At 51.8% G+C, this 140,680-nt stretch overlaps 4 protein-coding genes and 1 non-coding gene across 10 annotated transcripts in view; 1 reads left to right on the top strand and 4 right to left on the bottom strand.

The window, feature by feature from the left end:
• BPIFB6 (BPI fold containing family B member 6) overlaps window positions 1-5,796 on the bottom strand; it is a 12,261-nt gene extending 6,465 nt beyond the window's left edge. Inside the window, exons 1-8 of the mRNA XM_014735234.3 lie at window positions 5,650-5,796; window positions 4,243-4,342; window positions 3,045-3,149; window positions 2,441-2,590; window positions 2,221-2,284; window positions 1,698-1,758; window positions 1,122-1,213; window positions 114-290 (exon numbers count right to left, since the gene is read on the bottom strand). Coding sequence (XP_014590720.3) covers window positions 114-290; window positions 1,122-1,213; window positions 1,698-1,758; window positions 2,221-2,284; window positions 2,441-2,590; window positions 3,045-3,149; window positions 4,243-4,342; window positions 5,650-5,749 — 849 coding nt within the window. The 5' untranslated portion in view covers window positions 5,750-5,796. The remainder of the gene's footprint in view (window positions 1-113; window positions 291-1,121; window positions 1,214-1,697; window positions 1,759-2,220; window positions 2,285-2,440; window positions 2,591-3,044; window positions 3,150-4,242; window positions 4,343-5,649) is intronic.
• Window positions 5,797-12,272: 6,476 nt separating this feature from the next.
• On the bottom strand, window positions 12,273-32,432 carry BPIFB2 (BPI fold containing family B member 2). Of its 2 annotated transcripts, XM_001498581.5 has the most exons (17): window positions 32,140-32,432; window positions 30,193-30,282; window positions 29,278-29,421; window positions 26,983-27,076; window positions 25,538-25,642; window positions 24,539-24,685; window positions 23,061-23,121; window positions 21,661-21,721; window positions 17,776-17,867; window positions 17,322-17,507; window positions 17,050-17,103; window positions 16,370-16,540; window positions 15,662-15,729; window positions 15,466-15,511; window positions 14,616-14,679; window positions 14,180-14,256; window positions 12,273-12,599 (listed from the first exon to the last, which is right to left on the bottom strand). In XM_001498581.5, exons 3-17 carry the CDS (start codon window positions 29,384-29,386, stop codon window positions 12,558-12,560), a joined length of 1,377 nt encoding a protein of 458 aa, XP_001498631.2. In that variant the 5' UTR covers window positions 29,387-29,421; window positions 30,193-30,282; window positions 32,140-32,432; the 3' UTR covers window positions 12,273-12,557. The 2 variants fall into 2 exon arrangements, 1 of the variants encoding a protein (XP_001498631.2); XR_011430588.1 differs by lacking the exon at window positions 15,662-15,729 and having other exon boundaries at window positions 32,140-32,336.
• An 824-nt stretch (window positions 32,433-33,256) lies between these two features.
• SUN5 (Sad1 and UNC84 domain containing 5) lies at window positions 33,257-49,799 on the top strand. Of its 2 annotated transcripts, none has more exons than XM_001498564.7 (13): window positions 33,257-33,459; window positions 34,788-34,846; window positions 35,058-35,132; window positions 36,184-36,250; window positions 37,147-37,208; window positions 40,187-40,236; window positions 41,473-41,507; window positions 42,094-42,202; window positions 46,111-46,189; window positions 47,117-47,232; window positions 47,802-47,969; window positions 48,470-48,556; window positions 49,630-49,799. In XM_001498564.7, the coding sequence occupies exons 1-13, from the start codon at window positions 33,374-33,376 to the stop codon at window positions 49,759-49,761; spliced, it is 1,125 nt and encodes a 374-aa protein (XP_001498614.4). In that variant the 5' UTR covers window positions 33,257-33,373; the 3' UTR covers window positions 49,762-49,799. The 2 variants fall into 2 exon arrangements, with proteins under 2 accessions (XP_001498614.4, XP_014590757.1); XM_014735271.3 differs by having other exon boundaries at window positions 33,266-33,459; window positions 35,058-35,126.
• Window positions 49,800-69,822: 20,023 nt separating this feature from the next.
• On the bottom strand, window positions 69,823-136,475 carry EFCAB8 (EF-hand calcium binding domain 8). Of its 4 annotated transcripts, none has more exons than XM_014735101.3 (27): window positions 136,269-136,475; window positions 132,878-132,917; window positions 130,409-130,577; window positions 126,885-127,003; window positions 125,327-125,427; window positions 122,385-122,520; window positions 119,487-119,592; window positions 119,183-119,267; window positions 118,494-118,618; window positions 115,930-116,003; window positions 111,353-111,483; window positions 107,137-107,204; window positions 106,663-106,814; window positions 105,027-105,164; window positions 103,503-103,616; window positions 102,082-102,309; window positions 101,262-101,332; window positions 100,272-100,476; window positions 99,250-99,459; window positions 97,945-98,079; window positions 90,797-91,018; window positions 90,113-90,250; window positions 82,906-83,074; window positions 72,950-73,079; window positions 71,548-71,752; window positions 71,366-71,464; window positions 69,823-70,496 (listed from the first exon to the last, which is right to left on the bottom strand). In XM_014735101.3, the coding sequence occupies exons 1-27, from the start codon at window positions 136,355-136,357 to the stop codon at window positions 70,026-70,028; spliced, it is 3,930 nt and encodes a 1,309-aa protein (XP_014590587.3). In that variant the 5' UTR covers window positions 136,358-136,475; the 3' UTR covers window positions 69,823-70,025. The 4 variants fall into 4 exon arrangements, with proteins under 4 accessions (XP_014590587.3, XP_070104147.1, XP_070104146.1 ...); XM_070248046.1 differs by having other exon boundaries at window positions 130,409-130,592; window positions 136,269-136,395; XM_070248045.1 differs by lacking the exon at window positions 97,945-98,079.
• Window positions 118,099-118,243, bottom strand: MIR8968 (microRNA mir-8968). The gene has a single exon (NR_127972.1). It is a non-coding gene; the product is annotated as a microRNA mir-8968 (primary transcript).
• Window positions 136,476-140,680: the final 4,205 nt, after the last annotated feature.

The following is a 140,680-nucleotide window of genomic DNA, read 5'->3' as shown; positions in this document are numbered from 1 at the left end:
GTCCTACTGTTGCCCACAACCCCAGGATAATTCTCAGAATGGACACACGGGACAAGGACTGTCATTACAGGGGGAAGATGCAGATGGGGGGAAGGGGACCCTGGGCAGCTCACCATCCTATCCCGGACAGTCACATCAAAGGACTTCTGCAGAAGGGCAAGCTCTGCTGTGAGGAAGGCGGCCGAGAGCAGCAGCTGCGAGGAGCCTGTAGCGTAGTCCTTGGGGAACTCAAGCACCTCCCTGGCGTCAGCAAGCTGGATGGCGTTACCCTCCTGTTGCTGCACCACAGGCTGTGGGACAGCCGGGAGACGGACACTCAGCCTTGGCCATGAAGGCCTGTAGCTGGGGTGAGCCTCAGTCCTCCAAACGAATGGTGCTGAAAGCAGCCCCGAGCCGGCAAGTCCTTAGACGTTAGAGCTGGAGCCCTCAGGCTACCGTGGCTCAACCCTCCCCGGGTGCAGATGGGCAGACAGAGGCCAGAGGGAGTCAGCCACTAAACCACTGGTGGTTCCTCCCAGGATTGCTTAAGTAACCTCAGTTGATTTGCCTCTGGCTGGTTGAGCTCTCATTTAGGCAGAGAGTGTTTTCTGTTTTATTCTCAGGAGAAAGAGGTAAGTGGAAAATAAGGGGGCCTGCGAGAACCACGTCAGAGAAAGACTTTCCAGGGAGATGACTTCCTGGGATTTTTCTTCCCATTCCTGGAAGATGCATCTCTCTTAGTCACACGGGGTTCTGGAGACCTAGGTGAGGACCCAACTCTGTCACCAACTGATGGGACCCCACCCAGCCCTGCCTCCCCGCTGGGCCTCACTGTTCCCCTGTGCAATGGTGCGGTACGACGGAGCCCCTCACTGGGAGAAGCAGACAGCCTTGGGAGAAGGTGTGAGAGTGGAATTGGCAGTCCTGGAAACCAGCTCAGGACTCAGGGTTCACGTTGACAGCAGAAGAGCGAGGGTACCCGAGTGTCAGGGCATATTCCAATGGTGGGCCTGGTCTCCTGGCACCTGAGGGCCCCCCCCTCCATTGCCGCAGTCCTGCCACCTGCCTTGGCCAGAGAAGCCCCCACCACTCAGGTTGGTGAGCCTGAGACCCCAGCCCCCTGGTGGCCCCCTGGTGCTTACGCTGAAGTCCACTTGGATGTAGTTGGCTGTGGCGGTTGGGATGGACGTCAGGACATATTTGACAGTGCCCATCTGGCCCACAGGCATGGCAGCTGTGCAAAGAGAAGTTTCCACTCAGAGAGGCGCCAACTCAGGGGTATCCTGGAGAAGTCAGCATCAACCAGATGCCACCAGAGTCCGGCCTGGGTGCCAGGAAACCTGGCCCTCTGTGTGACCCAAGGCGAGTTACTTAGCAGTGATCCCCCAGCAAAGGAAGGAGCCAGGTATCACCACCTTCAGGAATACTACTCAAGGGGCAAGGTTTGTGGATGAGCCCAGAATGGCTGCTGTCCTTTGAGTCTGGGAGCGACGGACAGAACATTGGAAGGAGGGCTGGGAGGCAAGGACTCCAGAGTCCCTCAGGGCCTCAGGCTTCCCATCTGGACAGTAAGGAGATGGCCAGACACCACGACGTCAGACACCCTCTATTCGCAAGGCTGGGCTGGGCGCAGGCACTTGAATGGGGAATGGGGCATCAAAGTCCGGCCGCCCTGATGTCCCCGTGTGGGAGCGAGGCACGGCCAGGGCTACACTCACCATTCAGGTTGGCCCACTTCCTGTTCACATACACCAGGACTGCGTCGATGGCTGGACACATCTAGAAGCAGAGAAGGCGCTGGACGGAGGGGGCCCCTGCACGGAGGACCTCACTCCTCGCAGCTGAACATACTCCACGGGGAGTCCCCAGAGCCCTGGCGGGACAGGGACTGGACGGGAAACTGAGGCCACAAGTCACATGGGAAGTCACTGGTGGAGCCTGGACCAGAACCCAACTCTCCTGACCACAGCCAACAAAACCAGTGAGCACTCGTTCCCCAAGGACTGGTGGTCTTGGCAGGGTTGGCACTCTGGGATACACAGCCTGCCATTTCCTCCTCCATGCACACAGCAGACATCACTAGCTGATCACGGCACTTTCTCCCACTGAGCCAGCCACAGCCTCAGAATCCCCCTCAGCCTCTGTCGGTGCATCAGGGTCAGGACCCGAGATAAAATGCACCTACCGGCCCTGGTCTAAGCGCTGCCACAGACAGGGTGGAAGCTTGCCCCGGGCACTCACCAGGTCAGGGAGAACCTTGTGTAGGGTGCTGTCCAGGAACTTGTTGACCACCTTAGGCAGCATGCTAGACACAGAGGACGGGGACAGGGGCACAGATGGCAGGAAGTCAGGCACAGGACGTGCGGGACACGGTTAAGGAAGTGCAGTAGCTCAGGAAGTGGAATGCTGGGTGGGTGGCAACGTGGATCCAGCCCTCCTCCCCAGCCACAGAGCCCCTTACTTGCTGGGCAGGTTGGTCTTCACACTGACCAGGATGACCTCACAGCCCTCGCTCTTGAAGGTGGGGAGGCCTGTCTCCTCATCCTGCAGAAGTCGGTTGGTGGCTGTGATATTCAGGACCACGATGATCTCCATGTTCCCACCCATGAAGCTGGAGGAGGGGGCGGGCAGGTGTCATGGGCATCTCTGTCTCCTCCTTGCCCACAATCTCAGCAGCTCTGAGAGAGGGAAAGGATGGGGGACCACCCCACAGGACAGAACGGGGGGTGGGATCTGTCCAAGGTCACACAACCAGCATTTCCTCTCCCCTCTTGCTTCAGTGGACTCCTATACATCCTTCAAAACCCTACTCAGCTGTCATCTCCCAAAAGTCTTTTCTGAACCCCCACCACCACCCTGCCAATGCTTCTTTTGTCCTTGGCCAATCCCTCAGTCTGTGATCCTCTGCACTCAGGTCTGATTCCCATCAAAGGTGGGACCCAAGTTTGCATCAGCTCAGACCACAGCACCCAGGTGGTATACAGTAGGTACTCAATACATGTGCATGTAAGGGTGAGACAAGGAGGCCATTCTCCTTCCCTTGTCCCCTCCCCTGCCATACTCACCTCTTGCCAGTGATGGTCATGCCTGTGGACACACACTGGAAGATGCCCACCCCAGGTATGAAGCTCAGTGCGATGACAGGCAGCTTCACGTCCTTCACCTTCAGGCTGGGACAGGACAGGCATGCGCAGCAATGAGAACCAGACAGCAAGACCCAGGCCCTCAGCCTGCTCCTCCACCACCTTGCTGGCGGCCCTGGGTAAGCTTCTCATCCCATGTCATGGGGATAAGTCTGCCTTGTGGGATCATCATGAGACACAAACAGAAGGCTGGACATAATCCAGTTTGTACACAGAAAGCACTCATCATGTGTGAATTGGGACATCTGGCTTAATGTGTGACGTTGGGCAGCTCCTTTCCCTTCCATGGGCCTCAGTTTCCCCATTGGCAGAATGGGGAGGTTTGCTTAGATTAAAGTTTCTCACCAGTGGCACTGTTGAGATTTTGGGCAAGATCATTGTTCGTTGTGGGGGGTTGTCCTGTGCACTGTAGGATGTTTAGTAGCATCCCTGGCCTCTACCCCCTAGTGGCACTAGATGCATCTCCCCTTCCCTCCCCTCCCTGGCAAGTCGTGACAACCAGAAATGTCTCCAGACATTGCCAAATGTCCCTTGGAGACAAAATCACCCCTGGTTGAGAACCACCAGTTGAGAGCCAGGATAACAAAGATGTGGCACATCCACCTCCACCTGCTTATCCTGAGCTCTTGGCAGACATTGCTAATGGATCACAGTCCTATTTTCTGCTCCGTTCAGCGAGTGCCCCAGAACGCTACTAATCCAGGCAGCCCCTACCAATCAATCCCAGAGGACTCTTGCCACGGAACCAATTTGCCCCTCTCATTAGCTGATTACTGATACCTTGCCAGCTCTGCCATTTGAGGATTTCTCATTCAACTTCATATGCATTCAGTGAGCTCCTGCTGTATGTAGGGGGTTGGAGTCTGACTTTTCAACCTCACAGCCTCCTCCCAATGACCCTGGTCACAACAGGACAGGAATTGTCCCCAGTGGGTGACCAAGGAGACAGAGGCCCAGGCAGGAGCAGTGACCTGCCCAAGGTGACACAGTGAGCCAGCAGTAAGGCACGACAGAGGCCCCACGTCCTGCACAAGCTCCCCCTCCTGCCTTCTCAGGTCCCAGCACAGCATCGCCGCCACCCTCTGCCCTCACTGCCACCCCCAACCCCTCCCCTGCTCACTTAGTGAGGCCCTTGATGGGTTTCACCCCTGGCCGTTTCTTGCCCGCCTCAGCTGCCATCTTCTCCAGGATATGACTCTCATCCATGGCACTCTGGACCTCTGGAAAGGGGGAGGGGTCCGGAGAGACCCTCAGCTGGGCTCCCCACTCCCTCTCTGCCCTGGGCCACTGTCTCGGGCATCCCAGGCCCACACCACTTATAAGTGGCACCACTATCTGCCCCACAGTCACTGTGCCCCACCCTGGGCTGGGTGATCTGGGGACTCAGAGATGAGTCATGCCCAGCTCTGCCCTCCTCCAGCCTCATGGGGGAGACAGAATCACCAGCAATGACAGTAACAAATGACAAGAGCCATAATAAGCGCAGGCAGCTAGAGGAACCACATGAGGGACTTGGGCCAGGAAAGGAAGAGCTGGGAAGGCTTCCAGGAGGAGGTGACATATCAGTTGGTCCTTGAGGGAAGAGTAAGAATTTTCACCAGGAAGCAAATGGATAAAGGGGGCCACTCAGGGCAGAGAGCACAGCAGGTGCAAAGGTGGGGAAGGGGGAAGAAGGCGGCATGGTGAGGGAAGAGAGGGAAACACAGCATGACCAGAGGGCGGGGACGGGCACAACCGAGAAACTGGAGCATTAGGGGGCGTATCATGGAGGCCTTGACCCCAAGCTAAAGCGTAGACTTTATCCTGTGACCCAGCCACTGTCAAACCCGGGTGACGAGAGAACTCATCTGGGGGCTTGTTAAAATGCAGATTCTGTGCCTGAAGCCAAGACGTTCTGATTCCCCGGGCCTGGAGGCCCAACCCCAGTGACAGGTGCCAGACACACCTCCATCACAGTCACAGGCTAATTCCCAGAGAGGAGACAAACACCGAGCTGACAGAGCTATCATTAGCCCCTTGCTCTGGATGTGACTTCATTTCTCTTAAAGTTGTGGAGCTCAGAAGTGGAAAATAAACGTTCCTGCAGCCCCCTCGGGGGACCTGAATCTCACGTTACATCGGATCTTGTCACGGAAGGGCTGGTCACCCTATTTTACCTTTCTTTACATTTAGCGTTTACAGGTGAGTAAACAGCAACACAGAGAAGGTAAGTGACTCGCCTGAGATCACACAGCAAATTGTTGGCCGAGCCAGGATTTGGCTCATGTCTGTCACCCCCCCACAGCCCACCTGTGTCCACCAACCCCTGCCATCAGGGTCAACAAAAGGCTCCAAGGAAACAGGATTTCCAGCTCTGCCGCCAACCTGTGGGAGGACCTTGAGCAAGTCACCCCATTTTCTCAAGAATGATAATAACGTATTGCTTATAGTTTATTTCAAGAATCATAGGATGCTCAAGGCCATGCAAACATGAGCAGTCACTGCCCACCACCCACCCCTGGCCCCCCCACCCAGCCCACCAGCTCACCGTGGTTCATGACATCCATGCCCAGCCGCAGCAGTGCCCCGGGGTCAGCTTGTGTGCGGGGCAGCAGGCTGCAGAAGCCCAGACACAGGATCCACAGCATGGCTCCACCTGTGCCGCGGGGCCTGAGTTGGGTGCAGGCCACCAGGCCCTGCTTCCCCTGGGGTCCTCCCACGCTCCCAGCAGACTGGGCTCCCTGCGTGATCTCAGGGGTCCAGGGCCCTTTGGACTCCAGCCAGTTCAGCAAACCTCGTTACTGCCTTCTCAAGAGGGTCTCCAAGAGGGTCCAGATTCAACACAGGACTCTGGAGCCACTATCTCTCAAAGTGACTCTGACTGACCTCTCTAAGGCAGGTCCCTTCCCCTGCTAAGCCTCGGTTTCCTCGTCTGGGGGCGTGACACCTTCTGGATGGCCTGAGTTCCGGATTTGGGGAGAAGTTCAGCTGCAGTTTTTCATGAGTTCAAGTGCCGCTCAGTGCTGGGCAATGCTGGGACCGCGGAGGGGATTCCAACCAGGTCCTGAGCCCAGAAACGCCCAGGGCAGTGTGGGAATGGGGGGGGCCTCTGCTCCCCCTACCCTGATGCTCCAGGCAACGGCATCCCCCACCTCCTCCAGTGCAGTCTCACTTCCAGAAATCTCAACCCACAGCCTCTTAAGGCCGTTTAGACATCGCCTCACCAATAGGGAAACTGAGGCGCCCACCCAGGTTCTCCCAGCCACTGAGTAGAGAACCGAATGAAGACCTTCCACCCCAGACCCTTCAAGTTCCCAGGAAAGCCCCACCCCAGCCCTGGGCCCCCAGAAATCCCTCCCTCCTACTTACCAAGACCTGAAATTCTCCAACCAGAGGCCGAGCCTTTGCGTCCGGTTTCAGCTGTGGCTGCAAGAATCAAGGAGGGACCCGAGGGGCCGGCAGACCCCCCGGAGTGGGGAGCTCCAGCTGGACTCCTGCTGCCAGCAGCCTCGAGCACAGAGGGCTCCACTGATCCACAGAGATGGACGCCTACTGGGGGCCTGCCTCCCCAGTCTGAGCCCATGCCTGTGTGCATTCACTCATTCATTCATTCATTCATTCAGCTTGCATTTACTGAGTGCCTGCCCCGTGCCAGGCAGACCGGGCTACACACGGCAGAGACAGTCCTGCTCGTCCTGAATCTTAACGCAATCGAAGGGGCTATAGCGCGTGTGCGAGAAGGGGGAGGGACGTCAGGAAAGGAGAGATGTAGGCTGAGACCTAAAGGGTGGGAGGGAGCCGGCATATAAAAAGCCAGGGGGGACCACTCAAGCCTACGGTCAATATTTGCTAAATGAAAGCGTGATCCACTTCTGTCTCATCCCATTCCATTTTTACATATCTGTCTCGGCTTGAAAGTCATCCATCTTGGTGTTTCCTCGACCCCTATGAACACACACGTGTGTGCCATGGGCATATGCCGGACGCAGGCACGCCGGGTGCCAAATCTCTCTGAAAACCATCCCCGGGGGGAGCATGGAGGTCAGTGGCAGGGCCACAGAGCCGGAAGGTGCTTGGCGAAGGTCTCCTCCGGCCCCAGCCCATCTGCCAGTTGGGGAGCCTGAGCTCCGAGACCACCCAGTCTCCCCATTCCTGGGCTGGAACTGACGCCAGGTGTTAAGGCCACATGGGCAGGATTTCCTGCCCTCTTAGAATAGTGAGCGGCTAGGGGTGACATGGTCGTGCAGGTGTTTCTGGGACAAACAGTTATCGCCAGGGTTTTGTTCTGACCGTGCTTGTGCTTTCGCCTGACCTGTGCCTCCCTCCACCCGCCCAGAACCTGCTTATCCCTCAAGTCCTAATTTCAGCCCTTGCCTCCTCTACCAGGGAGCCCCCAACGCCCCCGGCCTCAGAAATCACGGTTTGAGCCTGACAGTGGACCTAATCCATCCCACCCAGGTCGAGGGTTTCCTGCTGCCCCCACCCCATCCTTCACTCACATGTTTTCCCACCCCTAGAAATTCCTTCCGCCTTCCTCCCTCTCTCTGCCTGGCAAATGCCCCTAGATGCCCCACCTCCGCCAACTCCTGCTGCCCCAGCTCAGCTCTGAGCTCCTGCAAAACACACCTCCCTGGTCTTCCCTCGGCCTCAGGTGGAGCCCCGGGAGGCCCCTCAGATCTGCTGTCTCCCTGATCTTGCCTGAGTCCTAGAGCAGCTGAAGATTGCCATGTCCTGTGGCTTCCTGTCAAGCAGGGAGCACGAGGTGGCGGTCAGGACATAGATCCAAGCCCTGGCCCTGCCACTCGGTAGCTGTGTGACCTCAGGCAAGTCCCTTCCCCTCTCTGGGCCTCAATATTCTCGTCTGTTAAATGCCAGGGCTGGATAAGACACTCTGGGGAGAGCTCCACAGGTGGGGCCTGTCCTTACCTTGCCGCGCGCGGGGACGTCCCACAGATGTCCGACCCCAGCCTCCCGACCCTGGGACGAGGAAGCCCTTATATTCAGGAGCCTGATTAGCCGCTTGGATAATTAAGGGTTTAATAAGGCCCGATAATTATCTAGAGGCCCAAAGAACAGGAGCCCCGATGCTCACGTGATGCTTCAGTCTGTTCCAACGTAAATAGCACAGAGGACGGAGGAGAAGGGTGGCTGCACACGGGCGGGCGCTGGGGAGGGGACGTGGTGGCCAGAGCAGGCATCAGGGCTCTCATGGCCCTCTCCTCTTGACCCAGTGCCTCCCACAAGGCTGGGCACATAGTTGGCACTCATCCATTCCTCCCACAAACATCTATTGAGCACCTACTGTGTGCCAGGCCTGTGCAGGACGCTGGGGATGCTGCAGCGAACAAGGCGCTTCCTGTCCTGAGAGGGCTCCTGGAGCCCACAGGGGCAGATGGGCACTCTGCAAGCCAGCAACCACAAAGCCAGGTCATTCCTGGCAATAAGACTGGTGGCAGCCACCGAGCCAGAGGGACGGGATGGGGAGGGAAGAATGAGGTTAGCTGAAGACCCCTGGAGCAGGGGATGTTGGAGCAGACGCCGGAGAGGTGAGCAGAGCCAGCTCTGCAAGGCAGGGAAACGTGTTCCAGAAGGGCGGCCGGCAGGTGCAAAGGCCTGGGAGACGCTGCCTGGACCATCTGGACTTGGGCCCCTCTGAGACTCACATGGGGCAGGAGGAGCTAATGGCCCAGGGGGGTCCTCAGAGGGACAGACCTGCCTGGAGGAGATGTTGCGAGGCGGTAAGTGCCACTTGCAGGGTGGCTTTCTCTCAAGGTCCAAACTCTGAGGGCAATGAAGGCAGGGTGACCCCAGGGTCACACGGCGAGCCAGCCACAGAACTGGGGCTGGAAGCCAGGACTCAGGTACCCAGCCTCTGCCCTGCTCTCCAGGAGGCCCATGGGGAGGCTGGGCTGGGTCACCTCCAGGGCCTTTGTGCTTGACAAACAGTCCCAGGGGCGCTGCTGGAGGACTGGGGTTTTCCTCATCCACCCCACAGGGATCCCAGGGGTCTGGAAGATCCAGGGAGCTACTGTGCCCATCGTGCACATGCGGCCACTGAGGCCAGAGTGGGGCAAGCACCTGCCTGAGATCAGCAGGGCTGAAGCCAGGTCGGGACAGGGCGAGAGCAGGACCCAGGTCAGCCCAGCCAGTCTGTGTCCTGGTGTGGAGGAGCCAGTCTACAGATAGCATCATTTTATCCCTAAGGACCCGCCCCCGACAGACTGCGGGGCAGGCAGGCCTCACCTCCCTTCCGCAGGCAAATCCTCCCCCCACCCCCTACTCCATGTGCTTCCGGTCACTGGCCCTCCCTCCCTCCCTCCCCCCAGGGCCATCCTGGGTATTTGGGGGCAGGGGAGCAGGAGGGTCATGTGGTGGGGGAAGGCTGGAGAAACTCCCTTGTGTGGGTTCAGGGTTCTGGGCCCCAGTCCCAGCCACGGCCCTCACAAGCTGTGTGGCCTTGGGTGGCTCCCTCAACTTCCCTGGGTCACTGTTTTATCCTCTTTTGATGAGGGGGCAGAATAATAGTAGTAATTCTGGGAGGGAAAAGGACAGTCATGCCATCCCATGTTCCCTAAGTTCAAAGTAAAGTGGCCACAACCAAGTTCCAATGGCCACATAGGTGGCAAGCTCCCTAAAAATAAAATTATTTTAAAGAAACAGTCTTCCTCGGGGCATGGAACGTGGTCCCTCTGCAACCTGGCAGCCTCGGCCTGGCCTCAGCCTGGCCTCAGCCTTTCCTGCAGCCCTCTGCTAACAGAAACCAGAGCCCTTACCACACGCCCGCCCCTCTAGCCGTGCACTCAGAAGGTCTCTTGGCCATGCCAGTGGCCAGACTCCCTCTGCAAGTCCCCTGCATGGCCACACGCCGAGCAGCTGCTGCATCTGCACGCCACAGCCCCCACCTCTCCCCAGCAACAGCCCCTCCCATGCTGCTTGAAGGCCTCGGCTGCCTCTGGTTTGCCCAGCAACTCAAGGCCAGCTCCGACCTGGCCAGACCAACAAACTTCCCTGCTGTCCAGCAGGCTGAACAGCACCCTCTCAAGTGAAGTCCGAGCTCTTTCAAGTTTTGCCTTCCTTGGTCTTCTCCTTCGGCCCTAGAATACCATAGTTTCCTTCTGGCTTGTAGTTATTCTTTCACCAAAGTTAATAATTATTCATATTAAACTTTCCCCGTTTAAGCTACTGTGTGGGTCCTGTCCTCTGATTGGACCCAGACTGCTACACTCGTCTGTGCCTCTCAGCAGCCAGCAGGCTCCTAACCGAATGGCTGAATGGTGTCCCTCAGGGACTGGGATTTGGGCAGAACAGGGCTTCCTTCTGGGCAAGGAGGTTCACTCAGGCGTTTTGTCCCCCTCCTCTTAAAAGAACATATGTCATAGAACCAGGCACATCATGGGTACAAACAAAGACCTAGCTAGTTAGAAAAAGTGATTGGATAAATGGGTGGATGTGTGGATGGATGGATGGATGTGTGGATGGATGGATGGATGGACGGACGGACGGACGGGTGGACGGGTGGACGGTTGGACGGATGGACGGCTGGACGGGTAGACGGGTGGATGGGTGGGTGGGTGGGTGGATGGGTGGACGGGTGGACGGATGGACGGATGGACGGATGGATGGATGGATGGGTGGGTGGATGGATGGGTGGATGGGTGGATGGATGGATGGATGGATGGATGGGTGGGTGGGTGGGTGGATGGACAAATGGATGGGTGGTGTATGGATTGACAGGTGGGTACATGAACAGATGGATGGATAAACGGAAGGATGGATGGGTGGGTGGGAGGAAGGAAGGAAGGGTGGTTCGATTGCTGGACTGACTGCTTAATGGATGGACACTATACATTGAGCTCATGGTCTTTTTCTAGGTTATTAACTTCCTTTATGGGCTGAGTCTATGTCTCAAAATTTCTGTCTCCCATATTCCAAACCACCTAGCCTCGGGTTGAGCCTATATTAAGTCCCAATAAAAGTAGGATTAATGAGGGGCCAGCCCTGTGGCGCAGTGGTTAAGTTCATGCACTCCACTTCAGCAGCCCAAGGTTCACAGGTTCGGATCCCAGGTGCGGACCTACACACCACTCATCAAGCCATGCTGTGACAGCATCCCACATACAAAATAGAGGAAGATTGGCAGAGGTTAGCTCAGAGCCAATCTTCCTCATCAAAAAAAAAAGTAGGATTGATGAATTAATCAAAAGTCATGCTATCCTGAGCAAAATCCTGAGGTTGGATTTTATAGTCTTCCCTTTTCTCTCTCTCAGCACCACCCTCACCTCCTCCCCACCACCAAGGCTCTGGGCTTACTCCAGTTCCCTGTGTCACACCGAGACTTCAGGGATGAGCCCATAACCCTTATGGAGGAGAGGATAATGTCACACTGTTCCAAAGGCTCTGCTTACTGATGGTGGAAAGTCGGACACTTTTTTACTCCCCGAGAAAATGTAAACAGAACATGAGCCTGTGTATCTGGCAGGAAGGAACACCACGTCTGCTAAGAGATTAGTTTATCGGGAGAGAAACCGCATGGCTTTGGCTTGCAGTGTTTGCATCACGCGGTCTGCCCGGGCCATCTTGCTGGTGACCCCCTGGGTTTGAGGAGCTTTCAGAGGAAAAAGGAATTAGACATGTTCAGTGAGGCCGCGGGCCCGGGAGGCAGATTCTGCCTCCTTCAAACAGGGAACTTGCTCCTGACTTGAGTGAACCAAAGGTGGAGAAGCCGCTCGGGACAGTAGTGAACGCCCTGTCACCTGAGGCTCGTGACCCGAGGACAAACTGAGGTCAGGGAGCTGGCGCGTGGAAGAGGGAGCTGGACACCTTCTGCCTGGATGCTAGTAATGTCACAGTCCTCGGGATCCGCCATCATCCAGCTCTGAGGCTCTGGGCGCATCCCTCTCCTCACTGGGCCTCAGTCCCCACGTCTGAGAAACAGAACTCCACACCCCGCCTGCCTGTCCCTATTGCCCTCCAGGGTCCTCCTTCAAAATATGAGCTCCCCTCATATTTTGAAGAGGTGATGGAGTCAACAGATGTGGTCTACAGAGATGTGGTCATATCTTCTTCTTCTCCCAGGAGGCTTTGGTGGCTCCAAGGACAGACAGGACACAGGGACTGCACGTAGGCCACTGGCCTCAAGTATGCAAAGAGTTCGCCAGGCCTGGCTGGAAGTTGCAGCTCAAGTGAAGATGTTTAATGCAAAAGGGAACAGGTCTGTACAACCTGGAGGAGCGATCTGCTCCCTACAAGGAGGGGAGGGAGGGAATAAGGGGATAGGTGGGGGGCGGTGAGAAAAGGGAACCCAGTTACTCGGTTAAGATTAAACAGCCTGGCTGGGCATCCGGGCTGCTGGTGATGACTAAGTGTGGCTTTGCCTCAGTTTCCCAAGTGACTTGAGGCAGGAAGTTCCCAGCATCAGTGAGCTGGCCCACTCTTAGCCCCCCCAGTGGTCTGGCCTCAGCGCTGGTACAAGAGTCCACCGGATATCACAACGTAGCCCTGGAAGGCAAAGAGAACCAGGGGCCAGGTCAGAGACCACACGAGGACCAGAAGGACCCCCAGCCACCCCATCAGCCTAGCTCAGAGTTCATGCTCTGCCACTCTTGCTGTGTGCCCTGAGGACTGTCTTTGCCTCTCTGGGCCTCAGTTTCCTGCCCTGTCATTGGGGTTGGTAACAGCATCCATCTCACAGGGCGGCTACGGGGATGCAGAGAGAACACGCCGGCAGAGCACTCGCCATGGGGCTGGCGTTTGATGAGTGCTCCGTCCACGGCTGATGCCATCACTGTTTTTTACTGGGAGTCCAGAACCATCGAGTATTTTCCCCAAGTCCAAGTCTCCCCAGCAGAGTCAGGCAGCCCCCTCCCGTCTACACTGCACTGTAGAAACATCCTGGGGGCCTGCTGATCTTCATTCATTCATTCACTCATTCATTCATTCAACAAATCTTCATTGAGCCTCTACTGTGAGCCAACCCCTGTAGAGAACAACCCAGACCGAGCCCCTGCCCGTGTGTAGCTCACACATGGTCCATTATGGTAGCCATTAGCCACAGATGGCTAATTACATTTAAATTAATTACAATTAAATAAAAGTTAAAAGTCAGCTCTCAGTGGCAGTGGACACATTTCAAGTGCCCAACAGCCACACGAGCCCCGTGGCTGACAGTGGCTACTGTGTTGCACAATGAAGATTTCCATCCTTGGAGAAAGTTCTCTGGGGCAGGGCTGGTCTAGGGACCTTTGACTTTGGACCCAGTTGGCGGGATTTTTGAGTGCCGAGCCGGGTCAGCCCCTGACCGCGCCTGTTTGTGAAGGTCTTGGGGAAATTTCCACTAACAGCCCTGGCTCCAATGTGTGCCGGGTGCTCCTTCTTAGCGGGGTGGGTCCCCCAATTGCCTTGGGACCACAGTTCTTAAGCAAGGACGGCACCCTCCCTGGAAAGGCATCAGCACGTCCTGCTCAGGGGGCATAAGGAAGATGCAGATGCGGGGCTCGAGGGATCTTGGTTAAGCTTCCGTCCTGCGCACATCGGGTTGAGCGAGTTAGGAAGAATGTTATCCTTTTCTATCCCAAAGGAGACAGAGAGAAGTGGTTGGATCTCCCCTGGGGCATAGTGACTGCATTCCACCCTGGGCCCACAGCTTCTGCCCCAGGAAAAGAGACTTTAGAAGAGCCAGGAGCCCCCTTCTTTCATCCAGCCTGCAGAGGTCTGTGCACAAGGCTGGAAGGAGCCCCTTGGCCATCCTCCTCCAGATACCAACGGGCCATGCCTGTCGCAGGGCACAGACCAGGGGACAGCAGAAGGCCTGAATCCTCTGAATGTGGCCCCCGGTGATGTTCGATGAGAACTAAAGGGCGGGTGAACCCCTCGCACCAATGTCTCTTGACACCCTGAGTTTTCCATCTCATTGCAGCTAAGGATTCACGGCGTGGTCTTGGCAGGAGCAGGGGGCACCCCCAGGCCTGGCTGACCTGAGACCCCACCGCTGGCACTAGCAGGGAGGGAGGGCGGGCGGGACCCCTGCCTCACTGAGCCCAGCCTCCCTCCGGGGGCTGAGAGGACCCCTTTAATCTCACCTCATAGACAGAGACCTCAGGAGTGACGTACTGAAGGTTGACCACACTGGGGAGGCCAATCCCTATGCCCAAGAGAGCTGCAGGTGGAAAGGGGAAATCAAGCTCAGCCGGGAGGCGGTCACGGAGCGCCACCTGGAGCCAGCCCTGGCTGAAGGCCTCGTGGGCATCGTGATACCGAGCTCCACCCAGGAGGTGGGAGCCATTATTATTATACCACTTTACAGAAGGGAAACTGAGGCTCAGTGAGGGAAAGGAACTTAACTGAGATCACACAGCTGCTAGACAGCTAAGATGTGCACACAGGCAGCTGGACTCCGAGGCCGCCCTCTTAACCTCTGAGCCTGGGAGGTGGGAAAGGGGCTGGGATGGAGCCTGGAATGGGTGTGGGGCAGGAGGGGGCCAGAGGGGCCACACTGGGGTGGAGGGAAGGGCTCACCGTTGAGGTGGTCCAGGAGGGGCTTCTCGAACACGGTGCCCACAAGTGCGTGCACTTGATCCGTCTGCAGCCACGAAGCCAGGGAGATGGGGGACCATAGGCCCACCCCAAGCAGGGGCCGGGAGAGAGGGACAGGCGGGCCACACATGAGCACACAGACACAGACGGCAGAGGCACAGGGATGGGGAGAGGGCAGGTCACCCCTGTCCTGGATTCAAGCAAAGCCCAGCTCCCCCGGGTCTGGATGAGCCTTCTGAGCATCAGGCACCCAGGAACCACTCTCCCTTGAGGGGAGGCGGGGAGACCAGCACCTGACTGACCCACACTCACTCCCTGTGCGACAAACAGGTGACTGGGGCCCACCTGACACCAGGTGACTGGCAGCCCTGCTGGCGCTGACCAGCGGACAGAGGGACTGACTGCGGATAGATCGATGGGACATATTGACTGACAGGCCAACCGACACAGGGATGCATGGTGGCTGGTGGCCCAGCCACATCACATGACCAAAGGAACAGCCGACACTGTCTGACGCTGGCATGTCCGATCGACCAGTGGACTCAGTGGTTCTTGGTCTAACAAGTCATGGACCACCAGGCAGAGTGACAGGCAGGCTGACTGAGTGACCCCCTGAAAAACCAAGGCTCAGACAGCCTGAGAAAGACTGACTGTCCAATGGATAGGCCCACTGACTGACCACTGTCCCCAAGTGCCCCGGGAGGAAGTTGGTTCTTGTGGTACATACAGGCGCAGGTGTGCACAAGCACGCATGCACACGCACCCCTTCCCCAGGCTCAAGGCCTGCCCCACCCAGTGAGGGGGTCTCCGGAGACCCCAGCCCCACACTCACATCAATGAAGCCCACGTTGGAGGAGGCCACCGTGAGCTGGACATCCCTGAAAAAGAAGCAGGAGGGTTCGGGAAGGCCTCCCACCCCTGTACCAGCCAGCTCCGTCCCAGGCTCCTCTGGCTGAGGCTGTGATGGGTGGTTGTGCCCGTTGCACAGGGGAACGCCCCGAGCCTGCTGGTCCAGGGGCCTCGCTCACCCCAGCACAGACGTGGTCGCCTGAAGCTTCACCTTGGACACGGAGAGCTGGAGGCTCAGGGTCACTACCTGGCATGTAGGGAGAGCAGGGTCAAAGGGCACAGAGCTACGTGGGAGTCTTCAGCTGGCCACCAGCTACCCCAGCCTCCTACCCACGCGCCCACACATTCAGGTATTTGTGGAGCACCCCTGTGTGCCAGGCCTGCACGGAGCACTGGGAACACAGTGTGAACAAGACAGACTGGGTCCCTGCTCTTGGGAATCCCACACAGCCCAGTAAAGGAGGTGAACAATAACCAAAGTAACCAGACAGGACCCTTTCAGAGAGTGGCAGGTGCCATGAAGGCAGAGCGGTGGGTGGAGAGGGCCAAAGGGGACCATGTTTCTCAGGGTGGTCCCAGAAGGCTGCCCTGAGGAAGGCTGCAACGTTTAAACTGAGGCCTGAAAGATGAGGAGAAGCCAGCCATGCCAGCCATGCCGAGAGCCACAGGAAGAAGTGTCCGAGGCACAGGGTACAGCATGTACAAAGGTCCTGAGGCAAGAATGTCCTGGCATATTGAAGGAACAGAAAGGAGACCAGTATGGCTAGAGCAGAGCAAATGAGGAGAGTGTAGGAGGAAGCAAGGCCTTGAGAGCCACCCACACTCCCAGCCAGCCCCAGCCAACCCCAGCCAACCCCAGCCAGCCCCAGCCAGCCCACCGCACTCACCACATCAAGGGAGAAGAGGGACTGGAAAGCCGAGTTGGAGGCTGGAACTAGGACCTCCACGAAGGGCTGCAGCCGCAGCGTGGCGTTGTTGGTACGGAGCATGGCCACAGGTGTGGCACCCAACCGTGCCTTCAGCACCACGGGCATGGGCTCCGGGAACTGGCGGGCCACCTGGGGAAGCGGAAGGGGAGAGGCAGGAGGGCACCTGGGGGCAGAGGCTGGGCGGGCTCTCCACTCACCATTCCTCAGACGCTGATCAAGCCACTGTGCATGACTGGGCCACCAGGGCGGGTCCCCCCAGGCCCCTGCCCTCGGGGATGCCCAGTCTGAAGAGGTGGTGGGCCCAGAGACAGGGACAGCCTGTGCTGTCTGTGCGGGGAGGGAGGGAAGCTCAGGGGCTGTGGGGGTTCAAGGAGGCCCCTGGACCAGACTAGAGCTTGGTCCTGAAGATGGATAGGGGAAAGGAGAGGCCCTGCGTGGGCAAAGGCCTGGAGAGGAGATGGCAGCATGATGTCTGGGCAGAAGGAGGGGCCATCTCCGAGATGGAGGAGGCACAGACGTAAGGGCAGGGGTCAAACCCCACTTGGGACAGACATGAGCCAGTAGAGATCCCACACCCCAGACAGCCTCCCACCCCACTCCCTGTCTCAGCCCCTGGAATGACCAGAAATGTCACCAACCTCGGGGATGAGTTGGCCCAGCATGGAGGTGTTCAGCGGGTTGTCATCCGACTTCTGAAACCAGCCCCCCACGCCATGACAGGTTTTAGGGCAGCCACTCCCCAAGCTACACAACCTCTCGCCTCCCCACAACTCCCATTTAACCCTTCCAACAGCCCCTCTGTGGCTCCAAAGCTCCCACTGCCCCATCCCCCCATGATTTGGCTTCTGTGGGGTCTCCCCAGGCTGAGGCACCTGTCCCCTGCGCCCTGGGCAGCAGGTCCACCCCTCACCAGCTGCCCGGTGATGTCCAGGTTGAGGGCGCCAGCCTTCTGCAGCAGCAGAAGTGCAGAGTCAAACAGGTCCTGGGAGAGGCCCACGGTTGCCATGGCGCCGATGGTGCCCACATGCTCTGGCAGCACGAAGGGGGTGACATCCAAGGGCAGGACGATGGGCTTGCCCAGCAGGAAGAGAACAGCCTGGGGGTGCGGGGGGAGAAGGGGAAAAGCAGCAGGGCCTCAGTAGGGAGGTGGCTCCATCAGAGAACCTGGGCCCCGACACGCCACCCACCCCAAGATGCCACATGTCGTCCAGCCTCACTCCTCAGCCTGTGTGCCATGCTTCCACCGGGAATGCCATTCCAGCTCCTCTCCCCTCAACTCCCCTGCTCCCTCAGGAATCTTCCAGGACACTGAGGACTCCGGAGGCAACAAACCCCCAGCTCTGGGCTGACAGGGAGGCACTTACATTGAGATCCAAGGAAATGTAGTCATTAGTGATGTTGGGCACGTTGACCACGGAGTAACGAATCTGCGACTCAGGACCCACAGGGGTGAGGCCTAAATAAAACCAGAATGAGGAAGAAAAGATGGCGTACTTAGCTTACCCACCAATGCCTCGAATATCCTGAAAACTCAATTATCTGATTATCTTGCATAACTAGACCTGGGCTAAGAAACGAAAGAGGGAAGACAGGCCTTTGAGTAAGCAAATTTGAGTCACAGCACGCATACACCCAAGATTCAGCCGCTCGCAACCTACTGGCTCTTAGTTTAGACACAATTCTAACAGTTTTGGTTTCTGCTTTCCCAATCAGTGGGAGACTAGAGACCCCAAATTAGAAGGAAGGAGAGAGTCACTGTAGACACAAACACCCCCCGACAGAGGCAAGAAGGAACCACAGAAGGAGCAGAGGGCTCGCGTTTCTCAAGGTCCGGACACACGACTTATACCGTCCCATTCAATCCTCACCACAGTCCTGTGAGGTTTGGAGCCCGTTTCACACACACGCACACGCACACACGCACGCACACATGCACACAAGCAGTTTATGAGGTTTGGTCATCCCCACAGTTGCAGACCTGGTCCCTCAGACTCCAAAGCTATACTCTTGCCTCCGAATCACGCTGCGTCCTACAGGAACTCAAAAGGCCCACGCCCCTGGGCCCTCAGGGCAGGAGACAGCAGAGCCGCTCCCCCACAGACGCCCCGGGGCCTTTCAGGGAGGCCCGGCTGAGAACCCGCTTCCTACACGGCGGGTCCCCCCAGGCTCTGAAGATTCTGATTGGGAAGGTAGCAAAGGGTGAGTCACTGGTTGGAACCACATCCCTGGACACGGCTAGATGGCGTGGAAGCGAGGGCTCAAGCCCACCATGTGGAAGGCCCAGCTCTTCGTAACGGCTCCTCCCGCAAAGGCTGAGTGTGCGCGCGCGCACATGCGTGCGCGTGCACGAGTGCGCATATCCATTCAGGTTTCTGTCTGATTTTCTGTCACTTCTGCATTTAATTCTATTTTCCCTAGTATTTTGGAAATTTCTTATGATTCTAGAAGCAGTAGAGTGTGATTCCATTTCTACAGATCACTGGCTGTCATAGACAGAGGTGGGAGGCGGGGGCGGCCACCAGGAATGCCAGGGGCTGGCGGTGTTCTGTATCTGAGTGTGTCAGTGATTACACAACCACATGCATTTGTCAAAACTCACAGAACTGCATACTAAAAAGGGTGAATGACTGCATGTTTTAAAAATGAATAAAAACATTAAAATCTAAAAATAATAATACATAGTCATTGGAGACATATAGAAACTTTTTTTAAAGCTAGAAAAGATATAACCCAGAATCTCAGACCTCTCTCTTTTTCAGTATTTTCTCATGCAGAGATAAACTCCCTCCCTCTCTTTGTACAAATGGAGTGAAGCTGTATGCGGCTTTGTGTCCTCCTCCTTTTCTTTACAGGGTGGCCTCGTAGCTGGGTTAAGAGCACAGGCACTCAGGGCAGACTGCCTCAGTTTCTTCATCTGTAAAATGGGGCTAATAACACGACAGTAAATGTCAGCTTTTATTATATCACATTTCGCCGGGCATGCTGCCATGTAATTAAATGCCCCTTTAAACTCGCTTTTTAACAGCTCCTGTCGCTCCACGCTCTAGATGTATGTGACTCCTGTAAGCAGTCCCCTGGGGCTGGCCACTTAGCTTTCCTTTACTGGACTTCTTTAATTCCTCAAAGACAAGGGCAAGAGCTAGTCTTTGCTATGAACCCACATTCAAGGCATCTTGATAGAGATAACCCCGTGAGGAAGAAGGGAGGGACGTATGTTTATTGAGCCCAACGTACGCTGGGCACTTCACCTGTGCTGTCTTGTAGCAACACATAGGAGAAGTAGGAATTTCGATCCCTATTTTTTGGATGGAACAGTTAGGTTCAGAGAGATGGAGTGAATTCCCTAAGGTCACACAGCAAGTGAGCAAGAGGACCAGAATTCAAACTTAGGATCTTGGATTCGAAGCCCAGTTTGCTCAGCATCTTAGTGCCTCCTATTAAGGTAATATGGGGTTGGGGCAGTGAAGAGAGTCAGGGGGAATCAAGGAATGTTCCCCAGACGAGGTGACTCAGAGCTGGACCGTGAAATGAAGGCAGAGTACTGGGTGGATGTGTGGAGAGGAGAAAACCAGGATGTACTGGTTCATGGGCAGCTCCGAGCACCGTGCTGGAGATTCTAGACCTGGAGCCTCTGATTTCCCTTCTATAAATTGGGGATAATGATGCCACCTCACAGGACTCTTGTTAAAAGATTGCACAAGAAACCAAAGCTACCTTGATATGATAATATTCACTAAAGAACCCACCACGGATAAACGTGGACCCTGCCAGCCATCCCTCCTGGCTTAGCACCAGCAGGCCAGCCCGGTGTCCTTTCCCCACCCCCCACCCCCCCGCACCGCCGTCCCGTGTAAGAGGAGCATGTAAGCCCCGGACTCGAGGGCAAAGCCAGCGGATCGCAAGTGCAGCTGCCAACAGTCCACAGTTCTGGCTTTGAGTCAGTGAGGGCGACGCGCGAGAAACCCTAGAACCCCAGGCAGAACGGTCGGATAGGAGGAGGTGCGCTTCGAACAGGAGCAGCTTCACAACAGGCTTGTGAAACGACAGAGGGGGTCCCAGCTCACGCTCAGGGCTCACCGAGAGAATAGTACCCCCCAAGTCCACAGAGGATGCATTCTTTGATCAGTCTGGGGCTGGGTGGGTAACTTCCCGTGTAGTTCTTACATATCGAGAAATACTGCTAAAAAGAAGATGAAGTCAGCCACTTTCACAGCTTTCAGTTTCGTGTTGTGAGATAGTCCTGATGGAGCCCTGTTTAGGAGGCCACTGTGGCCACAGTTCTCAGTGGACTATGCCGAGCGGCTGAGCACCTGGCATCCGTCTGTGTGGTGGAGGAAGGTGTGTGGGGCGCTAGGGAGGGGACCAATGACTGAGGGGAGTTGGCGGATATAGACCCCAGCTCCTGCCCCCTGGGTAGGATGCTAGGCGTGCCCTACTCAGTCTCCAAGAGCTCCCAACAGGAGGGAGCCTCAGTTCCCACTCAGTGTCTGCTCCTTAACACGTCTCCCTTCCCTGCCTCGCTGGTCTGCTCCCCAACCACTGCCCCCAGGTCCACCCCGCTGGATCCACTTACTAAAACCCTCCTCTCAGGGTCTGCTTCTGGGGGGATTAAGCTAAGACAGTGGCCTTCTCCTGGTTTACTCCTGGTACCCCCTGGTTAATAAGGACCCCTGGAAAAACCAGAGGTGGAACAAGGCTGACAGAAGATGGAGGGGAGAGGGCCCTTGACCCCAGGCCCCTGCTGGGTGGTGGCTGGCCCCTGGAAGGGAAACCGGAGCAGGGGCGCCTGGGAGCTGGAGGGCTTGAGTTCTGTCGAGGCCACGCTGAGTGGGAGGCGCCTGTGGGACCTCCAGGAGGAGATGTCCAGGAGAAAATGGAATATAAGGGCCTGAGCCCTGAAAGTGTGGGGAGGGGCCAGGGGGGAGTCTGGCAAAGAATGTGAGAGATGCTGGAGCAAAACCAGGGGAAAATGGGGTCTCTGACTCTCTGGGTGGGGAGGAGCAATTGCAAAATGAATGTCCTCGCTCTCCCCCTCCACACACACACACACGCACACACATACAAAACATTTGAAGACTTGATTCTGGAATTTGGAGATTCCCAGATTCTATCAATAATTATTCAGTCGTCCTACAATTGACCTCCCAGAGGTTGATCCTGATCCAGAGATGGGGGTCTTTGAAGGGTCTTGGGGGCCCCAGAGGGTCTCAGAGCTCCCGGACACATCCCCATGGGTTCCCAGGCCTTACCAATTACTGTGCCCATGTGGACATTGAGGTCCTGCACCAGGCTGGCAATGCTCAGGCACAGCTGCGGCAAGACAGAAGAGGCTGGGTTAGGACCACACTCGAGGTGGAAGGGTCCAGGGTCCCGGTCTGGAAGCCTCTCCCAACCCGCGCACCAAGGCCTGGAGTCCCTTCCTTCCTCCACTGCCCACTGGGCATCTCCTAGCACCTCCTCCGGGCACGGGGGATTCAGAGGGGAAGCTGGGGCCCATGGGCATAGAGGAAAGAACAGGGGCAGTGGGACACAGCAGAGGGAGCCACAGCGGGGCCTGGGCGGTTAAGGCAGGGATCCTGCTGCCTTGGGGCCCAGATGGCCAGCTAGTGGAAGGGCACTCCCCGCAGTGGAGGCAGGCAGTGATCAGCAAGCCAGGCCTGGGAGACTGGAGTTCTGCTGGGCACAGGGGGCAGCCAGAGAAGCATACTGGGCTTGGCTCAATGTGACAGAAGGAGGGGCAGAGAAAGACTGCAAGGCCAGGAGTGGTCACAGCCTTGTCCAGGCAAGAGCTGATGAGGCTAGGTCAGGTGAGACCAGGAGGCAGAGGAGAGGGCCTGGTGAGGCTGTTCTGCCTTCAGCCCTCGAGACTCAGGTTTCTCATCTGCAAGATGGGGACACTGAGGCCCACCTCCGGGAGGTGTGAGATGGCACGCAGTGGGTTGATTTGTCTCTGCTACTGCCCCTTAAAGGAGGTGGGGTCGGAGGGAGGGGGCAGAGATGGAGAACCGGGCGCCCTCGGTGGTGGGACCCTGGGCCCTCCGGCACCATCTCTCACCAAGTCAACCACAGGTGGCTAATGACAGGAGCGAAAATAGTAAGGGTAATAGCGACACTCAGTCTGCCACCACTGCTCTAAACCCTCCATGGACGTTAACGCCCTCAGCCCCGGAATCAGCCCAGGGGGACATTTACTCTCTCTGCCCTACAGACGCAGAACTGGAGGCAGAGGGAGGTGTGGTGCCTGGTCCAAGAGTCACAGCCGGGAAGGAGGAGAACCAGGATTCGACCCCAGGCCACCTCTGACTCCAGTGCCCGTGCCCTTGTCCCCTCTAGTTCTGTCTCCTTTTCATAAGTCACGTGGCCCCTGAAAGCACTGCCCACACCCCACCCTCCAGCACGGAGTTGGGGCTGGCCCAAGAGGACGAGCCTCCCTCCCCTGCAGCCCCCAAACCCGCCCTTGTCTGGGCCTGGCCATCACAGCCCTGGACCATCGCCCAGCCTCTTGCCTGCCCTCGTGGGAAAGTTGGAGGAGCCCCAAGAAGGGCCTTCTGCTAAAAGACAAGCAACAAGAATCCCAAGCTCCCCATGCCCGCAGCGCCCCATCCGCTCACCCGCCCTCCTCCCTGAGGGGTCCACAAGACGTTCTCACCTTGTCACGCAGGACGGCGTTGATGTGCTGCTGCAGCGGCACCAGCAGCGCAGGGGCCATGCTGAGGGAGAGACGCACACAGGGCTCTGAGGCCGGTCAACGCGTCTGGGCCTGCCTCTCTTGGCAAAGCCACAGATCCAGGAAAGACTCTCCCTCGGCCAGGGGCCCGTGATTCCCATTAGGCATCTGCCATGTGCCAGACACAGTGCCAGCACAAGAGTGCCCCCAGACGAGGAAACCGAGCCTCCGTGAAGAGGTCATTGGTCTCCAGGTTTGAAAATGGCAAAGACATGGTAACCAGGCCAGGCCCGGGGGAGACAGAGCGTTGCAAAAATCGCACTCAGCCCTGGCCTTGGCTGGCTGGCTTCATGGCCACTCTGAGCCCAGTGAGGCAGGGGCGCTTCCCACATGGGCACCAATTCTTGGTGACACACCTAGTAAAGCCCATTCCTCGCTCTGGGCCTCAGTTTCCCCTCTGAACGATAAGAGATGGGTCTAAGCAGGTGTTTCTCAACAGGGATGCTAGGAAACTATGGGTCGTTGGTTTGATCCATAAAACATTGATCCAGGCCACAGCCCAAACTCACTGAATGGCCTCCCGTGGTGGGGTGGCGGGGTGGATGACATCCATGTTTTTAATGCCATCAACCTTTGGGCTTCTGTTTCGTAAGCAGCTCCTGCCCATGAGGACCGTGAGGGCTAATGAGTTACACACCATGGTCATGGGACAGACGCATGAACAGATTTACACCCAACCCTTCTCTGGGGAAAACGTCTGGTCTGAAATGCTCAAGCCCCTCACAGGGAACCCCGCCAACATGTGGGAGGGTGTGGACATCATGCGGAGGAGTCACAAGCAGTGGGGTTAGTCAGGCTGTGGGTGTTGGAACCTGGCTCCACCGTTTGTCAGCTGTGTGACCTTAGGCAAGTCACTTAACTGCTCTGCGCCTTCTTTTGTTCTCCTGTAAAATGGGGGAAATGCTCACACCTTCCTGGTAGGACCACTGTGAAACGATGCTCTGAAAGGCCTAGAACACACCCAGCACAGAGCAGGAGGGGGAGCTGCTCTTAGCTTTAGATGCAGACAAGCAGCCCCCTGAGTCACGGTGAAAGCTTGGCAGGTCCCCGCCCGCCTGGAGCTCAGACTCCCCATCTCCGCAGGGGGGCCAGCCCTCTGAGGTCCTTAGTAGCCACACCAGCCCAGAATGGTATGTTAATGGCTAATGTGCATTGTCACATGATGCAGGGAGGGGTGGTGGAGGGGACATAGATTCTGGCTGCATACTCACTGTGTGACCTCGGGCAAGTCTCCCCCCTCTCTGAGCCTCAGTGTCCTCAGCTACAAAACAGTCGTGATACTGGGGGTCTTTTAGGCCCATTGTGAGAACTGGGTGAAGGCTTGAGTAGGAAGCTCAAGAAATGGCCCCACAGCCTCAGTGTCTGGGATTCCTGCAGCCCAGGCCTCACCAGGCACCCACCTGTTACTGCCGTCAAGCACGATGGCATTGTCGAAGAGTGAGAAGCAGGTGGAGATGCTGACCACGGGGGTCCCGATAGAGCCCTGGGCCACGTGGACGTCGGCCTGGAGTACCACAGGCAGCAGCAGCTCCAGGTGCTCTGGGCCTCTGCAGGGACGCCAGCGCTCAGCCCCATGACACCGCCAGCAGAGCCCACCTTGACAGATGGGAGACCCTGCAAACCCCCAGCCTGCCCTCCCCTCCACTTGACACAGACAGGGCCCCCACTCAGCACAAGGTGGCCCCACCCGGGGCAGGCCCAGAGCCGCCCATACTCCACGGAGGGTCACAGACATTGCAGCCGACAGGTGTGAATCTGGCTCTCTGTGACCTCTCACTGCGAGACCCTGGGCCGGTCACTCCCCAAGCTGAGCCTCAGTTTCCTCTTCCGTGAAACGGACATAACGATTGGTGGTCCCTATCTCGCAGGGCTGCACCGAGTGTTCTGTGAGGTGGTCGTGTGCAAACACCCTGCCTGGAGCCTGGCCCACAGTCAGCACTCCTAAACTGCTGATGCCAGGACAGAGGAGTTAAAATAAGACCCTTCTGAATGCCCAGCTCATAGTTTGAAAATTAAAAGCATGTAAAGTGACTGATGCACAGAAATAATGCCAACGGCTACCTTTATTGAGCACCTACTGTATGCCTTGTGCTGTGAAAAGGGGGAGATAATTCTAATTACAGCAATGATTCCATTCGCTGCAGCTCTCGGCCATGCTACCAAGGGTCATCCCGTTTTACCAAGGCGGAAGCTGAGGGTTGGAGAAATGAAATGGCGCTGCCTGGTTGCACAGTATTGGGCGGGGTCTGGGTTCTCAGAAACTCTCTTACTGTCTTGCTCCCCCGCTGGAGGGCAGGAAAGAGGACACTGAACAGGGAGTCTGGAGGCCTGAGCACGGGTCCTGGGAATTGTTGATCCCCTCCCCTCACTCTGCGCCCCCAAGAAGGAGAGTCACTCACCGAAAGACCTTGAAAGTAAAATTGGCTGCTGCCGACAAGCGTACGCCAAAACCAGCAATGAATTTCAGGTGGATGTGGGGCACGTGGACATTCAGAATCTGGATCCTGCAGGGTGGGAATGGAGGGCCCCTGTTAAACCATGGAATCAACTCTGGAGTGAACGCTCTGAGCCATATCCACACTGCTGATGTTATAAAGAAGGACTGGCAATTGGAACCATGGAAGGAGGAATAGGTAGTGAGTTCTCCATCACAGGGGGCATGCGAACCACGGTTGGACAACCAGCTAGCAGGGAAAAGATGCAGAGAGGACCCCAGCATTGGGTGGGAATTGGGTAAGATGACTGCTCAGGTCTTGGAGGGATTTTGGTTTCTGACAGACGTCCGGAAAGATGGGAACGTGAGAAAAGACAGACTTCAAGATCCACCACAGGCAGAAATCCCCTCCGTAGCGTGCTAGCCCACAGCTTCAGCTGGCTGCCCTCCAGCAACAGGAAACTACTCCCTTCAAAGCTGCCTGTGCTGACGGCTGAGCTCTCTCCAACGAACCTATGATTTCTTTTTTTTCCTAAATGAAAGTCATTGTTTTTCCTGCACAGTCGTTGAGGGGGGTGGGAATTCAGACACAACGAAATGGTGTAAATTTTAAGGGTCACATCAACAGTCTGCTCTCAAACGCTCTGGCTGTCAGCACTGGCGTGACGTATTTCCGCAACTCTCCTTAGGATGCACGCAGGCTGACCTGGACCTGCTTCTTTGTACTCAGCAACTATCTTGGAGCTGCTCCCACATCTACAAACAACCATCCTCGCCACTGTTCTCAAACAGCCACGTGATGTCCGTGGTGCGGCCAGACTACAGGTCATTGAGGGATCCTCGGGGCTGGGCATTTACTGTCATTCCCAGTTCTCCACCATTCCAGCCCCAGTGGTGGCCTCCAAGCCAGCTGCTTCTTTACCCACCCAGTGTTTTAAGGTTTTAAATGTTTTTTCATTAGTTGCCATCATTCAAAACTTGATAGCTTTTAAACACATATATATGACTTATCTTAGGAACCCAGAGATCTGACAAGAGTGAGTTTGTGTCCGCACGTGGATGGGGACAATCGGCCCAGCCCCGGAGGTGTCTGAGTTGAGATGCCCCCACCCACCTCTGCCTTTGAGTCTCTGTGCGTTATGGGGCGTATGCGGGTAGATTAGGCTCAGACTCGTGTCTAAACTCAGCGTCTAGTTTTCGGAGGAAGCCAAGAGTCCTGCCAGCCCTGAAGCCCCAGGATCCCCAGTCTTGGCCCCTGGGGGCAGAAATCTACTAAGTCAGAGGCAGGTCCTCTTGTGACCACTCGCCTAGTGGGTGGGAGTGTCTCGTCTGGGGAGGGAAGCCCTCCCCTACAGAGGAGGGCTCATCTGGAGGGCTGGAGCGCTTTTCCTAGTGGGTGGGAGCACTCACCTGGTGGGCCGAAGCCTCTCTCCACTCCGGTCCAGGAAATCCGGGACAGTGACCTGTAGGGCTCGCTGGAGAGGGGCTTTCCCAATTTCAGACACTGTGGGGCCAGAGCAGGGAGAGGTCAGTCAGGCTGCCCTGGGAGCCACCGAAGGAGACCACACCACCCACCATCAGCCCCACATCTTGGGCTGAGAGGACTCAGAAACTAGAAGGGGCTGGCTTGTCCACAGGCACACGGGCGGTCAGTTGGCTCCCCATGAGTCCACCTGGGTGCACTACCCACCCCAGGCCCTGCAAGGCATGCCTTTCCTCTCTCACTTCTGCCTCCCCAACGCCTACTTGTCCACCCCCCTCCTCAGAAACAATAACATCCTTTGCCCTTTGGCAACACTCTGATTGGTCCCACCTCCTCTGGAGCCGTCCCCGAGGCCCCAGGCAGAAGGAGCATATCCCAGTAGAGTGGTGATGGGGGGGCCAGGGAAAGAGGCTGGAGTCCCTCAAATTCTGGGTGCAAATCCCAGTTGTGCTACTCACTATCTATGTGGCTGCTCTGTGCCTGTTTCCCCACCTATAAATTTGCAGTGATTATAAGGGTCCCCGTCACATAGGGTCCTTGTGAAGACTCCGTGCACAATGACGTTAGCTCTTGCTGCTGCTGTTCATTCTGTGATCATAACGGCTATCACTTCTCTAACGCTCCCTCTGTGCCAGGCGCTGTTCTGAGAGCCTAGCTTTTCCTCACAATTCTGTGACGGAGGTACTGTCTCATGCCCAGTTTACCCAGAGTTGAGGCCACCTGGCAAGGGGAAATCAGATCTGGGCCAAGGCAGCTGGCTCCTAGGCCCCTGGACTTCCTCCCACACCTGTGCTGCTGGGCCAAGGGAGGTGCTCATTAAGCAATTAAACGTGAGCGGAATTAAAATAAGGTAATGTTGCTGGAAGGGAGCATCAAATGAGGGGTCAAGAGGCCTGAACTCTGCTCAGACTCACTGTGGGACCCAGGAAAGTCCCTGGGCCTCAGTTTCCCCAGACCCGGAGCATGGAGGCAGTGGTCTCTATGCTCCGGATGCCCCTCTCCAGCCTGACCATCTGTGGCTGAGCTGAGACGCACGCTCAGGCCTCTAGACACCATCTACAGTGCTCGCCTGACACAAGGCTCTGTGTCACACTGAAGGACGCTGTTAAGAAGCCACCCAGCCCAGCCTTGGAAAGAGGTGCGTGGGGCATGGACCTCCCGCCAGATTTCCGCCAAGAACAAACACGGGCAGGTGACCCCAGGAGGGCTCTCCAGGGACAAAGGAGGCTCACTCAGGACCCGCAGAGGGAGGGGGCCAGCGGAAGGCCTGGGCCTCACAGCCCTGCCGGCCGTCTCCCGTGCATGGCTCTGTGTGACAGTCACGCTCTAACACGGATCACTGACGCCTTTCACCCCCTGCCCAACTGCCCGGATACAAAGTCCCGGAAGACCGGTGAGCCCCAGGGGGCCCTGCTGCTTCCCTGAGCCACTGCCTCACTGCTTTGTGACCTATGCCACTGGAAGTCCTTTCTACTGTCTGACCTGAGTCCCTCACCCTGTAATCTGAGTTTAGTCTGGCCCAGGGGGAAACAGCTTCTGGTTTCTCACCCCGACTCAGCTTCAGTGGGACCCCCAAAATCTCGTTGGGGGCAGCTTTTATCCCTCCCTGGGCCTGGGTTTCCTCGTTGTGCCTCCCCCAGAGGACGGGGCAGGAAGGATGGAGCAGAGTCACAGGACAGAGGCCTCAACCAAGAGGGGCCTGGGGAGGGGCTGGATCTTCTCCCTGTGCACCCAGCAGGGACCTGAGCCAGGACAAGCCTCTCCCCAGTGCCCATGTGCACACCGTACACCAAGGGTGCGCAGTCGACCTGCCTACCCACATCCAGGCGTGTGCCACGGCATTTGCACACATGCCTCCAACACTCAAGCACAGACGTGGGCACATTTCCATGAATTTTCAAACTCATACACAGACACACCAGCAAAAGCAGACACTCAAACCTACCTATCCACACAATCACACGTGCACGCGTGCATCGTGCAGGTGACACAGACTCCCACTCCTGCATTCATTTAACACATATTTGTTGAGCGGCACTGTGTTGGGCACCGTCAGGGGCCAGAGACACAGCAGCAGATGAGAGAAAATCTGGGTCCTCATGGGCCTTTGAGTTTACAGACACACACACATGCTTAGGGTTGTACACACACGTACAGACGTGGATCCATGAGCACATGCTCATGCAAAGACACACGGGACAGCCCGGCGGCTCGTCTCTTACCGTAGCTCAGTGCTGCCTCGTTGAGTCTGACCACGGTGCCCGGCATGGAGGCACCGACCACGGGCAGCAGCAGCGCCAAGAGCAGGCCCAGCCTGCACTCCTGAGCCATGGTGGTCCTGGCCGCTGCCCCCCAAGATCTGTGGGCTGCGATGGGGACAAGCATCAGGGGGTTTGTCCAGAATGGACCCCCCAGGGGCTGCTCAAACTCTACCCCAGTCCTGAGGTCACAAGCCCTGAGTGGTGACCCCAGCCCTGCCTGAGGCCCCACCAGCAGTTTCCGTGTCTTCCAGGCCTGCTTCATACGGAGCCACGGGGGATCTGGTCTGGAAAGGGCCACAAGGCCCAGAGAAGGCATGGCCTTGCCTAAGGCTACATGGCAAACTAGGGCTGGGTGCAAGACTCAAGCCATGCCAGAGGAGGATGCCGAGACTCCCGGATGGGGAGACCAAGGGCAGCTCCCTATCCCACAGAGAGAGCCCGGACCCACCACCCCGAGGCCCAGGGCTGTGTCACCTAACGCCAGGAGTCCAGCCCAGTGTGACAGCCCAGCTGGTATCCAGCTGTCCAAACCCAGCCAGGGGAAGACCCGGGGTGGCTCCTGGCCTCATCTCATCCTGCGCGAGGTAAGAAATGTCCTGAAAACAGGCATCCCCCTTAGCCCTCCAGCCCCTCCCGACCCAGCCCAGCCAAACGGGCGGACCTGTGTCCGACTCGGGGAGAGAGAGGTAGGCAGGAACGGGGGCCACTGCTCAGACGGGGGAGCTGACGCCCAGCAGTGACACTTGCCCAAAGTCCCACAGCAAGACCAGGGATGGGCCCTTCTTCAGAGGGCGGATGGAAGCAGTATCCCCATTGAACAGACAGAGAAGTCAAGGCTCCTCCTTGGAGGAGTGCCAGCCCCATGCCCATTCCTACCTCGGGTGGTGGACTCTCAGCGCCAAGCCCTCCTCTGCCCCAGGCGGGCGTGGAAGCTGCTTTATGAGGCTCCCTGGTGTGCAGGACCCACTGGAAGATGCGGGGAGCGGCAGGTTTGCTTGTGGTTGCAAGTGTTTTCCCTGCAAACACGGCCTGTGCCAAAGTGTCTCATCCCACTTGTGCGCTGGGGCTGCCACGTAGCCAGGACTGCCTGCCAACTACCCCGAGACCCTGGGGTTGGGTGGCTTTGGGGCCTCAAAGGCCAGGAGGTCTCTGGAAGGAGGGCTGCTCCCCCGAGGGTCCCCTCGTCACCCCAGCCAGGCCCTGCCAGGCCAGGAGGAAAGGGATGCCCAATGTCACGGGGACGGCTACAATAACCTGTCAGGCATGCTGCCTCAAGCTGTCCCAGAAACATGACCCTTTCGGGAGGGGCAGGAGGCTACCTGAGCCCCAACCCCAGTCATTGACTGAGCCCTGACCCTTGTCACAGGCTGAGCCCTGATCCTCATCAGACATTGAGTCCTAACTCAAAGGGCAACAGTCAAGGATGTGGATGATCCAGTCCCCACTACCTAACACCCAGCCTGTCTCCAAATGCACATCCCACTCCCAACAGACTTAGCCCATCCTCCCTTTCTGCATTAGTCTGTACGGTCTGTGCTCCACCTTGACTACATGAGACCCAAGGAACTGTGTGTGCACAGGAAGGAGTTTGTGTGCACATGTGTGTATGAGGGTTGTGTACACGTTTGTGTGTGTGGTTGTGTATTGCATAGTCATGGCTACACATGTGTATTAAGTCCTAATTACTGGCATCAGAGGAAAATGTGATTGTGTGTGAGTGTGCACATGAAATTGGCACATGGACATCTTGCTTTATGTTGTTCCACACCTGTTTACCCAAACCCACATGAGCGCAGGTATGGGGAGTCTTATGTACAGTCTATGTATGTGGGCTTATATACTGAGTGTCTGTGGCTGTGTGTGTATGGTGTTAGTTGCGTGTGTGTGTGTTTCTGGTAATGGGAGGTGTATATATGTTTGTGTGTGTGCATACACACATGCGCTGGAGGTGACGGCATGACTCCGGGGAAGGCCCCTCCGTTTCTCTGTATGGCTCACCTGGGCTACAGGCACAAGGGACCTCGGGGCCTTCCCCCACTCCAGAGCCCTCCATGACTCCCACTGACTCCACACCAGCCCACATACTAGGCTCAGAGCCCCGTGGGTCCCCACGAATGCCCACAGAGTTGACAGAGTCACAGACACCACCGATCTCTCCCCGGAGAGGCCAGACCTCACGTGGACCCGCCCTGCCTCCCAGCCAGTGCCCCCCTGCCCTATTCTCTCAGCAAAAAGGAATGAGAAGGGCCAGCCGCAGGCTCCCTGACATCCTCCTGCTGACCTCAGCCGGCCCACTGATGCCTAAGGCCAGCCCTCCTGGCCCTCACTGCAGCCGAAGCAAACAGCAGCCTCCGTGGAGAGGGGTGCAAATATTGACCAAAGCCACTCTCACTGTTTGCTCTTGTCATGAACGCTTCCTCTTCCTTGACATTTCCAACACAGGGGACATTGGGGGACAGACAGACACAAAGGATGGAGCTCTTGCCAGCCCCTCCTCCCTACAGCCATAGCAAGCGCGTGCGGTGGCACCTGCTTTGTGCAAGCTGTTCTGCCAGCCACCTGACCCTCCCCCCAGAGACGGGAGCTGGTTCCTCTCACCCCTGTAAGCCAGTGCCTGGAACTTACCAGAAGCTTAATAAATATTTGTTGAATGAATAAATGAATGGATGTACGATTGGAAGACCCTGGTAACAATGATAGGGGCAGCATTTCAGGGGCCCCCCCCTTCAGCAAATATTCTTGAGGGTCCATGTTCATTTCCTGTTGCTGCCGTGGCAAATTACCACGGACTTAGTGACTGAAATCACAAATTTATTATCTTACGGTTCTGGAGGTCCTAAGTCCAAAATGGGTCTCCCTGGGCTAAAATCAAGGTATGGGCAGGGCTTTCTTCCTTTCTGGAGCTGCTGAAGAGGACCCACTTCTTTGCCTTCGTTCCTTGTCTCACGGCCCCCTCCTCCATCTTCGAAGCCAGCAGCCTGGGCTGCGTGCTCCCCACACTGTCATCTCTCTCCTCTCCTGCCTCCCTCTTCCACAAAGGACCCTTATCATTGCATCGGGCCCCCCTGAACAACCTAGGATATTCTCGAGGTCAGCTGACTAGCAACCTTAATCCCACCTGCAAGCTTTAATTCCCCTTTGTTGTGTAACCTGACATATTCGCATGGTCAGGTTTCAGTGCGGGGAGGCCTCTTTGGGGGGCAGTTAATTCTGCTAACCCCAGGGTCCTTGGCCTGCAATTTAAGCAACTGCCACCAGGGGGCAAAAGTGAGTTCATTTTAGCTTCCCGATCTAAAAGAGGTTCTCCACCCAACCGGGCTGACAAAAAACAGAGCCAGAACTTTCCACTCTGTTAGGCTTTTTGTTTTCCCTGGTAAAAATTAAACTTTTATTAAAACAACAACACAAATATTTTTTGTGTTATGCAAAATGTCCACTGAGAAGCTCAGCATTACAAAGTGTGTCCACGTGCGACATAGGAAGGTGGCAAATCCAGGAAGCTTGGAGCAGGAAGGGATCTGGGAGCCAAGAATGCATAGCCTGGGTATTGGAGCCTCAGCCCTCCTCCTTGCCCAGGCCCTGAGACCATGGCATGACCCTTCCTGTTTTGAGACATCAATTTCCCCATCTTTTCTTTTTTTTCCCCCTGAGGAAGATTCACCCTGAGCTAACATCTGTGCTAATCTTCCTCTGCTTTATATGTGGGTCGCTGCCACAGCACAGCTGACAAGTGGTGTAGGTCCACGCCCAGGACCCAAAGCAGAATTCAACCACTATGCTATGGACCCAGCCCCTCAATGTCCCCATCTTAAAAGTGGAAAGTTGGTCAGAATGGGTTCCTCTAAGGGGAAGTTCCAGGGCCAAGCTGGAGTCTGGGCAGAACCTCCCCACGCTCCCACCACCTGCTCTGTGAGGTCACAGTGCCCACAGCCTCGCTTGACCCGGGCAGATTCCATGCACCTTCCAGAGAACGCTAGGAGGTGGCAGCAGCCACGTCCCCCTCACCAACTCCCAGCGAGTCCCCCCCACGATTCCCCCGTCCTCGAGAAGGAAATTGATGCCACGGCACTCAAGGAGCCCCAGGGACCTGGGTGACCCACCCGAAGATGTGGCCCACACCTGCAGAGATGCCAGGCCCAGGAGGTGAGGACAGCAGCCCCTCCCTCTGCCTGGCCCTTTGTGGCTGACGAAACGCTGCCCCCCGCCCTCTCCTTGGAGGTGAGCGGGCACCTTCCAGAGGCAGCAACTGAGGTCAGAGAGATTTGACAGGGGCCTTCCTAAAGTCTCCCGGCCCGGAAGTCATCCTTTCAGCACGTGTTTATTGAGCAACAACTGTGCACTAGGCACTGAGCAGAGTTTGGGGAGCACAGTTGTTGCACCAGACAGACAGAGGTGCTCCTGCCCCCCTGGGGCTCACATCTAGTGAGGGAGACAGGCATCTCCGCCATCGATCTGTAGGAGGCCTCTGGTCACAGGCAATGGAAGTTCCAGCTCGAAATGATGCCTCGCTCTGGGCCCCTAGGCAGGATGGACATCCAAAGAGGGCATATAAAACAATCCACTGGGGTGAGGGGAGAGATTATTAAAACTTCAGTATATATTTTTCAGTCGATCCTCTTTTAATTTATATTCCTCAGGAATGTATAGATAAGTTTGTACCTTTGAATGGGTAAACAGTGTATCAGCACACTTGGATATATATATGGTATTATATATAATTTCTTAATAAATAAACATAGCATAAATACATTGAGAGGTATAATAAAAAATGTTTGGAGACCATTGCCTTAAGAAATATAGAAAATTTGTTGTCCCTTATACCAAGAGGTCCCAAGATGTGGGTGGCTCCAGAGCACGTTAATTCCACGGTTCTGCAATGTCACTTAAGACCCAGGTTCCTGCCATCTTCTTGCTCTTCCTTTGGCCTCATCTCACAATCACAAGATGGCCGCCACAGTTCCAGGCACCATGCAGAAGCATGGCTGTATAGGGTGGAAGGAGAGTGGGCCTGGCTTCCTGTGGGTCTCATTTTAACAACGAGAAAACCTTTCCCCCAGTCCTAGACCCCTGTACCCTCCCCCACCCCCTGCCCCTCACCCCTGCAGACTTCCCCATCCTTGAGCCAACCACAGCCAGGGGACTGGAGCATCACAACAGGCTTAGACCAATCAGGATTGTCTAAAATCATGGAAGGTAGGCACAGACAAGGGACCAAAATCAGCCTTCTGCCAGCAAGGGGAGGGAGTGGCTTTTGGGTGACAGCCACCTGTGACTGCCACAGCAAACTGAATCCTTTCCTCAAAATAGACTTGGATTTGGGGTCAGCCAGACCTGGGCCTATCCCCAGTTCACAGGTCTTGGGCTGCTGGTCTTGGGCAAATTTATCTACAGCTCAGTTTCTCAGCCTGGAGCTTGGGGACACCACGTTCCCCGTCAATTGTAAAATGCGATTGTGAATCTTGCCATCCCAGGGTCCTCCAACGAGGCAGGAACACCTGCAGGACGCCAGAGGAGCCCTCGCCAAACAGAAGTGAGCAGGGAGGGGAGAGGCGAGCCCTGGGATCTTCACGGGCAGCAAGGGGCTGAGGCTCAGAGACGTCAGATGGGTAACCCAGGGCCACCAGGCAAGGGGCTGGGCAGGAACCAGGGATGCCTGGCACGAAGCTCTGGGTGCTCCCAGGTGTTTGCTGGCACCATGTCCCAGAGGCTGGCAGTGAGTGACAGCCCTGTGCTCTCTGCAGATGACTCCTTCCTGCTGCCCATCCGCATCAACGCCACAGCCCCGGGCCTGACTCAGTGCATGCTGGGATGTATGTGTATGTATATATTGAAGAGCTGTCTTGGCCATCAACAGGGGCCTGGGGAGAGGGCCCAGCCTCAGGCCGGGCTGGGTCTGTGGGGAAAGGCCTGTGCTGGGCTGCAGGGAAGGGAGGGAGCTGCAGGTGGAGCTCTGGAGATCTTCCCATCAGAGATGTCAGGGCCTCCTTCCAGCCAGGATCTCTTTAACAGGTGGAGAGAGGCAGTAGGAGGAAGATGCTGTTTGGAGGGGAGCTGGGTACCACCCTCCCCTGCTCTGCCACCAGCCTGGCCACTGGGGTCAGAGAGGTCACGGGAATGGTTTGGGGCAACTCTCCCTCACTTCAGGGACATGGATCTGACCACGGCCTAAACATCAGTCTTTTACTTCTATGTTGCTCCACCCCCCCGCCCCCGCACTTATTCATCCTCTCTGTCATTTATCCAACCATCTGTCCACGTATCCATCTGTTGTAATATCCGTGCATCCCGTTAGTTCGTCCATCCATCCGTTCACTGAGTCAGCCATCAATTCACCCATAGCTTTATTTGTTAATGTTCACATCCATCCCATCATCAACCCATCCATCCCTCTATCCATCCTCTCATTCTCCCACCCTCTCATCCATCTTCCTAGTCATCCAGCTTCCAAGCCATTCATTCTCTTACCCATTCTTCCATGCACCCATGAATCCTCCCACTCAGCCATCCCGAACCCCTACTTTTGACCTAGCTCCATGCTGGGCAACACTGGGCACCAGGGATAAGCCAGACGAGGACCTTGCCCTTGAGAAGTTCCCAGTGTCTGGGAATGGGCATTAGCACATCCCAGACTTTTCATGCTCCTGAGTCACTATTAAGTATCAATTAACTGCCAGTTGCAAGTAGTGCTCACCTGTAGGACCCATGCTCACTCCAAACGGCTCTTACCCATAAGCAGAGCAAGGGGCTGTCCTGGGCTCCACTAGCAAATTGATAGGGTCTCCCAGCAACAGAGTCTCACTCCCTGCAAGTGCTTGTAGGATAAGAATGAGGGTACAACTACCCACTGCTCTCCTGTCTCCTCCACAGCCTGGATCACCTGCCTGGCCTGCTTCCTGAGGACTCAGGCCCACCAAGTCCTGTTCAACACCTGCAGGTGAGCAGGGACAGGTGAGGGGAGGGTGATGGGGGCTGGGACCATGCAGCTGGTGACCATGGTAGCCCCCTCACTGGTTTAGACCTCCCTTTGATCACCAGATGAGTTACCCCAAACCTTGCTTTTACTAGATCCCCTCACCCCAGAACCCACTGTGGCTCCCCATTGCTCCAGCACCTGAGCTTGCAGCCCTCTGGAATCCTGCCCCACCCTTCCTTTCCAAGCTGCCCTCATTCTGCTTCCTGCTGTGGGCCCATTGGCTCAGCAAGGCTAGGGTTCTCCCTCCCTGGATCCCCCATTCCTATTCCCACCTCCACCCCTTTGTACACGCTGTTCTTCTGCCTGAATGCCTGTCCACCCTTTCTCTTTACCCTTCCCGACCAAGCAAATGCCTGTGAATTCCTGCAGAGCTTTCCAACTCATTCATTCACTTAAAGTTTACATTCTAAACATTTCCTGAATGCCTGCTCTGGGCTCAGCCTTGGCCCCCACCACCCACGAGCTCCCAGTGGCAAAGGCAGACACCAAAAAGTGCCAAGCTGGGAGTGTTGACTCTGAAGGTCGTAGGAGGAGGGGACATTTGAGCTAAACCCTAAAGGATGCATTCACCAGGAGAGAAGAGGGGAGGGGACAAACAGTGTGTAGATGGAGAAAGGGAGTGAGGAGGACCAGTGACCACTCTGAGCTGATCCCTGATGGCCCCAAGTGCTGGGGTAAGAGCTTTCTCTCCTCTGGGACACTGTGGAGCCACAGAACATGGTCAGCATCTTGGCGAGGTGTCACTGCCCAGAGAGGGACATGTCCTTCAGGGTGGGAGAGAGGAGAGGGCCAGGCCAGGATTTGCCAGCCTGTACAAAGCCCTGCCTTGCCTGGACCACTGCTTCTCTGTCTTCCAGATGCAAGCTGCTCTTCCAGAAGCTCATGGAAAAGACAGGTGTCCTGGTCCTCTGTGTTTTTGGTGCGTCTCCAGGGCCCTGCCCCATCCCAGGTGGAGGTACCCCTGGGCTCTCGCCCATCCTGGCACTGATCCTGCGACCCTGGGCAAGACACTGCCCCTCTATGAGCCTCAGTTCCCCCATCTGTCTAATGAGTGTTGCTGTGAGGATTAAATGAAATGACGGCCAGGAAAAATTTTTGAAAGCTAAGAAAAGCTTTGAAAACTGCAAAGCTCTCCCCAAACCATGTTGTGATAATTATTACTACCTCTTTCTGGGCTTCTGTGGCTTCCTTCCAGCCACCAGCGCCGCCTCCCACATCACAGCTTTACTTTCTCAAAGGACTCTCCTCCCTCCACTCAAGTGTACTCACCGGGGGTGATGCTAGGAAATTAGGGATTCCTAGGAAACTTAGCCCAGCAAATAAGCCTTTTTAAAATCACGGCTTTATTGAGATATAATTCACATACCATAAAGATCACCATTTTAAAGTGTATAATTCAGCAGTTTTTAGTATATTCACAAAGTTGTCCATCCGTCACCACCATCAAATTCCAGAATCTTCATTACCCCAAAAAGAAACTCCCCAGTCCCTGGCAGTCATTCCCCATTCCCCCCCGCCCAGATCTAGGCAACCACTAATCTATTTTCTGTCTCTATGGATTTGCCTGTTCTGGACATTTCATATAAATGGAATCATGTAATACGTGGTCTTTGTGGCTTCTTTCACTTAACGTAATATTTTCAAATTCATCGATGTTGCAGTATACATCAGCATTTCTTTCCTTTTTATGGCTGAAATTATCCCATTGTATGGTTATGCCACATTTTGTTTATCCATTCATCAGTTGATACATATTAGGGTTGTTTCTGCTTTTTGGCTATTATTAATAATGCCGCTATGAACATTTCTATTAAATTTTTGTGTGGACGCGTGTTTTCAATTCTCTTGGGTATATATCTAGGCATAGAGTTGCCAAGTCCTATGATAACTCTATGTTTAACTATCTGAGGAATTGTCAAACTTTTTTCCAAAGCAGCTGCACCATTTTACATTCCTACCAGTAATGTGCAAGGGTCCCAGTTTCTCCACATCCTCACCAACACTTGTTGTAATCAGTCTTATTTTAGCCATCCCAGTGGGGGTGAAGTGGTATCTCATTGTGGCTTTTATCTCATTTCCCTGGTGAATAATGATGTTGAGCATATTTTCACGTGCTTATTGGCCATTTGTGTATCTTCTTTGGAGAAAAGGCTGTTCAGATCTTTTCCCATTTTTAAATTGAGTGGTCTTTTTATTAATGTTATAAAAGTTCCTTATATAGTCTGGATACAAATCTCCTATCAGATATATGATTTGCAAATATTTTCTCTCATTCTTTCGGTTGTCTTTTCTCTTTCCTGATGGTGTCCTTTGCAGCACAAAATTTTTAAATTTTGATGAAGTCTAAGTTATCTAATTTATGTTTTCTTTCATCATTTTTGCTTTTGGTGTCACATCTAAGAAACCATTGCCTAACCCAAGGCCATGAAGATCTACTCCAAACTCCCATGTTTTCTTCTAAGATTTTTATAGTTTTAACCCTTACATTTAGGTCCATGATGCATTTTTTAGTTAATTTTTGCATATGGTGTGAGGTAAGGATCCAACTTCATTTTTTTAAATATAAACAACCAGCTGTTCCAGTACCATTTATTGAAAAGACTAGTCTTTCCCTGATTTAATTCTCTGGCACCCTTATTGAAAATCAGTTGACCATAAGTGTGAGGGCTGCTTTTTGGACTCTCAATTCTGTTCCATTGATATATGTGTTGATGTGTTTGCCAGTACCACCCTGGACTGATTGCTGTAGCTTTGTAGTAAGTTTTGAAATCTAGAAGTGTGCGTCCTCCAGCTTTGTTCTTTTTAAGATTGTTTTGACTATTATGGGTCCCTTATGGTTCAATATGAATTTTAGGGTCAACTTTTCCATTTCTGCAAAAAAAGGCCATTGGGATTTTGATAGGGATTGCATTGATATGTAGATGAATTTGGGGATTAGTGTCACCTTAACAATATTAATGGATCTTCCAATCCATGAACGTGGGCTGTCTTTCCATTATTGATAGGTATCTCTATGTCTTCGTTCTTTCAATGATGTTGTGGAGTGCAAGTTTTGCACTTCTTTTGTTAAATTTATTCCTAAGTATTTTATTCTTTGAGATGCTATTGTAAATGGAATTGTTTTCTTAATTTCATTTTCAGATGATTCATTGCTGGTGTTAAGAATTGTAATTGATTTCTGTATACTGATCTTGTATCCTGCAAACTTGAAGAACTTATTTATTATTTCTGACATTGCGCGAGACATCCAGTCTAGATACTTTAGGATTCTATATGCAAGATCGTGTCATCTGCCTCTTTTTTCTTGACTAATTAGCCTGGCTAGAACCTCCAGGACAACGTTTAATAGAAATGGCAAGAGCAGACACCCTTGTCTTGTTCTCAATCTTAGGAAGAACGTATGCAGCCTTTCACCCCTAAGTATGATGTTAGCTGTGGATTTTTCATAAACGGCCTCTATCAAATTGAGGAAGCTCTGTTCTATTCCTGATTTGTTGAGTGTTTTGTCAGGAGTAACAGGTTTTAAAGGCTTTTAATGATGGCTTCAAAGGTGGGATTTCAGGCAGCACGGAGATCATAAAATACAGCGGAGACCACCCCCTTTTCTTCTCTTTGCCAATTATCCCCAGCAGGATTGGGACAGGGAGGGAGAGGAAACATGGATTATTCAGTTTATGCGAGACACTTTGCATACATGAGATCTTTCCATTGTGAAGTGGATACTACCGTTACGCCCATTTTACAGAGGAGGAAACTGAGGCCTAGCGGGATTAAGTAACCTCTGCTAACGTTGCACTGTGCTGGTAGGTGGCAATGCCGGCACATGACTTAACTCCAGAGCCTAAGCCCTGAACCTTTCATCTTAAACGGCTCCTTCTCACTCTCTCGGCCCTGCAGGATTCTGGGTGTTTTCAGTGCACTTACCATCCCAAGTGCAAGTCTGGCAGGTGAGTGTGCTCTCTTCAGGCCCCACCACTGACTGGCCTCACCCCAACCAGTCAATGTTGTCTCCATAAACTCCTCTCATTGTCACCACATCTGGATCCTAATCGGTTCCGGACTCACCCCAGCTCCTAATCGCTGTCTTTGCCATGCCACTAGCCTGGACTCATCTGTCCTGCCAAAATGTGGCTCTCAAAGACCAAATGCAATAGTGCCTCCTCCAGGCACAGTGAGGACAGAGAACACGTTTCTCTCTCTACTCAAGGTAGTTTGCTCTTCTGCTCAAATGAGCTGAGACTATTTGCTTTGTGGTTCCTGGGGAGGAAGGAGGAGCAAATCAGTGGCCAGAGCTCCCTGTCTGAGGACAGCAAAGAGTCTCCAAAGCCTAGGGAGAAAGGGGATCTGATGGGTCTGTCCCTCCCTCTCCTCTTCTCCCCTTATGAACTCCTTCATCTCCTTCAAGATCCAGCTAAAATCTCACCAGCTCCAGAAACACTCAGGGATGGGTGGGCACATTCCCCTCTCTCTTCCCACAATTGTCTGCAATCATGAATGCAATCTTCTGCAGTTATGACTACTTCCCAAGCTGTACTGGGACCCCTTGAAGGCAAACCTCATTCTAGCAATATCCACCTCAGGGCCAGGCACAGGATTGCCACTATCAATGCTGGATGACTGGAAGGCCAGATGGGAGTGTGAATGGAGGGAGAATGGACGGAAGGGTGGAAGTGATGGATGTAGGAATGGGGGGAAATGGATGAGGGATAGATGGATGGACAAATGACAGAGTGTATGGATGAGAGAATGGATGGATGGGAGGGCAGATGGGATATATGAGTGGGTAAATGGATGGACAAGTGGATGGTTGAATGGGAGGGTAGATAGATGGGAGGGTGGATGGATTGATGAGAGGGTTGATGGGTAAGGTAAAGTAGGTGGGTGGGAGGGTAGATGGATGAGGAAGGTTGGATAAATAGAGGAATAAATGGATGGGAAAGGGTGGAAGGATGGGATAGTGGAGGGGTAGGAGGATAGATGAATGGGGAGGTAGATGGCTGGATAAAAAAGAGGGTAAATTGGATTTTGGATAGATGGTAGATGGGTGCGTGGATAGAACTGCAAATAGGAGGGGAGATGAATGGATGGATTTATGACTGTGGGAGACTAGATGGATGAAACTCTATTGGGCCAAGATTAGGCCATCTGAAGGCGATCCCTTGCTTTCCTCAACACCCTACCAGGATGACAGCATATCTACTCCACTGCAGAGCTTGAGGTAAGACAAATCTGCCAAATAGTCCTATTATCACCTAAAAACCAGAGCTATAGCCAGGACCTGGTATGTACTGACTAAGAATGTGGGCTCGGCAGTCAGACCAACCTGCATTTTAATCCAGCTCCCATACATCCTACCTGGTTAACTTTATGCAAATTCACTTCACCACTCTTGGCCTTTGACTCCTCATTTATGAGATAAGGCATAACACCTACCTCCCCTGGATAATTATGAGTATTAAAGAAGATGTAAACTGTCTTAAATAGTTCCTGGCCCATAGTTAGCACTCAGCAAATAGTAGCTGAGAAGACATTTTAACCAATAAGATACCACCTGGTGGCAACATCCTTATTGCAGACAAAATACTCAGGAATGTTCAGAAGGAATGAGCTGGGTTTAAGGATATTCCAAACAGGAGGAAGAGCACAAGCAATGCTTTAGAGATAAGAACCTGCTGAGTAGGCCCAGGAGTGTGGGAAAATTTGGAGCCAGTTCTCTGTGGGCTGACTGGCAAAGGCAGAAGCTGGGGGTAACAATAGCAGCATCACAAATCAGTCAGTCCATGTTCTCACTCCTTCCTCATTAGGATGTACCAGGAGAAGGTGCGACATCACACTGGGGAAATCCAGGACCTCCGAGGTAGCATGAACCAGCTCATTGCCAAGCTCCAGGAGATGGAAGCCATGTCAGATGAGGTGAGATGCTGGCCATGTGGCCCCCAAACACCTAACTTCTCTCTATGTTTGATGCCCTGTGTTCTATACCCAAAATTTGGGTAGAGCACATCCCCAATAACTTCCTGGAAAAGAGTGACATAAGAGGTATCTTTATTTTTTAGAACTTGCACGTTTGAAAATGTCTTTGTTCTACCCTGGCACTTGATGATAGTTTGGCTGGGTATAGAATGCTAGATAGGAAATAGTTTCCTCTGAGGATTTTGAAGAAAGTCCACTATTCTGTTCTAGTTTAAATTGTTGCTGTTGAGAAGTCTAACGGCGCCCTTATTATTGGTCCTTTGAGTGTGGTCTGTTTTTTATTCCTGGGAGTCTGTAGTATACTCTTTTTGTCCCCACTGTTCTGCACTTAACCTTCTTGAGGGGTTGCTGAGCTTACTGAATCTATGGGTTGATGTTTTTCAATAATTTTGGAAAATTCTAAGCTATTATCTCTTATAAGATTCCTTTTTCCCCATTATCTGTCTCCTCTCCTGGAACAGCAGTTACATCTATGTGAGATCTTTAGAGTGTGTTCCACGTAATTCCTATGCTGTTACCTGGTTTGTTTTTCATTCTTTTTCTCTATGTGCCTGTTTAGATATTTTCTATTCACACTTCTTCAGGTTCACTAATACTCCTGTATTCTCTTCTGTCCAATCTACTGTTAAATCTTTCCATTAACTTCTTAATCTCATATACTACATTGTTTAGTTCTAGAATATACATTTGATTCTTTTTCATAGATTTTAAGTCTATTGTGGAACTCTACAACATTTTATCTGTCTTGTCCATCTTTTCCTTTATTTTATTTAACGTATTGGTCGTGATTATATTAAAAATCCTTATCTACTAAATCTACTATCTGGATCCTCTACGGTCTCTTTCTATTTCTGTCTTTTCTTTGGAATCATATCATATGGTCTTACCTCTTCATGTCTAGTAATTTTTTAGTGTTATCTGAACATTGTAGAGAAAAGAACTGTAGACACTCCAGATAATTATAACTTCTACCAGAGAGAGCTCCCCCTTCCTTTGTAAGGAAGATGAAGTACACTGATCACTTCTATGTAGATGTGCTTTGAGCTGGTTCTGACCTGGATGGCAATTTTTATCAGAGGTTTTCAGGTTAACCCTTTAGCCTCTTGCCTGTGCATCTTCAAAAATTTGGTAAATGTCTTGATGGAAAAGATTGACCACATGTTTGCAGCCTCTCAAGTCCCAGTTACGTCTCCCAGCCCTGCATGAGCGCAAAATCTCTGACCCCAGGGGCAGCCTTCTTGGCCGGGGGCAAGCTTGCATTCTCAGCCTCTAATTGGCCCATCCTTGGTTTGGTGCCCCCAGGGGAAGTGCAGCTGTAGCTACTCAGCACTGATCCAGCACTTCTTCTCGGACAGCTGTTCTCCAAGTGTGATCACCATACGGGCAGTATCAACATTACCTGGGAAAATGTTAGAAATTTAACTTAATGGACCCCACCCAGAACTACTGAATCATACACTTTGAAGATGGGAACCAACCATATGTGTTTCAGCAAGCCCTCCAGGTGATTCTGACACATACTAAGGAGAACCACTGTTCTAAGGCTTGACTCTCATGCTTGTTTTGTTTGGGGCCCGCTCCCTCAGAGGGACTTGGTTTCCTAAGCATTGTGAGGCTGGGAAGTTTTACTTTGCCTTTCAGGAGCTTTCAAAGCAGCTCTTTATCTTCTTACGTAGTCTTAAGTTTCAGTTAACATCTTATGGAGGAAACTGACCATATTTGAGGTCCCTCAAGTCCCCAGTTTCTTCCCTTTAGCCCTTGTGGCTGTTAAAAACGTTGCTGTTTTCTCTTTCACCAGTAGCAGCCCCTTCTCTGGCCTGTGCCCAGAGCCTCAGCCCACACCCAGAATCATCAAATGCTCCCAAGGGTTAAAAAAATTGTCAGCACATTTCAGAATCATTCTCCCCTCTCTAGACTTTTCGTCCATCTGGTCCTTGTTGCTTCCATAGCTCAGTGATGACTTTAGAATAGGATTTAGTAAACTCTCTGGCTTTTTGCAGTTGTTTTCAGTGGGGTCATTGGTCCTCTGCAGCTCACTGCATCTTACATGGAAGCCCTATGTCTTGACCTTGCATCTGAAATGTCATGATAATATGCCGATGGGCTGGCCGCCCCTGGGGCCCTTTCAATCTGGAAACTCATGTCCTTTAGTCCCAGGACTTAATGTTCTTCAATCACGTGATTAGATGGGTTTCTTTCCCCCAGCTCTGGCTGCTCTGCTCTCATTTTTGAAACTCCTATTATTTGAATGTCAAACTCCTGAACTAATCCTCTGGGTTTTTTTCCTTTTCTCCCCATTTTCCTCTCTTCGTCCTTTTGTTCCACAGTTGGGAAAACATTCTCAGCTTTATCTTCCAAAACTTCTACTGAGTTTTTTCATTTCCACTAACATAGTCTGAATTCCTAAGAATTTTCTTTTTTTTGTGTGCTCTGGGTGTTCCTTTCCACAGAATTCTATTCTTGTTCATGGATGCAATATCTTTCCTTACCTTTTGGAGCTCAGCCAGGTCATCAACCTCTTTGAGCCTCAGTTTCCACATCAACAAATTAGAGTCATAATCACTGCCCTGGAACACCCTGGCTATTGTTCTAGTTCCTACTGCTGCATCACCAGCCATCCCAAAACTTAGTGATGCAAAACAACCATTGATTACACTCAGAGATTCTGTGGACCAGGAATTCACACAGGCCACAGTAGGGATGGTCTGTCACTGCTCCATGATGTCTGGGGCCTCAGCTGGGAAGACTTGAAGGCTGGGGGTGACTCGACAGCTGGGATTGGAATCATCTGGAGGTGTCCTCACTGACGTGTCTGGAGGTTAATGCTGGCTGTCAGCTGGGAGCTCAGAGCTGTGGACAAAGGCACCCACATGTGGCCTCTCCACGTAGTAGGGGCTTCCTCACAACATGGCGGCTGGCTTCCAAGAATGAGAGTCCCCAGAGAACCAGGCAGTGCCGTATCACCTTTGAGGACTTTGCCCAGAAGTCACACAGCATCCCTTGTGCCATAGTCACAGGCCCGCTCAGACTGATGGGGAGAGAAGAGCGTCAAAGTCACATTGAAAGTAGAGCATGGAGTAGGAGACCTTGTCATAGCCATTTTTGGAAAATATGACCTGCCACAGCTGTGAGGAGTCCAATAAAAATAACAGCCGGCATTTACCGAGCACCGCCTGTGCTCGGTGCTGGGCAGCAGACCACAGCGGCTGAGAGCATGAACTCCGGAACTGAACTCCCTGCTCTGCCTCTAACCTGCTGTGTGACCTTGGACAAGTTTCCCTTCTGTGACTCAGTATTCTCATCTTTAAAATGGGGATGATGATAGTCCATACCTCCTAGGGTTGCTGCGAAGGGATAAGAGTGAACACAAGTGGAGCCGAGGACAGTCCTGGCACACAGGAGCGGCTTTGCAAGTCTTAGCTCTAATCCTCACAACAGTGGGAGGGAGACGTGACTATCGTCCCCGTCTTACAGACAAGGAAATCGAGTCAGAGGGGAGTCACCCCCCCCAGAGCCCCACAGCAGCAAAGGTCCGTCTGACTCCAGGCCCCTTGCTCGTAACTTCACTGAGAGCCCTGGTCCCACGGGTGACACCCTGTCACGGTGGATGTGAAGCACTGAGTAAACCCGGTGGGTGGGGTGGGAGCGGCACTGGGTCCCTTGGGCTTCCTCACAGTGTAGTGACTGGTGGTCCTGTGCATGGACCAGCCACGGCTTCCACAGGCTGGGGTAAGCAGTTAGGGACAAGAGGGTGCCCCGCAGCCACCTGTCACCTGGTGTGAACACACGTGTGCACGGTGATCTGTAAGAATGTACCAGGGCACAGCTTGTGTCTTCTGCCTTTTCAGCAAAAAATGGCCCAGAAAATAATGAAGATGATACAAGGAGATTACATCGAAAAGCCGGACTTTGCCCTAAAGTCTATAGGTAAGTGACTCCCCAGTCACCCACTGGCCCACCTCAAGTTCCTCAGAAACTTCAGAGGGTAGATTCCCCTTCTGGTCCGGTGCACCCTCGGCTGCCGGGAAGTTCGTCCTCGGAGCTGACCTCTGCTCCGCAGCTGATTTCCTTACTGCAGATTCTGTTTTCTCTAACGGGGGCTGGGATGCACAGGGAGAGGTGGGACAAGGACATGCCAATCCCAGGCCCTCCACTGACCCTCCACCCACCCACCCGCCGTCCTCCAGACCCAGAGGTCAGCAGGGCTGGCCCTGTGCCGGGCGGAGGAGACTGACCAGTAAGCAAACCAACAGGCCCCATAACAATCGGGAATCGGTGCTTCAGAAAAGTAAGGCACGTGGCTGGGATAGAGGCGACCCGGGCAGCAGCGTGGGGAGGACGCTTGGGTTGAGACCCGGTGAGGAGGGAGCCGCCGTGAAGGTGCCCCTGTGAGGGTGAGGACGGAGCGGGAGTGAGACAGGGACCCAGGGAGGAGGCGAGGTGGGCTGACCCGGCGCCCCCTCTGCTTAACGAGATGTGGGGTCAGAGGCTGTCAGCTCAGCCTCTCAGGGCCAGAGCCCCTCCTCTGTGAAACGGGTACAGAAACGGCCCTAGCAGTCACACCGAGGCCGACATAAGGGAGCGCTCGCTCCGCGCAGGCACTGCTGGAAAACGCTTCAGTGCATTAACTCATTTCAACCTCACAACCGCCCTGGGAAGTGGATGCGATCATTCGTACTATTATTGTTACTGTTATGACTCCCATTTCTCAGTGGGGAACACTGAGGGCCAGAGAGGGCCAATGACTCGTCCGCAGCGCTCGCCCGGCACGTAGTCCGCGCCCCATCAGTGCGGTTCCCCTCCTCCAGGCAGCAGCCTGGACTGCTCGGCTGACGCCCGCCTCCTCCCACGCAGGGGCCTCCATCGACTTCGAGCAAACGTCAGCCACGTACAACCACGACAAGGCTCGCTCCTACTGGAACTGGATCCGGCTGTGGAACTACGCGCAGCCGCCGGACGTGATCCTGGAGGCAGGGGGAAGGGCGGGCCGCGGGCGGAGCGGCAGGGGTGTGGCTGGGGGTCTGCGGGTGGGCGCTCAGGGCAGAGGTCTGAGTGAGAGCAAAGGGAGTCGGGTGTGGGGCGGGGTAGGGGTGGGAGCGGGAGACAGGGCGGGGCAGGGGGCGGAGGAAGTGTGGGGGGCGGTGGGGAGAAGTCAGGCGGCAAGGGCAGGAGGGGAGGACAGCAGGGACCACCTGGGGCTGGGCAGAAACAGGGGACAGGCACAGGGACGGGCACGGGGCAGGGATGGCCTGCTTTGGCACTGGAAGGGCACCTCCCCGACGCAGCCCTGGAGACCCGACAGTCAGGGAACCCTCGGCCCCAGCAGGACCCAGCCCTCAGAGCTGAGGGGAAGACTCATCCTTGCTTCCGGAAGTCAGGGGCGCTTCCTGGAGGTGGTGGCGCGAGAGCCAGGCTTTGTAGACAGGAAGGACCCGTCTCATCCAGAAGGCCGAGGAGGTCTAGGGGGGCCAGGGCGGGATGAGGAACCTGCCCTCCCCCACCCACCCAGCACAGCCCCCCTTGCACCTGCCCCTTCCAGCCCAACGTGACACCTGGCAACTGCTGGGCTTTCTCGGGTGACCGTGGCCAGGTGACCATCCAGCTGGCCCAGAAGGTCTACCTGAGCAACCTGACGCTGCAGCACATCCCCAGGACTATCTCCCTGTCGGGCAGCCTGGACACGGCACCCAAGGACTTCGTCATCTACGTGAGCGCCCCGGCAGGGCCGTGCTTAGCCAAGGGGACAGCCTCGTCGTGGCGGGGCTACAGGCACTGTGACAAAATGTCAGTACAACTCATGCAGGCCAGAGGGGCTGGATGAGGCTTTGTTAAGACTGGGAATGGCCAGGGCCAGGGATAGCAGATAAACGGATAAACCGCTTCTCTGTTTCAACCCAAGCTTTTCAGAGCCTATGTAATCTTCAGAGACCCTTGAGCCCCCATTTTACCGATAAGGAAGCTGAGGTCCAGAGAAGGGTCAGGGAAACACCCAAATCCTACAAGTCAATGGCAAAGTTAGAAGTGGACCCTCAGCCTTCTGACTCCCAGTCCCAGGCTCTTTCCTATCCATTACTCTGTGCTGTGATGGAACGGTGCCCAAAGAGGTAGGGAGGTGCCCATCCTGGGAGGTGTGCAAGTGCAGAGGGGAGACACCCACTGCAGGCCCTGCCTGCACCTGATGCTTCCTCCTTGGCTCTGATTCTGCAGGGCATGGAAGGCTCCCCCCGGGAAGAGGTGTTCCTGGGGGCGTTCCAGTTTCAGCCAGAAAACATCATTCAGACGTTCCAGCTCCAGGTACCTGAGAAACGCTGCCCATGCTGAGCACCTGCTGAATGCACACTGTGTGCAGGGCTTTACCCAGGGGACCCCACTTCATCCCCCAACAGCCCCAGGAGGAGCACAATTGTCACTAACCCACTTGACAGATGAGAAAACTGAGGCTCAGGGTGATGGACCTGCTGCCCAGGGCTGAGAGAGGACCCTGAGGAGATCCATCCGGCCTCTGGCAGTCCCCCATCTTCCCGGACCTCCCAGGAGCCCTCCACGGCATCTCCTCCTGGGGAGAGCAGATGTTGAACGGGACAGGCCCAGTGGGCCAGGGATGCAGGGATGCTGGTCTCCACACTGGAGGCCCCATCATCAGCACCTGGTCCAACCTAAAACGAAGACCAGGAGTTGAGGACAGAAGCAAGACAGGAGAGGTGGTTGCCGGAACACCCCTGAGACGTGGTGGCATGTCTAGGCTTGAGTATCAGGCCGACAGTGGCCTGAATCCTGACCCAACCACAAATTCTGTGTGATCTGGGGCCATGCCCTGCCTCTTTGGGCCTCAGTTTCCTCTTCTGTTAATCCCTGGGAGGTTAAGACCATCCAGGAGACCTTGAAGGCCAAAGCCCCGCTTGTGGCACTGGGCAGGGAGCATAAAAACACGGGCTCCATCCCCTTTCGAGGAGCAGGGAGGGGGAGGCCGTACTTAGGGAGCATCCACTGTGTGCAGCCCCAAGCTCTCCTTTCATGCTCACAGCAACCCCGGGAAGTAGATATTACCACTGCCATCTCACAGAGGGGGAAACTGAAGCCCAGAGAGGGGCAGTAGTCTGCCTAGGGTCCCACAGCACATACATGCCAGGGCCCTAATGCTGGGACCCCCTTCCCAGTCGCAGCATGTCTGTGCTTCCAGCCTCAGCATCTCCCATCCTAGCCCCAGAGTATCAACTTGCTATGTGGCGTTGGGACAGTCCAGTCCCTTCTCTGAGCCTCAGTTTCCCCACCTGTGAAATGGGTCCCTTCCACTCAGAAACGCCCCTCTGGACAGGCCGAGTGGAGGCCTCTAGGTGAGCTGCCCCATGTCTGCGACTCTCTTCCAGAACCAGCCTGCTCGGACTTTTGACGCAGTCAAGGTGAAGATATCAAGCAACTGGGGGAACCCGCGCTTCACCTGCCTGTACCGCGTGCGAGTGCACGGCTCTGTGACGCCCCCCAGAGAGCAGCCCAGCTAGAGCCCCTGCCCCGGGAGAGATTAAAGTTTATTCTTCACGCCCCGGCCCGAGTCTGTGTGTCTTTGGCCCCAAAGAGTGCAGGTGGGCTAGCATTTGACAGCTGAGCAATTAGGCATCACAATGATTGATGCTGGGCGCCCTGGCGCCCTCACAGCAGCCCCATGAGGCCCCATTTCACAAGGGACAGTGAAGGCTACAAGCAACAGGATGACTCACCAGAGGTCCCAGCCAGCAAAGGGCAGCACCAGGATTCAAACCCAGGCAGTCTGACTGGCTTCCAGTTGAGCTCTGCCCCGACCCAGGTATAGCCTTGGGCAAGACCCCGCCCTCTCAGGGTCTCAGTCTCCCCATCTGTACCATGGGAACAGGATTATGGCTGTAGTATCAGATGAGACGGGAAATGGGAAGTCCCATTCCTGCCCACCTTGAAGTGTTTCAACATCATACAAATTACTGTATGGCATTAGGCAGGACACACACCCTCTCTGGACCTCCAAGTATAACGATTTCTATTCCATTTTGTGCATCAAAAAACAATATCAACAAAGTAAAAAGGCAACCCAGAGAATGGGAAAAAATATTTGCAAATCATATATCTGAGAAGGAATTAATATCCAGAATATATAGAGAACTCCTAAAACTCAACAAGAAAACAACCCAATCAAAAATAGGCAAAGGCCTTGAATAACTATTTCTTCAAAGAAGACACACAAATGGCCAATAAGCACATGAAAAGATGGTCAACATCACTGATCACTAAGGAAATGCAAATCAAAACCACAATGAGCTATCACCTCAGAGTCATTAGGATGGCCACTATAAAAAAAAAAAGAGCAGAAAATAGTGCTGACAAGGATGTGGAGAAATTGGAACCCTTGTGCACTATTGGTGGGAAAATAAAATGGTACAGTGCGGTGGAAAACAGTACGGCAGTTCAACAAAAAATGAAAACTAGAATTAGCATATGATCCAGCGATCCCACTTCTGGGGGTACACCCAAAAGAACTGAAAGCAGGATCTCAAAGAGATGTTTGTGCACCCACGTTCACAACAGCCAAAAGGCGGAAGCCACCCAAGTGCCCATGGATGAATAAACGGATAGAGAAAATGTGGTATAGACATACAATGGAATACTATTCAGCCTTAGAGCGGAAGGAAATTCTGACATATGGTGCAGCACTGATGAACCTTGAGGACACTGTGCTGAATGAAAGAAGCCAGCCGTAAAGACAAGATATGATTCCACTTACGTGAGATACTTAGACTAGTCAGTCCTCAGGGGCTGGGGCGGGGGAATGGGGAGTTAGTGTTCAGTGGGGACAGAGCCTCTGTTTTACAAAATGCAAAGGGTTATGGTCATAGATGGTGGTGATGGTTGCACAATGTTATGAATGTGTTTAATACCACTGAACTGTACACTTAAAAATGGTTACGACGTGGGCCGGCCCGGTGGCGCAGTGGGTAAGTGCGCACGTTCTGCTTCGGCGGCCCGGGATTCACCAGTTTGGATCCCGGGTGTGGACATGGCACCGCTCATCAAGCCATGCTGTGGCAGACGTCCCACATATAAAGTAGAGGAAGATGGGCACGGATGGTAGCTCAGGGCCAGTCTTCCTCAGGAGAAATAGGAGGATTGGCAGCAGATGTTAGCTGAGAGCTGATCTTCCTCAAAAAAAAAAAAAATGGTTAAGACGGTAAATTTTATATGTATTTTACCACAATAAACAAAATTGAAAGACGTTATAAAATACCTTAAATCTTGTAAAGGAGAAAATCTGGGAGACTTCAGAAACATTATAAGAAAACCTTATAAATTCTGATAGCACGTTTCGTGTCATTACTATTAGAAATGCAGGTGTAAATTGTTTTAAGTTTCTGTTCCCCAAACCTGTCACTCATATTTTGCGTGCGTAATCTTTGCTGAAGCTGAGTCCCACCTGTTCCAGTACTTACATGAGCGCTTACAGAATTGCTACAAAACAAGTCTCTACAGCCGGTATCTACAGTCACTCCATCCATGGAGCTCTCAGCACAGAACATGGCACCCAGTACGTGATGGGTAAATGGTCACCAAGGTTACTGTCGACCTCCAGCCCCAGGCAGGTGAGAGGAAGCCCAGTCCTCTGGGAGAGGGTGATGCCGCCCCTATGCAGGGCCCCAGAGTGGGGCAGACTGGCCAAGCCAGAAAAGGCCCAGGGACTGGAGGCTGCAAGGGAGGGAATTCATATGGGCAGGGCCACACAAGTGGAGACGCTGCCAAGGGTCCAGCTGGGCGTTAGAAGACCCGATAAATCAGAAATATGCTTGTCTCCCAGGAGGGCACCCTGGACAGGCCCCAGGGCTGCTGCAGAATTCGCCCCTCAGACCCTCCGCCAGGCTTCACCAGCCCCAGGGGGCCCTCCAGCACCTGGCCCCAGGGCCTGCCCTCCAATGGTCTCTATGGTGGGGCGGGCTTCAAGGAGTCACCTCATATTCCTGCCACTCCCACCCTCTCCCAGCAATCAGTGGACCTGGGAGCCACACACCTCTAGCCTGGCATTATTCCATAGTTTCATGTGACACATTCTTGTTATTAAAAAGCCAAACCATACAGAGATTTGATGAAAGCGACTCATGGACACCCCACTTCCTCCCCGGATGGCTCCTGGCCTCACTCCTCTAACTATTCCAGATGTTTTCTCCCCATCATCTGTCTTTTAACTTTGTTTAAAGTGTCTTTTGGGGGCCGGCCCGGTGGAGCAGTGGTTAAGTACGCATGTTCCACTTCTCACCGGCCCAGGGTTCGCCAGTTCGGATCCCAGGTACAGACGTGGCACCGCTTGGCATGCCATGCTGTGGTAGGTGTCCCACATATAAAGTAGAGGAAGATGGGCACGGATGTTAGCTCAGGGCCAGTCTTCCTCAGCAAAAAGAGAAGGACTGGCAGCAGATGTTAGCTCAGGGCTAATCTTCCTCAAAAAAAAAGAAATTAGTTAAAAATAAGTAAATAAATAAAGTGTCTTTTGTTCAACAGATATTTTTGAAAATTTTGTGTAGTTAAATCAGTCTTTTCCTTTATATCTGCTAAGTTGTGTACATTGTCAGGAAGGTTCCAAGATTATATAAATATAATCGCCCCGTTCCAAGATTATAGAAATATACTCCTATATTTTCTTCTACTAATTTTATAATATGCATACATAATATATTATAGATAATATATATATCTACACACCATGGATATTGATATAGATGGATGCTCTTCAGTGCTCACAGACAAGATTTGGATGTATAAAAGCTCTTTCATGCATCTGGAATTTATTTTTGTGCATGATGTGAGGTAGGGATTTATTTTAATTTTTGCTCAGTTACTACCCAAAGGCCATAATATGGTACCATTATGGAGTAGCCCCTCTTTCCCTGTAGCTTGGAAACACTGCAATGCCCAGCTCCTGGTCTCCGCACGCCACGGAGCCCCCGTCTCCTCCTGCACACACATCACGCTCTCTGACTTACTCTGGTTTTGGAATTGTGCTGGTTCGTGCTAGCGAGTCACCTCCTTTTATTGCTCTGTCTCCAGACGTTCTTGGCTGTTCTCATACACCTTCTCTTCCTGGCAAACTTTAGAATGAGTTTATCAAGTTGCGTTTTTTAACAGCTGAACTAGCACTGGTTTTACGGATTTGCATATGGAGAATAAATCTCTTGGCCACGTCAGCTCTTTCTTCCTGGAACATGGAACCTTCTCTCCATATCTTCAAGTTTTCCTTCAACATCTTGAGTAAAGTATCCCTTCTTCATATGATTTTCTTGCCAGACTCATTTTACCTGGATATTTTAGCAGTTTGGGGTGATTGTAAATGGAATCTTTACCCTCAGTGACATTTACTGTGGTCGCGGCTGCACAGGAAACTCCTGCTATGAGTGCCCGAGAGCCACTCATGAGGCACTTGCCCCTCCATAGTCTCCACTGTCTTGAGGGTGCAAGTAAATTCTCCCAGGTGTTCTGGGTGGACATTCACATCACCCACAAGCATTCCATGTTGCACAGGTGTGTTCACACCCGTCACCGCATCTCCTGCTCACTACGGGATGGAGCACTCCCCCAGACACAAGGAAACTGAGACATGGAGAGGTGGAGCCACTTCCCAGGGTCACAGGGTGGGTCGTGGTGGAGCCGAAACCACGACCCAGACCTGCCAGGCCCCAGAGTGCTTGCTCTCCCCCCCTACCCTTCCCACAGTCACTTCATTTTCCAACAGGTGCCCATGGACCCACAGTGGAAGCGTGAGTGGAGAGCAGGGTTCCCGGGCTCTGTCCCAGCTGCGCCCTGGAAGGCCGCCCGATGGCCCCACTCCTACCCCAGGGCCAGTGGGACAACCACGCAGACAACCCAGGGAAAGTGGCAGAGCCTGGCAGGCACTGCATCAACGGGGAGTCTTGCTCTCCATGAAGCACACACTGCACGCGGCTCAGCTCCCTGCCCGGGTTATCAGATGCCCCTTTATTCACCATGGGTCCCCCCTTCACCCACCCCATACATGTCCTCCAAACCCCCACAGCCCCTGTCCTCCAAGGTCAAGAGGCCCTGGGTGTTAGAGTTCACAGTGCACAGTGTCCCCTCTGCACAGAGAGACAGGCCGAGAGGGACCCGGTCTCACCCAAGGCCCACACAGAAAGCTCCTCAGCCCAGCAGGGGCAGGGCCTGCTCCCACCAAGGAGGGGCTCCTTTCTGGGGCAGCATCCTGCAAGAGAACAAAGGCAGCCCCTAGGCCTCATGCCCCCCACCCCTATTCCAGGTCCATAACGCCCAAGGCTGACTGCCTGCCTGCCATTCAACCCACCTGCTGGCCTGGAGCAGAGCAGTGGGCGACAAGCCAGGGTGGGAGTCAGCTCTCTGCGGCGACCAAGACAGAACCGGAGGTACAGAATGCCAAAGCCCCTGCCAAGGCCCCCGGGGTGGCGCCACCAATAAGCCTGGCTCAAGCCCCAGGATTCTCACTAATCCCGCCGATCCCCAGACGCCAGGCCGGTAGGGCTGGGGCAGGCGGGTGGGGCCTGGGTGCCCCTGCCCTGTGCTCCCTCACTGTGTGACCTGGAGGGAGTCACCCTCTCAGCCTGTTTCCCCTGTGAACCCAGGAGCTGCTAATCCTCATCTCCTCCTGGCCAGAAGCAGAGAGAGGCCCCCAGATCCCCATGTGAAAGGCTCGTGTGGCCTGCAGTAATGGCTGGGAATCCCTCACACATAGACCCAGGGAAGCGCCACGTTCTTTATTTCTCCAGATAAAACGCGGGTCCAGGCACCCAGGCCAGTGGGGAGTCCCACAGCAGTCGTTTCTCAGGTCACCATCCCCATCCCAGGGCTCTGGGGATGACTCGGCCCTGAAGAGGAGGGGCCGAGGCTGCTGGTCCCCACGTGTCATGGTCACAGCTGGGGAGCTTCGGCTTGAGGACTCCCGTCCAACCCCTTCTTGACTATGGGGCCCTAGGGCTTTTGGGAAGCTCTAGGTGGCCTGGAAGGGTGGCCCAGACTCTGGGGCCCCCAGAACCCCTATGCGCTTCCTGGGTCTGTGGACACACGGAAGCCACTCTGCCCCTCAGTGCTGGCAAAGGATCCCCTGCTCCATTCAACTCTCAGGTGCTGGCCCTGGGCCAGTCCCTGGGGCTCGTGCTCCAGGAGGAATCAGAGCTGGAGAAGGAGGGGCTAGGCCAGCCTCCAGCCCCGGGGCCAGGGAGCTTCTGCCCCCCACGCAGCCCCAAGTCCTTTGAGCTCTCAGCTTTAGCTGTGGGTCTGGGGTGGGGGGCCGCCTCGTCACTCGCCAAGGTTCAGAATAGCAGAGCTCCCCAGTGACCACTCCCTTCTTACCCTGCCAGCTTGTCCACCATTGATGACACCAACCAGCATTTGGCCAAGCGGGAGCATCCCCTCCAGAAATCCCCTCTGGGCCAGGACAGAAGTTCCTGGAAGGCCCTTTCCATTAGCACAGACATGCCGGGCATCGTTCCAGGAGGCTCTGAGACCTGAGCTTTGCAAAGGGGATGAGCAATAAAAATGACACCAGCGCCCTTCACAGAGGGCTCGCCCTGTGGGGCCTGTAGCCAGGTGCTCGCTGTCCATCCCCACGTCCACTTCTCCCAGCTTCCCTGTGAGGGAGGTGCAGCAGGAGGAAATGAGGGCGACGTGGCCTGCGTGTGGTCACACGGCTCGGGAGCTGCAGAGCTGGAATGCAAGGCTGGGCTGTCACCAGAGTTCCTGTTAGTGGTGTGTCTGGGAAAGGAAGGGCTGGTAGGGATAAGGGTCAGTGGCTGTGGGTCCACAGGGAGGACGAGGCAGGGGGTGTTGGGGCCCCTGCAAGCTGGCATGGCCAGTCTCTCCTGTGGCCCCTGTGAGAAGCCAAGGGAACGCAGCTGCTCAGCCTGGCACCTCCCCACCCCACGTCACTCTTCCGGGCAGAGCCGGGCCAGAGCAGGAGGTAAACATGGATGCCACCCAAGGGAGGACTTTCTAACTGTCCGACTCTGCAGGAAATGAGCCCCCTGTCCCAGGAGGGGTGCAAGCCCGGGTGGAGTGGGGTTACTCAGGAGCTCAGGATTCTGTGGATTCTCTAACCTGGTTTTAGAGGTGGCTCCTTCCTCCTCCGCCCTGAGGGGTCCTCAGCCTGGACTGTCTCGTGAGTGCCACCCATTGGGATGTTGCTATTTTCATTTGAATCACCAGGAGGGGCTGCCTTGCTTTCCAGATGAGGTTTGAAGGGATTTAGCCACTGGCCCATGGTCACCCAGGCAGCGTGGAACAGAACCCAGAGGGTACCCAGGAGAGCCAGGGGAGGGAGGAGCCAGGTGCAGGGGTCGGCCTGGCCTGGGTGCAAATCCAGCACTAGCTTCTCTGTTGGGTGACCTTGGGCAAGTCAATTCCCCTCTCTGAGCCTCTACTCTCTTCTGCAAAACAGGGGGGAAGTCCGCTCACCTCTCTGGGAATTCAGTGGGACTTGCAGTGCACAGGACCTCAGACAGAAACCAGGGAGCTGAACACGACACCTCCCTTCCCCACACTTCCGCTCCTGCACAGCAGCACAGCCCACCGCCTCCACCTCCTGAGCCCCCCATGCCCTCCACCCCCACGCTCAGATGAGCCTCCCCACTGGGGCCCCGCTCCAATCTGACCATGTCGCTTCCCGGCTCCAAACCCTGCGATGGCCCCATCTCACGCGAGTAACCTCCAGACCCTTGTCACGATCTGCAGGCCCCACCTGCCTGGCTGACCTCCTCTCCTCCGTGGTTCCCCCAGCCCTGCTGCTCCTTGGACGCTGGTCCCACTCCCACGGCAAGGCCTTCACCTCGGCTGTGCCCCTGCCTGGAACTCCCGTCCCCCAAACATTCACCCACTGGCTCCTCTATCCTGCAGGTCTCAGCTCAGATGTCACCTCCTCAGGGAGGCCTTCCCTGATCACGTGTCCTAAGTAACTCCCTGTCACCTCCTGCCCCATCGATTGTCTTCCCCAGCTCCTGCCTGACCTGCTCTTAGCACTTAGTGCTCTATCAGACACTGTTTGCTTATTCTTGCTATTCTCCCTTGTTTGCATGTGTGAGGTCCCCGAGGGCAGGCACCGTGTTGGTTTTATCCACTGCTGTGTCCCCAGAGCCTGGCACCGAGTCTGGCACACAGTAGGTGCTCCACCGACACAAGCCAGATGAGCGAACAGCACACAGGAGGGGTGCCAATGCCCTAAGTTGCCCGGTCAGGCACAGCCCAGGCTCGGACTCTCGGCATCAGGGAAAAACAAAGGTGTTTATTTGCAACAGACGCTGATATAGCACGAGGCCAGGTAAGGATGGGCATGGGTGGAGCCGCCTGGCCGCCCCCAAGTCCCTGAGTCTGGAGTCGGGGTCCCACCAGCGGCCTTCCCTGGAGAGCACGGTGCTCACCCACAAGTGGGCAAGAGGGAGACAAGTGTTGGAAAGCGGGAGGCCCGGGTCCAGCCAAGTCCATCTCTGGGCCTCAGTTTCCCCATCTGCACAATGGATGCCCACCTCCTGCCCTTCAGCCTCCTCTGACTGGAAGGGCAGGAAAGGCCTTTGGAGAGCGGAGCACCATCGTTTCTCCTCCAGGAGGACCGAGGCCCTGCAGCAGGGCGCTGGGAGAAGAGCCCCGAGCTCCCAGGGGGGCAGGCCAGGGGTCAGAGAGCGCCCAGGCCATGGGACGACTCAGACAATCTTCATGGTGACGCCAGCAGCTCCATACTCAGGACATTGGGCAGAGGGATCCCCAGCAGCAGGCACTGGGGGCCCAGCCACCGCGCCTGGCTCCTGACGGCTTGTCCCCACAAGGGCCCGTTCCCTTAACCATCTCTCCCACTGCATCTCTTCCTGGGACCACCGCCCCCGTGCCCGTTTGATCTCACCTGCCTTGTCAACACCCTCTGTCCCTGAGCCAGTGGAGAAAGGTGGGGTGCTACCCAGGCCTGTGTCTTCTCTAGCTGGGGGATGGGGAGCTTAACGGGGAGGGGCCACAAGGACCCCCAGGCTCCAGAGTAAAACCAGCTCTGCTGGTTGAGAAAGAAACACCAAGCCCATTAGTCCTGCCAGAAGGTAGAAAGAGCACAGTGACGGAGACAGAAACTGAGATGCCGCCCCACCGCTGCGTCCGAGGGAGCCGCGACACCCCACCGACCCCCAGACATTCCAGGCACACGGCCACGCCCATGAGAGGGACAGGTGACAATCTCTGCAGAGACCTGGGGGCAGGAGAAGGTAAAGAGATTCACCTGTATTTTCACTGTTTTCATACTAAATTATATTATGGGGTGGAAGGCCAAAATTATGGTACTCTTGTAAGGGAATCGGAGCTTCTGTCGAGCTTCTTCGAGCTGCACCTGCAGGGCCGTCAGCAGGCATTCCCTGCCAGCGCCTTCACGGATGCTGAGATCTGGCCCACCCCTGCCACCCTCTCGTCACCAGCCAAGTGTCCCTCCCCTGCCCTCATCCCTGGAGACTTCAGCCAATATTTGAGGGGCCCCAGGTCCGGGTTCTGTCCTCAGTGTTCACACCAGGCTATGCCAACTCATCTCCCTTTGCTGAGTCGAGAGGCCGCAGGCCCTTTTGGGAGGTGCCCCCTCCCCTGTGTCACCCTCTCCCCAGAGCCCAGCTGCCTCAGAACAGCCTGGGGCGGGGGGGTCCAACACCCACCCTCACTCAGGCACTGCTTGCTGTGTGACCAAGGGCAAGTCTCAACATCTCTGAGCCTCAGTTTCCACTAATATGACCAGAGACCCTGGGAGCAAGGAGGAGGTGAGCTTTGGCCTTGCTAGGCTTGGAGCCAGCCCCTCAGACCCCCCCAGGGAACAGGGGACAGAGAGCTGGCAGCCTCCTGGTAACAACAACAATAAGAGATGGCTCCCTGGGCGACGGTGATGGGCTGAGCCTGTCACCTGCCTTATCTCCCCACCCCAGTCCCCTATTTGACAGATGAGGCCACTGAGGCCCATGGAGGGGCGGTAACCTGCCCATGTCAGACAGCAAGCCAGGATTTGGACCCAGATCAGTCAGTCACCAAAGCCCATGTTCTTAGGCCACAGAAGGACTCAGAGCCCCCACCCCAAACCAGGTGACTGGTATCGGGATGGGACCCTCCCTCCCCAAGGTGTCTATGCCCTGCAGTGGGTAGACTATTCAGCCACCAGTCATTTATCCCCATTTTACAGATGTGGAAACTGAGGCTCTAAGAGGGTCAGATGCTCTCCCAGGTCACACCAGGAGTGCTCAGAGAAGGTAGGATTTGAACTCAAGTCAGTCCAACTCCGCAGCCCGCCTTCTGCTGAGCACCAACTCAACCCTGAGACACTGCCGGTTCCAGGGTTCTTCCTGGGCACCCGTCCCCTCCCCTGACACCTTTAACCCCTTAGAGAGCCACACAGAACCTAAATAACCCCCGGAGCCACAATTTCCTCATCTGAAAAATAGCGAACATAAAAATACCTATAGAGGGAAAGTCCATATAATGCGTTCACCATTGAGGATAATAGGTGGTTTTCCTCCCCTAACGATGTCCCTTCCTGGGCCCCCTCCCTGCTTGGGACAGCCTCCCCCGTCTCTGCCTCAGCCTCTAGACACCCAAAGGCTTTCATCTCCTCCCATCCCCCAGGCAGAGCCCCACTCACCCGGGCAGCAGGTGCCCTGAAGATGACTTTCTTGAGTGAGCCACAGTCAGAGTACTCTTGGGGACAAGCCAGGGTCACTGTGCAGGGCCCAGGCCCTCCTGGCTCAGACCCACGTCCTGCCCTTTCCCTGGAAAGAATATAGGGTGCCTGGCTGCAAGGACCCCAGGCCCCGGCTAGGGAGCTCGTCTGACTCCATGGGCCCCACCACAGCCATTCCACTGGGCAAGTCTGTGAGCCGCCTCTCCTCTTAGTGACGTAATGGTTCTCTTTAATTGACTATTTTTCTTTTTACTTCAATAAATTTTTTTAAAAAGAACTGTCAGGGCTGGCCCTATGGCCAAGTGGTTAAGTTCACATGATACGCTTCAGTGGCCCGGAGTTCACCAATTCAGATCCTGGGCGTGGACCTGTGCACCGCTCATCAGGCCATGCTGTGGTGGCGTCCCACACAGAAGAACTAGAGGGACCTACAACCGGGATATACAACTACGGACTGGGGCTTCAGGGAGAAAAAATTTTTTAAATAAAGGAAGATTGGCAACAGATGTTAGCTCAGGGCCAATCTTCACCAACAACAAACAAAACAAACAAAAAACCAGCGTATCTTTTAAAAAAATAAATAAAGGGAATTGTAGCTGCCTAATGTGAAGGGAAAATCAGAATCACTCTCCAGAAATGAAAAGACAAGTAAAGAGTTACTAAACTTCTCCAAAAATGTAATTAAATTATAGCTGGATGCTGAAGGCCCAGACCCGCACGCTCGCTCGCTCTCTCTGTTAAAAAGAGCAACTAAGGAACATCAGAGCTGTTTGTGAAGAACTGTCAGCACCAAACACAGGCTTTCTTTTCAGTTTCATGAGAAGGACTAAAAGGAAATTGAAAATTGATACCTCTAGGTCTTTTGATCAAGGGAGAAAAAGAGAAGACACAAATTAGCAGTATCAGAATTAAAATGGGACACCCCAATAGACCCCACAGATATTAAAAGGAAAATAAGGGAATATTATGAAGTTTAGGCCAATAAATTCAACAACTTCGATGAAATGGACACATTTCTTAAAAAACATAAATTATCAAAACTGACTCAAGGAGAAATAGAAAACATGAGTAGTCAGTTACCAAAGAAATTGAATTTCAAGTCCAGATGTTTTCACTGGTGAAATTTAGCAGACATTTAAGGAAGAAATACCAATTCTACACCGATCTTTTAGCAAATCTTTGAAAAAACCTTTTATACGAGAAAACAGAAAAGGAAATATTTGTCCTCACTGTACATCAATTGTTATTTAACCCCATGTCCACCTGAAACCACCTCACATACCATGTGTGGTTCAAAGTCCTCACTTTGGGAAACAGTGAGCTAATTAGAGCCCCATATGGCAAACTGAGGCCCAGAGAGGAGCAGGACCTGCCTAAGGACACCCAGCGTGTCTGTGGATGTCATGAAAGGAGCATGAACCTGGCCTCCTTGGGCCTTTTCTTCTTGTAATTCTATCACTGGGATAAGGACTCGGGAACTCTGAAAACTGAACGTGCTTAACAGTCAAATCCCGTCTGGGCCTCGATCCTAACAGGTTACATCAGATGCTTGACCTCTCTGTGCACGGCAGGCCTATGAAACCAGAGTAACTGTGACCCCCTTTGGGTGTATGGGCATCCCATCTGGGGAGTGGGGGGCAGGGCAGGCAGCCAGTGTGCCACTGTGTAAGTCATAGCTGCCCTCTGAGGCTCACTTTCCCAATCCATAAAACAGAGCAGCTATTTTCCCAGCAGGGCTACTCTGAGGCTCAGACGAGACTACAGCCACTAGGCTAAGGGCAGAGGCACAGCGTTCTCAGCAGACAGAGGGGCATGGCCGGTGCCATTTCAGGCCTGCATCCCCCGTGTCAATTTCCTGCCCTCACGGCTCCAGCCCTGGTGGTGCCACACGTCTGTTTATTCTCCTTATCATGATTGAATTCTTTCCAGAAAGGACAAGCCTCCTCTGGCCACAGAGGAGCTGGTAACCCCTTCCCCGCTGGGCCATGGGCCGTCTTCCACCCTCGCACCTGACTCTGCTTTCAGTGTGTCCGTGCCCCTCCTCGCAGCCTCCAGCTTGTTGCCTGTAATAACAATGATGATCATAATAAAAACTCACAGTTATTGGGCATTTGGTACCTTCAGAGAACCAAGATAATGTGCCGATTAAAAACATAGGTTATTTAAAAAGGAAAGAACAGGCTCTGAAGCCAGGCTTCTTCCCGGGTTCGAATCCCAGACCCGTTATGAACCAACAAGACCCTTCTCTGTGCCTCAGTTTTCTTATTCAGCAGATTGGGATCCTATTAGCACCCACTTCTGAGAATTGCTGTGAGGATTAAAAGTAAAGACTTGAGAACAGTGCCTGGCACACAGTAAGTGCTCGATAAATGTCAGTCATTATTATTACCATGGAGGCAGGAGAGTGGGCTGCTTAGGAGTATAGCTACTTCCTACCTGTGTGACCTTACGCCAGTTACCCAATCTCTCTGAGCCCCGGGGTTGTGAGGGTTAAACGTGGTCATGCCTGGCTCAAAATAACTACTCAATAAAAAGTTGTTACTTTTCCATGCCAGTCTGGCAATGATCTCCCTGAATCCTCACACCTGGTGCGGCTGGTTCTAGCCTGCCCCAGCAGGAGTGAGACCCAGTAGCCCGCAGTGGACTGGCTTTATTGACTGGCTTCCTGTCTCTCGCCCAAACAGGGATATTCGAGAACTGACTTCAGGGTGGAGTCGGCCTCTCAAAGTCTGGGCAGCATGGATGGCTGAGTCTAACCTCAAGTGTCCACTGGGATCGACTGGAGGTGGCTGCCTGGGATAGGATTCTGGAGCCGCGTCCAGGCTCAGGAAGACAGCGCGTGATCCATTAGCGATGTGTGCCCAGAGCAAGAGGTGGGAGGGGGGTGGTACACAGGCATCTATTTGCCCTCCTTTCACCCGGGAACAAATAAAATTTAAAGGGCCCTGTCGATTTTAATATTCCTCAGTTCTGTGTGTTAAGAAGTAGTGACTAGGGGCCGGCCCTGTGGCCGAATGGTTAGTTCGTGCGCTCCACTTTGGAGGCCCAGGGTTTCGCCCATCCGGACCCTGGGTGCAGACATGGCGCCACGCATCAACCCATGCTGAGGTGGCATCCCACATACCACAAGTAGAAGGACCCACAACTAAAAATATACAACTATGTACCAGGGGGCTTTGGGGGGAAAAAGGAAAAATAAAATCTTAAAAGAAAAAAAAGAAGAAGAAGAAGTGATTGGAAGAAGGTGGGGACAAGAAGTTTCCATTCAGTTCTACTGGCTTCTGTGACTAAGTGGGTGAGGAGGAAATTGAGGCTGGAGGGGCCAGACAGGATGGGGGCTCTCCCCCTCTCCACTCCTCAAATCAGAGGCCAGGCCTTGGGTCTCAGAGCCTCTGCCAAGGCAAGCACTCATGGAATGGCATCCCCCAGCCCAAAGGTCGGGGGACAGACAGACACCCTCTCACAGAAAGCGAGTGACTCGTCCGAGTTGCCCAGCACGCTGGGAAGCTTGAACAGCATTGCCAGACAAGAGGACACCCCTCTTTCCCTGGCCTCTGACCTTGTCTGCTAAGACAGGTGGGGGTCTCCTGTCACAAGGAATTGTCCGGAAGCCTTTCTGCCTGTCTCCAGCGTTCAAGGGACCACCCCCAAACACAGCACCCCCAAATCCTGAACACCTCGGCCCAGAAGTGGGAGAAGCACCTGACACCCCTGGTTAGAAATTCAGCTCTGACACTTCCTGGCTGGGTGACCCTGGGCAAGTCATCATCCTGTTTGAGCTTCAGTGTCCCCCATCTGTAAAATGGGGATAGAACGACCTACCTCACAGGATCTTTGTGAGAAAATGTGTGTAAAACGTCTGGCAAACTGGAGGGTTTCTTCCTCCTCCCGTCCCACCGCCCAGCAGACCCCAAGGAGAACTAGTTTTCCCACCCACCCTCAGGCCCCTGCAAGCCCAGCTCCTCTCCCCGCGGAGGAATCCCCTCCTCATCTTCGAAGGGCCGGGGGTTGTGACGGGACCTCGTTCCACCAGGGGGCGCCCCTCCCCAGCACGAGCGCCCTACTGCCCTGTTTCCAGTGAGGACATGCCCGCTCTCCAAGGGGAAAAACTCACTGCACGTAGCTGTCAACTGTGAGACGCATCGAAATCTCTGAGACATTTTCAAATTTTTTTTTTAATACAACTTTAAAAACATGTCTGAGAATTGAGGAAATCTTTGCAGGGAAAGAAGCCCGGAGCAGCACAGAGCCCCTCTCCTGCACGCCCTGGAGGCCCCCACGGCTCGGGCCATCAGTGTCCGCTGCTCTCTGGTCCAGGCCGCCGCAGGCGCCCCCATCCCCGCCCCTCACCCCCGCCCCGGTCTCCCGAGACCAGCCCCGCCTCCACAGTCCATCCCCACCAAGCAGCCAGAGGGAGCTTTTGAAGACACCAATGAGACTGCGTTGCACCTTTCCTTAAAATGCCCTTGGGATGCCCAAGAGAAAAAAGCCCTGTGTGACGGGCCCCTCGGGGCCTCTCCCCATGCTCCTCTCGCCTCCTGTTCAGTCCAAGGAGCCACACCTGCCTCCTGGCCGCCCTCAGAAAATGCCGATTCATTCCCACTCAGGGCTTCTTCCCCGGCCGCTCCCTCTGCTGGAAGACGCCCCTCACCATCGCCCACAACGACCCGCCGGCACTGGTCTGGACACAGCTGTCCAACGCGCAGGACGCGCGGTTCAACACGAAAGCGCCCGTGATTGTGGCCGCGCATCTCCCCTCTCCCGCCCTCAGGCCGCCGCCTCAGCGATGGACTGAGAGCGACGTATGCATGTCCTGGGGCGGGCAACACACCCTTCTGAGCTGCACCTCGCTCCCTGAGCACAGGACGCCGGTGGTGCTGTCCCCACAGGCAGACTCAGCCACACAGAACACCCAGCAGCCACCACAGCCTCTGGGGCCCCTCTGCTGCCAGTCAGGCCCCCAGAGCAAAGGGACCCCCAGCCCGGTCCCAGGCCCTCCTCAATGCCCCACCCCCAGACCTTTGCCCCTGCAGTTTCCCTTGATTGACACCACCCCTTGTTCCCCACTACCTGCCAATCCAAGGCCCACCCATCCTTCCAGGCCCAGTCAGGACCTGCTCAGCATGGAGTCCAGAAAGAAGCCCAGATACCCCGAGACAGGCGAGGCCCCGAGGCCCTGGCCACCGCGCCTTTCCCAGCAGCTCCACCAGAGGCTTGGGGCTCACAGACAGGATCTGGGGTCCCGCCCTGGAGAGGGACACTCCAAAATCTAGGCAGGGCTGGCCAACAGAGGACACACAGGCCCAGAGGAGAGAAAAGCAAGGTGAGATCAATCTCAGATGCTGCCTCAGGGGAGGCAAACTTTGAGCTAACAGTCATGAGCATTTGTTGGACAAATAGTCATCCAACACTTGCTGTGCGCCAAGCGCCGTGCCAGGCGTGGGAACCGTGAACCAGACGGACCCGGTCCTGGGGGAAGGAGGCACAGTGATAAACAGACGCACAAAGAAGTACTGTGATGAGAAAACAGCGGGGCAGGGGGTAGAGAGAGCAGGGGCTGGGCATTGAGGGGATGCCTGAGCAGGGCATGAAGGAGAGGCCATTGGAGCTGGGGGAAGCCCTTCTCAGGCAGAGTGGACAGCACACACAAAGGTCTTCACTGGCTCTGGGCTTAAAGGCCCCCTCCTCCAGGAAGCTTTCTCAGATTGCTTCTCCTGGTCCCCACTGCATCCCATCCCATGAGCTCCACCTGCCTCCCCCTGGATGCCCCATGCTTGTACTCAGTAAGATAACTTGTTGGATAAACCAGTGAGAAGATGCATCCACACTACAGCGGAGTGATCTGTGTCCCCACAGGAAAGGGCCGGGTGTCCCCAGGGCCCAGAACAGCGTCCAGCACACAGCAGGTGCTCAGTAAGCGTTGAACAAGTGTGACATTTGGAAGCAGCGTCAGAAACAAGATCAATGATGGCTTCTCTCTGAGGACAGGGCTGTCCCCACACTCCACTCTGTGCCCTTGTGCCCCATCTCCTGGTGGAGGGACACTCACCCTCAGTCTGCCAGCGGGGTCACAACCCCTCAGCCCAGCGGGGCCCAGGAAAACGTTTCTGCTCCACTGGAGAGAAGTGGCTGCTCCTGCCTCTGATGCACCGGTAGGAGGCAAACAGGAGTCGCGTGCCTTCCTCCTCCCAAGAACAGCAAGGCGGCAGCCCTGGATCCCGAAGGTGGCCAGGGGAGGGGCTGGACGGTCCCGAGGACCTGCCTCGACGGGCATTGGCTCATCACATGAGGAATGCTGCATCTGGAGCCTGAATGCCAAGGTTCTGGGGGGGGGAGAGCCATGAGTCCACGAGTGTGAGGGTGTGCATGCATGCATATATAGGTGTGAGCACTATGCACAGAAAGACAAAAGAATCTAGAAAAAAGGCACCAAAGTGATCTCTGGGGGAGACAGTCCAGATGGTTTTTACTGTTTTATGTTTTTCTGTATTTTCCTAATTTTCTATGCTCAGCCTGTGCTACTTTTAGAATCAGAAAAGAGCTAGAATAAGTCATGTAAGGCCGTTGATGCAACAGGCAGAGAATGGATGGAGCAGAGACAGGTCTGGTTCCTCAGCCGCTGGGCCTGGGAGAAGGGAGTGGGAGCAGGGAGGGGGAGGGACGCTGTGGGGCTCAGGAAGCGGGGGGACCAGGAGGCAGGACACCGGGCCTCCAATCAGCCTCCTTGCACCCCAGCTTCTGTGTGACGCTGGCCCCCGTTTCCCCATCGGTATGCTGAGCTCCTGACCCCGATGCTCTGGAATTCTCTGCCCCATATCCCAGGTAGGACGTGGGCCAGGAGGGCTGGGTGCTGGCAGAGGAAAGACAGAGGGTCGCTCACATCACCAGCTCAGCCCCTCCATTGGTTCTGGGCCTGGGATTCTGCATCTTGGATGCCTGCTACCGTGAGGGGCCACCTGTGAGCTCCCACAGCCAGAGGCAAATCTCCAGGGTTGGCAGCAGTGGGGGTAGGAGGTGGGACTCAGACTCTACAATTATTTTCTTTTTATTTTATTTAATTTTATTTTTTGTGTGTGCTAAGGAAGATTCGCCCTGAGCTAACATCTGTTGCCAATCTTCCTCTTTTTGCAAGTGAGCCACTGCCAAAGCATGGCCACTGAGGGACAAGTGGTGTAGGTCCACACCCAGGAACTGAACCCAAAGTGGAGTGCGCCAAACATAACTAGGCCACCGGGGCGGGCCCTCTATAATTTTTTCACAAGTGCCTACGACATGCCAAAGCTAAAACTTAGGGGCAAATACAGTAAAACATTGTTGTAATGGGGCTGGGTCCATTGAGGGAAGGATTCACTGAGCTCCGGAGTCAGGTGGAAGCTTCTCCATATGGCATGTCCTGGCCCCTAATGTCCAGCTGGATGGGCCCTAGTCAGGATCTCGGGCCCTAAAAGGGACCCCCGAATCTCCCTCCAGGTCAGGGCCATGCAGAGGCCTTTAAGAAAATCCCCTGAGGCCTGGTAATTGGCATCCCCTCACCGCCCCCCCCCAGCTCCCCCCCAGCTCCCCCTTCTGTCCACCTCGGCAGAGGCCCTGGCCCTGCTCTCACCCTACCCTGTCCACACCCTCCCCCTCCCGAGTCCTCCCTCCAGACGCTGCCCAGGGCAGGATGCGGAGGGAGGATCAGAGGACTTTGGCTCAGAGAAACCTGGGCTCCACTCCCAGCTCTACCAGTTTCTAGATGTGAAAACTCACGCTTCCATGTCAGAGCAGCTGAGCCCGGGAGCCCTACTAATGCTTCTCCCCTGAGACTCCCAAATGTGGGAGGCCCCAGAGACCCCCCACCGCAGGCCTAGAAGCGAAGTACAGGGGAGCACTGAGTAACTGCGCCACATGGGTGCAACTGAAGCCTGGGCTAGGAGTGAGCAGTGGGCTCGGGCTCTGCCACTTCCTCCCTGACCAGGGCGAGGACCCTTGTTCAGGACGGTCTGGGTTCTGACGGATGGATTCTGACAGCTGGGCCAGGGAAACGGCCGTGCAGCCTGCAGACTGAGCCGAGCAGGCAGGAGTCTCCCGCCCAGCAGAGGGGCGTCTCCCTCGGGAGGGAGCATCGGCCCACAGCTCCCTCTGCTTGGGGCTCAGGCCTCTTCCAGCCTGCCTCCCTGGACCGCTGCGAGGGGCAAGTGCAACAAGACACCAAGAGGCCCTGGAGAAGGACCAAGCGAGGGGGCAGAGGGCCAGGCCTGCCACCAGAGAGGTGGGACTGAGGACTCAGGCCTGGCCCACCTCCCGAGCCCCAGGCCCTCGCTCAGAAGATCTGTCCTCGCACCCTGGCTTCCTGCACCGCGGGTCCCTAAGGTGCAGGCGGCTTTCTGGTCATGAGAGGGCATCTATGACGTGAAGACTGGCTTGGGTTGGACTGTATCCTCCAACAAGATACGCTGAAGTCCTGAGCCCCAGTCCCTCAGACAGCGAACTGACTTGGCATAGGGTGTCTGCAGATGTAACTAGTTAAGATGAGGTCATAGGGGAGCAGGGTGGCCCTAATCCACTGACTGGTGTTCTTATAGGAAAAGAGACACGCACGGGGAGGAGGCCACCATGTGATGGCACGAGCCCACGATGGGAGGCCACGTGACAACAGAGGCAGAGGTTAGAGCCCATGGCTGCAAGCAAAGGACACCAAGACGTGCGGGTGTCCTCCCGCCTTCCACCAGAGCTGGAGACAGAAGGAAGATCCTCCCCTAAACATCTCCGAGGGAACATGGCCCGGCCTACCCGGGGTTTCTGCCTCCAGAACCAGGAGACAATGCCTTCTGGTGTTTTAGGCTGCCAGTTTGTGGCCCTTGTTACGGCAGCCCTAGGAGACAGATACAGGGGTGATGCTGGGGTCCACGGGCAAAGGTACTTTGGCCTCAGGAATCCTGGCTCCTCGGTGCCCCTGCCTCCCTAACCCAAGAACCAAGCCTTGGAGGGCTCAGATCACAGTTTCTCCGTGGCAGAAAGAACAGGGTGGCCCGGGGAGAGGTGCAGTGACAGAGGGGACGCCCTGCTAGAGAGGAGAGGGAAGCCCTGTGCCCGCACCCTGGGGAGTGTGAGAGGGAGGTGGAAGGGGAGTGAGAAGCCACATGTGCACCCCTCAGGGTGGAGCCGTGGCCAGGCAGGAGGATCCGTGGGAACACAGAGCATTCCAGAGACCCCCTGAGAACACTGGGCCTGCAGCCCACCTTGCCACTGCTCCAGCAAGCCCCACCTAGTGTGACACCATGGCCACCACAGCACAGCAGTAGTGGCCCTCTGGCTCTCCACCAGCTGTAGGTCATGTGTCCAGTTTCCTCATGTGCCCCAGAGCGCAATGTGGAGCTACCAAGAGGGCTGGTGGCCCAGCAGAGGCCTGGATGGGTGCCTCAGGGCTGGAGGGGGACAATGAGCCCAGAGGGCCCAAAGCCAGACAGTGACAGAGCCAGGCCAGGGTGCCGTCTACCACACTTCCCGCCTCTCTTGCATGAGGGGACAGAACAACTTATAAACACAGGGTTCCCGGTGGTGGAGTGCCCGACAGTGGAGGACAGACACACAGCAGGTCCAGGAGACAAACGGCTGCTACCACCCCTGGACAGCTGCTGGGCCTCACTCCAACTGTGGGGCTGGACCAAGTTTCAGAGCCAAACAGCTCACTGCAGTGGCATGACCCCCCACAACATCACCCCACGGCCTGCAAAGCCCCTGCCCTGGGCCTTGGCCTGTAGCCTGCCAGACAACCGCACCAGGTGTCCTGAGGAGGGCCTCTCCTCCGTGCATCCCACCAGGGCCTTGTGAGGGGGATGTGACCCAATCTTGGAGACACAACCCACTCTGAAAGGAGCGAGGACACCCAGCCCAACCTCGTGGCTGTGGGACTCCAACATCTGGGGACATTTATTTTCTTCGGCAGGACTCTGGAGAAGGAAGAAGGTCAGCTTCACCGGCTGGGCAGAGTGGGGACAGCCCAGGGAAGGCTCGTATCCTCTTGGCCTGGCAGAGGGTAAACCAGGACAGAAGGACCCCTGTGGGCCTGGCTGCTCTGCTGGAGGGCTGGAGAGAAGGACGGCCATCTCAGAACCTGACGTGGGAGCCGTTTTTCATGGAGGACAAAAGGGTGGCCTTCTCAGGCCTTGAGTGCTGCTTGAGAGAGGAGGCGACAGGTATGGGGGTCGCCGACCTCTGCAGGGTGAACCCGGATGCCTGGGACAGGGCTGTGGGGGAGGACTGGGCTGTGGCAGCTGACCAGGGCCGCAGCAAGGTCGGGGAGGGCTGGACCCAAGGGTAGGAGGACAAGCTGGACACCAGGGTCCCGGAGCCTGAGGCTGACGAGGCAAGGGAGGAGCGGGAGGGGATGGCAGTGGACATGCTGGTTATGGTGTTGGTCATGGTCTCCCTGTAGGGGTCCAGGTCCTTCTGGATGTCATCGGTCGCCAGATAGGTGAGCCAGCCCTGCTGGCCCGGGACCTTGTGCATCATGAAGTCAGTCTGGTCGGTGGGCGCCAGTTCACTGAAGTGTAAGCTTTGGTAGACCTGAGCTGAGATCTGTGGGGAACAGAGCAGGGGAGCATGGAGGTGGCACCTAGGACCAAGAGCTGGATCACAGGAAGGATGGGTCTTCCTGCGTGAAAGAAATCTCCAGAATGCTGTGGTTGTTACTGATGACCACAGCCTGCTGAGCCTGTGAGCCCACTGTGCGCCAGACCTGGCACCAACCCTGTGAGATCGGGACTGGGCTGTCCCCAGCTCAGAATGAGGCCTCCAGCTGGATTCCAAGGGTGTCCCCAGACGTGCTCCCACCGCTCCCGTGAGAACTTGCCAAGCTGTGCTTCAAGGCCCATCTCCAGGAGGAGGCAGGGATGCGAGGCGGTCCCTCACACCGACCTCTCCCCAGCTGGGACAGGAGAGTTATCACACATTTTCTGAGTCCCCAGCAAGAGCGAGGGAGCTCCCATAAAGCCCCGACAGCAGACGAGGAGGGAGAGGCTGGGACCTGCCCCATCCAAGAGGCAGGAGGCCCCACTCCCTCCCCTTCCCTCCGTCTCTTACTGACTGCATGCCTGGCTCAGGAACAGCCGGTAGGATGGACATTAACAAACGAATAGCCACAGGCTCTGAGATAGACTCTGAAGGCTCTCGCCAGCTGCCAGCCCACAGAGGAATCCCTCCCACAGGCCCCGTGAGGTTTGTCCTCAAGGACACCTGTGTCCATGGCCTCAGCCAGGCCCTTGGCAAACCAACCCCCCAGACTGGCTTCATTCTAGAACTGTCTGAGGCCCAGAATCTGTGAAAGGACAGATGTTTCCCTTGCCCCCGGTGCAGGGCCGTGTGGGCACGAGGGTGGCCGCTGACGGAGCCAAGCTCCCTGGCCTCCAGCCCTGGCATCTCGGTGAACCAGCCTCAGCCCAACCCACCTGGTACTTCATCCAGCCGTATGGCACATTAGTGGACAGGAGGCCGGGACTCCGCGACCGCTCCCTGGGCTTGTACGCTGCTCCCACAACTCTGCTCCCCTGCAAGAGTCAAAGGCAAGAGGGAAGGCTCGGGGCTAAGAGTTGGGGGACCCTCTACCCGCTGTGTCCCCCCGCAGCCTCACCTGCTTGCCCTGGGACTCCCACTCGCGCCAGCTGTTCTCAATGTCTTCAGAGGAGCGCCCTCCAGCCCATGGGGATGTCAGCATTATCTTCTGCAGCCTGGCCCAAGCCTCGGCCTCCGAGTCCAGCTTCCCACTCAGGAGTGCCAGGAGGGCCGCTTGCTCCCGCCGCTGGTGCACCAGGGCCTCCGCAAGGTCCCGCTCCTCCCTGATGGGAGGGACTTTCATTCACAAGATGTCCTCTGCACCATGAAGTAGGGTGGCCCTCCCAGAAACCCCAAGAGGGTTTTCTCCTCCTGGGCCTGATCCTCTCCAACCTTCTCATCCCTCCCCTGAGGCCATACTGCTCAAGGCCCATCACTGAGCAGGTGTTCCCTTAATGTTAGCAAAGCCCAGATTAAACTGGCCCCCGACAAGTCCTGTGACCCTTCCCACCACCCTGTGCTCTCGCCCATGGGGGCCTGACACCCTATGCTGACCTTACCTGGACCACCCCTTGTGGAATACTTAAACATCCTCTCCCTCCCAGGGAAACCACGCCTCTGCCTTGTTTGATATCCCCCAAGAGTTCTGTAAAGATGTATGCCTTGACAGGAGCCACAAAGACTCTGTGGGTGTCTGGAAAACTTACTTATATGTCAAAACCCAACTCCAAAATCTCTTCTTCTATGAAGGCTTCCTTACTCCACCCACTCAATTAGGTAACTGTCCTCTGAGCTATCCCTGTTCTTAATAGTCCCATCACTTATCACATACAACTGCAGCCATGGGTTTGCATGTCCATCTCCCCACGTGGACTGTGAGTTCTCTGGGGCACGATCTGTGTCTGGATTGTTTTGGATCTCTAAAACCTAGCACAGGGCCTGGCAGTCAGCAGGACCTCAATAGATATTTTTTGAATGACCCAAAATTATTTGAGACTTGGTTAGCAACAAGGGTGCTGCATGGGGGGGCGGGGGGACCTATAGAGGAAGGGACAAGTAGGAAGCAGCCTGCCCTCCCCATGAATCAGAGAAAGAGCACAAGTGTCTGCTCGGGACCAGAGCCCTGGGCACTCTCCTGCCAGGGGCGTCTGGCCACAGAGAAATGGCCTCTGCCTGGAAGCCAGATCCGGCAAATCTGACCCTGACTCTGGGCAGATCCCATCTAAGGACTCGGGTTCTCACGTTTTCCTCTGGTTTGTACTGCTCAGCCTTGCAGCTGAACTAGCCTAGAACACAGCCTCAGGCTCTTAGGCCAAAGCTGCCACCAGTGGAGACAAGCTGTGCAGGTCCCACGCCTCTGGCCTCGGAGGGCCCTCGCGAACATGCCCAGACCACCCAATCCAGATGAGGCAGCCCAGGCTTGGGGGTCCCAGCACCCCCTCCTCAGGCCAGACACCACCAGGCGGGCTGTGAGAACTCACCGCAGCTCTGAGTAGGACTTCTGGGCAGCGGCCATGGAGGCAGCCTCCTCTTTGAAGGTTTTTGTTAGTTCATGATCACCAGCCACCTGGGTATCCTGCAGCCTTTTCCAAACACTCAGGCCGAATGTGCCTGTGATTTAACCAGACCCAGCTTAGTACAAGGACTTGCACAGCCCCTCCTCCGAACCCTCTGCCCCTCACCCTCCACCCTCAAGAGTCAGCCAGCACCTCCTTACCCCTGGCCCACACCTCATGATGCCCACCCTATGCCAAGGATGAGGCTGGCTACTCAACAAATATCCGGAAGAATCAGACACTGGCCCCAGAATACACGTGGAGCATCCAGCCCCATATGTGGGCTGAGATGGAGGGAGTATTATGGCAATGATGGAGTGATCCTGATTCGGGCTTGAAGTAGCTCGTGTTTAAAATGGCAGTGGCACAAAATGATGAGGTATCCATCACATGAGATGTTTTGGGTGGGGCCGGGGAGGAATAGGGCTGGAGTAGAAAGTAGGTAGTGAGAAGAGAGAAACGTGAGTCCTGCTTCTGGGCAGGGTATAGTGAGTAGCAGGCCATTCTCCTGCAGCCGAATTTTTTTTAATTAAGAAAAATAAAACAGATATGTTATGAAATCATATTTTTAAAAATGAATGGAGAAGGGCCAGCCCCGTGGCCGAGTGGTTAAGTTCATGCACTCCGCTTCGGCGGCACAGGGTTTCGCTGGTTCAGATCCTGGTCGTGGACATGGCTCTGCTCGTCAGGCCATGCTGAGGAGGCATCCCACACGCCACAGCTAGAAGGACCCACAACTAAAAACACACAACTATGAAGTGGGGGGATTTGGAGAGAAGAAAAAAAAAGAAGATTGGCAGCAGTTGTTAGTGCAGGTGCCAATCTTCAGAAAAAAGAAAAAATGAATGGAGAACTGCAGAAGCAAAGAGGACTAGATAAACTAAAATTACAGAAAGGGAAGAGTCCTTCCAAGAAGAACTGAAATCAGGAGCTGCTTTCTCCTCTGGGCACAGCTGAGTGAAAATCAGGCTCGGCTTAGGGAGAAAGAAGACTGGAAGGAAGGAAAAACAGCAGAGTTTGTGATAGCCATTCTGGGTTAGGTCTATGAGAGTCCCAAAAGCACAGCTGTTTTCCCAGGACATTCGCTGAGCACTGGGGGAGCCGAGGGTCTGAGGGTTGGACTAGAAAGCCAGATGAGACTGTTGGGAGAGAGTCCCACCAGAGGAAGACTTCACCCTTGAGACAACTCAAGACAGAAGGAAACTCAGTCTACCTACAGCTGCCGTCCAGGGCCAAGCCAGCTCGATTCCTGACAGCACTGAGAGGAGCAGCCCTATACAGAGGAAGGAGCAAATGCACTGGAGGAAAAGCATATCAACTTCAGTCTCTACGGTTCTTTCATACAAAGTCCAGAAAAGTTTTGTTTGGGTTTTTTTTTTTTGTTTTCATTTTTGATTTCTTGTTTTGTTGGGTTTTTTTATGATAAGAAGTGAAAAGACAGGAAATATAATCAATAATCGAAAGAAGAAATAGGCATTAGAATCAGACCCACAGATAATTCAGACATTGGAGTTAGCAGATCAACACTTTAAAGTAACTAGTGTAAATAATGTTAAATAAAATAAAGGAAAATATGAACAAAATGGACAAACACTAAGACAACTCATGTCCAGCAGATCTGCACTACAAGAAATACTAAAAGTTCTTCAGGGAATGATATCAGAAGGCAGCCCAGATCTACAGAAAAGAAGGAAGAGCACCAGGAAGGGTAAGTATCTGGGTAAATATAGAAAACAACATATCCAGTAAAATATTATTATTGACTAAAAACAAAATTCAACATTGCATTGTGAAGTTTATAGCATATAGAGAGAAAAAAATACAACAAGAGCATAACGTACTATAGGGGAATAAATGGAATTATACTGTTGAAAATTCTGCGTTGTTCCTGGAGCAGTGTATTATTATTTAATGGTAAGACTGATAAGTTGAAAATTTTTATTTAACCTCTAGAGGAACCACTTAAAAACACAAACACACACAAAAATAAATAAATAAAAATAAATAAAAATATATATATAAGAAATTAAAATAAAAGCTGGATACACAGGTTGAACAGTAGATTAGATACAAATGAATGTGCATCGGTGAACTGGACTATAACTCTGAAGAAATTATTTAAAATGCAGCACAAAGAGAGAAAGAGAAAATAGGAAGGAGAGGTTATAAGACATGGAGGATAGCAAGCAGGCAGGCCCATAATATATCTATTGGGAATTCCAGAAAGAGAAACAGAAAAACAGAGGAGAGGCAATATTCAAAAAAATAATATCTAATGATTTCTCAGAATTCATGAGAGACACCAACCCCCAGATGCAAGAATCTAGGCCAGCATAAATTAAAAGAAATCCATACCTAGACACATCACGTGAAACTGCAGAATATCAAAGCCAAAGGGAAGATTTTAAAAGCAGTCAGATAGAATAGAGATTACCTATAAAGGAATCATGATTAAAATCGACAGCTGAATTCTCAGCAATAACAATGAAAACCAGAAGAAATTAACTAATAATAAAGCACTAAGAGAAAATAAAAAGAAAAAACACACACACACAAATAGACTAAAAAGTCAATACAAGAGATAGAATAGAAAACAAAACAAGTCCACTCATCCAAAATAAAAAGGAAAAGAGCAATAGAGGAACAAAGAGCAGATGAAACAAACAGAAAACACAAATTAAGATAGTGGATTTAAATCTAACCAGTAAATAAATACATTAAATGAAAAACAACAATTGAAACGGAGACATTTTCAGACGTTAAAAGTGAAAGGGTAGTAAAAGATATACCATGCAAGCACTATGCATAACAAAGCATACGAAAACTGGTCTGGCTATATAAATGTTAGAGAAAGCAGACTTCAGGACAAGGAACATTACCAAAAACTAAAAAGGCTTTTTCATAACAATAAAAGACTCAATTCCTCAAGAAGACATGATAATCTTGAATGTGGATATGCCTCACAATTTACAGCTTCAAAAATTAAAGCAAAAATGGAAAGAACAAAAAGGATGAATAGACAAATCCACAATCATTCTTGGATATTTTAACACCTCTCTCTCTCAGTAATTCATATAACAAGTAGACAAAAAAACAGTAGAGACATAAAAGATTTGATCAATACTACCAACCAGCTTGACCTATTGACATTTACACAATACTACATCCAACAGCAGCAGACCACACATTCTTTTCACAATACACACGGGACATGCACAAGATTGTCAATAAAATAGCCCATATAAAAGACCCAATAAGCTTCCAATGAACAAAATCATATAGAGTTTATCTTCTGACTGCAATGGTTTTAAAATAAAAATCAATAATAATAAGTAGCTAGAAAGTTCACCAAATATTTGAAAATTAACCATATACTTCTAAATTACTCATAGGTCAAAGAAAAAATTAGAAATCATTTTTGACTGAGAGAAAATAAGACTGGAAACTGAAAAGTCATACAAAAACTTGTGGGATATAATTAAAGCAGTGCCTAGAGGAAAATCTGTAGTTTCAAACACCGATGTTAGAAAAAAGGAAGATGTAAAACAAATCATCTAAGCTTCTACTTTAAGAAGTTAGAAAAAGAAGAGCAAATCAAATCCAAAGGAAATAGAAGAAAGAGAATAATTTTTAAATAAATAAAAGCAGGGGAGCTGTTGTTTAATGGGTATAGAATTTCAGATTTGCAAGATGAGAAAGTTCTGGAGATCTGTTGCACAATGATGTGAGGATATTTAACACTAAGAAACTGTACACTTAAGATGGTAAATTTAATGTTATGTGTTTTTTAACACAATAAAAAATGGAAAAAAGTTATTTGATAATTTTATGGATAAAAAGCTTAATAAATTATGCTATATAAACAAATAAATGCAGAAATATATAAAATAGGAAATAAACAAAGAATAGAAAAGAATCAATAAAGCCAAAGCTGATTCTTTGAGAATATTAATAAATTCATAAAGCTCTAGCCAAACTGATAAAAGAGAAAGGGAAAACACACATTGCTAGTATCAGGATGAAAAGGGGACATTAATAGAGATCTTGTAGACATTAAAAAGATGATAAGGGGCTCTTGTGAAGAACTTAATGACAACTTATTTGAAACTTAGATGAAAGGGACAAATTTCTTGAAAAAAATGAATTTATCAAAACTGACACAAGAAGAAATAGGAAACCTAAATAGCCCTATATCTACTAAAGAAATTGAATTCACAGTCAAAATCCTTTCCAGGGCTGGCCCCGTGGCCGAGTGGTTAAGTTCGCGCGCTCTGCTGCAGGTGGCCCAGTGTTTCGTTGGTTCGAGTCCTGGGCGCGGACATGGCACAGCTCATCAGACCACGCTGAGGCAGCATCCCACATGCCACAACTAGAAGGACCCACAACGAAGAATATACAACTATGTACTGGGGGGACTTTGGGGAGAAAAAGGAAAAAATAAAAAAAATCTTAAAAAAAAAAATCCTTTCCATAAAGACAACTCTAGACCCAATGAGTTTAATCAGCGAATTATCAAATATTTAAGGAAGAGATAATATCCATTCTATATAAATTGCCCCGGAAGTTAAAGAGGGAGTACTTCCCAAATCATTCCGTGACACTAGCATTATCCTGATACTAAAATCAAAGACATTACAAGGAAACTTCAGATCAATATTCTTCATGAATATAGATGCAAAAATTCTAAACAGGGGCCGGTCCAGTGGCGTAGTGGTTAAATTCACACACTCTGCTTCAGTGGCCCAGGCTTCACAGGTTCAGATCCTAGGTGTGGACCTACACACCACTCATCAAGCCATGCTGTGGAGACATCTCACATACAAAATAGAGGAAGATTGCCACAGATGTTAGCTCAGGGCCAATCTTCCTCAAGCAAAAAAGAGGAAGATTGGCAACAGAGGTTAGCTCAGGGTGAATCTTCTTCACCAAAAAAAAAAAAAGGAAAAAAGAAAAAAATTCTAAGCAAAATTTTACCAAATAGATTTCAACAGCATATTAAAAGAATAATACATCTTGACTGAGGTGTACCTCAGGAATGCAAGATTGGATTAACATTCAAAATTCAAAGAATGTAATTCACCACGTTAACAGAATAAAGGAGAAAAACCATACGATCATCACAATAGGGGAAAAATCATTTGACAGAATTCAACACCCATTCAAAGCCCTCTCAGCTAACTAGAAATAGAGAGGCTACTGTCAAAAAAGAAAGAAAACAGAAAATAAGTCTTGGTGAGGATGTGGAGAAATTGGAACCCTTGAGCACTGTTGGTGGAAATGCAAAATGGTGCAGCCACTATAGAAAACAGTGTAGAGCTTCCTTAAAAAATTAAAGATAGGGGCCGGCCCTGTGGCCAAGTGGTTAAGTTCGCACGCTCCACTTCGGCAGCCCAGGGTTTCAGCGGTTCGAATCCTGGGTGCGGACATGGCACCGCTCATCAGGCCATGCTGAGGTGGCGTCCCACATGCCACAACTAAAAGGACCCACAACTAAAATATACAACTACATACTGGAGGGCTTCGGGGAGAGAAAGAAAAAATAAAATCTTAAAAAAACATAAAAATTAAAAAAATTAAAAATTAAAAAAAATTAAAGATAGAACTACCATAGAATTCAGCAGTCCCACTTCTGACATCCAAAAAACAGGAAAGCAGGATCTCAGAGAGATATTTCATTGCAGCCTTATTCACAATATCTAAGTTGTGGAAACAACCAACCTAAATGTCCATAAATGCATGAATGGATAAACAAAAAATGTGGTACATACATATAATGGAATATTATTCAGCCTTTAAGAAGGAAATCCTGTCTTACGCTACAACATGGATGAACTCTGAGGACATTATGCTAAGAGCAATAAGCCGGTCACAGAAGGAAAACTACAGCATGATTCCTCTTATGGAGGCCTCTAAAGTAGTGAAACTCATAGGAGCAGGAAGGAGGATGGTGGCTGCAGGGGCCGAGGGGAGGCTATATGGGAGTTTCCATAGCGTACAGAGTTTCCGTTCTGCAAGATGACTGAGTTCTGGAGATCTGCTGTACAACAAAGTGCATGCAGATAACAGCACGTACTGCACACTGAAAATTTTGTTAAGAGGGTAGATTTCATGGGTTTTTTCCAGCATTATTGAGAAGTAACTGACATACAACATTGTGTAAGTTTCAGGTGTACAACATGATGATTTGATACATGCATACATTCTGAAATGATTAGCACAGTAAGTTTAGTTAACACATCTATCACTCACACAGTTACCATTTTATGGTACAATACTACATAGCGTCCGTAACTATAGTCACCATGCTGTACTTTAGATCCACAGACTTATTCATCGTATAACTGCAAGTTTGTCCCCTTGACCTCCTGCACACATTTCCCCCATCCCGCGCCCTGCCCCTGGCAACCACAGATCTACTCTGCTTCTACGAGTTTGATTTCTCTGGATTCCACGTGAGTGAGATCATGCAGTATCTGTCTTTCTCTGACATGTCTTAGCATAAAGCCCTCCAGTCTCATCCACGTTGTCACAGATGGCAAGATTTCCTTCTTTTTTTACGGCCGAATAATATATCACATTTTCTTTATCCCTTTATCCATCAATGGGCACTTAGGTTGTTTCCGTGTCTTGGCTGTTGTGAATAACGTTGCCATGAACCTGGGGGGTAGGGCAGTGCAGATGTCTCTTTGAGATGGTGATTCCATTTCCTTCAGATATAACCCAGAAATGGAAATGCTGAATCAGTAGATTTCATGTTATTTGTTTTTACCACAATAAAAAATGGATTTGGGGGGAAGATATAAAAAGCACGAACCACAAAGGACGAGATTGATTAAATGGATAACATTAAAACTAAGAACTTCTGTTCATCAAAACATATGACTGACACGAAAAAAACTCTGAACAAAATGGGGATAGAAGGGATCTTCCTCAACACAATAAAGACCATATATGACAAACCCACAGGCAACATCATACTCAATGGGCAAAAACTGAGTGCCATCCCCCTGAAAACAGGAACGAGACAAGGATGCCCTCTATCACCACTCTTATTTAACACAGTACTGGAGGTCCTGGCCAGAGCAATCAGGCAAGAGAAAGGAATAAAAGGAATCCAAATAGGGAGGGAAGAAGTGAAACTCTCGCTGTTTGCAGACGACGTGATCTTATATACAGAAAACCCCAGAGAATCCATTGGAAAACTTTTAGAAATAATCAACAACTACAGCAAAGTTGCAGGGTATAAGATCAATTTACATAACTCAGTAGCATTTCTATACTCTAATAATGAACTAACAGAAAAAGAACTCAAGAACACAATACCATTCACAATCGCAACAAAAAGAATAAAATACCTCCGGGTGAATTTAACTAAGGAAGTGAAAGATGTATACGATGAAAACTACAAGGCTTTTCTGAAAGAAATGGATGGCGACATAAGGAGATGGAAAGACATTCCATGTACTTGGACTGGAAGAATAAACAGAGTTAAATGTCCATTCTACCTAAAGTAATCTACAGATTCAACGCCATCCCAATCAGAATCCCAATGACATTCTTTACAGAAATAGAACAAAGAATCCTAAAATTCATATGGGGCAACAAAAGACCCCGAATTGCTAAAGCAATCCTGAGAAAAGAGAACAAGGCTGGAGGCATCACAATCCCTGACTTCAAAACATACTACAAAGCTACGATAATCAAAACAGCCTGGTACTGGTACAAAAACAGGTGCACAGATCAATGGAACAGAATTGAAAGCCCAGAAATAAAACCACACATCTATGGACAGCTAATCTTTTGACAAAGAAGCTGAGGGCATACAATGGAGAAAAGAAAGTCTTTTCAACAAATGGTGCTGGGAAAACTGGAAAGCTACATGTAAAAGAATGAAAATTGACCATTCTTTCTCACCATTTACTAAAATAAACTCAAAATGGATCTAAGACCTAAAGGTGAGACCTGAAACCATAAGGCTTCTGGAAGAAAACGTAGGCAGTACACTCTGACATCAGTATTAAAAGGATCTTTTCGGACACCATGTTTTCTCAGACAAGGGAAACAATAGAAAGAATAAACAAATGGGACTTCATCAGACTGAAGAGCTTCTTCAAGGCAAAGGAAGACAGGATTGAAACAAAAACAACAACCCACTAACTGCGAAAAAATATTTGCAAGTCATACATCCGAGAAAGGCTTAATATCCATAATACATAAAGAACTCACACAACTCAACAACAAAAAATCAAACAACTCGATCAAAAAATGGGCAGGAGACATGAACAGACATTTCTCCAAAGAAGATATACGGATGGCCAATAGGCACATGAAAAGATGTTCATCATCGCTGACCATCAGGGAAATGCAAATCAAAACTACACTAAGAGATCACCTTATACCCATTAGAATGACAAAAATAACCAAAACAAATAGTAACAAACGTTGGAGAGGTTGTGGAGAAAAAGGAACCCTCATACACTGTTGGTGGGAAGGCAAACTGGTGCAGCCACTATGGAAAACAGTATGGAGATTCCTCAAAAATTTAAAAATAGAGCTACCATACGATCCAGCTATCCCACTACTGGGTATCTATCCAAAGAGCTTGAAATCAGCAATTCCAAAAGTCCCATGCACCCCAATGTTCATTGCAGCATTATTTACAATAGCCAAGACGTGGAAGCAACCTAAGCGCCCATCAACTGATGATTGGATAAAGAAGATGTGGTATCTATCTATCTATCTATCTATCTATCTATATACATACACAATGGAATACTACTTAGCCATAAAAAAGAACAAAATCGTCCCATTTGTAACAACAAACAGATGCTCAACAGCACTGCTCCTCAGGGAAACTCAAATTGAAACCACAATGAGAGGCCACTACGTATCCATCAAAATGGCTAAAATTTAAAGCACTGACAATACCAAGTGCTGGAAGAATTATGGGACAGTAAGAGCTGCTGTCCACTGCTAGTGAAAGAGTGCAAATTGGTAACCACCTTGAAAGACCGTCTAGGAGTATCTGCTGAGACTGGACATATATACGCCGTGGGGCAGCAATTCTGTTCTTAGATTTCCAACAGAAATGCATACATTTGTTCACCAAAAAACATGTATAAGAATGTTCATAGCACTGTTATTTTTAATAGCCCAAAATAGCCAGAAACAACCCCAATGCCCACCAACAGTACCATAGATAAATAAATTATGGTATCTCAACAACAGAATGATGTTCAGCAATGAGAATGAATGAACAACCACATCAACAAACGGCTGAACTGCACGAACATGATGGTGTTTGAGAGAAAGAAGCCAGGTACAAAGGAGAACCTAGGCATATTTCCATCTATAAAAAATTCAAAACCAGACACACCTACTCTGAGGATTTAGAAATCAGGATAGTGGTTACTTTTGGAGAGGAGTGGGTAGTGATGGTTGGGGTGGGGGGATAGGGAGCCCCGAGTGCTGGTAATGTTCTGCTTCTTAATATGATGGTGGCTCAATGGGTATACGTTTACTTTCTGAAAATTCACCAAGCTGAACCCTTTTGGTTTGTGTACTTTTTTTAATGTATGTTTTAATGCAACATTTTTTAAAAGAGAAAGGAATATACCTTATCAGATATACGATTTGCAAAAATATATGAAGGCAAATGATGTTGGGTGAATGAGTGGATGGAGACTTGATGGATGAATGGACAGACCGCTAAATGGACAACCGGATAGACTCACACCCTGTAAGACTATTTGAGCAAAGACAACTGCTGTGGCCTAAACCCCCCACCCCACAGGATATAAGGTTTATGTCAACTTATGTTCAAACAGGAACAGGGACAGGAAGGGCCATGGGGCATGGCTGAGCTTCAGCAGGACTCATACCAATGGCATCACCGGTGAGTTTCCAAGCCTTGACGTCCCGGTCCTGCCCAGCGCTGATAACCAGTTGGAAGCTGTCCACATACAGGATGTCTGCCACACTACCCAAATGGCCCTTCCAGGTAATCAGAAGCTTGGGGGGGACTAGGGAAATGGTCTGGCCAGCCACGACCTAGAAGGGACAGTACAGGAGAACTACTTATACCAAAGCCATCACACAGGCTCATCAGAGGGCACCGAGGACTGGAGGCAGCAGAGTCCACTGGAAGGGCCCCTGGACACGGGCCAGGGTTCTAGCTCTGGGACCATTCCCATGTTAACTTTCTGGTGACCTCAGGTGCGTCCCAGCACTCCTCTGGCCCCCACTGGCTCCTTTGGTAAAATCATAAAAGCCTTTGCATACTGCTATATTGTTTACCAAGTACCTCCATACGGATTCTTCCAGTGGAACATCACAACACGAGTCTCATCATTTCACAGAGGAGAGACAGGGACGTGCAGTAACAGCCCAAAGCCACCTAGCTAGAAAGTGATGGGGCTAGGACAAGAACCCAGGTCTTCCTCTAAAGATACTCAGCTGGGCACTGGGAGGAGAACAGGGTGAGTAAGGGGGTGATGTATCACGTTATACTATGAAGGAACAAACTCTACTAAACTGGAAACTGAGTGACAATATCCAAGACCATTTTTAAATAAAACAAGATAATTGAAGAGGAACATATTTTACCATATTCAAGCTTGTTAAGTCACAATAATAAAACTTTAAACAGAACAATGGAAGACAATAGGGAGCTCAGAAACCACCCAAATATACACAGAAAACTTTGGTGTAAGATAAGAGGGGCAGGAAGACTTGCGGTGACGGAGCGGACTGGACAAACAGTGCTGGAATGCCTGAGGAAGCATTTAGAGAAACTCACATCATTGTCACATGTCTTACAAGTAAAGAAACACTCCGACGGTCAAAGAATTCTTTTTAATGAAACCATAAAACATCTCAAAGAGGGGCCAGCCCAGTGGCGTAGTGGTCAAGTTCTCATGCCCCAGTTTGGTGGCTCAGCGTTCACTGGTTCAGATCCCAGGCACAGACCTACACACGACTCATCACGCCACGCTGTGGAGGCATCCCACATACAAAATAGAGGAAGACTGGCACAGATGTTAGCGCAGCACCAGTCTTCCTCAGCAAAAAAGAAAAATGAAGAAAAATCTGAAGAAAAGTGTGAGTGACTACTTATCTCTGAATTAAGAAAGTGATAGGCAATGAGAAATATCACAATGGGAGGAAAAATTGACCACAAAAAAATATTATAATTTTTAAATCATCATAAATGAAATTAAAAGGCAAATGACAAACTGGGGGGAAATATTTGCAGTGCCTATGACAATGAGTTAATATCTTTTAATATATTTTTAAATGATTATACATCATTTACAAAAGATGGTTACCACAATAGAAAAATGGGCAATAAACACTTATTGAATGCCTTCAATAAGCAAGGCACTCTGATGGACCCAGGGGACCCTCCTTCAGATGATACCGCTGATAACAAATACCTCATGTCGTCAAGGACGAAGCAAGACAGGCTAATAAAATACAAAACTCTCAATGTTCGGAAGCGTGGTGTGGCAGCACGCATTAACGTCCTGAGAAAGATTTACGTTCTTTTACATACTATTTCCTCGGGACAAACTGTTTGCAGATAAACAACTACAAACAAAAGACTCGTGAAAAAGCCTATTTGCTCCATCATTTTTACAGCTTTTAAACCCAGCTTTACTGAAATATAACTCACACACAATTTACCCAAAGTGCTCACCTCAGTGGTTTTTCGTACACACACAGTTTGCAACCACCATCACAATCAATTTTAGACCATTTCCTCACCCCAAAAAGAAAGCCTGTACCCACTCACGGTCACTCCTCATTCCACCCCCAGCTCTGGGAACCCCATAATCTACTTCTGTCTCCATAGATTTGCCTAATTCTGGACAGTCTGTATAAATGAAATCATACAAGATGTGGTCTTTCGTGACCGGCTTCTCTCACGGAGCACACCGTCTTCAAGGCTTCTCAGGCTGTGGCCTGTATCAGTACTTCACTCCTTCTTATTATTCAGTAACATTCCAATGTAGTGATAGCCCACAATTTATCCTTTCATCAGTTATGAACATTTGGGTTGTTTTCAAGTTTGGCTATCATGACTAATGCTGCTATAAACACGTGTACAAGATATCGTATAGACATATGTTTTCACTTCTCTTGGGTATACACTTAGGAGTGGCACTGCCGGGTCATAGGCTGACTCTATGTTTAACTTTTTGAGGAACTGCCAAACTGTTTTCCAAAGCGGTTGTTCCACGTTACATTCTCACCAGCAATGGATGAGAGTTCCAATCTGCCCATATCTTAGCCAACACTTATTATCTGTAGCCATCCTAATGAGCACGAAGTGGGATCTCATTGTGGCTTTGATAGGTATTGCCCTGATGGCTAATGATGTTCAGCATCTTTTCATGTGCTTATTGGTTATTTGGATGTCTTCTTTGAAGAAATGTTTAGATCCTTTGGCCATTTTTCAATTGGGTTGTCTCTTTTATTGTTGAGTTGTGTGAGTTCTTCCTATATTCTAGATACTAGTCTCTTATCAGATATATGATTTGCAAATATTTTCTCCCACTCTACAGGTTGCCTTTTCACTTTCTAGATGGTGTCCTTTCAGGCCAAAAGTTTTAAATTTTGATGAAGTTCAATTTATCTATTTTTTCTTTTGTTGTGTTTTTTGCTGCCATATCTAAGAAATACTGCCTAACTCAAGGTTGTAAAGATTTCTCTCTTGTCCTCTTCTAAGAGTTTTATAACTTTAGCGCCTATGGTCCATGATCCACTTGAAGTTCATTTTTGTGTCTGTTGTGAGGTACGTTTTTGTGTATGTTGTGACTTTGTTCTTTTGATGTGGATATCCAGTTTTCCCAGCACCATCTGTTTAAAAAGGCTATTCTCTCCTCCATTTGATTGTCTTGGCACCCTTGTTGAAAATCAATTGATGAGAAATGTTAGGGTTTATTTTTCGACTATTAATTCTATTTCATTGACCTATATGTCTGTCCTAACGTTAGTACCACACTATCTTTACTGTAGCTTTGCAGTAAGTTTTGAAATTGGGAAATGTGAGTCCTCCAACTCTGTTCATCTTTTCCAAGATTTTTTGGACTATTCTAGGTACTTTGTATTTTCATATGAATTTTAGGATCAGCTTGTCGATTTCTTCAAGAAAGGCTGCTGGGATTTTGATATAGATTATATTGAATCAATTTGGGAAATACTGCCATATTAGGTTAGATCTTCTAATCTATGAACATAGGATTTTTTCCAATTTATTTAGGTGTTCTTTCATTTCTTTCAACAATGTTTTGTAATTTTCAAAGTACAAGTTTTTCATTACTTTTGTAAATTCACTCCTAAATGTTTTATTCTATTTTAATACTATCGCAACTGAAACTGTTTCCTTAATTTCATTTTAAGATTGTTCACTGCTAATGTACAGAAATACACTGATTTTTTGTATATTGATCTTGTTCATGCAACCGTGTTTAACTAATTTGTTAGTTCTTATAGATTTTAGTGGATTCTTTAGGATTTTCTATGTATAAGATTTATGTCGTCTGAAAATAAAAAGGTTTTACTTCTTCCTTTCCAATCCAGATGTCTTTTATTTCATTTTCTTGCCTAACTGCTCTTCCAGTAAAACGCCGGAAGAAGAGGAAAGAGCAGACATCCTCATCCTGGTCCTGATCTTAGGAGGAAAGAATTTAATCTTTCACCATTAAGTATGATATTAGCTGTGAGTTTTTCATAGATACGTTTTATCAGGTTGAAGAAGTTTCCTTTTATTCCTTGTTAACTGAGTGCTTTTATCAGGAAAGGGTGTTGGAGTTTGTCAAATGCTTTTTCTGCATCTGTTGAGACGATTATGTGTCTTGTGTTTCTCATTCAATTAATATGGCATAACATTGCCATATTGATTTTGGACATTAAACCAACTTTGCATTCCTAGGATAGGTCTCACTTGGTCATGGTGTTTAATCCTTTTCATATGTTGCTGGATTCAATTTGCTAGTATTTTGTTGAGGATATTTGCATCTCTATCCATAAGATATATTGGTCTGTAGTTTTATTTTCTTGTGATGTTTTTGATTTTGGTATCAAAGTAATTCTAGCCTCACAGAAAGTTCTTTTGGAAGAATTTTTTAAGAAGTCGCATTAATTCTTCTCTAAGTATTTGTTAGAATTCACCAGTGAATCCATCTATATCTGGACTTTCTTTGTGAGATGTTTTATCACTAATTCAATCTTTTTACTTGCTATATTCAGATTTTCTATTTCTTCAGATTTTCTATTTCTTCTTGAGCCCATTTTGGTAGTTTGTATCTTCCTAAGAATTTGTCCATTTTCTGTCATTTTTTGACAATGAAAAGTTAGAAACCATCCTATTATCCAACAATAGGTAACAAGTTAAATAAATGATTGTAGGTCTATAAAGTGAAATATTACTTAATCATTAGAAAGCTTGATTTTCAAAAAATATTTGATGCTATAGGAAATTCTAGTTACATACAATATAATCCCAATTTGTTTAAAGTATATCCGTATAAAACTAAGAGCAGATGGTCAGGAACACAGACTCCGGAGTCAGACAGTCTTGGGTTTACTCTCAGGTCCAAACTGGCCGCTGTGTGAGCTTAGACATGTCCCTCCAGCTCTTCAGTTTTATCTTCCTCATCTGAAAAATAGTATCTCCCTCACAGAGTCATTATGGGGATTCAATGAGAAGATACATAAAAGCACTTATCACAATCACTAAAACATAGTAAATAAATGACACATTATTGTTGTTATTATAATGCTTATATTAACATTGTAGATTCCTCATATACTGAATCCATGGGTAACCAATTCCCAACAGATCTGAATGCAGTGAAATTCTCTTCTTATTGAAACTAGGCTAGACATAATATATTTGTGCAGGGAGTCAAGAGGCACCTAAGACTGCAAGATGGCTATCAAAATTGAAAATGCATACAACTCTTTGACCTAGCAATCCCACTTCCAGGAATTTATCCTACAGACATTTTTGTCACATATGTAAAATAATATATTCACTATTCACTTTTATCTAAGAACAAAAGACTGAAAACAATCTCAATTTCCCTTAAAAGGGAATTATATCAATAATATATCCTATGGTGTACTACACAGCCATAAAAAAATAATGTACTGATATGCAAAAATCGCCAAGATATATTATAGAGTTAAAAAAGCAAGGTGAGGGGCCGGCCCAGTAGCGCAGCAGTTAAGAGCGGACGTTCCGCTTCGGCAGCCCAGGTTTCGGCGATTTGGATCCTGGGTACGGACCTACACACTGCTTGTCAAGCCATGCTGTGGCAGGCGTCCCACATATAAAAAGTAGAGGAAGCTGGGCACGGATGTTAGCTCAGGGCTGGTCTTCCTCAGCAAAAAGGGGAGGATTGGCAGTAGTTAGCTCAGGGCTAATCTTCCTCAAAAAAAAGAAAGAAAGAAAGCAAAAAAAAGCAAGGTAAGGGCAAGCCCCATGGCCAAGTGGTTAAGTTCACATGCTCCACTTCACGGCCCAGGGTTTCACTGGTTCGGATCCTGGGCGCAGACATGGCACCACTCATCAGGCCATGCTGAGGTGGCATCCCACATGCCACAACTAGAAGGACCCACAACTAGAATATACAACTATGTGCTGGGGGGCTTTGGGGAAAAGAAGGAAAAAACAAAAAAGAAGATTGGCAACAGTTGTTAGCTCAGATGCCAATCTTTAAAAAAAATAAAATAAAAAAGCAAAGTGAGTACTGTGTGTATGACATGCTACCTTCATGTAAAAAAAAGAGGGAAATAACTTTACACATTTGTGTTTGCACAAGTAAACACCAGGAAAATAAACAAAAATCAACAGAAGTGGTTAATTCCGGGAACAAGGACTGGTTTTGGGGGAGGACAGCAGTGGGACTAAGACGACTCCTCATCATGAGCCTTTGCACACCGCCTCATTTTTTAACTTTCACTGATGTATAACACACATACAGGACAATGTACACATCATAAATGCACCACTGAATGAATTTTTTACAAACAGAATGTGATGGTATGATCAGACCTGGGTAAGGAAACAGAGAGCTGTCCGGCCCCTAGAACCTCACTCCTTCCAGCCACTCCAACCCCCAACGAAGATAATCACTTCTGATAGGATAGCTTTGTTTTGCCTGTTTTTGTACTTGACATAAATGGAACTATAAAACATACAAGATATACTCTCTTGTGTTTGACTTCTTTTACTTAAATTGTTTGAAGAATTTCTCATTTTGTAGCAAATGGTTGTGAGATCATTCACTTCCAATGCTGGATGTTATTCTACATAGTGTGTATACTACAATCTATTTTTCTATCTACGTTGATGGGCATTGGAGTTGTTTCAAATGTGGAGTTATCACACATCATAATCCTGTCAACATTCCTATTCACGTTTCTTAGAGAACAGATTTCTCTAGGGTATGAGCGTAGGAGTGGGATCGCTGGGCCGCAGAGTAGGCATACATTCAGCTTTAGAAGCTACTGCCAAACAGTTTCCCAAAGCAGTCACACCAACTTACATTCCTACCAGCAAGGGAAATTCCAGCTGATCTATATCGTTGTCAGCATTTGGTATTGCCTGTCTTTTAGTTTTAGCCATTCTAGTGGGCATGTAGTGGCATCACATTGCGGCTTTAATTTGCATTTTCCTGATAACTAATGAAAGGTGCTCAACTTCAGCAGTCATCAGGAAAATATCAAGTGATTTTTGAACTATGTATATGAATTACCTACTCAAGGAAATACATAAGTATTTTCATTATTTTTAGAAAGAATTCGTGACTCCAGGGCCCTCATTGCAAAGATCAAAGCACAAGGAATGGGTGTGTGCGTGTGTGTGTTTACATATGCATGTGGTTGTATTTAATGTGTGCACACTTGTGTTTTACTGGTTAAGGGTGACTTCTGGTTAACAGAAACTTCTCTGCATCAACCAGACAACCCTGAACAGGAAACATGAGACTCAGAGCCTCAGTGAGAGAACTGTGGTCCTGGCTCATTAATGGGGCTCAAAGGCACTTTTCTGAGCAACCATCCAAATCATCTTCCTACCTCCTTCTCCTTCAAGGGGACGTAGTATGGGAGGCTGGTCCGGATCCGTTTAGGAATTAAGAACTGGAACTTGTTTACTCCACTGTGTTGGGATGACCGCTTGTCAGTGGGTGTGCAGTAATCCTTGATGTCCCAGATCTAGGCACAAAGTGTGGGTTACTGTAGCGGTGACCCCAACACCAGCTCACTCTGTGGGCCCTCCCCCACACCATTTCTCCTCACTTTAGGGGGCAGTTCTTACTCACACCTCTCAGATACCCAGACATTCAGAGCCAGAAGGGGCCCACGGGATCTCAGCTAGCAGGCAGAAAGGGTGTGACTGGCCCAAGGACAAGATACTCTTGCCTCATGTCTCACAATGCATGAAATCAGTTCCAGAGACAGCTGATCACAGATCAGATGCATGGTTGGAGGGTGAAGGAGTTGTAGGAAGAGAATGATGGAGCACAGGACCCACTGGGGAAGGCTTCTTGGAGGCCCTTTTGAATCATGCCCTCCCTCATTTCACTGGGCACATCAGAGCAGGAGAGGGCTTCCAAGGTAACCCACCCTACCCTCTACTGTTTTACAAATGAAACCAGTAGCCAGAAGGAGTAGGGACTAGGCTAGGGCCACATGTGGCAAAGAGGTGGCCAGAACTTGGCTGACGCCAGCTCCTCAATCTTAATGCCAATTCTTCCTCACCTTGATGTGTCCTTTATTATCCCCTGTGACAAGGATGCAGTCATTTTCATCAGTGGCCATGGCGCCCACAACCACGTCCCACTTGTCTTCCAAGTCCACAGGGAACTTCCCCAGCAGGCCACCATTCCCATGGATGGACCAGGCATAGATGCAACCATCCGCGCAGCTGCTCAGCAGGGCGGCTGTGTGTGGCAGGCGAGGCCTGGTCTGCAGGAAGATTATCTGTACAAAAGATGTGAGCCTGCTCAGCAGTGCTGCCTGCTGGGCTCACCCTAACCGCTGTCCACGGTGCTGAGGGGCCCCGGCCAATCACCAGATCCAACTGGTCCCCCAACTTCCTGGATGCCCAGTGAGAATGGTAATGGGACACCACCTTTCCTACCTGGCTAGTGACAGGAGCATTTTGCTGGACTATGAGCTCCCTGAGGCTAGGGAACTGTGTCCTTTTTTGTTTAGTACTTTATCCTCAGCAATTGCAATGGTGCCTGACACATGGCACATGACCAATGAATGGTTATTAAATGAAGACACACAAGTTTGATTTGTCCTGGGCTCACACAAGATTTTCCAAGTCCTGTAACTCAACTCAAAGTGATTTGGAGAACGAACTCATTCCTCTTCATACATTTCTAGGTGATATGCTCATATTTTCCAGCCAATTGTCAAGAAAGCATTTTATCCAAATTCTTCTTCAAGTCTTGATTTGACCATGCCCTTTGCTAATTCCCCCCTCTGCTCACTGTCACCTTACATGTCACCCCTGTGGTCCACTTGGGGGCCACTGTGGGAAGTGACTGCAAGACGAGCATGAGAAGAGAGCGCTTACCTGGTACCCACCCTGCATGCGGCAGAGAGTCTGGTCATGGGGGGTGAAGTGAGAGGCCTCCCCACCTCTCCTGAGTCAGAAATTATAGTATGGTGGCTTATGTGTCCCCAAAACAAGTCACTACCACCAACAACAAAAACCCTATTTCCTAACTGTCATAGAGATCTAAAACAAAACGCTCAAACTGCTTCCCATTGGCCCAGGTGCCAAGGTCACAAAACCAGGAGTCCTTAAAGCAACAACGAAGGGCAAGCATTTCCTCACTTCATGCAAGTGTACTTGTGCACCATACAAAACGTGGACAGCACAGACAGATGAAAAGAAATTAAAATTACCCACTGAATCCCAGAAAGAATCACCATTAAGATTTTAATGCATTTCCTTCCAGCTTTTTTCTGATTGCATTGTCTACAAAGACTTTTACCAGATCTTTTAAAATTATGAAATATACATGCATGAATAGACAAATATACCAATGGAACAATAGAGAGGATCCAGAATAGGTTACAGAAGACTATGCTGGGGCCCAGGATAGGCCACCCCAAAATATCCTACAATAGCATACTGATTATTTTGAATTAAAGTTACTTGAAAAACAAAAAGGGCAGTCTGACCCAGCTGTCTCTGTTCCCCTGAAGGCAGGAAATCAATCTCCTCTGTGAGAGGCGCTCTCCCTGCATCCTGATCCCCAGAGCCAGGGATTCAGGACAGAGGAGCCGGCATAAACAGACCTTGCTAATTAACGACCTCAAGCCTAAATTCTGCTTAAATTCTTCACTATTTACGTACCTCAAATCTAAGTGTCTTTGTCCTGTCAATTCCTCACAAATTTTTGTTTCTTTGTGTAGAAGATATATATACACTGCCTGCTTTGTTCACTCTCTGAGCAGGATTTCTCTGTGATCTCCAATATGTACACATTAAACTGGGTTTTTCTCCTGTTAATCTGGTCTTGCATCAATTTTACTATTAGTCCAGCCATAAGAACACAAGAAGAGAAGAAAGGGAAATTTCCCCACTTTAACTGCTATAATATGTATGAATGATGGAATCCTAAGCCAGTGGAGAAAAAGTAAACTGTTCAATAAGTGGTATTTGAACAACTGGCTACCAATTTAGAAAAAGAAAATTAGATTCATACATCACACCTTACATAAAATTACTTAGATGGGACAAAAAACTAACTAAAAACATATAAAATCATAAATGTCTAGAAGAAAATATAACAAATTTTCCTGTGATCTTGAGATAAACAATGCCTTTCTCTATTGTCAGAAAGGAAAATAACAAAGATGGCTAGATAAAAATTAAAACTTCAGTGTGATACCACAAAGGCAGATGAAGTGTAAATATTTGAAAAATACAACAAGCCAAGGATTCATTTCCAGAGCATATAAAGAGCTCCAAGAAATTAATACAAAAAAGAATGGACAAAGCATATGAACAGACATTTAAATTCACTGAAGAAATACAGACGTCTAACAAATATAAAAAAAAAGCTCAACATCACAAATAGTCAAAGAAATATCAAAAAACAATGCTATTTTCCACCTACCAGAGTGACAGAAATTAAGAAAAGGCTGCTGTCCAGCTCTGGCTCTGTGTGAGGACAAAGGCAGAGGCACACGCTGTTGAAGGGAATGGAGACCATCACAGTCTCCCTGGAGAGCAAACTGGCCTGATGTGTACGCAAGGAAGACAATCCTTTACCTTCTAGGTCCTTCTGGCTGGTCTACGAATTAAATTGACATGAGCCAGAATAACAGGAGAAAATCAAACAAAGTTTGATAATATGTATACATGGAAGTAAACCCAAGAAAAATGGCCAAGGTCAACACCTTAAACATCATCCTCAGCTAAAGACAAAGGAGGATGTTGGGGTGGGGGTAGTCAGTTACGGGAGATTACCAGAAAAAGTACAGTAAGCAAGTGTAAGGTTATTATGCAGATTTAAGTCCTTGCCTTCCACATTGATAAGAGTTTCTAGAGATAAGGTCGTCCCCCTCTTCCTGGTACAGAGAGGAAGAGATCTTACAGATGGAGACTTCCCTTACAAATGTAAATGTTTCTTACAAAAGGTAACTTCTACTTGGTTTTCAGAGCTTCTCCCCTATCTGCACTTTCTTAAAAGTAACCAATCCAATTATGTTAAGTGAAATAAGCCAGACAGAGAAAGACAACCTCTGTATGACTCCACTCATATGTGGAAGTTAAACATGTGGACAAAGAGAACAGATTAGTGGTTACCAGGGTAAAGGGAGGTAGGGAGTGGGCACAAAGGGTGAAGTGGTGCACCTACAATATGACTGGCAAATAATAATGTACAACTGAAACTTCACAAGGTTGTAAACTATCATAATCGCAATAAAAAGTAAAAAAAAAAGTAACCAACCCAAAATAATCCTCATGCCAAAGAGACATATCTTGAGGTGGCCAATTCTGCACCCCAACGACTGATCACAGCATGAACTGTGCACACTTGCTGACCCACTAGTCCCACTTCTGGGAAATCTGGCATAACTGCACAGACAGATCCATAAGGATCTCAAATTGCACCATTGTTCGTAATAGTGAGAAACTAGGAACAACTTAAAAGTCTGTCAATTAGGCATTCATTAAGTAAATTATGGCAAATCCAAAAAAACACACTGCAGCCAGGGGCAGATTTACTAGTGAAGTTCATGAAGTTCAAGGCGAAGGTCAAGTTCAAGCCCCTTCTAAGGTCCTGGGAAAACCAGCAACATTTGGTGACTGCTCTAATTGTCAGCTCTGAAGGCTTCAGAATTTGTTGTCATTTGTTTTCTTATTCTAAACAAATTTTCACTTTTGTACTAATTTTTTGTGCATAATTTTGTGTTATTTTTCTTAAAGATTGACTCCCAAATTGTACAAATTTCAGGCTCCAAAAAACCTAGATCGGCACCCCGTACGAAGCTATTAAAAAGAATGAAGTAGATAGACATGCAGGCACTGAGAGGAGAAGTCGTCTACTGTACATGGCTAAGTCAAAAAAAAGCAAACAGCTCAACTACAGTCTCAAATGCTCCCAGTTTTGTTTGAAAACCAAAACCATACCTGTGTGTATATATAGTATATAGGCATTTAAAAATAAATCTCAAAGACGCACATTTGATACTTTGTAGTAGTCACTACTATACTTTAAGGAAATTTTTAAAGTTTTGTAATAAGCAACCCAAACAACTTGAAATCAACAATCCAAAGTAACATACGCACCCCTATGTTGATTGCAGCACTATTCACAATAGCCAAGACATGGCAACTATCCAAGTGCCCATCGACCGATGATTGGATAAAGAAGATGTGGCATATATACACAATGGAGTGCTACTCAGCCAGAAAAAAAGACAAATCACCCCATCTGTAACAACATGGAAGGACCTGGAGAGAATTATGCAAAGAGAAATAAGCCAGACTGAGAAAGACAAACACCAGATAATGTTACTCATATGTGGAATATAAAGAAGCACAGGGACTAAGAAACCAGTTCAGTGGTTACCAGGGGAAGGGGGGTGGGGGGTGGGCACAGGGGGTGAAGGGGAGCACTTATGTGGTGACAGACAAGAAATAACGTACAACTGAAATTTCTCAATGATGTAAACTATTATGAATTCAAATTTTTTAAAAAATTTGTAATACGCATACTCCAGATCATTAAGTTTTCCCCTAAAATGGGGTTCCTCATAGCTGCACAGGATTCACCAAAACGATATGCCACAAAGAGCTCCTATTTCTGAACTGCAGAAAGCTGAGGCTTCCTCCCCAAGCCTTCCTGCACCGCCCTGGGACAGCTAGAGCTGGCGGGAGTGAGGTGAAAGGATGGTGGCAGCCTCAGAGAGGGCCGTAGGCCCCAAAGGGAGCACACAATTGGGGCTGTGTGGCCAGTGTCAGGAGTGTGCACAGTCAGGACGCTGGGCCCTAGGCAGGACAGAGCGGGACCCGTGTGGCTGGGAGGCAGGTAACCGACACTATTCCTTTTGCACTCTGCACCTGGTCCCTGAAACCTCAAACGTATCCCTCTGCTCATTTTGCAAAGAGCTGCTGGACTGAGGTTGGGCATTCCAGCCTCCCTCAGTCCAGTGGTCCCGATGGTTCTCAACCACAGAGGGACTAAAGGCCCCTTCAGAAGCAGCTGAGGCTACACCCGGGCTGGGCTTCATACCTTTCAGAGCAATTTGCCACTTCCCACCTCTTTGGTCCTCACCACTAGGGAGAGGGCCCAGGACGGGGCCTCATCTAGAGTGTAAGGGACACAGCTGTGCCTGGATCCATGTCCTTGCCTCCTTCCCAGTGCCCTTTCTGCCATACCCCACAGTCTTCGGAGGCCAGACAGAAATGGTGAGAAGGAAGACCAGACAGACGAGACACTCTCCCAGGTGTCCTTGCCCCAGCCCACTCCCACCCCTCGTCCACTAAGGAAAGGCCGGGACCAAGGGTGACCCAAGAGCTCTGGACCCTCTCCAGGGCACCATCCTGAGAAGTGTCACTCTATCTGCCCCCCAGCTCCTCAGAGGGAAGAGACTTTGCAGGTCAAGGAGCAGTGGGGGTGAAGACAGAGCTCTTAGGAGCCAGGGGCAAGGGTCAGCATCAGAAGTAAGCCCACTTCAGACAGTGCCCGGCACATGGAGACGCTCAATGAATAACTGTGCCCTGACAGGACGAGGTCACCAACCCAAAGGTGGGCTGTAAGTCCCCGATCGGATTCACAGGTTGAAAGAGACGGGGTCTTCTGGGCAATTCTGCTTCCAGGAATCCATCCTTTTGATACTCACACAAGTGCACAGAAATGTATGCACAGGGATGTCCAGTGCAATGCAGCATGTAAAGTTAAAAACTAGAACTAACCTGCCTATCAGTGGAAGACTGGCTTAACAGTTTATGATGCCTCCAAACGATGGGGCATGGTGCAACTATTAAAAAGAATGAGATAACAAAAGAATAAGCTGAATAAAAATTGCTGGTGTGAAAATATATCCAGGATACACAATTAAACAACGAAAAAGCAGGACAGCTATAATTTAGCTATAATTTTATGTCACTGGTCTAAAAATAAAAAGGACACAAGCTAAACCAATCCGTTAGCAGTGACTGTGACTACTGTGGGGATGGCATGGACTGTGGGGAGACACAGGGGACCTTTAGTTTTTACTTTGCACACAAAGTAGTTTTTCTTTTCTTTCCTTCTGTCTTTCTTTTTTTACCAATCAGCATTATTACTTTTTAAAGCTTTTTTAAAGGGTTTTTTTCTTTGGTGAGGAAGATTGGCCCTGAGCTGACATTCATTGCCAACCTTCCTGTTTATGCTGAGGAACATTAGTTAAAGGCATTTTTAAAAGAGAGGAGGGGCCGGCCCTGTGGCTGAGTGGTTAAGTTCGCACACTCTGCTTCAGAGGGCCAGGGTTTCACCAGTTCGGATCCTGGGCATGAAGACGGCACCACTCGTCAAGCCATGCTGAGGCGGCGTCCCACACGCCACAACTAGAAGGACCTACAACTAGAATATACAACTATGTACAGGGGGGTCTGGAGAGAAGAAAAAAAGAAGACTGGCAACAGATGTTAGCTCAGGTGCCAATCAAAACAATAAAAATGTAACAAAATAAAAGAGAGGAAACCACATTCAGAACGTGGAGGAGAGAATATCCAGCCCCTCAGAGCCCTCCACTCCCCCACCACAGGACCCGGCTCTGCAGGGCACTGCTCCCCTGTTCCTGAGTGCCTGGTCTCTGGAGCTGGGTGAGGGGGCACTCCTGCCCACCCTAACATAACTCTGATTCGTATTTTCACTGGGCTCACGTTAAGGACTTAGGAAACCTAGTCTCTGAATTACACTATCTCTGCAGATTAAAGCCGGAAGGGGCCTTAGGGGTCACCTCAACCATGGTGACACAGTGAGGGGCATCCAGGGTCAGAAAGGGGAAAGGCACAGGAGGAAGAGAGAAGAACAGAGGACTGGATGCACTCATGTGCTGTACCAAACACCCTACAGAGCCCCAGAGGGCATTTAATGGGATTCTGGGAATGCTGCTTCTCCCACCTCCCAGTCCAGCCCCCCAACCAGGAGGGGACACTGGTCACCTCCCTAGACAGAACCCCCATACCCAGGGAGCACCCCCCAGACAGAGCAGCCCTGAAGCCAGAATCCTCAGCAGCACCATCCTCTCCTCCATGCCTCTCCAGGCCCTGGGGAGAACCAGGCTGGGCCCCTCAGGTCCCCCAGGCTCATAAGCACTGCATTTCCCGGCCCCATCCCAACAGTTGACCCCCCGGCTCACACCCCAGACCCTGCCTAAGCCTGGACAACCTTCTCCACCGATGCATTGGACTGCAGCGATATCTTCTTCATGAGTTCCCCTTTTCTCTTTTCAGCCTCTGTTAAAAGTGACTGTGTGCCACGCGGCATTCTTGACGGCTTGGGGCTGCCAGTGTTGAGAGGTTTCTGGAAAGCAAAATGGGCCTCCAAGGTCATCATGAGGGGGTCCCCCTACCCTACGGGGGAACAAAGACCAGAGGCAGATGCTGAAAGAGCAGCCACCCCAGCCCCATTGAGTAGACACACCACGCTGTGAAAGGTACAGCCAGTATCTGACGGATCCTCTGATCCACTCTGAGGCTGGCAAGTCTCATTTTAAGTTACCAGCAGCTTCCACTCTCAGAGCAGAGACCTGAGTTTGCCTTTGGGGAAGCCCCCTTCTCAGTCCCACAAGAGACAGCTGGCTAAAGGTGAGGATCGTGGGGTGTATATACCCAAGGTTCTAGAAGATCTGAATGCAGTGGTGCGGCCCTAATACTTCGAAGGTGGTATGAGCGTCTTATAGTAACGTACAGTGTGAGCATCTCACAGCAGAACCGTGTTCTAGCAGGTCATGTGGGATCCAGGTCTGGGCTGCTATGCCTGACTAGGATTGCGTGTTTGGGGAAGGAGGGGTTTCTCATTCAAGCCTCAGCTCCCAGGAACTGGAATCAGACTTCAATTGCTGAAAGAATCGGACTGGCTCCCCAAGCCCCACCCAAGATTACTGTATTGAGGGTCTGAGGCCAAACCACCCCTGTGAGTAGGGAGAGCAATTCCCCTGCTCTTTCCCCCTACTGCCCCCAAAACAGGACCATCAGTCCAGCCTGGAAGGGTTAACCATGGGGCAGAGACCAGGGCTCAGAGGAGGAGGGAAGTGGTTCCCCTGCATCTGGGCCTCATGCCCCTGAGCCCGGTCCCCAGGGCAGTGAGACTTGCTGGGGGTGGTAGGCAGGCCCAGCGCCTCCTCTCTACCGGGGCAACGTGAGCTGGAGGCCTGAGAGAGCAGCCCAGGAGCTGACCGCTGGTGTAGGCTCCCTGGATTGTCTTCCCTCCAAGTCCCGGCCCCAAGCTTGCACAGCCTGGGGTCTGGCATCAGCCGTGCTCTGGGAAGGGACTGTGCCCAGGCTCGAGGCAGCAGAGCAGGCTAGACACTGTGCCTAATCAGGAGGGGCCTTGTCCGTGTCAAGACAAGGGAACTGACGGACCTAAAGGCGCTCCAGAAAAATCTCCTCCAAGTGAGAAAACAAACACACAACAGCAAACTCAGGGGTCTGGAGAGTGAGGGTGGTGGCTGGGTTCGGCACTCGCTCCCACCTGCAGGGGCACAGGCCTGCCTGGGTCCTTGTCTCTGGATTGTCTCATCACCGGGGGGGCTGACGTCAGGGTCCGTCTCAGGTTGGCATTGGCCACAGTCTTCTCACTGGAGTCCTGGGGCTGCTCTGAGCTCCTGTGGGCCCACGTCAGCCGCAAGCAGGATTTGCTGGGACAGTGCATCTGGCCCAGGAAGTCGTCCGCTGCTCGCACCTGTGCCACAGAGTGAGCAGCCTGAGGCACTGCAGTGTCCCAAAGGCAAGTGCAGAGTGCCTGGCCCCACGCTGCCACCACATGGCTCTCCAAGGGCCCCAGGGCTGGCTTCCCTGAAATGCAGGACCCATAAAGGCCTTGAAACAGAGCTTATAACCCTGAGTGCCCCCAGGCAAGAGACTGTTCCCATGAGGAACTCAGTCCCCCCGTCTGTAAAATGGACAGTGGTTTCCAAATGTTTTTGAGGTTGTTTTTAATCTTAAGGGAAATTCCAAAGTGTAAGATTGATAGAAAGCTGAGCTGCTCTGGGAGAGGCCCCTGCAATAGCCTCCTAGCCTCTCCCCTCAACACATTTGGAAAACTACTGGATGAGGTGGCCTTTAAGGCCCCTTCCAGCTTTGATCTGCAAAGATACAGTAATGCAGAGACTGTATGGGTTTCCTGGTGCCCACGCGAGCTCAGTGAGCCTGGAGTGGTAACATGTAACAGCAATGGGTGAGGTGTGAGCCACCTTAAGGACAGGGTAATCTACCCAAGAGAACAAGACAAGCACACCAGGCATGGAGTCAGACTGCCTGGGTTTGGATCTATCACTCCTTGGTTTTGTGACCTCAGGCAAGATGCTTAACCTCTCTGTCCCTCAGTTTCCTCACCCGTCAACTGAGAATTATAGAAACTACCACCTACCTACGTAGCTCCCAATCTCCTCCAGAACAAGTCCCCCCAGTCCCCTCTCCTTCCCGGGGTGCTCCCTACCCCCAGGCCCACAGCCGAGAGAAAGGAGAGAGGAGGGGTGTTCCTGTTGACCATACCCTCTTGGGCGTCAAGGGCAAGGGGCTCTCAGAAGCATTGAAATTGAAGATGGGCCTGAACATGCTGACATTCCAGAAGAGGATGTCCCCGTTGTAGGAGGAGGTCCCGAGGAACTGGTTCTGGTACTTGGCCATGCTCAGGACGTCCTCCTTGTGGAAGGTCTGCCAGTGGTAGGACAAGAGCACTGGCTTGGCCTTGTGGAACCTGCACACATGCCAGAGGCAGGAGAGCTGAGAGAGCAGCCTTAGTGCTCCCCCGGGGAACACCGAGGCCTTTAGGATTCTGGGAGCCGACTCAGAGGAGGACGCTCAGGCGTCGGAGCAGGCTGAAGCCCTGCCCCACCGACCTCATTTACTAAGCACCCACTGTGTGCCTCCTATAAAGGCCCTGTCCTGGGGCTTTACAGAAACTAATCTTACAGATTCACCCCATTTAGACACTCGAGCAAGGACTCAGGTTTAAAGAAGGGGAGACCACGGCCCTGGAAAGGCCCTTTGGAGAGGAAGGGGCCTTGCACATGCTGTACTCCTGCCTGGAATGTTCCTCTGTCCCAAGCCCTCGCTGCTTCACTGAGACCTCTCCTGCTCATTCTTCAGATCCCACTCCACCCACGACATCCTCAGAGGAGCCTTTTCTGACCACCTAAGGCGGAATCAGATTGCCGTCCCCTCCCCGTAGAAACTCAGCAGACTTTATCAATAGAAATGAAGTTATTTGATTAGTCTCTGCCTCTGACTAGAAGCCCCAGGAAGACGGAGACTCCATCCTTCTTGTTTATACCCAACCCCAGCACCTAGCACAAAGTCTACAACATATCAGCCTCAAGAAGTGATGAAGAAATCCATCAGTAGATGAAGCATTGGACATTACCCATCACTCATTTCCTGCCTGGAGTTTCAACCAGCAGCAACGCCAGGAGTGAGGAGCCCGTTGGAAGTAGAGAGAATGGTCAGCTGCCCTTATCCACCCACACGCACCTTGCTACTCACCTGAAACAAGTGATTCTCTTACTCCACCCAGTCACGTAGAACACATTGTTCATATGGACAATCCCACTAATCTGTTGAAGATGAAAGAAAGAATGCTAAGGCACCTCAGAGAAAACGGCCCGGGCCCTGAACGTCTTCCTAGCGGTATCAAGCAAGAAGTCCAGACTCTCCATGATGACAAGAATCCCCCAGAGGCGGTGCCACCATCTATTTCTCAGAGTGCTCTCACATCCCATCATCTCACTTGATGGACTTGGAGGAGGCAGACAGCATAGGCATCCATGTGCATTATTTAGGGGGATAACTGGGAAACAGACAAGTGACTTGGATCAGGTAAGTAACTGAGCGATAGGATCTGGACCAAACCCCTGGCTGCTTGGCCAAGTGCTCCTTCTGAGCTGGTTAAAGGGCTGTGTCACAGGCGTTAGTAATGGGCTCAAGTTCCAAAGAGGGACTGCTGGCTTTGCTCCATGCCACACCCACAGACTATCCCTAGAACCCTGGCAGGCATTTCCCAAGGAGGGGTGAGCGTGGGTGCCTCTGAACCCGACCCCAGCTAGAAACGCAATCCAGAGCCCTCAGCCGTGGGCTAAGAAGAAAGGAAGGAGGAGCCGACACTTGTAGACAGGTACTAAGCACAGGCCCTGTCACCTATCATCATTTTATAGGTGAGGACACAAAGGTTCAGGGAGGCACAAAGCCAGGCTGTCTATGCACAGCCATTCAGGGTGGCACAAAAAATACTATGTCCCCGGGTTATGGAAGCTGTGCTGTGCTTCTCAAGAGGCGCCCCCGGCCCCGGCTGACCGCCCGGACTGACCTCCAGCTGATCCTGGGAGGGGAAGGTCAGCAGGCATTCGCCGATGCTGTGGTTCCACATCTTCACGGTGCCGTCCTGCAAACCTGTGAGCAGGCACCGCTCCGACTCATCCAGGGACATGGCAGTCAGCTCCACGTCCTCGTCACCGGTCACAGAGAACTCCAGCATCCTCCTGCCCGTCACCATCTCCCACACGCTCACTATGCCACTCAGGGAGCCACTCACCACCTGCAGGGGAGCACACGGCTGGGGCTCCTGGCGAGGAGAGCGCCCCCACTCCCAGGGGCGGCCTCTACACGTCGGGCTGGCTTTAGACTGAGAAGACAGTCATTCAGGGCCCCTGCTGCAGGAGAAGCCCCTCTTGAAACAGGCCTTCCTCTGCTCTGTAGCACAGGGCAGAGCAAACTGGCACAGCTCTTTTAGAAGACACCAATTTAGTGAAATCCCCTTTAACTTAGAAATGGCATCTATCAGAATCTATCCAGAGAAAATAACCTCTAACTTGGAGAAGACGTTTACTGAAGCATCATTAATCATAGGAAAAACAAAAAACGGGAAACGCTAACTGCCCCCTAAGTAGGAAAACGCTGAGAGTAAAGGATGGTCACGGGACTTGATGCAACATCTACTGCCACCACAACCGGAACAAGGCAACAGCAGCAGGCGAGGCTGTTTCAGAAGACCCCTCCTGCTGAGAACATCCAGGAAAGCTGGGGGAGGGATGTTTTTGCAAGCTGGTTGAAGACACTGAAGAGCCCTAAGGTATGCAGGATGGTGGTGCCGGAGCCAGGATGGGAGGGAAGCCCAGAGAGGTGAGCTCTGGCCCCGTGTGGCCAAGGGTAAGGCAGCCTGCCCTGCCTGGAGCGCAGGCCAGAAAAGAGGTCACCAGGGGAGTGGGCAGAGGGCCCAGGAGCCCTTTCTGTTCCTACACTTGAGAAACCATGTGCTCAGCTGCCCTGCCTGACCCAGAGATCTCTACTCAGGACCAGGGTGCTGTCTGTGGCCTGGGCCTCCCTCCCTTCCCACAGTGGACAAAGCCAAACGAGGGCTTCCCGGGAAAACGGCACCCAGGAACAGCACCCACCCTGAGAGCCTTGCAGAGCAGTCACACCCAGTGTGCCATCTTACCCTCCGTGTAAGCAAGGTGGCTCCTCCAGAACAGACCCGAGGCAGTGGCCAGGGGCACACAGGCCTGGAGGAATTAGGATCCGCTGACCAAGCAGTGGGGCTCCGACATCCTCTTGGGCCGGCCCCTCTGCAGGGCTGCCTCTCGTCCGCACCCTGCCGCCCACACCACCATCAAATCCCCACCGCCTGTCCTGACCACTCCGTGGACAGGATCTGGACCCAGCGGGAGGCTGCGGTGCCACCCGTGTCACCGGCACTCCCGCCAGCCTAAGAGGCAGCTCGGGCCCACTCACCTGCTTAAAGAGCTTGCTGTAGAGGACGTTGCACAGCGGGGTGCTGTGGGTCGTGATCTTCTCCCCGGCCTTCCCAGGCCCCTGGGTCTCTAAGTACCCTTTCAGGATCCCAATCTGCAGGGGTGGGGAGAGGGGCAGCAGCTGGGCAGGTAGAGGGCTCTGCCCTCAGTGACTGGCCCCCGGGAGAAACTCCCAACAAACGGACACCCAGACATCCTGACTGCACGCAGGCCTGGGCCCAGCAAGGCCCCACGGCTCTCAGCATGCCTGCTGATATGTACCTCTCACCTCTACTCCACAGGCCCAACTCTCAGAGAGTGGGGCTCCCAAACCCTAGTGTTCCTAGAACCCCAAAGTCCAAGTCCAAATTCCCTCCTATAACTTCTGAGAAGCATAAAGCCTCAATCTGATATCCCCTCCTCCAGGAAGCCTTCCCTGACTACCCTGCCCCAGGCTAGGCTAAGGATCCTATCTCTGTGTTCCATGAAGCCCCTAGCACACATCTCCATCATAACACACAGCATTTTCTGCTAAAATTATCTGTTCTCCTTCTATCAGCTGAGTTCCTCGAGAGATGGGACAGTGTCTAATTAATATACTCTCTGCTTCTGACAAAGAGCAGGGGGTTGACGTTTGATGACTTGAAATGAACTTCAAAGGTCCATTTAATTCAACAAATGCCGGCAGCCAGCCCAGCACTCAGCAGAGATGAAGGAATCCACAACCTCCCTTCTCAAGAAACCTGCCGTCTGGGGGACAGACAGCCAAGGGCACAAGGATGACGTATGTGTCCCCTGACAGGGTGGCCTGGCCAACGGAGGGGACAAGGCCTTAGTGGGGCTACCCCTTCCTCTCAAACACAAATGACCCCCTCGTCCCCTTTCTAGACAGAACCTCCCCATCTTCTGGCAGCCCCCTGAGCTCCCATCTCGTCACAGGCCCCACCGTCACCCGGGACAGCCTGCCCCTGTGCTTCTCCCACTCTGTCCTGTCCTCTGGGACACATGGGCACCAGCGAGGTCACAGCACCCAGACGGTCTCCACACCTCATCTCTCCAGGTTCTCCTTCAGAGGGGCTGGTCGGGCCTGGGCCCTGCTTCCTGGAGCTCACGATTTGGCAGGAAAGAGAGTCATGTAGCCGCGAGAGGACACAGTTACAAAGGCCGCGATGGAAAGGAAGCACAGGGCCACTGGAGCTCAGAGGGGGCCACCTAACCCAGCCTGGGGGTCAGCGTGGGCTTCCAGGAGGAGAATCTAGGGCATGGACAGGGCGGGAAAGAGCAGAGAGAGCAGCAGCACAGAGGGTGACAGGCTGGGTGCCTACAAACGGTCTTCCAGGAAATCACAAGAGATGGGAGCCTCGGGCCAGGCCACAGGGTCTAGGAGTTTTGTCCTCATGTCATGAAGAGTAGACTTGGGAGGGACAGGATGCAACCAGCCCTCGAGCGCCCTCTGGGACGTCAGGCCCCAGCCACGGGGCCACCCTGTGTGCGCAGCCATGACCCACCTCCTGCGCAGACTCACCGAATAGGTGCTGCAGATGAGGGTGTTGTCGTTCTTGTGGAAGTAGGCGCTGGTGATGGGGCAGTTTCCCAGGGCAAAAAGCTTCCCGCAGAAGGACTGGAGGCATATGTAGTCCTGCATGTCCCACACGCGGATATTCTGGGCGTGGGACACAGGCAGAGAGGCCGAGAGTGGATCCTTGGGGATGCGGCCAGCACCTGAGGCCTCGGGGAGCTCCCGGGAGCAGGACCAGGGGTACACAGTGCAGGCACTTCCAACACACCCCCACTGCACTGTGTCTGCCACAATCACAGCTCTACGACAGGGACGCTGCCTTAGGCTCAGGTGAGGAAACCGAGGCACAGTTCCACCCCAGCCTTCCCCCAGGGCCTCTCCCCTACTTGAGCAGCTGCGCTCAGTGGCCAAGGATGAAGACCAAGCAAGCCCGCATGCACCCCTGCAGACCCTCCCCGGCTCCCGCTCCCGCTTCCCTCCAGTAAAGCCAGGCAGGACACAGTGTGGCTACCAACATCACTGCCAAAAAGGCCCGCCTGTCCCCAGAGTAGCCCCCTGGAGTTCATCCCGAGTTGAAGAACTGTCCCTAGAGAGGCCCCATCTCCATGCTCCTCACTGCTCAGAGGCATCGGCAGGGAGCTGGACAGGGCACAGACTCGGGGTCGACCAGAATCGAGTCTGCAGCCCAGCTCCGCCTAGCATTGACCGGGAAGATTTTAGCAAGTCTGTGCCTGTCCCCCGACCCCTCCAGCCTCAACTCCCTCATCAGAGGGGAGGATGCCCGGCTCCCAGGGCTGCCAGGGGAATTCGAGACAATGGGAAGTGTGAGGATGCGGTGGGAGGGTGGCCTGGGTAACCCAAGGGCCCTGCCAACTCTCCATCTACGGAGCCCCGGAAGACACCAACTTGTCCCCTGACGGAGGGCCTTGGAGCTGCTGGCCTGCATCCCCACACCGGCCAAAACGCCCGAGCAGCCCAGCAAAGGGGGCAGTACCTGAACCAATAGCTGCAGAAGAGCAACGCAACGGGGCCTGAGCAGGGGAGCCTCGGGCACTGAGAAGGGGCCACTGGGAGGGCCGAGAGGGGCAAGTCTGTGTGTGTGTGGGGGGAGGGAGGGAAGGGCTCACAGGGACTGTGCACCGACTGTGAGCCAGGCACATGCTGCTCTTTGCCACCAGCTCTCCTCCAAACCACGCAACGACCCACTCCAGGGATGAGACTGAGCCAGGCACACGCTGCTCTTTGCCACCAGCTCTCCTCCAAACCACGCAACAACCCATTCCAGGGATGAGACTGAGGCTCAGAAAAGGGAAGGGCCCTGCCCAGAACCACAATGGACAAAGCCAGGCTGGGCTACATGGGAACCCAGCTCTGGTGGGCTGCTCAAGGCTGGGCTCAGGCCTCTACCGGGGGCTGTTGGAGACCCAGGGCCCCCTCATGGTGGTTCCACCTAGGGCACTTCCCTCTGGGCCTTAGGCCAGGAGCGGGACCAGGGACAGGGAGGCCACACCATTTCCCCAGGCCTCAGGCTCCTGCCAACTGCTGGCCACATGGCTGGCCAAGGTAGATCATTAGCCCTGGGCCAGCATCTTTCCGGGGACGCTGTGGGGGGCATAAGGGCCATGCTCCACAAGGGGGGCACCTTGTCCTTGGAGACACTGAGGAGGATGCTGCTGTTCTGGCTGTTCACAAGGATGTGTGTCACTGAGGTCTGATGCCCCTTCATCAGCCACACAGGCTTTTTCGAAAAGAAGGGGTTCCACAGGCGGATGAGAGGATCATAGCCACCGGTCACTGGGGTCAAAAATGGGTATCAGCCACGGGGGGGCCTACCCTTCTCCTGGGGCCAGACCTCAGACCCCAGCCAGGCTTGGCAGATGGGGGGGCATCGCTGTGACCCCTCCCCCTCCCCCTCCTGCACCACCCCCTCCAACACGCCACGCAGAGCCCGTGTCACCACATCACACCCGCGCCCATGAGTGGGACCGGAGAGGTAGGAGAGGAGGCCAGACACCGCACGGCCTCCTCCTCAGCTCTGATGGTCCCCGAGCCCCTAGCGGCCCTCACCTCAGCCCCGCCAGGCCAGCCGCTGCTGCGTGACATGGAGATTACTTACCCAGGAAGTTCTTGTCTGGGCAGTAATCGAAGCAAAGAATTCCTCTTCTCAAGTTCAGCACTGAAAACCTACAACAGCAAAGAGGGAAGGCCGAGGGCTGGGAGCAGTGGCCTCAGGGAGTCTCTGGGCCTGGGGAGGGAAGGAGCTGGAGGCAGGGGCCTGGGAGGAGCAGCCCCAGAAATCCTGACCAGGCTCACCCTGCCGCCACGCCAGGGCCCAGCACCGCAGGCAGAGTGGCAGCCGCGGGTCTCGGCCCAAAGCCAGCAGCTCGAGGAGAAGGCACCCACCTCTCGCCTGTAGGGGAAAGCAGCCCCCAAAACAGGAGCCGCTCCCCACAGGTGTAACACATTGGCCTCATTCCAAGGGCAAACTTAACTTGATCTGCACCTCACCTACACCGGAACAGGTGTCCCCAACCCATGACACAAATCAAAAAAAGGGGAGGGCGTTCCAAGGGCCAGGGGCAAGGGCAGAAAGCTCCTGGGTGCCCCTGCTCCGGGCTGGCCCCATGCTGGGTGCTGCTCCTGTGTCACCTGGACCCCTCCCACAACCCTGAAGAGTGTCATCAGCCCTGTGCCACGATGAGGACACAGAAAGGAGAAGTTAAGGAGCTTGCCCAAGGTCACATGGCTGGCAAGATGGGGTCAGGATTCAGACCCAGGGTGGGCATGACAGGAAGAGGCAGAAGGCTCAGCAACTGGTGCTCCAGGAAAGGAAGAGGTGAGGCTGGGAGGGCCAGGGTGATTCTGGGAAGCCAGCAGCCCTCACAGGTCCAAGGGCCCTGGAAGCTCTGTGCCTTTGCACATGCTGTTCCCTCTTATCCACACATCCTGTCCTGCCAGCTCCTTCTGCTCAAACTCTCTTCAGAACTCCACTCAAAGGCCCCAGCTGTAGGGACTCCAGCCCTCTAATGCAGCATGCCCCACTGAACCTGCCCCTGCACTGGCTCCTCTGCCACTCCCGCGGCCTGAGCCCGTTGCCTGGGCATCATCCTGGAGGCTCCCTCTCCCGCACTTTCAGCATCCAGCTGGGCCCCAAGTCCCTTGCCCACATCCCACCACAGCACTGACCTCTGCTTAGGACAGACCCCTTCATCTGTGTCAGCCTCCCAGGGGCCTCTCAACCTCCAGTCTTGATCCCTCTCCAGTCTGCTCTCCCCTCCACAGCCAGAAGGATCCCTCTAAAAACCAAACTTCAGGAAGAACATATCGAATACATGTATTTCATTTATTGTCCAACCAGATACATCTCCCTCCATGCGTACGAGTGCAGAGAAATATTCTGGAAGAATGGACACAAAAGCATTACAAGAAATTATTTCGGGCTGGCTGACTCATTCATTTGACAAACATTTACTGGCTCCTACGCCCTTCCAGGATGGCCAGAGGCGTAGATATGATGCCCCTGCCTTCACAGAGCTTTCCTTCAGGAGGGAAGCAGCACGAGCAAGTAAAGGAACAGAGAGACAGGGAGATGGACCTTTACAATCACGGCCAATCCTGCAGGGAATAAACAGGCGGCTTTGACAGGACAGCTGAAGGAGACCAGGTCTGCAGATGACTGCTGTGCAGGGAAGGGACTGGAAGGTCAGAGAGGACACAGCAAAGGCCATGGCAAGCAGTCCAGGTGGGAGATGATGGTGGCTTTACCTAGGTGGTGGTGGCAGACGTGAGAGAAGGGGGAAAGCAGGGGAGATGCAGTGGGTCACTCCATTCCTCCCCAGTTCCTCCATCAGAGTCACTGTTGGCTCCAACCACCTGAGGAACTCATCTCAGGCTGGCTTCCAGGAAGCCAGACGCTGAGGCCCACACTGCCTTGGAGGCAGAGTTTGGGGTGGCAATGCCAGACCCCACTTGCAGAGGCCACACCCCAAGGTCATTGCCAGGAACAGGAGACCAGCAAGCAGTCAATGGTGCCACCTGCTGGCCAATGTGTGTACTGCATTCAGGCAAGAAGAAAGGGTGCGGTGCGCCATACAGCCAACCTGCCCCCAGACTGTATATCAGGTCCCCCCATCTCCACTCCACTGGCCGGCTCCAGGCCACCATCATACGTAGCCTGAGTTATTACAATGGCATCCACACTGGTGTCCCCGTCGCCACTCCTGTCCATGTACACTCTACTTGCAACAGAGCAGCCAGAGGGGTGCTCCCACACATCAGACCGCACAGTTGCTCTGCTCAAAATCATCTTAGAATCTTGTTTATATCCTATTTCAAATATTGTAAAAAGACATTTTGAGACATTTGGGGGAAGATTAACTTGGACTAGGTACTAGAGATATTAAATCATTATACTATTTTCTCTACTTTTGTGTCTGAAATTTTTCATAATAAAAATGTTTAAAACACAAAAACGAAAAAAAAACAAGAGCACATGAGACAAAGAAGAGCAATGCAAAGGCCCTGGGGCAGGAGCATGCCTGAGTCACAAGGGGGAAGAGGTGAGATGAGGAAGGCAGCAAGCCAGACCACAGAGGCCCCACGAACATGGTGAGGTGATCCCCCTGATGCCCTCCTGCCACTGACACCCCATAAAGCAAGAAGCTGAATGAAACACATCGCAGACGTGAGGTCCTACTACCACCAAAGCAGAGAGGCGAACCTCAGCAAACCAGCTCCAAGCAAGATCCTGAACCCTGTCCCACTCACAGCACTGAAGACAAGGCCGAAATTTGCCCACTGCCGCGGACATTCTCCAAGGCGCCGCCTCCACCCTGCAGTGAGTTCCTGGACTTGGACGGCAATGTGCAGAGTCCTCTTTGGTTAACAAGACACTGGACGTACAATGAGGCCTGGGACACAACCCCAGGTCAAACGTCTGCTCCAAGACAGGCACCTCCCCTCCCTAAGCCACAAGTTTCCCATCTGTAAGCTGAGGGGTTGCACTAAACTAGCCCTACCATTCCAGGTGTGAGCTTCCCTCTGGAAAACAACTGGGACAGAAAAGGACAGACGGAGATGGGGCCTGAATGGCTCTCAGTCTCCTCAATGTGCCTCACCCAGTTGCTCCCCCAGCATGGGTCTCAAATCTCCTGCTCTTCCCCCAAGACGTGCCTGAGGCTGCAGCTCATGATTCGGCTGCTCAGAGCAAAATGTCACAGACCCAAAGGCTCCCGAGGGTAAAGACCTGAACAGGAGGAAGATGCAGAGGAGGGAAGGAATCCTTAGGAGGAAAGACATACCGTGAAAGGCATAGTGACAGGTCCCCCTGACCAGATGAAGCAGGCCCTTCGGTAACAGAGTGAGCCAGTGGGGACTGGATAAGGGCAGGGGGGCCACAGGACTCCAATTATATTTATAACATTTTAATTTGTTACAGGGATAATGTACGCATATTTCCTCGTGTGACTAATAAGAAAAAAGAAAGAAAAGGAAAAAATTCACTCCAGGGTAGAGGACTCGAGAATGAAGGAAATAGATGAGAAGTGTCTCCACAGAACAAATGCCCCCATTACTGAACACAAGCCATGTACACATTCACTCGCATAACCCTTGAGGGAGTGACCAGAGTGCGTTCTCACGCCCTTTGACAGAGGAAGAAACTGAGGCTCACAGAGGGGAAGTGACTTGCATTCATTCCTTCATTCAGGAAACGCTTTTTTTTTTTTTCTAAAGATTGGCACCTAACAACTGTTGCCAATCTTTTTTTTTTTTTTTCTGCTTTTTCTCCCCAAATGCCTTCAGTACATAGTTGTATATTTTAGTTGTGGGTCCTTCTAGTTGTGGCATGTGGGATGCCACCTCAGCGTGGCTTGATGAGCAGTGCCATGTCCGTGCCCAGGATCCAAACCAGCAAAACTCTGGGCCACCGAAGTGGAGCGTGTGAACTCAACCACTCGGCCACGGGGCTGGCCCCAGGAAACACTTTTTGACTGCCTACTTTCACTACGTCCCAGCTTCTATGCTGAGTTTTGCAGATAAATTGGCGGGCGAAAGAGGCCTATGATATTTTTGCCACTGGTGGCAATGCCAGAATGATGGTTAAAACCAACTCCAGAGGCCACCTTCTAACCAGCACACCCACCGTGGGCCCGGAGGACACGCGTGCTTCCTCAGACCAGGCATGATCCGCAGGACTCTGCCGTGCGCACAGGACATGCCACCGTCCTGGGGGTGGCCACTCTCAGCAGGAATGAAGCCAGCTCCCTGGGGGCACTGTCACCACCCGCCCCCGCCCAGCCCCACCACCCCAGCCTGGAGAGACGTGCGCTTACTTGGGATTCTCGGGGGCTTTGGATGGCAATATCGTCAGCACCAGAGAGGACTTCTCAATGGCTGAACAGGAGGCCACCAGGTTCAGCTGGGGGATGAACTTGACCTGTTGGCACCAGTTGGGATGCAGAGCCTGGGAAGAGAGCAGCGGTGGTGGGAGACCCAACCCACGGACAGCCTTCAGGCCTGTTCCCCAGAACACAGCAAGTGCTGGGGGCCGACCGGGCCCGGAGATCGCCGAGCCCAACGCCCTTCTGCCGACTACAGCTCTGACGAAGTGATCTGACCCTGCAGTCCTACACCAGGTCCTGCGACCAGGGGGGTGTGGCCATCGCTTCTCAGTGAAAGGGCTTAAAAGTACTTAAGGCTGCTGCTCGTGAAATCTTGCTTATAAGCTGGAGGACAGGCAAGGTCAGGCCCAGACCAGTACTGTCTGTCAGCCCACCCAGGGGAAGGACAGATGAACGGCAGCCTGCCTAGTCCACAGTCTCTGCATCCACGGGCCCAGCACAGAGCGGCCAGCGCCCCCAGCCCCACCGCTCCCTCCATGTTAGTCCACAGTCTCTGCATCCACGGGCCAGCACAGAGCGGCCAGTGCCCCCAGCCCCACCGCTCCCTCCATGTTAGTCCACAGTCTCTGCATCCACGGGCCAGCACAGAGCGGCCAGCGCCCCCAGCCCCACCGCTCCCTCCATGTTTGTCCACAGTCTCTGCATCCACGGGCCAGCACAGAGCGGCCAGCGCCCCCAGCCCCACCGCTCCCTCCATGTTAGTCCACAGTCTCTGCATCCACGGGCCAGCACAGAGCGGCCAGCGCCCCCAGCCCCACCGCTCCCTCCATGTTAGTCCACAGTCTCTGCATCCACGGGCCAGCACAGAGCGGCCAGCGCCCCCAGCCCCACCGCTCCCTCCATGTTAGTCCACAGTCTCTGCATCCACGGCCCAGCACAGAGCGGCCAGCGCCCCCAGCCCCACCGCTCCCTCCATGTTTGTCCACAGTCTCTGCATCCACGGCCCAGCACAGAGCGGCCAGCGCCCCCAGCCCCACCGCTCCCTCCATGTTAGTCCACAGTCTCTGCATCCACGGGCCAGCACAGAGCGGCCAGCGCCCCCAGCCCCACCGCTCCCTCCATGTTAGTCCACAGTCTCTGCATCCACGGGCCCAGCACAGAGCGGCCAGTGCCCCCAGCCCCACCGCTCCCTCCATGTTAGTCCACAGTCTCTGCATGCACGGGCCCAGCACAGAGCGGCCAGTGCCCCCAGCCCCACCGCTCCCTCCATGTTAGTCCACAGTCTCTGCATCCACGGGCCAGCACAGAGCAGCCAGTGCCCCCAGCCCCACCGCTCCCTCCATGTTAGTCCACAGTCTCTGCATCCACGGGGCCAGCACAGAGTGGCCAGTGCCCCCAGCCCCACCGCTCCCTCCATGTTTGTCCACAGTCTCTGCATCCACGGGCCCAGCACAGAGCGGCCAGTGCCCCCAGCCCCACCGCTCCCTCCATGTTTGTCCACAGTCTCTGCATCCACGGGCCCCAGCACAGAGCGGCCAGTGCCCCCAGCCCCACCGCTCCCTCCATGTTTGTCCATGTTTGAAGGTGGTCTGCTCCCAGAGCCTGCAGTGCAGGAGAATATTATCTGCTGCAACTTGGGCCACAAAAGGCTGAGACCCACAAGGCAAGGGGCTCTGCACTGGAGCTCCAGCTCTGTGGTCTGGCCCGGGCTCGGCCTCCCAACCCAGAGATCTCCTCTCTGGGACAAGAATGGAGGAGGTGAGGTGGGGGCTGACCAGGCTCTGAGCTGGGTTTCACAGGCACTGTCTCACCCAGAGTCTGTCATCGTGAAGGCAGAATCCAAGGCCCTGCACGGAACCGGGGACACTTAGCAACTCGGAGGGAAAACCAAGGCCAAGATGAGATGCCCACAGAAGGTGGAAAAGAAGGCGGGCTAGGGTGTGACTCTTCCTGAGAGGGTCCCAGGGCCTGAATGATCCAACCTGCTCGAAAAGAAGCATTTATGGGTTTTGGACCACTCAACTTGGACTGCCCTGAGTGTCAGATTCATTCATTCACACATGCGTTCATTTGTTCAACAAATGCACTGGGAGCCCACTTACACCAGGTGCTATTTCAGGCACTGCGACAGAACAGAGAACACCACACACTAAGGGCCTGTCCTCAAGGAGCTGTCAATCTCCTGAAGGTGACAGGATGAGAAACCACTGGAGGGACAATACGAAGTTGGGAGGTGGTAAGCTGTGATATTGTGATTTATAATTAGAAACATATATTTGGTGTTTGTCCCTGTTCCTGGCACAGAGCTCCTAAAACCCTTGGAATGTCCTAAGTGATAAGAGCAATAAAGGTGTCTTGATATTCCTAACAAAGCTCTTTCAACCACACCTGAGTTTATGTTAAGGAGGTGGCCTTTAGAAAGCACCTGAGGATGGGGGCTGGCTGCCAGTGGAGCCAACCATGTGATAGAGGGCTGGAACTTTCCATCCCACTCCCTGAGCTCTGGGGAAGGGGAGAGGGCCTGGAGGTCAAATCCATCTCCATTGGCCAATGATTTAATCAATCATGTCTATGTAATGTAATGAAGCCCCCAAAACCCCAAAAGGACAGGATTCAGAGACCTCCTTGGCTGGTGAACACGAAGAGATTTGGGGAAAGGGGTGCACCCAGAGAGCCTGGAAACCCCATGCCCCTTACCACATACATTGCCCTACACATCTCTTCCATCTGCCTGTTCCTAAGCTGTATCTTTTTATAATAAACTGATAATCAAGTAAGTAAAATGTTTCTCTGAGTTCTATGAGCCGCTCTAGCAAATTAATCGAACCCAAAGAAAGCATCGTGGGAACCTCTGATTTACAGCCAGTCGGTCAGAAGCAGAGGGGACAACCTGGACTTGTGATAGCATCTGGAGTGGAGGGCAGCCTTGTGAGAATGAGCCCATGACTGTAGAATCTGATGCTATCTGTGGGTAGACAGCGTCAGAATTGCGTTCAATTGTAGGACACCCAGCTGGGGTCGAAGAATTGCTTGGTGATATGAAAAATAAACACACATTGTCATGGTGTCAGATCCTATAAGTGCTGGAGGGTGAAGGCATATAGGCAGAGGAGGCAGCAGAGCTGTTCCAGGCTGGTTGGTTAGGGATCTAAAGGAAGCAGGGAGACCAGCATATAGGTACATAGGGAAGAGCACGGCAGCCTGAAGGCCCAGCATGTGTCAAGGCCCTGAGGTTGAAAGGGGCTTTGTGTGTTGAGGGAATAGCAAGGCTGCCTGCATCTCTACAGCAGAGGAGAAGATAGGTAGAAAGCAAGACCCAGAACAAGTGAGGGGCCAGATCGCCTCATGTCCTGATGGTCATAGTAAACACTTGAAATTTTGTTCCAAACATGATGAGAAGCTACCGGGGGGGTTTGAGCAAAGGAGTGACATTGATGAGGATTTTAGGCTGGTTACTTTTAAAACTGTAGATGAGAAGCAGGCTCCGAGGACTGGAATTTTGCTTGCCCTTTTGAGAGACATTTGCATTTGTGAAGGAAGGGGGGATGACCTTGTAGGGACCTGAAATTGGCCACCCCAAGATATGTCTCTTTGGCATGGGGATTCTTTTGGGCTGATTGCTTTTGATAAACTGGGACAGGGAAGGAGGCTCTGGGGAATGGAACTTGCCCTTGTTGGGACACATTTACATTTGTAAGGTAAATCTCTATCTGTAAAAGGTGCCTCCCTCTCTGTACCAGGAAGAAGAGAGATGACCTTATCCCTAGAAACTCTTAATGGAGAAGGCAAGAACTTAAGTTGGTTGCTGTCTGGCAATCTCATGTAACTGATTTAGGGTGGTGGCTTCTGACCTTTACTTATTCCGATTTGATTCTTGTCTAAAAGTCATGGGATCACCCAACAACCAGACCCCACCTGCACTGATACCATTTTAACTTTTTTTCATGTTCTTTCCTTTGTCTTGTAAAGAAATGATTCACATACCCATGCCTTATAAAATTAGCCCTAACCCTCAACTCGGGGCAGCAGCAGGAGCTCTGACTGCCCGTGGGTCCTGTCCCCACGCACCAGCTCTGCCTGCCCATGGGTCCTGTCCCCATGCCAGCGGGGGCAGCAGAAGTGGCAGCAGAAGCTCTGACTGCCCATGGGTCCTGTCCCCATGCTATTCTACACTATTCTCTAAATAAAAGAGCACTCCTGCCAGATCTTGAGAGTCTAAGAAATCTTTCTTTCGACTCCTCGGCTCGCCGACCCCACATCAACATGACTGTATTTGTATCTGATCATTCTCCTGACTGCTGGAGAAAGCACACGGGGAAATAGCTGGAAGCCACAGCAGCCATCCAGTTGCAAGGCAAGTTGTGCCGGGACCACGGCCCTTCGGGACACGTACGTCTTCTGCAGAAAGAGCCAACAGGATCCAGCAGCCGCCTTGACCCGGCTCCCAGAGGTCAAGCCTCAAGGCCTAAATCGGAACCCAGGGGACAAATGCACTCCCTGCATGTATTTTGAGTGGCGTGTGGACAGACAGTTACCATGGTAACAGGCTATAGAAAGATACGACTCACCTTCAGTCGGTAACTTCTGTGCAAAGGGGACTTCTCATTTAAGAGCTTCTGCGTGGAAACCTTGATCCCCTGATCTGAGAGGGGGAAAATTGAGGTCCACATCACCAGCTCTCCCCCTTTGCCAGACAAGCAAAGTCTCAGAAGACACTTGAGTTGGTTGGCAACTCCCGAGCGTCTGAAAGGGCTTTTCCATTCAAATGCTCGTTCAAGCCTCACTGTGTCCTGGTGAGTTCAGTGGAGTGAACTCAACACCCAGAAAACAGACGGGGCAGATGAACACTGCTGCCCAGAGCCCCCCGCCAGCTCATGGCAGAAGTGGAACCACATTCCGGGTCTCTTCCCTCTCCGTAGCTGCTGCGACCTAGACCAGCAGTGCTCCATTAGGGAGACCCAGCTCTGCTGGAGTGGAGAACGAATTGAGACCCTAGGCTCCGTTCATTCTGAAAATACTCATTTGGGAGTTTGCCATCATGCTTCAAACTCCATGCCCCGTCTTCCAGAAACTCACAGTCCAGGAGGGAGAAGTTGCGCATGTGCGTCATAGAGCAAGCGTGCCGGGAGAAAGCAAGCGCTGAGCTCAGCCTCACCTCAGGCCTGGGGGGCTGAGTCTCCTGGCTGCGGAACCGCCCACGGCAGGCAGCTGAGGAGCCCCCAGGGAAAGCACTAGCAGGCCCCTGGTGCCAGCTGGATGGGCGGTGTCAGCAGTGACAGGGGACAAGCATGGGCCTGCCTTCAGAAGGGAGTTAGGGACATAGGTCAGAGGGGCGGGGCAGTCTGGGCTCCAGTCTGAGAGAAACTCCCAGGCAAAATGGAGACAAGAGAGGAGCCCATCTGGGGACTTATGTCAAGCGCACGAGTGCTGCAGGTCACCTCCCCATCTTGCAAGAGCAGGAGGAAGCTTGAGAAGGAAGTCCCAAGGGGGTGGAGTGTTGCTCAAGGTCACTAAAGTAGGGGGAGCTCTGCACGGGCACAGGCTGGAGGAAGCTTAGTTCCTCTGCTCTGCGAGCCTGCTGGCCTGCCTGCCGCTCCCACTGGACCAGGAGGCCCAGGAGGGCAGGGGAGACAGTCACCAGCACTTACTGTGTGCTTCACACTGCACTCTCTCCTTGTACCTTACAGTGAAACTGTGAATTGATTACGCTCATCCCTATTTGAATCAGGAAACTGAGGCACAGAGAGGTTAAGCAACTGGCTCCAGGTCACAGAGCTGGTCTGTCCAACTCCTGCCAAGTTAATACACTGCTGGGCCCACCTTGTCTTTATGTGGCTTGGAAGGACTCCCAACCAACATTCCAGCTTCATCGGCCGCCGCTCTGATTTCCCATCCAACACTCAGCTCAAAGACCACCACAACCACCCACGCCAATTCCCAGGGTGGTGCAGAGAGACCAGGGTGCCGAGTCAGGGCAGAGCAGGCAGCAGGGGCAGAGGCTGATGAGGCAAGGACAAAGCAGGGAGCCAGCCCCTGCTGCATCCAGGGCAGAATGTGTTTCTGTGCAGCCAGTGGGGGATGCTGCCCCAAAAAGCTTGGCAGGAGGTGTCAGCAAGGCCCAGGAGCCCCTGGAAAGTATCCTGCTCAGAAACCCTGACTGGAAGCCCAAGGAGCCATTCTGGTGTCCTGGATGGAGGGGGAGGCAGTGTCCCTGTGGACTGGGGCCCCCAGTGGCCTGGGCCTCCTCAGGATGGATGTGGAGCAGCCTGGAGGCCAGACACTGTGCATCAAAGTCTCGATCCTGGACAGGGTCCAGCTCAGATGTGTCCCCAACTGCCGCAGGCCCCAAGGCCTCAGGATCTAGGGCCCCTGGCAGAGAAGCCCCAAACAGCATCCTTCAGCATGTAGTCAGTTTGGGATAGAGCCCAGCAGGTGGTTACAGTGCGGACACTGGGACAGACTGCCCGCCTCAGGCCTCAGCTGCCACTTGCCCACCGTGGGGCCTATGCAAGAGCTTCAGCCCTAACCCTCTGCTCCTCCTCTCCTAACAGACTGTGACAACAGCAGGGGTGCGGGACTGCAGGGGGTGATGCACCCAAAGCACTCAGCACACAAGTGCTCAGCGAATGTCGCTGTGCTTATTCACCTTCGCATGGAGCCAGGCTTTCCTTCAGGCCCCACCAAGCCCACCTCCAGGGCAGCCTCTCCACTCCCCACACCCCAAAGGCAGCACAGCGCCAAGGAGAGCAGAACTCTCCTCACAACCATGGAGGAGGTGAGTGCCGTCATCCTAAGACCCAGAGAGGCTGAGTAACTTCCCCAGGGTCACACAGCTGGCACAGGTTCATCATCCTGGGATGAGGAGGGTCCCGAAGCCCCAGCCCTCAGCCCTCACCTGCACAACCTCCCATCTTCAGAAATTGCCCCTCTTCTCAGCCCCTCCTCGTCTCCTGCTGTCACCCCATCACCCCGTCTGTCTCCCACAGGCCACTCTGAGCTGCGTGTACAAGTGCACGGCTGCCTGAGCTTCTGAAGGAGCCAGGCTTCCCAGCGGCTCTGAGCAGGGAGGCAGGCAGAGGGCAGAGCACCTTGGGGCAGGCCTTCTCCACCCGTTCCCCAGCGTCTTAGCTACCCCATTTGGAGGCCTTGGGGAAGATCTGGGGGTTGAACAGCCCGTTGGTCACATTGTCGGAGGTGAAGACGAAGACGTTCCCTTTGGTGTCCCCATAGCAGAACACACCTCTGCTATAGTCAGACCTGCAGAAAGATGGAGACAGAGACTGTGGAGCCGGCTGGGGCACCCAGCTGCAGTCCTGCACCCCGTCCCTGGCCTCCAGGGGCCTTCCTCCACCCAGGAGCGAGCGTAGTTCCCACATGACTGTCCAGCCTTGCCCTCAAGAGCTGACAAACATGGGACCAGCCGCCCAGATCCAAACCGTGGAGAACCAGGTCCGAAAGAAATCAGTATGTAAAACCAAAATAAATGAAACCCTGGTCCTCCAGCTGCTCTTTGTCAAGTCATCCCTACTGATGGACCATGACGTTCCCAGAGTCCTCAGCCACAGCGGGACAAGCCTCTGCCAGGGTTTGATGGCTGAGGTGGTGGGGGAGGGAGAGGAAGGGGAGCCGACGACGACTCTGAGGTCTGAGTGACCGTGAAAGGGGACCCCAAGAGAGAAGCAGCTTGCGGGGAGGAGAGCACAGGCACACAGGGTGGGAATCTTTCCAGGGCTGTTTCCAGAGAGGCTTTCTGGGGGTCCCAAACCCCCCAAGTGATGTGGCTGCTGTCAAGACCCCACAGCAGTCTCCCACGAGACTCACCAGTAGTCCATGACCAGGACACAGCTGTCCAGATCGATGAAGGTGAAGGCCGGGACACAGCTATGGTTACTGATATCAAAGAACTCTGCGGAAAAGACACAGGGAGGCACGCATGGAACCCACACCCACATCCCCGCCTCAGGGGTCTCTGGTGAGGACCAGCAGCCCCACTGCTCACTGCCCCGTGGTGTTCCTAGAGGGTTCTGATCCAGACTCCTGGTTGGCTCACGGACAGATCTCTCCAAGCGCAAATGCGTGGCTCCCCACAGCCAAGAGCAGGCCTGGGGAGCCGCCAGGGACTCACCTATCCTCTGGTCAGTGGACGCAACGGCAACCAGGTTCATGTTGTGGAGACACACCATGTCGATGACCCACATACGCTGGTTGTGGAGCTGCTGGATCTTGTTAAGCTGGCCGGACGAAGAGCAGAGGGGACCCGGGCTAGGGAGGCTTGCCAGGAGAACACACCAGGAGCACAGGGTCCCCGTGAACTCTCTCCTGCTGCCCGAGGCCTTGGAGCCAGGAGTAGACCTGGTATGGAGCCCAGCGCTGCCACCAATGACCAATGATGGGGCCTTGGATAAACTCCCTAACCTCCCTGTCTCAGTTTCCACATCTGCAAAATGCGCTTAAAGAACACCCATCGTCACAACCCCTTTTTAGCACTTTGACAAGCTCACCAAAGTTTTAAATATGCATAGCTTGTGAGCTCGGGATCCATTTCCAAGATGCATCCATAGCTGCGTTCGCATGTTTTCACAGGGAAGTATATGCACGGGTGGACACTGCCACATGGCTATGACAGCAATAGGCCAGAGACCACCTGGAAAGGATAGCTTACACAAATCCACACCACAGGACACCACCCAGACATCAAGAACGAGGGAGCTGTGTATGTATCAATAAAGAATCGTTGCCAAGATCTATTATTAAGTGAAAAAGCAAGGTGAAAAGCAGCATTATAACGTGCTACCATTTGTATATTTAAAAAGAAAGGGGGGGGGGTACAGGCTAGCCACGGAAGAGTGCCCCAAAACTGGTCACAGCAGTTGCTTCCAGGGAGAGGAATTAGCGTCTGGGAGGGGGAGACTGACTTTCCACTATCTGCCCCTCTGTGTGCCTGAATCTTTTCGCCCCAGTTATTATTGAGACATAATTGACATATAACACTGTATTCATTTTGGTTTTTGTCTGAATCTTTACCATCTGCTGGCGTCAACTGGTCAAAGTGGCTTATTAAGGAGAAATCGTCCTGCCAGATTGTGAGGAATGAAAGATAGAGCATCTAGTGGCTGCTGGCACATGTAGGAGCTCAGCAGGCAGGGGGGCCCTTCTCTGTTCTAGTGCCACCTCGTGTAATGCTTGTGCAGACAGAATGTGAGCTGGCACTCTAGGCAGGGGATGCCACAAGCAAAGCACATCAGCAGAAATGAGCTGCTGTGTCCAGGGAAGAGAGGCGGCCAGCCCGACAGGCTTGGGTTGGGGAGGCTGGGAGGTGAGTTAGGGAAGGATGCTAAGGAACTTGCATTTACTCCCTGAACAATGAGCGGGCTCTGAACTGAAGAAAGCAGAGGGTACGACCTGAAAAAGAAAGGTAGGGGTGTTCGAAGGCAGTTCCTCTAGGCGGAGATTCAGAAGGGATGGCAAAGGCAGGGCCAGGAAGTGGACTGTTCTGTCAGAACTCAGAGCACCAAGAGCAGAGGGGCCTGCGCTAATGGCTGGGGCAGTGACAACAGTGGACCAGGGCCCCCTGAGGCCCCTCTCCTGCCCATGGCTTGGGTCTAACCCACACACAATTGAAGTGACGGCAACGCCCATAGCCCCCATGTTCAGATGAGAAACTGAGAGCCCTAGGGAGTCTCAGCAACTTGCCCAAGGCTGCGCAGCCGCTTAGTGAAGCCCAGGCCCCACCCTAGACTCCGGGCTTTCCATCTGCGTGACTTGGGCATGCAGTGGGTGCTCATAGATGGTGCCTGATGGTTCACTCTTGCCAAAGCAGCCCCTCAAGGAAAGATGCCCAGGTTTGCTGGGCCTTCCAGGGGACCCTTCCTCTGTCCTCAGCCCTTCTGAGGTTTGGCCCTTGAGGGGCACTGAGGTGACTATATGGCAGCCACAACCAGGAGCTCAGGCTGCAATGTGCCCCAACCCCAACAAACACACAGAGAAAAAGAGGGTGGAGTGTGCCAGAAACCCCGGCCTCCGAAACATGGGTGTGCCTGCCCTCGGTCCTGGGCTGCCAAGTGTGTCCCGGGGAGTCACTGGACCTCCACAGCCCTTAGTCTGCAGCCACGTGGGGGAGGGGACTATGCAGAATGCTCCTGCCCCAAGGGAGGATCCCCGAATCAGCCACCAAACACTCTGCAATGACACAGGCTTGTGAAAGCTTTCACGTGCTGGCAGCATTCTCAGTGAGCCTCTCATCTCGGGATAGCTGTGCCCTCCTCCTTTGCTGGAGGATTCTGAACCGGCCTGGGAACACCAAGCACACTGCGGCTGGTTCTGAGTGTTTTATCACTTAGAGCGCTTGAAAGACAATGACGATGTCAGCTTCTGTTTATCGGGTGCTTGCTGTGTGCCTCGCTCTGCTCCAAGGACGAGACATATATTGCACCATTAAATCCTCCCACCAGCCCTGACAGGGGGCACTGTCACTAACCCCATGTGACAGATGAGGAAACGAGGCACACAGTGCTCTACACTAACTTGTCCAAGGTCACAGAGTTGGAAGGGGTGCAGCCAGGCTCCAGAGCCCATGCTCACAGCCACTATGATTTCCCCTGGTCCAGGAAAGGACTTGAATCAGCCAAACTTGGCAATAGAGTGGGTGTGATGGGGAAAGGAAAGGAGGCTGCTGCCCAGCACAGGAGCTGTGGGGATATTGATGCCATTCACTGAGACAGGGGCACAGGAGAAGTAAGTCTGGTGGCAGGGAGGGCTGTAGTGACATTCTGTTGGGACAAACCGGGTTTGAGGCATCGGTTGGACAGCCTAGTGGAATGGACATCTAGGTGGGATCCTTGCAGAGAGAAACCTGAGGCTCATAGTCCCACAGTGAAGCCAGAACCTGGACCCAGGAGCTATGACTGCAAGTGTGAGCTGCTTAGACCACGAGCCCCAAGAAGGAGCCCGCTCAGGGTGCAGGGTGCAAGGGCAGAGGCTCTCCGACCAGCCCATGTGTGTTCCCCATGTGGGCGCCACTCACCCTAAAGCAGTTGATCAGCACAAAGGACTCGGACCAGGACTGCAGGAACCCGTCCTTGGTGATGGTCAGGAAATACCCGGTCTTCTTGAACCGATGGATTAAAAACTCCACTTTCACAATCTCACTCCCATGATTCCTGTGGAAGGTAATGAGAGAGAAAAGGCCAATAAAAACAGAACAAAGCACAGAGGAAGATGGACAAAGCACAAGAGCAGCTTCGCTCACATGCACGCATGTGTGCGCACATGCACACCACCAAAGAAATCTAGCTGGCTCCGTGAGACGGGGCCACTGCCCCTCCTCTGAGGGGACTTCTATCATTATCTACGGGGACCCAAAGAAAAGGAGACCCAAGCCGATCTGAGATGGGGCTCCAAAAGCAGTAAGCTTCTTCTGTGAAATAGCCAGTCAGCTTCCTCAGGATGGCATGGGTCAGAGGAGACGAGAACAGAGGTCCTTTGCAAACCATCTTTTTTGGGAAAAACGGCCCACAGAAGGTGAGCGGAATGGGGCTTTTGACTGAAAACTGTAAAATAACACTGCTTTCAGCAACTGCTCTAGTGCTCCAGGGTAAGGGGGGGAATGAGGCCCGAGAATGAGATAAAAGTGGACAAGGGGACAGTAAGAAATTAGAGCCCTGAGTACCCAACTCTGCGTCTCCAAGGACACACACTGAGCCCAGCAAACAGCTCCTGGGGCCGACTTGGCCTTGCAGGAAGCCACATACAGCCTTCCCAGTTTCAGCGCCACCTTGCAGTGGCTTCTTTCCTGCCCCAAAGTTGGCTAAGCAGCTATCTGGTTATTAAAGGGCACCGTGATTTTGACTTCCCAACACGTCAGAGCACACACTGTCCCACTTGATGTGCCCACACCTCTGGGTCCCAGCAGGGCAGGTAATGTCACCTCGCCTCACAGGGACCCAGGGGATAACCGTTGGCCTGGAGTTACATCCTGGTTACCAGCAGAGCAGCACTGAACCCAGGCAACTTGATCCCTACTCTAGCCAAAGCCCTTTCCCAGTGATCTGACCGGCAGCTTCAGGACAAGCCAGTCACTGTGCAACGCCACTGCGTCACAATCTCTGTAGAAGAGAGCGGAATCGGGCATCTGGACACTCCTCCCCCTCCTCTCCTCGGCCCAGAGCTCCATCCAGACCATGATGAATGTTCTCAGTCACCCTCTACTCGTCACTTCCAATTCTACCTCCTCTGTCAGGACCAAGAGACAGTGAGGAATAGATGTGGCAGATGAGAGCTATGACAAGTGAAGAGGGCCCTAGGGAAATGTCACCTCATGAGGTCTTGCTTCTTCATCTGCACAAGGACAGCACCTCCACCTCCTAGGATTGTGGTGGGACCAAGGAGATGGTGTGCTAGTGAATTCGGCCCAGGCTCGGTAAAGGAGAGCCAGCCTTTAAAAGCAGGTAATTAGGGGCCGACCCGGCAGTGCAGTGGTTAAGTGCGCACGTTCCACTTCTTGGTGGCCCAGGATTCGCTGGTTCGGATCCCGGGTGCGGACATGGCACTGCTTGGCAAAAGCCATGCTGTGGTAGGCATCCCACATATAAAGTAGAGGAAGACGGGTATGGATGTTAGCTCAGGGCTAGTCTTTCTTGGCAAAAAGAGGAGGATTGGCAGTAGTTAGCTCAGGGCTAATCTTCCTCAAAAAAAAAAAAAACAGGTAATTAAATACAATGTATCTAGTAGTTTCTCTGCCAAGCTGGAAGTGCTTTCCAGGTTTGCAGGTTGAGAAAATAAATAGGAGAAAACAGGGGCAAGCTTCTTGACAGTTTTGGTTCAGGTCTTTTCAGTACCTTGGGATTCTGAATGTCCCAAGGAAACAGAAAGACCAGTGAAGGCTTGGCTACATCAAGCCAAGTTTTCATGTCAAAATTTATGATTATAAAATCTTTCATCATTCATAGTTATTGGCTATTCCTCAATTAAATCTTGACCAAAATTGTTTTTGAAGTTCCCCTTTTGTGGTTTTCATTAAACCGTCTTCTCTATTAAACTTGAGGCTGCTTGCAGGCACAGCCTGCCTTCTAGTTTGTGGTCTTCCCCGAGGTCTGCTCTGGGTGGTCCCCTGAGGACAGACCCACCCACAGCCCCTCCTAACCAGGCCACAAATGTAGGTTACCACATGTTGTACCAGAAGACTCAGCTCCCAGATGCTGGCCGCCTGCACCTGGCAGTCGGTGCTCCAACCCAAGATGGGCTCCGGGAAGCAAGCCAGTGGCCTACAGGCAGCCCAGCTCAAGAGACCTGGGTCAGGGGGCCGGATCCACTGGGGTGCTCCTCACTCTTGGGGAGTTGAGAGGGGTGGGGGCAAACAGGGCCATGGCACAGAGAGAGGAAAAGGTGAAGCTCCAGAGGGCACAGTGGGGAGGAGCCACAAAGAGGAGAGAGCAGGCAGGGTCAGGCAGAAGTCAAGGCAGGGACAGAGCCACATGCTCCAGGAAAGATGGGGCGGCTGCCCCCAGGGCCCAGTGCAGCTCGAGGAACAGTTCTTGTGATGGCTCTCACTCCCTGTCACCTCAGAGGAAAGCCCTATCCACGCTACGCGAGCCATCTGTGCCTGGGGATGAAACCACCAGACCCACTCGGCACCTGTCCGAGGAAGCAGGAGAGTGTGCACGCTGTGCAGAGGGACTGGGAGGGCAAACAGAGCAAGCCCACCACCTTCACGTGCCCTCTCTGAGCCTCAGTTTCCTTTCTGTGAAGTGGGACCTGTAAAATGGGACACATCAGCTACCTTAATGCTCAAGCCTACCTACAGGGCTGTGAGGCTGAAATGAGCTAAAGAACATCAGGCACTGGGCCAGATGGCAGGCCCCTGGCGGGCCCGAGGGAGTGGCTCAGGGATCTAGGAAGCGGGGCTCACTGCAGGACTGGCCTAGCCTTGTTCAGACATCCCCTTCAGTCCAGGGAGAGGCTCCTTACAGGGGGATGATCCTCATGGGAAGCTGGAAGTGCAGACGGTACTGGCTCTTCATCATCTCCTTCCCCCGGAATTCGCGTATCATGTAATCCACATACTTCGGCTGTCTCGGGAAGAAACCCACGGGAGGGAGGGCGTTGGCCAGAGAGGCTGAACACTGGGCTCCGGGAACCCACGACTGGCTTCCAGCGTCCTCCCCATCGCTCCCAGCCCCTTCCAAGGGGCTCTGGGAGCCGTCTCCTGAGGCTGGCCAAGAGAAGCAGGCCAGCAACAGAGCTCTTCTTGGATCTGGAATGCGTGAAGGGTCTATTTGCAAGTACACAGCAGCACCTCCCTCCTTAACGTGTTTCTGTAATGCTAAACACATCATCACCTCACCTCCACATCCAGCACCTCATCTGAAACTCTTTATTCACCCCCACTTTATGGATAAGAAGACTGAGGGCCATGTAAGTATAGGAGTTGTCCCGGCTCATATATCAAGTTAGCAGCAGGGAGGACCCATAAGCCAGGCGACTAGGGCAACTCTAGACTCCACTGACCAGTCTCATGAAAACATGGCTGAAGCCAAAACGGGCTACCATATGAAACTATAACAAAACACAGAAATCAAAGAATTTAAGAAAAATCATTGTGTAGATGGCAAAGGATATTGGAAACACGCTTATTATATCATATTAAGAGAAAGAAATGCAAAAAACAAAAATCAAAGAACAGAATGTGCACCCAAACCAAGGGAGAAGTCTGAAAAAGCAGTTAACAAACGGGTTCTCGGGGCAAGGCCCCTGGGTCTGAAGACAAGCTCAACTGCTAACTAGCCCTGTAAGCTTGGACAAGTTTCTTAACTTCTCTATGCCTCAGTTTCCCCATCTATCAAATGGAGGTAAATAATAGCACCAGCCTCTTAGGATTCCTGTGAGGTTTAAGTAAAATAATAAAGAGCTTAGCACAGTGACTGGTGCCAACGCTGGTGATCATGTCATCATCACTACATCAACATGTCAGACTAATTTTTTGTACTTTTGTGTATTCTTTTGTATTCTGTATTCGTAAATGCCATATGTACTCATCATAGAACATTTAGAATCAGGAAAAAAACCCAGCATTATTATTAACATGCTCTAAAACCCTCACATTCTTGGATTTAAGCCATAGATTTGCCTGTCCTGAGTTACCATAAAGGGCCACGAGATGGTGAGGCATCGGCCGGCATCCCCTCAGCCGATGGGAGGCTAGTGTGCAGGAGAGCCCTGCAGCGGGTGGGGAGGGCCCTTGCTGCTCATGGCTGTGCACTTGTGCAGGAGTCACTGACATTCGTCATACACTTGCCTGTTCCCCGGGAGGGGAATGAACTGAGATGAGCCCAGCTCACAGGAGTCTCAGGAGGGCCCCCTCAAAGACCCAAGGGTTCCCTCTACCCAGCAAACACCCCAGAACCCACAGGAGGCCTTCTGATGTCGTGACTGCCATCTTAAACCCTCATGTGCTCCACGGACCAGCCAAGCCCTGTGCCCTCCAGCCTCCCTCCCGCTACTGTGGCAGCAGGGGCGGCCTCCTCACCCAGGTGACAAAGCCACTACAGTCTGTGTCCACCTTCAAAAACAGCGCCTCCAGCATCTCGTCTGACACACCGCTCACCATCTTCTTCATGGCCTTAATGAAAGCCTTCTTGTCCAGGGCTTCAAAGGAGAAGAAAGAACATCATCCACTTTATCACAAGTCACTCAGCCCCATCACCGGTGTTCTTGGATGTCTGGGTACCGGGGAGGGACACACATCTGCAGGCTTCCCTTTTGCATCTCATCTGTTCAATGTTCCATCATCCCACAGATCCTGGCTGCACCCCTTCCACACAAGAGCACTGCGTTGGCCCCACAGCAGGGGTCCAGGGGGTACTAAAAAGTCAGATCCAAGATCAGATCCCATTTCTGAACAAATACGACAGGCCAGGCACTGAGACAAAGACAACTGATGAGGACCCCAAAAAGCAAATAATGGCGACAAAGAGACATAAATTCCAACATACAGAGGGAGAGGTGAAGTGCATCTTTTAAAGGCAATTAAAATACAAACTTTGACTGGAGGGAAAGATGGGGAGGGGAGAGGCAGAGAGGGCGGGGACAAAATATCCTCCCCACACTGGGTTTTGTGGCTCTAAGGAAATCTGTCTGCAAATGGGTCAATAACCCGTCTAGATGTCGTTTCTAATCACAGTTCTTAAAAAGTGCTTTTAAAACCCCTCCAAATAATTGAGGTCCTCACCCTGGCCTGAGGGCTGCACACCTTCTGCCTCCCTCAAACCTCCCTTCCCACCATGGTCCCCTCACTCTCTGCTCCAGTCACAATGTCACCACATTCTCTCTCACCACCAAGCACACTCCCACTGCAAGGCCTTTGCACCGTCTGGTTCCCTCCACAGGGAAGCCTTCCTGAGGACTATCTAAGTTGGCCACCCACCCCACTGCCCGGCTCCACTGTCCCCTCGACGTTCCTCATTACTGGTCCCGCCTGGGAGCTCTGGGAGTGCAGGGGTGAGCCTGTCCCCTCCATGACTGGGTCCCCAGCACTCAGCAAAGGTTTGTTCCCCGAGTGTTTCTGTCTGAACTAGGGTGCGATGGCGAGGATCCTGGGGCCCAGTATCATCTGTGTATATTCATACTGACCACCTAGTGGTGGGGAAGGCTCATGAGGGAACTCTGGCACAGAGAGGTGAGGTCGCATGCCCAAGGTCACGTGGCTGGTACCAGTAGCCAGTAAGTGGCGGCACCAGAGGCTGACCCCAGCAATCAGGCCCCAGAGGTCACGCTCTCACCCTACTATGTGCTCCTCATAAAACACCTAGCACAGTGCTACAGCAGCAATTACTATTATTTCTTGCTAGATTAGGGAACAAATGAGAGCATGAACAGAACTTGTCTTGCTTAAAGAAGGATTCGTCTTGCTTATCTGAAGCTAGCGCCAAGAGGCTTACGCGTTCTGAGTGGCGCTTAATGGTCCTTCCATGGATAAGATGGATGTCAGATGACAGCCCACCAGCACGGAGCCTTCCCCTCAGGAGAGAGCTGGGAGTCAAAGCACCTTTTTGTGGCAGTTAGTGAACAAACTCCTCAGGAAAGCACTGTAGGGACCGAGTCCTTCCATGGGTGTTTAGGAAACCATACACATTGCCCACTGCCGTAATATTTTAATATACTTCTTCTTATAAACAGTTTACTAAAAGTTTTCTGGGAATAACAAGAGAAGAGACACACAGGTATTTTGGAAAGGAAACGTACACTGTGGAGGCCAGGCAGGGGCTCTGCTTTGCCTCTGAAAGGAAGTGCTCGCCTATCTCACACCAAAGGGTTAATTAATAGCTCTCAGAGCATGAATGTGAAAATATCCCTCCCTGGGGAGGGGTCAGTACTAGGATCAGGCAGGAGGGCACCTTCTGGGGGCTCCCTGGCTTCTGCCAGCCCACTACACTGAGCCACCAGTGACCTTGAACCACACCCGATGGTGCCGTTCCTTGTCCTTGGGGCCTCCTCCCTTCCAAAGGTGACCCCCTGGCCACTCCCATCTCCCTGGAGGCTCTGTCTGCTCCGGGCTCCACCACCCACCCTGCCCTGGCATTCAGCATCTGCCTTGGCTCTTCTCGTCACTATCTTTGCTGTTCTGCTTGACACTCTCCTCGAGTGACCCCATCTATTCACCCATCTCCGCATCTCAGGAGACAATTTCTCTCCCATATCCCTAACTCTATTTCCAAGTGTCCCTCTGGCTCCTCCAACTCAGCAGATCTAAAGTCCAATTTATTATCTTTATCCCACAACTTGCTCCCCTTTCCTGTGTTCGCCATCTCTGCTGATGGCGTCACCTCCACCCAATCACCCAGGCTGAAAACTTGCACGGGGTTTTCAATTCCCTTTCTCCTAAATCCACACAGGAATCCTATGATCCTACAATGTAGGTATGTCATTTTTCCCATCTTATAGATGAGACACAGAGGCACAGAGAGGTTTGGGGATTTGCCCAAGGACACACAGGGGCGCAGCAGGGATTTGAAACTGGAAGTCTTCCCTCGTCTCTGATATAATCTCCACTGCTCTATGCAGGGCTGTCATGTGATGAGCTGGGGCTCTTACAACTGCCTCTCAACCAACCCCTAGCCCTTAACGTATTAATATCAGGAGAAAAAAAGGTCTGAAATTACACATAAAGTACAATTACAGACATGTGAAATCACACATAGCCGTGCGTGGCAGAGACGTAAGGCGGCCCGCATGATGTCCACCTGCTGGTGCTCATGCCCTCCTGAGATCCCGACCCCTTGAGCGTGGCAGGGCCTGTGGCTTGTTTCTAACCAACAGAATACGGCAGAGGTGACAGGATGTACAGGACCATGTGTACATGATTACATGATTATGTTCTAAGATTGTCGCACACATCTTGCTGGAGTTTCTATCTCCCTGGCCGGCTTGAGCCTTGACATCAGCCATGTTGGTGAGTCCTACATGGCCAGGAACTGTGGACAGCTCTAGGAGCTGAAGGCAGTTGCCTGCCAACAGCCAGGAAGAAATGGAAAGTCTCAGTCCTGTGGCTGCAAGGAACTAACTCTGCCAACAACCTGAGTGAGCTCAGAAGTGGATCCTTCCCCAGTCAAGCCCCAGATGATTCCACAGCCCCAGCTGACACCTGGATTGCAGCCCAGTGAGACCCTGAGCAGACCCACGAGCTAAGCCGTGCCTGACTCCTGACCCACCAAAACTGAGACAATAAACATGCTGGTTTAAGCCACTAAGTTTGCAGGAATATTGTTACACAGCAATAGATGATAAACCACACATATGAAATTGTTTGGAAGAAAATATACCAAACTGCTAACAGTGGTTACATTTGGGTGTTTGGTTAGAGGGTTTTTGTTTTTAAGTTTCTAGGTCCCAAACAGCCTCTAATATGCTTATAATACTATATAACAATAAAAAGTCTTAAAGGAGACACTGGATGCAAAGATGCTTGTCAAGTCTGAACCCTCCACACCCTCCAGGTGCTGGGTCCCGCTCTGCGCAGAAGCCATACGGACTGAGGCCACAGGGCAGCTTTACCTCCAGTTGAGTTGACGTCATCCTCAAACATTTTCTCTACCTTGGCCAGGTGTAGCTCGGTAAACAGCTGAGACTCCTGCTGGAAGTCGGGCATCTGGCTAAGGGTGATGGATGATGCTGGGAAGCTAGGAACCTCCTTGCTCTTCTGGAATCCACCTGGGATGGACGCCTAGAACAAATATGGCTACAAGAACCAGGAGCTGAGAGGGCCGAACTCCTGAGCTGAACCTTGTGAAGCACATCTTATTGGAAGAGAGACTCTTAGGGGACGGCAGGATATGTAGTATTGCAGTGTGCTACTAACTGATGCAAACGAGTCAGTCTTAACCACTTTTAGACCTGGGAAGGCCGAGAAAGATCTAGTGTGCTTCTCCTGACTTTACAGAGTTAACCACTGTTCCCTTTTTACAGATGCCACAACCGAGGCTCAGCGAGGTTAGTGGGCACAGCCAAGGTTCCGCCTCACACACAAGAGGACTCTAATTTATAAGGTGCTTCAGTTCAGAACTCTATTGTCTCAAATCTCCAGTGGTCAGAATTCAAGACTCCAAGGAATCCAGCTCCATCTTCCCAGCCAATTTGATCTGGTCCTGACAGCCCAGACACCCCCCCAGCTCAGGTCAGATCATCTGCGCACACCCCAAAGCTCATGTTGACCCCTCCCCCAGGGGCTCTCGGCTTCCTCCTACTCACCTCCCCACATCCCTCCCCTAGCCTTCCCCATCCATCCAGCTCCCAACAATGCTTTTTCTCCTCAGCTCCTACACACGATTCATTCTGACACTTAGCCCAATGCTTCAGGTCACTAAAGTCTCAGGTCGTCAAAGGCTGCCACCCTCAAAAGACTCCAGGCATGCGCTCCGGGATAACCATTGAGTGTTGCTCGCTGAGACATGCTGCTTTGGGCCTTGGGCAGTCAAGAAGATTTTGGTTCAAAAAGCTAAAAGACAAGGTGGAGGCTAGATGGCTCACTCTCCCCACCCTCTCCCACCAAACAAGCAAACGTGCTCATCCTCTCGTGAACTTTCATTCATTCACTCATGGTCTACACACATTTGCCGAATGCCAGGCACTCTGGATACATGAGTGAACAAAGTGGAGACCTGCCATCATGGAGCCCAACAAATGAGCTAGTTAATGCTCTCACCAGCCCTGCAAGCCCCCAAATTCAACATTTCAGCACCATCTTTGGCTCTTCCCTTTCCTTCTATGCATCCTTGTTGTCCCTCCTATTGATTCTTACTATGACCTATCTCCTACATCTCAACCCTCCTCTCCTACATCCCTGTCCCACCCCAACCTCTGGCCTTTTCCTGGGACAAGTACAATGACCTCCCCTGACTGGGACCAGAGTTTGGCCTTCCCTTCCAATCCTCCTCCCAACACTGGCACCAATCATCTTTCTGGCAGGCAAATCTGATCATGACTTTCCCCTGGCTCTGACACATTCCAGGATACTCCTACCACCCTCAGCTCCTGAGTGTGGCATTCAAAGGTAGCCCTGACCTATCTTTCTAGTTTCAATGCACACACCATGGTCCAGGCACACCAACTGCTCTCCATCCCCAAACACAGCAAGCATGCCACTTGTACTCACATCATCCCCTCTATGCAATACAGACAATCTCCCCAGAGGCGAACCCCTACCCATTCTTCAAAGTCTGGCTCAAATGGCACCTCCTCCAAGGAGCTTTTCCGTAACTTTCACTGCTACCTCCAGGCTCCCAAACTCTGTTTCTATCTGCCATGCATGCATGATACTTGTGTGTGTCTGTCCATATGTGTAGAAAGTAAGGTGTGATGGGAAACACATGGCTATAGAGTCCCAGAGTTCTGTGTTAGAATTCTGCCTGGCTCCCTACTTCCAAGCTAATTTATTTTGGACATATCACATCACTTCTCTGAGCCACTAGTTTCTTCACCTGCAAAATCAAGATCCACAGTACCTGCCTTAGAGGGATGTGGGGAGACCTACACGACGCCTGAACACATGTGAAGCCCCAGGAGACTGTAGTTACACAATAAATGATAGCTCCTGTTAAACTTGCGGTCTCATAGTGAGCTCTTTGAAGGCAAGGCCATATTTAATTTATCTTAATTTAATTTATACTAATTATCTATTCCCCAGCCCCAAGCACATAATAGACACTAAATACTTATCTAGCTAGATAGTAATTTGTACAGCCCATCCCACCACTATCACAACTTGGCTGGACAAAATTAAATAGAATCCATGTAGGACTGCAAATTGGTAGCCTCAGGTTTGCTGCACTTGGCTGATGCAGTGCTTTAAAAGGAAAAACCAGCCCACGCAGCGCACACTTCAGTTACCTACATGGCCTTGTAAATATCTGAGTTTGCAACCCCTCGTGCAAAGACTCATAAGTGATAGACTTCTATGTTAATGAGTGATGTTTGGGTGGCTCCAAAACACCCCCGCCCCCTTATCAACTCTGATTGTTTTCTTACCTTTTGAGGTTGAGGGCTCTTGGAAGACACTGGTTTTGACCTAGAATAGGGAACCATAGTCGTTTTAACTCCAGCCTTTGTAAGGAGCATGTGGGGGAGCTGACCTAGCCGGGTCACAGGAGAGTGGAAAAGAAGTCAGGGTTGGGGGTGGCTGCCCCATGCCCATGGACCACCCCCAGCATGCATGTGATGAGAATCCCTTTTCCCATAGGGCCTTCTCCAGCAGGGAGCTTTTCCCAAGCTTACAACTGTGAGCCTTCTTTCCCCTGATGGAAAGTTGTCTTCCTAAAGCCCTGGGGCTTAGTGCCAGAGGCTTCCTAAAGGGGGCTCACCCTTTTCACAGAATTAGAAGGGGCATAGGAGGCCATGCTGTGGTCCAACTACAATTCACAGATTAGGAAAATAAGGTTCAGGGGCAGGCACGTGTGCAAAGGGCCAACACATGCTCCAGAGGTGGGGCAGGACAGGCCCCAACTTTCCACTGCATACACCCCCCTACCCACCCTCCAATGCCCTTGGAGACAGAACTCTCCTCACAGCAGCAAAGGATCAGGTGAGAGTGTGTGGAAGAGGGCCATTCCACGGAGCTCTGCTCTGAGAATATAAAGGGCACATTTCCACAGGGTCAGTGACACCTCCACAGAGATGATAGGATTACTGGAGCGTCAATTCACCTCAAATAGCAAGTCCCACCAGGCAAGAATGGAGAGGGCACTCTGGGATGGCAGGGGAACGGACAGGAAAGAGTCAAGCCCTGGACAGGCTCAGGGGACAGAGAAAATGAGCCAGCTTGGTTTGACAAAGGGTTCCTGGGGGAGAGAGCGTGAGGGGTGAGGGAAGGAATAATAAGAGAGAAGAGAGAGAATAAAACTTGGAAGCAGAATGTAGAATCGTAAATATCTCACCAGAAAGACTGAACAGGATGAAGGGCAATTATGAAGATTCATCAGCATAAGATGGAGGGAGAAAGGAGGAGGAAGACTGAAGACTGGCCAACAGTGTCCTAACCTAACAGTGTCTTGGCAACAGCTCAGATGTAAGGACCAAAGGAGAGAGAAGAGGCAAGGAAAGGAGATTTGGAAGCCAAGAACCAGGGTAACTGAGGGAAAGGCCAGAAACGTTTCCAGAAATGGGAGCAAGGAGGGAAAGTGGCTTAATGCACATGACACTGGGTTTTCCAACTGGAAATAAAAGACAAATACCTGGAAATAGGGAGACTGACACTGGAGGCATGGCTATATTTAGGCAACAGAAAGAGGAGGGAAAACACACAAGAGACAGGATGAGTCAGCTAGGAGGATGGGATGCTTCACAGTGGGCCAAGATGATAAGGAGAAGAAAAGGCCACTGAACACGGCAAGTGAAGGTCACCAGTGAAAAAAGCTGCAGAAGTATATTTGTAAGTCCATTTCTGTTAAGAATATACGCATGTATATGTTGGCACAGGTACAGAAAGAGAGCCTGGAAAGGCACACCCCAAATGTAATGGCACTTATCTCTGGCAGGTGAGGTTATGGAGGATTTCTATAGTCTAAATCATGCATTTCTCTACTTTTTTTTAATTCAAAAAAGGCTCACGGCAATCTCTAGGACTTATTTCAACAGAATGGGTAGAATGGTGGTAGTGATTTCAACTACTCATCTGTGACTGACCATCGTACATGAGGGGTTGCTGCAGCATCATTCATAGCAGCAAAAAATAAAATAAAGTGAATGGCTATCAGAGGAATGGCTGAACAAATCAATACACCTGCACTCAGAACATGACCTAAGCACCCAAAGGTGAGTCTGACCTTCAGCAGCTGACTAGGAGGGACTTCCCTGAGGTACTATCAGTAAGGAAAGACGCAGAAAAGAGTGCACAGTATGCTGCACCAACCAAAGGCATGTCTATCGCCACATTTATACAGAACAGGAAGCATGGGTATGTATAAAGGAAATGAGTACATTCTGTTTTGCTTTCAAGTCTTGGCTAACAAGTGATAAAATTAACACCATCAATGAGGGAGCAAAAGACCATCACATGCCTCCTGGCGTGTACACTCAGGACCCGTTACTTCGATGGTATTACTGACAAACATGCATAACCTGAATCGGATCATGAGGACCAGACAAACCCAAACTGCAGGACATTCTACAAAATAACTGTGTTTTAGTCTTAAGATGTCAGCGTCACGGAAAACAAAGAAAAGCTAAGGAACTGTTCCAGATTAAAGGTGACTAAAGAGAGTCAACTGCTAAAGGCAATGGGTGATGCTGAACTGGATCTCAGACTGGGGAAAAAAAATCTAAGGGCCATTATCAGGACACTGGTGAAATTTGAACACGGATTCTGCATTCCTAGATGATACTGAGCTAACGTTGTTTCTTGCTTTTGACTATTATATTGTACTTATAAGAGAAAATGTCCTGTTCTTAGGAAATATACACTTGAGTATTTAAGGACAAAACGTCTATAATTCATTCTCAAATGGTTCAACAAACATATAAAGTCATGCTTTGCTTAACAACAGGGACATGATCTGAGAAACGCATCATCCGGCAATTTCATCATTGCATGGACATCATAGAGGGCACTTACACGAACCTAGATTTAGAGCATACTACACACCTAGGCTACACAGTACTACCTCTATGGGACCACCATCGTATATGCTGTCCATCAATGACCAACATGTGGTTACGTGGCGCATGACTGTAATAAACCAAATCTGGCATGGCAAAATGTTCACAATGAGTCAATCTGGGCAGAGAGGACTTCTTACACTATTTTTACAACTATTCAAATATGTTTCATATTTCAAAACTAAAGGTTTTAGAAGAGGGAGAAACATGTTTCATCAAGAGAGAAAGAGGAGCTCTGTGTAGCTGTATGTTCATAGACTGAGGCAACAAGTGGAAAATATTGGTTGAGGGCAAGAGAGACACCCATGAGGAAAGGAGAAGAGTAAGAGGAGGAAGGAGAGAGAAGTACTGTCCTCTGATACTGGAGTGAAGAAGAGAAAATGCACACGTAGAATCACATTTCTAGTTCGAATTAGACAACACGTGAGATTGGGGAAGCCACACCCACTGGCCTCAATCTACTCCCTGAAGTTCACCTGCTCTGGGGGAAGCAGGTGAGACGGCATAAACCTGGAAACAGGGGTGAGAGCTTAGAACAGCCACTGGGGCAGCATGCTGGGACTGAGGGGGGTGGGTTGGCGATAACTGGTTGGCTAAATAGCAAGAATTTGTAGGGGCAGACAACTCAAGGCCAAATGCAATTCCAGCTGTCCTGGAAACAGGCAGGAGATGCTCTCCTGTGGAGACTTCGCACTCAGGCATACGTATCTTAGGGCCCAGGTGTCCAAGCTTTGGGAGACTACTTTAATCCCAAACCCTCACTCACCCTGACCCAATCTGCTCTCCCCAGTTACTCCTGCTGGCTATACTTGACAGAGGCATACTGGTTTTCAACTGGCATCTCGACTGAGACATCTCGGCAGCTCGCCCTGAATCCAAAGGAGCTCCTCTATGAAGTCACTGTGGAACTCCAAAGAGTTCCACCTGACTGCAAAGTCAGCCGGTCACATTTAGAACCAGGAAAATGAGACAGAATTCCATGTACAGAACACAAAACAGAATATCAGAATCCATCCCACAAACCATAACCAGCAGCCATTTTTCATCCAAATTGAGACATTCTTTTTATTGATGAAGTTGAACTTACAGCACACAGTGACAGGAGCTACAGCAAACAGCCAGGACAAGTATGACTACAAAACGACCCATAGGACAATTACAGCACACAGTGCCCACCTCTCACGGAAACTGTGGAAAATGCCAAGGAGCCCTGTGATAAGGCTGGTTCACCAAAACCAAAAGGCCAGCTGGCCCCCACAGCTGCGACAGTGGAAGGCACAGCCACTCTCTTAACATGCCCTCTGCATGAGCTCCAAGTCTCTGAAAAGAGGAAGGCTCCAAGAGCATCGTGTGTGAGATGGGGTCTGACAAGTCCAGACCTCGGAGCAGGCAGGGACTCGATGCAGCACTGCTCAGTCTTCATCCACGGCACAGGCAGCAGGAGGAGTTGTCAAAGGTCAATCTCTGGGGAGATTTCAACCAGGGACATGGATTCCAGATTTAAAGGTAGCCAGCTCAATCACATCTCATGATGACCTAGATGTTACCAAAAGGTTAACGGACCACCACCAAACAAGACATTCTCCCTAGACTCACACCATAAAGAGAACACCAACATACAGAGAAAATTTCTGCTTCCACTTCATCAATAATGGAGACAAAAGATTTTGTCACATTGTACAACATTAAAAGTAGAGAGGTTCACTGAAATGTCATAAACGGTGCAGAACGTCTTTTAAATCAGAGTTTTATTAAACTAGGTATTAATAAACTAGAAGGGTTTATTTTAAAAAGAAACAACGCTGATGGCCCTACATTTGACAGTTTCCCACTATTTTTTTGGCTCAGTACTTTCATTTTTCAATCCAATGTTACTCCTACTCAGAGCAGTTCCAGTACTTATCAATATTTTTATATGTGCCCAAAATACGCTAAATTCAGTCATAATAAATATATTTTTCCTTCCCTGGGAGGAAACAGGAGAAAAAAGGGTACTAGGATGCACTCCACTTTTTAGGAAAGGAAAAATTCACAAAACTCCCACCTAAAAAGAGTGAAAACATGATCATCAATAACAACTCAGGCAAAAAAAATAAGAAAACAGAAATGGGGGGCTGGCCCCATGGCCGAGTGGTTAAATTTACGTGCTCAGCTATGGCGGCCCAGGGTTTTGCTGGTTCAGATCCTGGGGACAGACATGGCACCGCTCGTCAGGCCATGCTGAGGCGGCGTCCCACATGCCACAGCTAGAAGGACTCACAACTAAAAGATATACAACTATGCACCGGGGGGCTTTGGGGAGAAAAAGGAAAAATAAAATCTTTAAAAAGAAACAGAAATGGGAGGGAGGGCATTTTGAGGAAAAACTCTCCTAGATAAACCTTTGCACAAAAATAATTCTGGAAAAAAGTTCAAAGTCCTACTTGAGACTAGGTTCAGGCATCAGTTGCCAACCCTAAGGAGATTCTGATCCCTAAAAGTAGAGGTGAGACGTGCCAGAAGGGAGTGACTCCGGCAGCTAGGGCTGCAGGGACACACAATTAACTGCTCCAGGGAAGGCCCCTCCAGTCCACTCAGCAGCACGGCAATACTGTCCTCTCCAGCTTGACAACTGCGGGTCCTAAAATGCCAAAATTAGTTTCCTAATATGCCACTATATGTGTCCATTATTCCTCAACAAAGTTAAATTTAAAAAATTGTAACCTTCTCAGTGTTATATAATTTGCAAAAAATTTTAACATGCAAGTTGACAGCCAGGGAGAGAGGCTTTTTCCTTTCAAACACAAATAAACGAGAGAGAAGTCAGCGACTGTTGGAACTGAAGGGCCCCTGAAGACTAATATTGAGATCACATCTTTAGTTGAGGTCAACAACTCAGCTGCCATGACATTTAAGACAGCATTCTTCCTACCACAGCACACTGCCAAAGAGAACTCCGGGTCCAAATGCCAAAGATTTCAAAATACCAGAATCCAAGAAAAAAGGCAGAATCTCAATCTGGTTCAGTAGCTACTTACCCATTTCCTCCCAAAAAAAGAAAGAAAAAAAGGCACTTCTTAAACATTGGTGGGAAAATATTAAGTCAGAGAGTTAAAAATTCTTATGAAATTTTGTTAAATAATTTTTATTTCATATGACACGGAATTATTATTTCTTCTCTCAGCTTTTAAAATTAACAGGGAGGAAGGTGCACACAAACGGGCAAGCTGGGATGGCCTATAGCTAAAAGCACAAATATTCCATTCTTCCAAGCAGAGTTTAAAATTTCAAAGTAAAAATAAGTCATACATAATTATACACATTTAACTCACATTATTTTGTAGAAAAACACATAAAACACCCAAAAGGGGGGCGGCTATCAGGTTGGAAACCCTTAGAATGCTTTTAAAATCCAGACAACCCTGAGGTATGCTGGATCTTAAAATACCTAGAACCACTTCAAAATATATAAACGGGCCCATTATGAGAAAGAGAAATACGGACATGATAAAACAACTGGGAAGCAAGCAAGAAAGGAGAGCAACGTGAAGGTCGCTCGGCTTAGACCAGGATAAACCACGGCAGAGCCTGGGAGAGTACAGTTAGATTCCTGCACCAAACGGCGACTCGGGGATGCATCTATTGGCCAAGCTCTCCCTGCAGCTTGCAGACTGTGGGGAAAAATCCAAACACATGTGTTGAACCACTTGTTACTTCTCCTGTCAAAGCCTCTTCAAGTCAAAACTCTGATCGAAACACAAAAGTCGTGCACTTCACAAACGATTTCACTGCCAGTGAGAACTCTTCCAAAAATCTCACATGCAAAACGTATACAGCTGATGCTGAGAGACACTGTACAACTGTCCCTCAACTGATGAAAACTGGCCTCTAGAGGCAACATATGCCAGAACTGGGCACTCTCCCACCTGTTCTGCTCCAGGATCCTATTGGCTTTTACAGACCTAAGTAACTTTTTCTGGCCCAGAAGGGATCTTGGGGAACCATTCTCGCTCATCTTGTCACTGAGCCAATGAAAAGCCATGCTCTGCAGACCGGGCACACATGGTCTGGAGGAGGACCCTGGTCTCAACTCCTGGTCCTTGATGCCCTGACCACAGCACTGTCTCCTCGCTCATTTTGGTAAAGGTCAGAGAAGGGTCTAGCCACACACTCGCTGGAATATTCAGTCTACACACTGGTATGCTTGACACTGGACTTAACCTTGTCTACAGTGCAATGTGTGAATCATCCATGAAGGGTGAATCTTAGAAACCCATCTCTGTCCCCAGAGGAAACCAGTAAGAGCCATAAAGCCAGATTTAAGACTTACCCTGAAGTGAAACTCACCAGCAGCTTCCCAAATCTCATTCTACCACCCAAACCGAAAGTTCAAACAGAGACCTCAGTAAATGGAGCGCTCCTCCTCTTCTTCCTCATCCCTGCCTCCGGCCTATCGGCACCAACAATCCCTGCAGACCGAAAACACGCAAAGTAAACCCGGAAAAAGCTAACGGAGAAATTTTTTTAATTCTTAAGGTAAGACATCCTACAGAATTCCAAACTGCTGAGAGGTCACTTTGCAATTCTAACTCTGTTGGTACCACTGAGCAAGGCTCACCTGGTTTGCTTTCAAATGCATGGGACAAAGATTCGCCTCTCCCCACCCACAGAAACGTGTCCGTGAAGTCATCTGGGTTTTAATGTTCTAACTGTACTCAAGTTCAATGTGAAAGTAGAGAATCCCTCCATGGGCTTTCTCTCAGACAAGGACTCTGCATACTCAGTCACAACCTCACATGCGCAAACTCTGAGAAAAAAGCAGCGAGGGTCAGAAATAAACAAACTCATCTGGTCTCAAAATTTTATCAATGGAATGTGTAAATCAAAAGTATGACATATTCCTAATTTTAAGTCAGCAGCAGCAATGTCAGACCAGCAAAATGACTGATGATTCACAAACGCTGACCACAGGCTCGGTTCAGTGCAGTTACTTCCACCCCACAGACAGCAATCAGACGTGGGTCACTCGCATACTAGAGCAAGCCAATCCGATTAGGCCACTCGCATACTAGCAAGCCAATCCGATTAGGCCGATCAGACTTAAAAGCTAAATCTTGTTTGTGGACTATGGTGAATTACAGTAAACATCACAAAAGTAGCTCCTCATCCCAAATCTTACAAAACAATCCTTAAAGAAAC

This window comes from Equus caballus, chromosome 22 (genome assembly GCF_041296265.1).
Source record: "Equus caballus isolate H_3958 breed thoroughbred chromosome 22, TB-T2T, whole genome shotgun sequence".
Lineage (NCBI taxonomy): Eukaryota > Metazoa > Chordata > Mammalia > Perissodactyla > Equidae > Equus > Equus caballus.
The sequence above is the reverse complement of the archived record's forward strand: the minus strand, read 5'-3'. Positions and strand labels throughout refer to the sequence as shown.

What these genes read in the sequence shown, in the direction of transcription:
- EFCAB8 (XM_014735101.3), bottom strand. Translation starts at nt 136,357, where the DNA reads ATGTCTCAGTCGAGATGCCAGTTGAAAACCAGTATGCCTCTGTCAAGT. An exon ending in TCCCCTTGAAGGAGAAGGAG is followed by an intron (nt 83,075 to 90,112) that starts GTAGGAAGATGA and finishes TGTCCCTTCTAG; the next exon opens with GTCGTGGCTGGCCAGACCAT. An exon ending in GGGAGTCCCAGGGCAAGCAG is followed by an intron (nt 71,465 to 71,547) that starts GTGAGGCTGCGG and finishes TGACTCTTGCAG; the next exon opens with GGGAGCAGAGTTGTGGGAGC.
- BPIFB2 (XM_001498581.5), bottom strand. Translation starts at nt 29,386, where the DNA reads ATGGCTCAGGAGTGCAGGCTGGGCCTGCTCTTGGCGCTGCTGCTGCCC. An exon ending in CCCTCTTCTCCCTTGATGTG is followed by an intron (nt 15,730 to 16,369) that starts GTGAGTGCGGTG and finishes CCTACATGCCAG; the next exon opens with GTAGTGACCCTGAGCCTCCA. An exon ending in CTGAGGTCTCTGTCTATGAG is followed by an intron (nt 12,600 to 14,179) that starts GTGAGATTAAAG and finishes TTTGCCTTCCAG; the next exon opens with GGCTACGTTGTGATATCCGG.
- SUN5 (XM_001498564.7), top strand. Translation starts at nt 33,374, where the DNA reads ATGCCACGGCACTCAAGGAGCCCCAGGGACCTGGGTGACCCACCCGAA. An exon ending in CCTGGTCCTCTGTGTTTTTG is followed by an intron (nt 37,209 to 40,186) that starts GTGCGTCTCCAG and finishes TCGGCCCTGCAG; the next exon opens with GATTCTGGGTGTTTTCAGTG. An exon ending in TTCAGACGTTCCAGCTCCAG is followed by an intron (nt 48,557 to 49,629) that starts GTACCTGAGAAA and finishes ACTCTCTTCCAG; the next exon opens with AACCAGCCTGCTCGGACTTT.